Source organism: Nyctereutes procyonoides, unplaced genomic scaffold (assembly GCF_905146905.1).
Source record: "Nyctereutes procyonoides isolate TBG_1078 unplaced genomic scaffold, NYPRO_anot_genome, whole genome shotgun sequence".
Taxonomy (NCBI): domain Eukaryota; kingdom Metazoa; phylum Chordata; class Mammalia; order Carnivora; family Canidae; genus Nyctereutes; species Nyctereutes procyonoides.
Window position 1 is genome coordinate 32,446,586 of NW_026575030.1, and position 121,896 is coordinate 32,568,481.

Here is a 121,896-nt window from a genome sequence, read left to right on the forward strand (position 1 = left end):
CCTGAGCCAAAATCAAGAGTCAGACACTTAACTACAGACTCACCTAGGTGCCCCCCAGCCCAAAGTACTCTTTGTACTGGAACAAAATAGAGTCCAGAGACTTGGATTGGCTCCCATAACTGGTAAGTAGAAGGATGGGCTTCCTCATCAGATAGGATTGAAACTGGATCATATGTGTTGTATAAGGACACTTAGGAAAGGGTTGGGGCACCCATATTATGATGTTGCCATTAGCTGTTAAATGGATGGAATCTGTAAGGTGGGGTTGATTTTGAGTTCCCTAATAGTATCCAAAATGGATGGATATGCCACAGGCTATGCAAGACAGTCCACTGAAGTGTGGGAAGAAAATATTAGAACTTCTATTTGTAATTCTTACTATATGTATAAAAATACATAGTTTTTGGTTTTACCTAGACAAACCTCACAAAATGGATAAAGTGGCATAAAAAGGATTTCTGCAAAAAACCAAAACCCCCAAATTTCCATAATATTCCACATTTCATGATAATATGAAGAGTATAAAAACAAGAAAATAATAAAACGTGTCAAAACTGACACTTTTCTTATTTTTAGTTGTTAAAAGATAAACTGGGGATATTTAAATTTTAAATTGCTTTACTTTATTTTGAGCAAAACTTGATTTATCGAGCAGCATCCAATCTACAGATAGAAAGAAGCTCTGAGAAGCAGCACCAAATGAAAGACTTTTACAGGGAGAAGAGAATGGGAACTAGGAAGTTGTACTGGGCAAAAAGCTGGCTGGTGATTGCAGTTACTTTCCCTTAGGGGATGGCAGGGGCCTATCGGCCAGATGACCCAACTACTGCTAATCAAGTGATTGCTGATCCAATGGTTTAGATTTTATTCTGGGAGAGCTGAAACTGCAGTTAAGTCCCAGTGTGGTGCTGTGAGGATAAGCATAAGCAATTCCTTTTGGAAACTGTTGTCTTGTTTTTAACTCAGTAGAAACTTGTCAACCATGTAATTATATTAAAAGGATGATTTAAGCAGTTCTGACAGTATGTTATATTATAGATATTTTGTAAAAGTAAACTCAACATCTTCTTCCAAGGTAAAGAAAGTATTTTAACAATGAGCGGGATAATAATTGCTTGTCAAAAGAAACTCGAACTCTGAAAAATGCTTTATGAAAATGATGCTTCCATTGATAAGCAATTTTGTTGCTGAAAATGATTCCATGTTATCAGGTATTCTTTCTCTGTACACCTACAAAATTAGAAAATACTGCTTTCTGGACTATTTTTAAAGCCTTCCAAAAAGATTAGTTTTGTTTCAACTCATGTGCTTAAAATATATAGAAGTGCAACACCCTGCAGTTCACTTCCAAGAATAACTGATATCAGGACAAATGTTAATTTGCCAGTTAATTTCATTAAAATTTTTTACCTAATTTTTAGTGATTTGACTATTTACTCAAATTCTAGAAGCAAAGAAGAGTGAACAGAAGTGTTCTTTCACCCTACTATCCTTCCATTATTAAATACCTTTCAATGAAGCAAAACGAACTCCATCTCTCAATTGGAATATAATTTTGTGTCTACATGAAATAATTTTTCCCCAACAAATATTAAGCCACATGAGAAGTATGATCATATTGGTCATACTGTTTTTTTCCAAAACAGGAAGTTTGAGCCACAACCTTGTGAGTACTTTTCTTTCTGAGACTCTAAGTTTCTGGGGGAATTTGCCTTCAGAAATAAAGAACTGGCCAGCATTCAGTTAAAACTGAACACAGACCCAGGGACCTAGATTTGGGGATTTCCTGTGGGTAAATCACTTAAATGAAAAATATTAAAACTGACAGTTTATTTAATCTTCATGAAAATAGAATAGAATAGAAAACAGAATTGTAACATACTAGAAATTACACACACACACACACACACACACACTTGGAATTAAGAAAAGAAAGGAAAAATTATACTGATACATTTGACTATATCTTTTAATAGGTAACAGGGGCTAACCCAGCAGGTAATCCAGGAACTGCTTCAGATTCTAGGTAAGCTGCTTCTTGTCCCCTTCTCTATGGAAAATTATGCCTACAGATTGTGGCTCAAATGAATGCCAAACCTTCTGACTATGGGCTGTCCTGAGACTGTGCCACTCTGCCCCACTTACCTCCAGCTGTCCCCCAAATCCAGCACACATTCCAGCAGAGTACTAGGAATGAGAGAATAAAATGTACCAGTTAGGATTAGGTTTATCTGAGAATAAAATGGACCACTTTTCTCCCATCCTCCCCCCCACACACACAAAAAAAAATGCCTTTAGAAAGATAGAAGTGTCATTTTCTCAAGTGAAATAATTTCAGAGATTGTAAGTCCAGGAATGATAACAACCTCATGGTCATCAGGAACCAGTCTTTCCCCAAGGTTCTGCTTCAACATGCTTAAGACGTGGTCTTAGTTCTTATGGTTCAACTGCCTGCTGGAGCTCCAACTGTCAAGTCAGCAGGTTGGAAGAAAGGCAAAGGAGGGCTTTTTAATTAAGGAGAATTCCTGAAGTGTCACACAATGCTTCCTCTTATGTCCTATGGCCCCAAATTAATCATGTGGTAAGTCCTAGCTTAAAGGGAGATCGAGCATGCATATTTTTACTATATTCTAAACAAAAATATATATTTCTTATTACTAAAAAAAAAGGAGGGGGGTGAATATCAAAAGACAAGTATCAGTGTTTGCCAAAGGAATAGATTCTTTATTTCATGTTTTATAAAAATGACAAATTCCATCTCAACTATGTAAATGGAACCCTTTTATACTATAGTGTATATAATTCCTTTTATTCCACTTCCCAAAGAATTTTTAAGTTATTGGCCCAGATGCCAAACTCCAGAAGTCTAGGTTTCCATATGGCAGTGGTCTCTCTCTCTTTTTTTAAGATTTTATTTATTTATTTATTTATTTATTTATTTATTTATTTATTTATGACACAGAGACAGAGAGAGAGGCAAAGACACAGGCAGAGGGAGAAGCAGGCTCCATGCAGGGAGCCTGACGTGGGACTCAATCCCCGGACTCCAGGATCATGTCCCCTGGCCAAGGGCAGGCACTAAACCGCTGAGCCACCCAGGGATTCTGGCAGTGGTCTCTCAATGTGACTCCCATCATTTTTCTCCAATCTGAAGGTCAATGATTCTCCCAACCATTTTGTTTATTGATCTCACTGTCCACCTTTTTATTAATAGCTACAAAAACTGGTTCATCTCAAATACATTCATATTCACAACATGTACTCAGAATTCTGGGAATTCTAAGTGGTGCTATTCAAAGTGTTATTTTTTTTAAAAAGAATGGAATTATAGGGCCTACATGACAAGTGTAACTCAATATTTCCAAATATCTAGATAGTAAGGTATTGCAAGATTCCCAGCTATTTGATAATCAACCAGTATCTTTTTATATGGATGTTTTGGTCTCATTTAAAAATATATTTTTTTGTCCAATTCCAAATTTTTGAAAAATCATCTTCTTGGTATTTCAAGTTTTTCTGCAAGGATTTTGTGAACTATTTAGGATATCTGCCATTTTTCATTTGATACTTATTAAATCCACTTCTTTATAATTGCTAACTTCCTAACTTATCTTCTTAGTATTTTTAGTTTTTTCTTACAATCTTGGACCTAAATCTCAAAACTTCTAGAAGAATTCCTAATAATGGAGGCCATATATGCATGAATGTTTCAAGTCCCACAAAAAGATTTTTTTGTGTGCCAGTGATAGATAGAAAGAGCACGGAGATTCAGGAAATTCCAGACCTAGACCGTACTCAAGTGTTTCCCTCACTTGTTTGTACACAATTTCCACGTAGCCGAATGATCAAAGAAGCATACAGTGATCTGTGCATGGTCTTTGCAAGATGTTTTCTAAAACCCACATTTTAGCTATTGAAATAATTAGCAGAGTTAAATTAATTTACATGTTTATGTAAAATTTGTTTATACCTCTCAACTGGTCCTTGTGGATTTCTGGCCTATTTCTTCTCAGTTGAAGGTATCGGTATGTGCCTGTGGTATTGTTCTTGTGGTTTAGTTTTATCTATTCTCTTTAACTTATTCTGAGTCATATTCCCATGTCAGAAGAATAAGAGCACAGCAAAGGAGAGAGCTGGAGGCACACAGAGAATGAGAGAAAATGGTGGAGGTCATATGGAGTATAAGCTACTATATCACATTGGTTAGGCAACTAATTCCTTCAAAACTATCATCTCTCTTTATTATACATTACATATGTGTTACACACTGGGTATGTCTTGCCGAGAGCTGAAGGGTAAACTTCCCTGTGCCAACCAGCAGGGTTATACCTGCTTGGAGCAGGAGGAGGCATTAAAAAGCTCTTATGGTGGGAAATTCCAGTGAGATAAAGGGACTAAAAGAATTTACAGATGGGCAGTAAGGACTGAAAGTAGGCTGGTGCTCTACCAAGGCCAGAACCAGACAACTGAAATGAACTGATGTTAAACCTGATGACAAAGAAATGACAGTTAATACCAAGTGTGCAGTAGTTGTAAACCCCAAGGGGTCAGGATTAAGGGCTCTGGTAAAGAAAGGGAACTGTGCTCATTACAGGTCGCAGGGGAAATGGAAAGAGATTTCAAGGCATTTGCAAGAATCCCTTCTCTTACCTTGTTGGTCTTGATGACTTCTCATCTCTTTGGATCTGGGAACTCTACAGAACTGACCTGAAGCCCTAGAGTATATATGTGGATACAGGGGCCTATCAAAGAAAAAAACTACTTACTTTGCTATCTTCAGAAGAGGAACTTCCATTTTTATTTAAATTTCATATATATATATATATATATATATATATAATGGAATATTACTCAGCTATCAAAAATGAAGTCTTGCCATTTATAAAAACATGGATAGGGCTAGAGAGTATTATGCTAAATGAAGTACGTCATTCAGGGAAAGACAGATGCTATGAGTGCATAGCCCTCAAGACCCATGAGATCATGACCTGAGCCAAAACCAAAACTCAGAAGTTTAATCAACTCTGCCAGCCAGGCGCCCCTATCACCAGAGACTCTTAATGACAGAAAACAGAGGGTTCGTGGAGGGAGGTGGGTGGGGAATGAGCTAGGTGGGTGGTGGGTATTAAAGAGGGCACTTGCTGTGATGAACACTGGGTATTGTATACAAGTGACGAATCACTGAATTCTATTCCAGAAACCAATATTGCACTGTATGTTAACTAAGTGAAATTTAAATTAATTAATTAATCAATGCAATTATTTAGAAAATTCTATTTAGAAGGAGTGCCTTTATTTTATTTTTTTTTTATAGTTTGCATTTCAATGTTCTTAACTCCCTTAGCAGATGTCTCTCTCAAGGGGCCCCTGGCTATAAAAGTACCTGGCAACAAATTTGAAGTGAGGCCATGAAGACTGTAGCGAGAAGACATAAGATATCTTTCTAACAGTTGTTTTCTTTTGAAAAGCTTGGGTTCACATAAATATTTTGCACCACAAGAGTAGCCATGAGGACAGAAATTTTTACAAATGATTCTGTGTGATGTCAGTTATGGATCACTTTGAGAGTAATAGGATTTTTAGATATTGCTAATCTGCTATGTTTTTAAAAGCTTTCTTTAAATTCATATCACAATGATAGGAACATGCTGTGGGTAACAAGCAGGGCTCATGGGAATGGTATTAGAGCACAAAACTTTGGCCTTAAGGTCTTTTGTTTTGATTCAATACACTTTGTGAATGACTAACTGCATACCAGTAGTTTGGTAATTGAAGTCTGCACAGAAACAAAGAAAAACACGTTGTCACTAAAGGCACAGTAAATGTTAAAGATGCAAATTGGATGATGAGTAGTAAAGAAAGTTTATAAAATATAAAGATTATAAAAACAGAGATTTATAAAATATTAACAAACTGGACTCTGTCTTAGAAATCATGTTGAAAAAAAAGAAAGAAATCATGTTGAAACATGCTACCTTTCATTTTTTTATTTTTTTATTTTTTTAATGCTACCTTTCAAATGAAGTAGTTTCAGACTTGGCTTCCCAAATGTATGTTGAGAAACAGAAGTCAAAGAAATATATTGATCTTGTTATAAAAAGAAAAACATTTAAAATAATATTATTATTATAATAATTGAGTACAATGCAACTCTCACTTTTGCAAACATTATTTAACTCTCATTTAACCAAACACAGCATTTCAAGCCCAATTACTTGACCACCAACCATGTGAAAACACTAGGAAAGAGGACTCAGAAAATTACAAAGTAATTTTTTTACAAAGTCATACCTTTTGACTTAAGGTATGAAGAATGTTGTTAAATGGGGAGAAAACCTTTCCCCAAATTTCACATAAATAAAAAGGAGAAGATTTGGACAATTCAGTCATATATTTTTCTTTTGAAATTCAATAGATATAAAAATAAACCATTCTTAAGAATAAAAACAATTAACTTCTTTTGTAAAATAGTGGTAATAATAATGTCCACCTCATCAGGTTATTCACCTCAATAAGTCCCAGCTAAGGAGATCACTCAATATATGTGTTAGTATTCTTTCTTCAAAGAGCAATCAAAATGCAACTATGAATATTCATCTGGGTCACTTAGGACAAAGTAAATGGTGATTGGAACTTATTTTTTCTCTTAAATCAAAACAATTCTTTCATTTCAAAGAAAGCAGAGAACTACAATAGAGGTAGAGAAATCTTTAGAAAATCATTTCCTCCCTTCTAATAGTCTAACCATCTACCCCATCTACCCTCACACAATGATACCATCAGACTCCGTAACTGTGACTAATAGCTTATCTACTATTTTATGACTATGATGTCTATTATTAAGAGAAATAAATATTTAAGACTTAAGGTAACTCTTGAAGATGTCTTTCTTCTTATAGAATTACAATGCAATTAAAAGTAAAAAAAAATAACAAAAGAAAGACAACTTAAAGGCACTTCATAGAAAGCTGATGATATGAAGGAAAAGACATGCTATGTATAATCCCAAGAACTGGGTTTCCATTTCAGCTATGCACACAAGCACTGTGTGCCCCAGAGACTAGATTTCCTTGCCTGTGAAATGGAGATGATACCTGCTGTGAGAATCGAATAGTGTATGTAGAACATTCAGCCCACTGCTTATCTCATGGTGTTCACTCCTTCTTTCATTCGGCAATGTTTAGTGGATGTTTGCACTATGTCTGGCCATGTGCAAGGCACTGGAAATTTATCAGTGAATAAACAGACATGGTTCCTGCTCTCATGGAGCTTACAATATGGTGGAAGAGGCAGACATTAAGAATGATGCAAATCATAGTTTGATAAATATGTAAAAGTTAATTCTGACTAAAAATTAGTTCCATTTCCCTTCTCATTTGTAATAAAGAGAACACCGATTCTTTGTAGGTTCACTTATGAGAATTAACTGAATTGATGCATGTGAATCCACTTTGGAAATTCTAAAGCTCTCTATAGATGTCCATTGCTATATTTGTAATAAAAAATGGATCACACACCCACTGTCTGCAAGGCCCTAGGGCAAGTAAAAGAGGAGCTGGACACGGTTCTGCTTGCCCCTGCTGGGGGAAGGTAGGACAACTGAGCACTGCGAGCTGCAATTCCAGGCAGAAAGTACTAAAAAGTGTTTTGAGAGAGGAAGGGGGGAAATAGATATTTGGAGGCAGCAGAGACAGGCTTGATTGAGAAGCTCAAGAAGACTTTATGGAGCAGGTGTATTGAACTGGCCTTGACAGGGAGCATTTGGACTTGAAATCAGGAAACCGAATAAGCAAAAGCACAGGAGTGAGAGACAAGGGGAAACAAAGAAACAGTATGTGGTGCATTTTGGCTGGATTGAAGGAAGTGTTAATGGCAGTAGTTGGCAGCTAAGAGTTTTGACAAGTAGTTTGAGATCAGGTCATAAAGGACCTTGAATGCCAAGCTATGGAGTATGACCTGTGTTTTTGACAGCTGCATGGAAGGAATTTGAGTAAGACAGTAACATGACTGGAGCTGTGAGTCAAGAAGAGTAATCATCCTATAACAGCGTGTCAAAAGGAGTGTTATGACTTCCAATATAATTTTGCTGAAGCCCCTGGAGAGGGAGATTTTGAAGTCTTATATTTTGTCTTCTTGAAATCCAGGTCTTGAAGACATCAGAATCAGAGTGGTCTAGGGAACTTGAAGTATTCTTGTACCTGTCTCTACTGAGATGCATAGAAAATAAACTTCTTTCTCCAAATAATATGGAACTCATAATGTAGGTGTGAGCTCCATATTATTTGCGGTTGCAAATAATTTGTGGTTGCAAAAAAATTTGTGCTTTGCAACCACATCTCTCATTTGCCTTAGCATGGGTCATGTTACCTCATCTCATAGAAATAGACAAGAGAGACACCAGGAGGTAAAAACAATCGCTCTAAAAACTAAGCTGCTATGACTCACCATTCTAAAAGGTACACACCAGACCCTGTTTCACACACACTCAGGGCTGTGACTTTAGCACTCAGTAATGGCTGATCAGAGCAGCTTAATGAAATATCCTTGCTTCTGGAATTCCCATGGGCTGCAGCACAGAACAAGCTGACCCTGACCCCCTCCCTCCACACCCAAGAGCCTCTCAGAGCCAAAACAGCTGTGGGAGATGAGTGGCAGCTAGTCAGCCAATCAACAAACAGCTGATGGATGACATGTTCCATATGTGACTCTACAGAGGAGGGAGCCAAGTTGCCCTACCCAGCTGGGTTCAGAACCTCTTGACTGAAAGAGAATAACAGATGTTCATTTAAAAAGTCCAACTACAAACCCTAAACATGATTTTACTGCACAAATACATGCCAGTGAATATTTGGAGAATAAGAACATTTTTTTTTTTTTGCCAGCCCTCACAGGGCGTTTGGAAGACAGACACAGAGAAAGGTCTACATATTTCTAATCTTTATCACATTTCCATGATGAACTCCAGAGAGTGTGAGACACTGTCTTGGTATGTCCTACAGAGCTCTCAAGGTTTGCACTGGGTTTGTTTAGAGCTGGGGCAAACATGGGACTGGCCTTCTTATTCCCAAGGCGAGGAGAATAATTAAGTAGGAGCAAGATAGGTAGCTGAAGGCTTTGTACCATTACTTCATATATAAGTTTTCACATTAAATTAGCACATTTGGCATGAGTTTATCAACATAGAAGAAAACGACACTAAGCCACTGACATAAGCTTTTAAAGAATTCAAAGTCTAAGATTTAAAATTCCCTTCATCCAAATAAGCAACTGGCAACTAGGGTTGGGCCTCGTGATGTACAGATTATGTAATGAAGAGAGGCAGCCAGAGGTTAAGCCCTTTTTCCCAATGATGAGCAAGGGAGTGGAAATTTCCTACCATTGAGAAGATCACCTGAAGGCCTGTTCTTCAAAAGCTTCACCTTGCTGCCTTGGCCCAAAGACCAAAGTGTTTATGGCCAATGTGTGAAGTTGGGCTCTGTAAAGGACAAAGAAGATGCCAGAAATGTCTGGACTTTGGACTCTAGTCTATTTGTGGCTCTGTCTTGTCGAAACTGCCTCCAACGTCTTTCTAGCTCAATTACAAGAAGGTCTGAGCTTCCACCTCCATATCAGGATTTCCTGAACTCTCAGATCTTTCTTTGATCTCAGATCTTTCTTTCATTACTCTATAAGGAGGAAAGGAGAAAATTGGTTTAAATGAACTAGAGGTTCTGGGTATCCAGGCCAACCTTTCCTGGTACTTCACTTGGGGATAGAGTTAAATTTACTTTAAGAAACCAGGTGATACCTGTGAGGATTGTGAGAGTAGAAGTGGACTCCAATAGGCACTCAGATTGTTGTGCTGGATCCCAAAACACTAGAGGTAGGTCAAGAGACCAAGGTAGGATTCATGGAGCAGAGGTCACAGGCAGAGCTGGGATAGACCTAGCATGGGAGTAAACCCCTAGTCTCAGAATGCTGAATCACCTAAAAATACACCCATAGTCACCTACAATTGCACTCAGTGACTGAGATCCCAGGGCATGCTTCCTGCCTTGTGTAAACTGTTTTTGGTACAATTGATTAGTGGAATTATTTTAGATTTCTAAAGGAGCTTCTGACACAATGGGCATAGACTTTTTCCTTTTAAGTTGACAACGTATGTCTGTTATTTCTACTGTGGACTTGTATAGGGCGGGAAAGTTCAAATAATTTCTTAAAAATTATTAATACAGTGCCTCTCATTATATAGGTGTATTTCCAAATTGCTTTAAGGAGCTTCCTCGGAAAATACAGAAGTCCTTACTGTTTAACAAAAATGTAACCCTGAGAGAAGACCACTGAAATCAATCCATCTCAACAAGTACTAAATGAAATAGCCAATAGTTCAAAGTTTGTTTGCAACTTTATCTTGAAGTTCGAGAGAAAAATATACAGTTTATTTTAGGTGTAGCATATTGAGTTGTAATTGCAAATGTGTGCCCTATTCTTAGGATGATGAAGGAATGACTCAGCCCTTGCTTTGGGGCAGAGTAAAATTTTCCCAACCAAACTGCATAATGTGACTTGGTATCCATCACTTCACAGTGGACTTTTATAGCATAGTCCCAATGAGGATCACATTTTTAAGCTTATTCAATGGCTTTTCAATGGCTCTTCACTGGTCTTTCTGAAAGACCCATTTCCAAATAATTTTCATGTGAAGTACCAATCATTTTTTTTTATCCTTGTTGATTTTGTTTTCTGCCAGTTTTCTGAGTGTAACTTTAGCAGTTCTTCACTATTTCTTGTTAGATAAAGATGCCAATTGATGGGGACCGTTGTGACATGGAGAACAACACTTGGGAACTAACTTTGTAAGTAGATAGTCCACTACTTTTGTATTATTATGACACTAGCTTCTTCTCTACCTTGTGTCTTTAGATAACAATTATGATGACAGGTATTTCATTATTTTTTTTTTTCCTCTGGGACGCCTTGGTGGCTCAGTGGTTGAGCGTCTGCCTTCGGCCCAGGGCATGATCCTGGAGTCCCGGGATTGAGTCCCATATCGGGCTCCCTGCATGGAACCTGCTTCTCCCTCTGCCTGTGTCTCTGCCTCCTTCTCTCTGTGTCTCTCGTGAATAAATAAATAAAAATCTTTAAAAAAATAAATTTTTTTTCTCAAAAGCAAGCCAAGGAAATGACTTCAATTCATACACAGTAATCATAGTAACCATAGACTCCCAGAATCTTCAAGGCAAAATATTCACTTGGGGTAGCCACTCTCCAAATGTATAAATTCTCTGCAAAGGAACCCCTATTTTAACACTTTGTTCAACAAGGAGCTTACTACCTCCCCAGGCATCTCTTTCCATGTTTGAACAGCTCTGGTATTGATACCATTTTCCTTATAGTAAGCTGAAATCTTATCTAGTATTTGGGCGTATGTAAGTACAGCTGTCAGGATGCTGGAAAAACACAGTGGGGAAAAGTGAGGGAAAAAATTAACTGAGTTATTTTTGCCATGGAGACAAATTAAGTTTGAATAGTTGGGTGAATATTTAACTGGCTCTGCTGCAGTTGAAAACACAGAAAAGCAATTGTTCTTTTAAGCATCTGTCAGACTGTCATGCTCTGAATATCCACAGAACAAATAGTTTGGAATTTCTAAACACTTCAATAAACTGGGTGTATATTAAACATTTAAACAATAAAATATTTATTTTAAAAAAAACTCTTAAAAATAACCTCTGGATTTAAAATCTTTTTTTTTTTTGCTACATGTCCATCTATATTCACTTACTGAATCAGAAATCTTGATAATTTAGACATACTAGCTCACCATGAACAGGTGTACATGTGTCATGTCTAATGCCCATCTATTTTGAGACACTTAAATTTAAAATAATTTAAAGTTATAATATTTTTAAAATCAAATAAATTATTTTATTTCCAAAAATAAAATTAAAGGCATAATTTTCCTTTTTTTTAAAAAAAATTTTATTTCTTTATTCATGAGAGACACACAGAGAGAGGCAGAGACATGGGCAGAGGGAGGAGCAGGCTCTCTGTGAGAATTCTGATGTGAGAATCAATCCCAGGACCCCAGGACCATGACTCGAGCCAAAGGCAGATGCTCAACCAGGTGCTCTAAAGGCATCATTTTCTTTCCTTTTTTTTTTTATTTTTATTTATTTATGATAGTCACACACAGAGAGAGAGAGGCAGAGACACAGGCAGAGGGAGAAGCAGGCTCCATGCACCGGGAGCCCAATGTGGGATTCGATCCCGGGCCTCCAGGATCACGCCCTGGGCCAAAGGCAGGCGCCAAACCGCTGTGCCACCCAGGGATCCCCTCTTTTTTCTTTTCTTAAATTATAGACAGGTTAATTTAGGTGCAACATGGTAAAAAAAAAAACCACACAAATTATTTCCATCCTATTCCAAGTTTACAGTCAGGAAATTTTTTTAAAAGATTTTATTTATTTATTCATAAGAGACACACAGAGAAAGAAAGGCAGAGACATAGGCAGAGAGAGAAGCAGGCTCCATGCAGGGAGCCCAATATGGGACTCGATCCTTGAACCCCAGGATCACACCCTGAGCCGAAAGCAGACGCTTAACCGGTGAGTCACCTAGGTGTCCCAGGAAAATTTTTTTATGATTAAGTTATTAAAAACCCTTTATTAATGGAATCACTGCTTGATTTCCAATGCAATTGCACTGCTTTTTAATTGAAGACAGAGTCTCTAGGGCTCCGCTTTCCCTTCATACGTGAGGATGTTTACAATTCAGTGTACCTTTTAAGATATGACTGGGGAGTTTCACAGGTCCCTGAATTTTGTGCAGCTCACATTCAAACCATCCAGTGATATTCTTCTGAAGACCGTGGCCCTGAAGGTCATGCATTCCTCTTGCTTCTCTAGGGCACTTCACACTCATCTGTTGGTTAAAGTTCAAAATCTTCTTTGCAGGAGGAAATCCCAGGGTCCCAAGCTCCACTCAGGCATTATACTGCCGGTCTATAATCTCACAACTGCTTTCAGCTTGATCTGACCTTACACCATCAGGTTTCCGCGGTTATTGCTAGACTCAGTGCCTATTTTTCATCTCACTTCTAGACCAGAGGAGCCTCGAGTTTTCTCTCTAAAGTTCTCTCTTACTGTTGAGGAATTTGCAGCAGGAATGAAACATTGATATTTGAGGAAAATTACAGTGACAACCATTGAGGGGATAGATTGGAAGGATGAGTTTGGTCGCCAGAAGACCAATTGGAAGACTTGCAGCTGTAGAGAGGTGAAAGTCAACAGGTGACACAGGGTGTCAGCACTACACTGCCTTTTGATTTTATGACAGATTGGCACAAAATACTTAATAGGTGATTCCTCTTCTAGTGGTTAATCATTTCTCTTTGTGTTTGGTGTTTAGCACTCTGTTTGATCCTTTATCTCCTTCCCACATTGCTCCAGTAGCCTTTTGTCTTAGGCTGGACACTTGAGTTTATGGGCTGTTCTTGTGCAGGCACTGTTCCCCTCTCCCCCAAGTAGCTGAGTGTTAGCGTTGTGGTAGGCACATTGCATACATTAAAAATAGCCATTCATAGTCCAATCCACAAAGACGGAAGGTAAAATAGTGGTTTCCGGAGGCAAAGGAAAGGCAGGCAACAGAGAGCAAACTTTAATAGGTAGAACTGTTTATTCCCCAAATGAATGAGACCATATGTTTGTCCTTCTCCAATTGACTTATTTCACTCAGCATAATACCTTCCAGTTCCATCCATGTCGAAGCAAATGGTGGGTATTTGTCATTTCTAATGGCTGAGGAATATTCCATTCTATATGTAGACCACAGTTTGGGAAGATGAAAAACTTCTGGAGATGGACAGTGGTGATGGTTGCACAACAATGTGAATGCATTTAATGGTGCTCAACTGAACACTTAAAAATCATTAAATTGGAAAAAATTATTAAAATGGTAAATGTTAGGTTATCTATATTTTACCACAATGAACAAACAACAAAAAGATTGAGAACTTCTGGGGCAAATCAACCCAGAAATTTGCCCTTCTTCAAGATACTTCATTTGTGTGAACCAACAAATTTCCTGTTGTTTACAGCAGTTAGCTATGGATTTCCAGTTATTTGAACCATGAAGCACTCTAATAAAATCATTGTTAGAGAAAGATTAACCCTATTATTTATATTAAAAATAACCATTCACATTTTAATAGATGAAGGAACTGAGAGGTTCAGGGAGGTTGACAGCTTGCCCAAGTCACACAATTAGTGAGCAGGGAACCTTGGATTCCAATCTAAGGCTTGCTTGGCTGTAAATTTTGTACGGCCTACTCTTAGGCAAAACAAATCTATGAATATATGAAATCTCCAACCGTGGGAACTGGGAACTATTCCCCAACCAGGAACAGGAATTTCTTTTTTTTTTTTTTCAATCTAAGTTGTTTTTGATGCAGTTACTTACCAACATTTATTTGCACTGACTGAATTTCCTGATAGTTAATGCCAACACTTCTGTCAAAATCCACCATTGAAAATTATTTGTAAAGGGACCACATGCTTTTATTTTCCATATTTAACTTTTAAATAAAAGTAACATTTAAAGCTTTAGAATGTTATCTGTTAACATATTCAGAATGAATTTTGCTTTGAACTTTTTAAACTCACTTTGAAGACCGCATTGTATTTGATCTTTATTCTGGAATTTTTGCAACAGACTTTGGTTAAAAATATTTAAGTTATAACAATATAGTTTTTTTTAAGATTTTATTTATTTATTCATGAGAGACAGCAGAGAGAGAGAGAGAGAGAGAGAGAGAGAGAGAGAGAGAGAGGCAGAGACACAGGCAGAGGGAGAAGCAGGCTCCATGCAGGGAGCCTGACGTGGGTCTCCATCCCGGGTCTCCAGGATCAGGCTCTGGGCTGAAGGCAGTGCTAAACCGCTGAGCCACCTGGCCTGCCCTAACAATATAGGTTTTAAACAGAAATTCCTGAGATGTGGTTACAAACTAATATGACTTTTTAGAAAACAGTGGAATCCAAATTCATATCACTGACTTCAGAGCAAACATCTTGGGAAACTGTACATAGTAATATTTCAATTGTTCATTCACAGAAACACATAAGAAGAACTTATTCTATGTCAGACGCTCTGAGAGTTTTTGAAATTCCTTTTTTTTTTTGGTATTTCTTCTAAAGCCAGTTAATGACCCATGCAAATTCCTTTTTTTTGTATTTCTTCTAAAGCCAGTTAATGACCAAGCCAGCTTGCTTATTATTTATTTATTTATTTATTTATTTATTTATTTATTTAATGTTATTTATTTACTTAAGAGAGAGTGAATGCACAGAGGGAGATGGAGAGGGAAAAGCAGATTCCCTGCTGAGGAGAGAATCTGACATGCGGCTTGATTCCAGGACCACGAGATCATGACCTGAGCTGAAGGCAGATGCTTAACTGACTGAGCCACCCAGGTGCCCAGAAAACTTACTGCTTTATAATCATCTATTATGTTGACCCCAATCAGAAATATACAATGTGATCATCTATTTTGTCCAATAGACATGGCTTCTAGAGACTTCAGGCTATGACTAAAACTCAACGCCAACTTCAGAGGTTGAAGAATTAACAAAGCAGAAAATATGATAAAGATTCCTTTACATGTAGCAGACAACTGCTCTGGTAAGGCTTGCACTTGGTAATATCTAATCACCCAATCTTAAACAGTACTTTTCTTCCTTCATTTGCTATTACTTTTCCCTACAGTGTTTTTCTCTTCAGTGCTTATCTCTCCCTAATAGAATGTGAGTTGCCTGAGAGCAGAGACTTGTCTGTTGCTGTATTCCTAACCCTGGAATAATGCCCAACACATAAAAGGTGCCGCATCAATAGTTTTTGAATGAATGAATGAAAGAAAAAAATGAAGATTTATATTACTTCACATAAATGTTTTGCTTTAATTTCACAATTCCATAATTCAATGCAAGAATAAGGTCTCATTTTGATGATGTACAGTGCCACGTGTTGTGTTACTACTATTATTTTTCAATAAATAGGGACAGAGGGATTCTTTGGTTCATTAGCAGTGTAGATTCTCTTCTTCTGTTCTTTCTTACTTTAAGGTGATAAGTCATAGTTGGGTTGCCTTCTGGAATAGTGCTGTCTCTCTTTTTAACTGTATTAGAGAGGACAGACTTCCCATTTTTGTACCATAACTACACGCAAGGTGCTAAGAAGAGTGCAAAATAAGTGTAGGGTTACTCCATGTTTTCAGAAGCTTAAAGCTGTGCTTGGAAGAACAAGAGCCCATATTTGAAGTACAAAACAATTAGAAGAGTGATGTTGTCCTACAGGATACCTTCTCAGAGAAAGGAGAATGATTTGTGTTAGGGCTTCTCAGAAAACTGTGTGGCGAAGAGAATACTGGGCCTGGACATTGAGAAATGAGCTGAATGTGGACACGTGCGTTAAGGACCTGTTGAGAAAGGTCAGAAGGAACATGTGATTCAAGCTGTGGGGCACCGGAAAACAGCACGTGCTCTCACCTTCCTCTCACCGCATCAGCTGGTCCTCTTCCATGTCCTCGGCTCCTCGTCTTTTAAATATTGTGCTTCAGGCCACAGGACTCTTCCTCTCCACGTGTACTCACTCCTTGAATGACTTCTTCCAGCCTCATGCTTTAAACAGCCTCCCAAATTTACAATCCCAGCCCCAGTCCTCCTTGACGTCCAGACTCACATACCAATTGCCAGCTGGACCTCTATACCAGAGTGTCTAATAGGATTTTCAAACATAACATTTGCTTGTTTCTTCCCCAAACTACTCCCATAAGTCTGTCCTAAAAATACATACCGAAGAGGATGACTTTTCTGTACCCATACTCCTGCAGCAGCCTAATTTAAGCGACCACACTTGCTCTAGTGTGCTTAAGTGTCACTTGCTCCAGTACAATGTCTTCCTAACTGGTCTCCCTGCTGCCATTCTCTATTCACCGTGTAGCACCCGTAGTTATCGCTTCAAATTACGTATCAGTTCTGGCCACATCTTTGCTTAAAATCCTTGAAACACTGCTCTTCTGCAACACACTTGGGTAACAGAGTTTGCCTCAGTGACTGTGTACCTGCTATTCCCTCTGCTTAGAATGTTCTTCTGCTCCCCCAATACTTGGCTGTCTAGCTCCAGTAGCTTCACTTATAACCATTATCCCTGACCCCTATCTAAAATGGCTCACCCTCCCTTCAGCAGTTTTTAATCCCTTCTCTTTAAAAAAACCCTTCCAACCACTTATCTGAGTATAGGTATATGTATATTTTTTTTTATATTTTTGTTTCCTGTTTCCTACCATTGGAATAGAGTTTACATGAGGTCAGGGAGTGTTTGTTCATTGCTATATCCCTTGTGACCAGAGCAATGCCTGGCACTGAATAAATATCTGTTGAATGAATAAATTGCTGTCCTGTTGGTCATCCCCTTCTTATGTAAGGTGGTATCCTGAGTGATGTGATCAAAATCCAGAGTGCAGGCTCAATACAGAGAAACAGCAAGTGAAAGATGGGGCAACCCTAGAAAAGCAAGTGCAGCAGACAGAACCAAGATGGGGACCAGGAAAATGAAGATGGAAGGACTGTCAGGTAATCCAGTGCCACCCAGTTTATCTCGGATTCTTGCAGACTCTAGTCAACTCTAGAGGCTATGAAAGATGCCAAGCAAGATTTTTCAGCGCCACATAGTAACTCCTCTTTCTGGGGAAAGCCTGCTCCAGGAATCTAAGGAGCAAACTCTCCAACAGGAATGGACTCTATGCATATTGGCTGCAGCCATAGTCAGCACTGAACTTTTTTTACAAGAAAGTTGTCAGTACTGCTGTGGAAATATAATTGATAATTGTTTATCTTTTCCAATGGGCTGTGAACTTCTAGGGGAAGGGGAAGAGACTTCCTAGTTCTCTACCGTTCCTGATACAAAGTTTGCACTATTGGCAAACATTCCAGAGAATGGCTGAAAGAAGGGGGAACAAATGGTTCAGTGATCTCTTCTTGGCTATACCCACAGGTGTGAAGAACAGCATACTTAGAGTTTACCTCTTTAAACTAGACTGGTAGAAATCTTTTTTTTTTTTTTAAGATTTTATTTATTTATTCATGAGAGAGAGAGGCAGAGGGAGAAGCAGGCTCCATGCAGGGAGCCCGATGTGGGACTCGATCATGGGACTCCAGGATCACGCCGTGGGCCAAAGGCAGGCACTAAACCACTGAGCCACCCAGGGATCCCTGATAGAAATCTTTTGCATGCATTGAATGGCCAATAGTTAAGACTTTGAACATGGTACTATCTATCCCTTCCCAACACAGAACTAATGCTCCGAGCAGCAAACTGATATGCCCACAAATTTACATCTATTGCACAGACAGAATGGCAACCAATGTAGATCTAAACTTCAAATTATTGACCTTAAAGATTTACAATAAGCTATTAGGTTATTCACATAATTTCTTAATCTCTGCTAGGGCAAGATCTTTCAATTTGTTCTAAGTTAGGAGTTCAAAATTCTCTTCATTAAATAACTTTCCACTTGGAATAAAAGGGGGCCCTTTATGGCTCCCTCAGCAAGCTCTAAAGTAAAATAAATGAATAAAAAAGAATATTGATGGCTATTTCCCAATAGCTTTGGCCATTATCCTGTCAAGTATTCCTTACTTTTATATATTTTTTTAAAATAGACCTATTTATCAACTGTGGATTGAACACATGACCCTGTTGACTTTCCAGAAACAACTTCAGATTGTTTTTTCTTGGGGATTGGCCTTTCTCAGAGCCTCTCTGGGTTGGCAGTTTCCGGAATTAACACATTGCTGGCTTTCCCCTGGACCCTGTTGTTTATTTCTTCCATTATCTTACCCTGTGAATACTGAGAAAGAGGATAATTCTTTTTCATTCTCAAGCACATACATGGTCTTCATTCTTAAGAAGGAACGTTTGATTAAGGTCTGCAAATGAAAAGGAAAAGCACAAAGCAGTATCTTCAATGTGCAATTCGATGTCTCTGCCACAAAGGTGTGATGAAATGGCTCTGTTATTCTCCAGAGTCTTCATCCCCGGGGTGCTGAGCCTTAGGCCAGTGTGTGACTGACCAGTTAGCACACCTCCTTTTGGATGCGTCTTTACACTTATTCCAACCATCAAATAATTACTCCTACCTTCATGTCGCTAAAGCCATTCTGTTTCACACACTCATTTCCTTTCCTTCCTCCAAATTACTGTGCAACCGGTGTCAGGCAGTTTCAACACAGTGAAATTCCCAAACTAGCATTTCTAAAATCTACTTTCAAATTTGATTCCTTTTACTTTTGTCTGACTCAACAGCCATCTCTTTGAAATCTCTTTTCTCAGCTAATGGGTTAATGTTTCTTTTTTAGGTTGAAGAAAAAAATGGAAAGATCTAAGTGGGAGGTTTTTTGTTTTTTTTTTTTTTTTTTTTTTTTTTTTTAATACAGAGCTCTTTAAAGTCTTGGACTAGAGCTTGAGAATCTTTAGAAACCACATATCATGATAGGATTCTCCAGAAAGGAGTGGATGCTAACCTGCTTCCTAGTTACTTTTATTAAGTATGTGCTCCCTGGACTTCTGAGGTCTCAGGGAAGACTTTAGGTATTGAGGTGGAAAAATCCTGAACAGGCAGAGAAACCCCACATTGCCAGTCTGCCTGTGAGGGGGATGGGGACCTCTGGGGAGACGTGGAAGTGGTCTAGTCAGTCCCCTCCCACCTGTGTGTTTAGCGCGCCATCTAGTGAAGCTCGCAGAAGGGGAGAAAGCCTGAGGGCCGCAGGAAGACACACTCAGCTCAAGGTTGGGCTGTCTTCCCCTCTGGGTCAAATCCTTTGGCAAAACTGGCTGTGTTTCAACTCTGCTGGTGCACAGGTGATGAATGTTGTACGCATCGTTAGAAAGTTGGTGAAAGTCATGGGATGCTTAAGAAGAAGGATAAAAGATATTAAGGACTTATTAAGAAAGGCAAAAAGTACTGCTCTACAGTCATCCCAGAAAGTAGCACTCGAAAATTATAAGTACTCTGGCTAAGCAAACAAATAATACTTCTGTATGAATATGAGAAACACAAAAAAGGAATTGAAGGAAGAGGAAAAAAGAGAAGGCATGGGGAGAAAATGAGAGAGGCATAATGCTTTCTAGGTAGTTCTAAACCTGGGTTCAAATTTCAGAGCTACCATTTGCCATTTGTGTGATGGTAGGCAATTTACTTAAACTTACTAAGCTTCAATGCATTCATCTGTAAGGTGGGCATCATCCCACCTATCTTGTACAGATGCTGTGAGGGATAGATAAAGGAAGGTATGAAAGCACCAAGTCCAGAGACCCAGGTGAAAATGCTCAACAAATGGTAGTGCTACTAATGGGGAAAAGACAGAAGGAAAAGAGAAGAAAAGAGGTCTCAGCAAAGGATAGTGTGGAACACAGTATGATCTGAGAAAGGAAATAACATCTGGGACTGTCCAGCTTTGCAGAAGGCATTGATTTGGTCAGCTTAACAGGTGAGTCCCATGAAAGGGGATGTCTTCTCCGACTCCAGTGGACAGAAGGCCTCCGTCTGAGGTCCACCTTTGTTACTGCTCACAAGGGTCAGAAAGGGCTCCACAGGAGAGCCCTTCTTGTCACGTCTCGTCTTGGTCTTCCAGCTATGAGCTGAGAAGACTACGCTCAACCCCCTACAGGTATTTTTTTTAATTATTTATTTATGATAGTCAGAGAGAGAGAGAGAGGCAGAGACACAGGCAGAGGGAGAAGCAGGCTCCATGCACCGGGAGCCCGACGTGGGACTCGATCCCGGGTCTCCAGGATCGCGCCCTGGGCCAAAGGCAGGCGCTAAACCGCTGCACCACCCAGGGATCCCCACCCCTACAGGTCTTTAGCTCAGTACTGGGAGCTTCTGTGAAGGAAAAGTGAATGTGACCAGTCAGAGATGGGGCCGATCAAGGGGTAGCAAACAGGAATCAGTATTTAGCCGATAAGGGTAGCCACTTACGTGGCCTAGCTTGAAGGAGCCTTCTGAGAATCCTGGGTTGCCAACTGAATGATGCTCTTTCAGAGACTGGAAGAAGTATCTGTGTGCCCTGAGAGAATACTGAGATCATCACCAGATGAGAGATCAGATCACTCATCACCAAAAGCTGAATGCCCTTGGCAGAGCCAGGAGGTGGATACACAGAGCTGCCTCAGTCTCTCCTTTGGAACCTGATATGGTGACTTCAAAGGATGGCCTAAAATCCTCCAGACTCCTGAAACCTGTGGAGAGCACAATCAATCCTGTGCTACACTCCCACAGCAGCCCCCCTCCCCAGTCCCGTCCTCCGAGGAAGCTCCTAGCGTAGCATCTCTAGCCAGAGCCCAGAACTGGAGATCATAATGCCCTTCCCTTGATGTAATGCCAACCACAAGCTCAGGGGAACAGCAGCCATTGCCTGCCATTTCTAACCTTTTCCCAGCTTCCTTCCATGCCAAGGAGAAAACGAGGAACAAGAACTCAGTAATATGATCCCCAATTAACATAAAATAAAAACAACACAGTCATGTTTTCCATGGGCTTTTCCAACCTCAAACTAAACACATAAAAGGAGGAGAAAGAGATAAAAATATACACATGGAACTATAAATATATACGCTGTCCGTGGATGTACAGCCAAGCACCCTGACCCAAATGAGTATCTGTCTCTAGGAAAACCGAGCAGCCAGATGCAGAAATCTGAGAATTTTCCCTTTCCAAAGTGCAGTGTGATTCCAGACAGTAAGGGAAAGTATCCTGATTCCTTGGCATGGAAGGGGTTAAGTCCTCAGCCATCCTATCCTAAAGTGATTTATGATGATGTGTAGCGTTTCAAAACTTTCCCCCACCCCAAAGCACAGCCCTCTCCTTCCCCACCGAGTCCACTCTCAACGTGCTGCAGTGGGAAGGAGGTGGTGTTTTGCTGATCTGTTAAATTCTTAGCGAAGTTTCCTTGATTTCCAGCGGCTGCTGTTGTTGGGAGTTTGGTTTGGATCAAAACTGAGGTTGTCCTGGCATTTCTGGGACCGAGTCCAGGCAAGAGGAAGAAGAAAAAGAAGGAGAAGGAAAAGAAGAGGAAAGAAAGAAAGAAAAAAAAAAAGGTGGAGAGACGTAAAGGAGGGGACAAGCGCAGGAAAAGAAAAAAAAAGTCCTTTTTCAACATCACATTCCTGTGTTTTCCCTCAGCCTGGAAAACATATTAATCCCAGTGCTTTCACGCTCGGAAACAAAGGGACTCAGCCAGACTGTGGGGGAAAGGGTGATAAGAAGGATCCTGGAACTCTAAAGAGAGAAAGAGCAAGACTGAGGAGTAGCTGGGACTCCACTCTCAGGGGCGCCCTGAGTCGCCGGCACAGGGGACTGGCACACACAGCCACTCGGGACGAGCAGAAACTACAGACAAATGGAGATGCAAAGCCTCACAAGGACAGCTCCTTTCCCCTCATCCTACTTGTCAAGAAGGTGAAAAGACAGCCAGGGGAAAGAGGAAAGCAGCTCGGCCGGGGTCAGGACAGGCTGTGGGCCGGTGGCGCCTTTGGGAGCCGGAGCTGCCCGCACCCCCCTTTGTGCTGCTGAGCCGGGCTGCGGAGGAAGAGGATCTCATGTAGGAGACTGTCCTGGGACCACGCCTGGGATTGCCTTTTAAACCCTCTGCATTCCATCTCCATGAGCCACAACGTAAGTGTGTAATCCTTTCTGTCCTGGGTGTGCTTGCTTGTTTCTTTGTCGCTCATTTGAAGGCACGAACTAGGAGTGTTGTCATAGTTCGTGTGCCCAGTGTGCCTTTGCCCTGGAGCATCCGAGCGCCGCGGAGCAGGGCGAGCGCTGCCCTGACCCCGGCCCTGCCGGGCGGGCCTTCCTGCTTCCTCCAACTGTCCCTGTTGAGCGCTAACCGATTACCTGGGTTTGGAAGCAACAGGATGCACCCTTCTTGCCAGGGCCTGACCTCCCTGCCTCTCCTCTCACCGCCCCTTCCCCCCCCCACCACCCACCCCTTGGCCAAGACAGAGAAAGAGAAAATGCCCAGTTCTGTTTGCAATTAAATGATTTTTCTTTTTCTTCTCTCTCTCTCTCTTTTTTCTCTCCATTCTCCCTCTTCCCCTCCGCCTGCCGACCCTGCTGCCTTTCAAAGCGGATTGCACAATGACATGGACAACGGCACTCAGCTTTGCCATGCTGGTGGCAGTGTGGCTGGTGTGCGGCTCCGAACCCCACCTCCCTGCCGCGAAGAGGGGGAGCCACGGGGGGCGGAGAGCACCCCTGGTGTCCCCAGCCCCCAGAAGGCCGGCCCGGCTTCTGAGGCACGCGGGGAGGTCCCGGGGGATCGGGAGAGGCGCCCTGGAGGAGCCGAGCCTCCCGCCTCCCCTAAGGAGGAGGGGTGTGCCGGTGCCCAGGGCGGCGCCCCCCGCGCCCCGCGCGCCCCCTGCGCCGCCGCGCATTAGCGCGGCCCCCGCGAGGCCTAAGCAGAGACCAGGGGCCCCCAGGCCTCCCCGGGACATGATCCGAGACGAGGGGACCTCGGCTCGCTCGAGGCCCTTGCGTTGGCCCGCGGGGTCCGGCTCGCCCAACGTCCTGGCCAGCTTTGCGGGCAAGAGCAGGGTGTGGGTCATCTCGGCCCCTCACGCCTCCGAGGGCTACTACCGGCTCATGATGAGCCTGCTGAAGGACGACGTGTACTGCGAGCTGGCGGAGAGGCACATCCAGCAGATCGTGCTGTTCCACCGCGCGGGCGACGAGGGGGGCAAGGTGCGCAGGATCGGCAGCGACGGCCGCGTGCGGGAGCAGCGCCTGGAGCCGGGCCTCGTGCCCAAGCTGATGAGCTTCCTGCAGCTGGAGCACGGCAAGTTCGGGATGGTGCTGCTGCGCAAGACGCTGCAGGTGGAGGAGCGCTACCCGTACCCCGTCCGGCTGGAGGCCCTGTACGAGCTCATCGACCAGGGCCCCGTCCGCAGGCTGGAGAAGATCCGGCAGAAGGGCTTCGTGCAGAAGTGCAAGGCCTCCGGGGTCGAGGGCCAGGTGCTGCAGGAGGACGGGAGCGGCGGGAGCGACGGCGGCGGCGGAGCGGGCAAGCAGGGCCGCGCCCCGGGGCCGCCCACCAGAGCCGGCCGGCCCACCGCGCCCAGAAGGGCGGCCACCGCGCCCCCCGCCCCCGCCCCGACCCCGACCCCGACCCCGGCCCCCAGGGCCGCCACCCCGCCTCCCGCCGCAGCCCCCGGCCGCCCGGCGAGCCCCACGGCCCCGCCCGCCACGCAGAGGCCCGGGACCCCCAGGGCGCCCCCGTCCTCCGCCGCCCCCCACGGCCTCTCCCCGCAGCCCCGGAGGGAGAGGCCGCAGGGCGCCCGCAGGCCCGGCAAGGCGGGCGGCTTGGAGAGCCTGGCCGCGCCCCCCCCCACGGCGCCCGGGCAGGGCAGGGGCAGGCGCAGGGCAGGGGCAGGGGCAGGGGCAGGCGCAGGGGCAGGGGCAGGGGCAGGGGCAGGGGCAGGCGCAGGCCGCGCGCGCCCGGGACAACCGCACCGACCGGCGGGAGCACGGCCCCCGGGGCCCCGAGGGCGGGCCCGCGCACCCCAAGCCCGCCAAGGGCAAAGCCGCCCCGAAGAAAGGCCAGGACAGAGCCGGGAGCAACGAGTTCGAGAGTAAGTATGACCCCGGCAGGCCCGGCGCCTCTCAGCGGGACCCCGAGCTGCGGGGGGGCGACGGCCCCGCTCCGAAGGCGAAGGCGAAGGCGAAGGCGAGCGAGGCCAAAAAGCACGAGAAGCTCGAGAAGCTCGAGAAGCTCGAGAAGCCCGAGAAGGAGAAGAGGAAGAAGCTGAAAAGCGAGAAGGCAGACAAGTTGCTCAAGGCGAAGAAGGATAAGGCTGAGAAAAAGAGCCGGCAGGAGAAGGAGAAGAGCAAGAAGAAAAAGGCAGGTAAACCGGAGCAGGAGGGCTACCTGACGCCCACGGCGCAGCACGTGGCTCAGAGTCCCGGGAAGTCGGTGACCCACCTGCTGGGGTCCTTTGAAGGCAAACGGAGGCTGCTCGTAAGTAATCTTCTCCCCAGCTTTGTTCTGTGGGCTGACGCAGGGCAGGGTCCTATGGGTGCTTTATTTATTTATTTTTAAAAAAACATTTTTTTTTTTTTCTAAAATCATGTTGCTGGATGGCAGACTGTGGCTGAACCTGTGCCATGTCAGGGAGATCAGGCGGCTTGTCTTGCAAGGGCTGCCAGGCCAGAAGCTCCTCTTGGTCTGGTGCTCTGTGGCCCCAAGGTTGCAGACTCAGTGGCCACGGGCCCTGAGACCTAAGCGTAAGGAAGCACCTCTGCTGGGGTTCTTCCAAACCCGTCCTTACCCATCCCCCATCCTGAGCTCTCTCTTCAGACGGAGAGTTCTTTTTTTTATTTTATTTTATTATATCTATTTATTTATTTATGCATGAGAGACATAGAGAGAGAGGGAGAGAGGCAGAGACCCAGGCAGAGGGAGAAGCAGGCTCCATGCAGGGAGCCCCACGTGGGACTTGATCCCGGGTCTCCAGGATCAGGCCCTGGGCTGAAGGCGGCGCTAAACCGCTGAGCCACCCGGGCTGCCCCCCAACGGAGAGCTCTGAGTATAGCTCCCTTTTACCAAGTTCAAAGAATAAAAGAAGAACAAAGGAGTTCCTAAAAGGGCAAGGGTTGACTAAGGTCACAACTTGGGAAAAGGATTTATCTCTTCGTGGAGCTTTGGAACTAGAAGCATGCGCATGGGGAACTGGTCAAGGTTTTTCCTTTTTCTCCTGGTTAGGTCTGTATGAGAGTGGAAGCCTCAAAGAGGAAAGTAAGGCAGCTTGGGTGGAGAGTGGGCATGTATGACTGGGAGCCGGGAAGGGCCCTTGTCGGTGTGACCCTCCCAGATACTTCAAAACCAGCTGGTTGAAGTCTTCTCCCCTCCAAGACTGCCTCTCCCATCACTGTCCAAGTAAGAGGCCAAAAAGACAGAATGGGGAACTGGGTTAATTGTTCCAATCTCCAGTACGCTAGAGACAGAGGTCAGTTTGTCCTGTGTCTCTATCAAATGAGTGTGTGTGTGTGTGTGTGTGTGTGTGTGTGTGTGCGCGCGCGCACGTGCGTGCTTGCATGCAGGTGAAAGGAGATAAGCAAGTCTTGCTTTCACTTTGCCTTTCAGTGTTCCTGAAGCCACTGATACTGAGCAAGCCATAGGTCCATCTCAAGAGCTCTCTCTCTTTGGGTCATTACTTGCCTCCATCCAAAGAATGATAAAAGAATCTAGTCAAGCCCTGGGAAGCCTTTGGAAAGAAATCAATCCCATCCTAAATGTAAGGGCAGTTCTCATCAGCCACGTGAGAGTGGCTCCTTCTCCTCTCCATGTCTCCTTGTCCCCTCTTTTAGTGCCCTTCCAAGATCTTTACCCCTTCTTAATGCTGTCATTTTACTTACTCCAGGCTGTCAAGGGGGAGAAGGTGCAGTACAATCATTGCAGAGAAAAGGATCAGTAAATTAATGTCACACAGCGTGGGTCAGGAACAATTTTTTTCCCATCCGTGGGTGGGAAGGAGACATCTCATGCCACTGAGGACAGCATTTGTCCTACTAAAGGCACAAGGTGACCACAGCCTGCATTATCCCCATCCAAAGAAATAGGCACTCTTCTCTCAAGGCATCTCTCAAAGGGGCTTTTACTTTTTCCAGTCTGGTCTAAATTTGGATTAATGATCTGAGCAGAAAGGCGCTGGTGTCCATTGATCGTTAGAGGTCTCAAAAAATTTAAATTTGCATTTGAAATGTTACTCAGAGCAGAATCCCTGGTGGTGTTTATCATGGGTGGGGTATGTCCCAAAATTCTCTTAACAGGTCCACAATGATGTACCTAGGTATTAGAAAAAAACTCAAGTTTTCGTTGATTCTACAGGTTTGTGTGTGTGTCTGCTGTTATGTATTTTTTTTTGTATATTTTACCCATTTTTAAACAGAGCTTTAAAGTATATAACGTAACTAGCAGAGGATAGGCTGTATGCTAGAGCGGTTTAACAGCTACTTGGTTATTTTCAGAGTACATAAATTTAAATGAGAATATTTTAGTCAGAGCCAAAGGAATCATTCATTTCAGAGGAGCATTCTATCCGGTACTTAAATGTTTGTTACAGAACCCCAGGGAGCCAATTGCTCTCTTTGTGGTGTGGGCAAACCTTACTAGTGTGTTCCTCCTGAGGACCTAGGACTTTGTCCAGGAGGCTAAAGCACATCACCCAAGCCTGGCCATTCAGGCAACGGGGCAGGTGAAGTGTTCCTCTGGGCAGCTTTTAAGCAGGGGGGAAAATAATCATGGGTAACATATCAGGATTGTAATTGTGCACCCATCTGGCAAATACTTCCATTGCCCCTGGTTTGTGAGTCAAAAGAAAGAGGTTTTCATGCTCTATCCCCGATATTAGTCATGCCTTTCTTTTCTCCCCTTTTGCTCTACTCCCTTAGTCAGGGATTTGAAAGCCCAGCTGGGTATTTTCTGCTTTAAGCAGTAACCCTGATCATAAATTTCTAGCAAATGAAATTCAAGCGACAGCCTCTGCTGATGTCATGTGAGGCAAAACAGAACCCAGCTGGGATTGCTCATTGCCATGAGCAAAGAGTGTTGCTCTTCGGGGCTGGCAAGAGAACCGGGTTTGTTATTAGGAAGAAAGTACCAATAGGAGGCAGTTCAGTCTTACCATCCCACATGTGCCCAGCTGATGATCATATCAGAAATGTGTTTTCCGGAAAGCTTATATCTAAAATGCGAATGGATTAGAAAAGACAAGATGAAATAAAAAAATGATATGATCTCAAAAGACGGAGAGAAAAGAAATCTATTTCACCAGGCAGAGAAGAGACTTGGGTTTCTGGTGAAAATGCTGGTTGGTGCCATGTATCTTTTTTCCACTCATTTTCCCCATGAAACATGCTGATGTTATTCAGGAAGTTTGGTGATTCGATTAATATTCACTAAGGCTTAGCACTCTCCGAGCTGTAAAAAGACCCTGACAACATGTACCTCCAACTGGCCTCGGCCTACTCCGTGTGCTCAAACCGAAATGAGGTTAGATGCCAAGAAATCATGCAGGACTTTTGGCTCATCTTCCCAGTTTTTCAGTAACCTGATGCCCAAACTACAATATATCATACACCCGTAGGGATTTAGATTTATTTATATCATTCTTTGGATGTGAAAATATCGTGTAGCTGCTCCTTACCCCCTTTTTAGAGATACAATGACCACAGTGGTGAACAACATCCGAGGGGCCTTTCAAGGAGCTGCAGGTAGAACCAGGTGTTCTATTCTGAGGCCAGAGATCAGTCCTTCAAACCCTCTGCCTCTCAGTCTATAAATCAGAAAAGGGCACATCCCGCAAGGTGCTTTGCTGAAGCTGTGAGGTTTAACTGTCACAACAACCATATAAGGAAGGACTTATTAACTCCACTGTACAATCAAGAAAAAAAGCTTAGAGAGTTTGAGAAGTTTCCCAAGGTGTGTAGCTAATACCTGGCAAAGTCAGAATTAGAACTCAGGTCTGTTTAATTTTAGTTCATACTCCAGCCACTCTCCTCATTCTGCCTTCCTATGGGTGTGAGCCTCCATGGTCATATGCCATAAAGTGGAGGGGAAACTGAGATACTGTCCTGTTAGTTAATCAATGCAAATATTTTAGAATTCACTTTTAACCTTAAATTACTCAGATAAATGGTAAGGTCTATCAATTGTCAACATTTTGTGCTAAGCAACAGTGTAGAGGCTCTGTCCTTAATACCCAGCTGGTTCTCTTCACCTGAGCTCTCTGGCTTGCCTGGGGGTCAGTCGAGAACGACAGAATGAATCCCAGTTAACCTGACCCCTCAGACTGGTTGGTGCCAGTTCGGGGTTGACAACCTTACGGATATAGAAGAGGCATTTATCACTAAAACATTGGACTATGTGGAGTAGAGCTGAAAAGCCATCAATCAGCTTGTGCCCTGAGATGTACCCACTTGTCATGAGCAAGAGGCCTCATAATGCAGAATTACAGACTCCATTTCAACTTTAGGCACACTGGGGACTGAATCTCCTGTAATTCAGTTGGGTTCATACATTTAAACTTACCTCAGAAATTTGGGTACTGGGAGAATAATCGACTTATTTGGTTTAATTTTAGAAAGGGGTATTAAGCTCTGCTTTACTAAGGTGTACTACTAGCTTGAATGATACTTTCAGAGTCCTGTAAAGATCTGGTGCTTTGAGCCTAACACAGTGCTTAGCATAAGCTGAGACCTAAAATACCTTCCCTCTCGCATCTTCCCATTCTGGTTTGCTCCTTTCACTTATGCAGACTGGCTTCATTATATTCTGAGGCTCCTTGTGCCAACGCACCAGTTGGAACAGAAACATAAAAAAGAACCACAACGCAGTTCTGAATTCATGATACGTGCCCTGATTTATCACCACCAAACTGGAAAGAGGCCAAGTGTCAGACAATAATGTTTAGTGAGAAGTGCGAGGATGCTCTTTTTACGAAGAGGGGACTGGACACGGTTACCATTTCAAACACCATTTGAAAGACTGCCAGACTCAACAATGAATGGGACGGAGGTGTCAGTACACAAGGAAAGAGTGGCTGAAATATGTTCCCTTGGTCAGCCGCTTCTACTGTCCCTGAGGCAAGCTAGAGAGTAGATTAAATGCAAAAGAGGGGTGGGTCCTTTAGCAGCTGGTTTGCAGGCGGCATCTGGCATCTAGACATTTCTAAGCAGGGGACCACCCCTCTTCTGTCTGGAGTGATCTATGGAACCTGAGGAACACAGGCCAGCATTTGAACAGCAATTGAAAGGAGCAAGTGACCATTGTGGGCTAGGAAAGATGTGAAGGAGGATGCTGCATTTGAAGACTGCCTGTGTGCCACTAAGGTGGAGGGAGGGAGAGCATCCTGGGTGGAAGAGGTAGGCGCCAAGGCAGAGGAAAGAATGAGAGTCAGCTCCTCAGAGGCAACACACACCCAGGGTGCTTGTGTGCACACAGCCTATATATATATATATTTCTTTCTTTCTTTCTTTCTTTCTTTCTTTCTTTCTTTCTTTCTTTCTTTCTTTTTCTTTCTTTCTTCTTTTTCTTTCTTTCTTTCTTCTTGATTCTCACTACTATTATCAGGGAAGTTGTTTCATCGTAAAGATGCACAGGCCAAGCTTCATAAGGCTAAGTGGCCTGGTGGAGGCTAAAGGTAGCCAGCATTGAACAAGGAGCAAGTGCAGACCCTCCCACCCTACAGTCACCCTTTCTCTGTGCCACTCTGCCCAGATTCCTTTCATTTCATAACTGAGACCAATCTGGCCATGGAGTGAAGAGGTCATGTAAGGGAGGAACAGGAGGAAAGGTTAGCAAGAGGGAGCCTGGGGCCAGGTTGTGGAGGGAGGAAATGAGTCATGCAAAATAAATGTCACCTCATGGGTACGTTAAGGCATCCCTCAGCACAGGTCCTGAGGTGAAAATAAACATCAGGGCTCTTTATTTATTTATGTCGCTTCCCACTGGGTACCCAGTGGCCTCAGGCTACTTGTTCAGAGGTTCTAAGAGCAGCTGCCAGGCGGGGTCGGGGGAAGGTCCTGTATTATTCTATGCTGTCTGAAATTCCCAGTTGTGCACAAGAGGGAGAAACAGACCAGAGGGAGCTTTGAGGACTCTTGTAATCCCGTCCTATCATGATCTGGCCACGTGCTGTAAAGGTCCATGGCAAAGTATGACAAGAATGAAATGGAATCTATGTACGGCTTTGAAGTTACAAAGGCAGGTGATTATCTGTCATCTAGCACGTGGGCAGCTGTCCCCTACAGATTCCTCTAAATATATTCTAAATACAGGTGTATCCTTCGCTACAAAATCATTACTAGTAAATTTTACCTTTGTTTCTATTTTGTGTTTTCACTTAAACATTTCATTTATTTCAAAATAGCGTGTTTGTGAGCAAAGAAAGGCCAGAAGGAAAAACCTAAAACCAACCGAAAAGAAAGTTCTAAGATATGGGCCACCATCAAAACCTGGAAAAATATGTTCAAATGTCATAAAACCAATTAAACTGACAAAGAAAGCAAAAATACCATCATGACCGTGTCTTTTTATAGCCACTTCAAATCTCTCTTAAGGCTAAGTATGAATCAATGAACAAATTTAGCGAAATATTATTTTTCCTCTTGGGAAATTACATTTCTAAAATAAGCATGTTCTACCCACCTTGGTCCTCTGAACTGGCATGTAAACACAAACTCAAAAATAAACAAAATCATGGCTACTTAAATAAATAACAACCTGAGGGGAAAAAATAACTTCATCCCAGAAGAATCTTTGTTAATGTTCCATTCAAAAGTTATTGAACACATGATTTCCACGAGGGGTAGTATTTTGTCAAGCACATGGAATTTTTAAAAGAGAAAGCCTGCAGGCAACAATAAACACATCTCTGACAGAGAAGGATAAATAGCAGTATCAAGCTGGGAGCAGATTTACTAACCATTTTGATAAAGTCTTTGGAAGAGGTTAACAACATGGCACCTCCCCCCCACCCCCCGAAAAATGCCAAGCTAATAGCCACAAACTTCAGAAATATTTTGTAAGGTTTGATGGGTAAGTAGAAAAGTGGCTGATAAATTTGAATGTGGTCAGGTTTGAGAAAGCGTGTAGAGAGGCTGGTCTCGAAGCCAAGTGATGAGTTAGCAGACAGTGAATCGACAGTGTTCGTGCAGACAACAGCCTAGTGAACTATTTGGAGTCAGAGAGCTCAGCAAAGACCTGGTCATCATCAGAATGAAATTTCACGTCCTTCCATCTCCAGGGTGAAGAGCACCATGCCCGCTCACTCGTGGCCTGTGGTACATAGTTATGGTTTCTGCCCATGAAAAACCTGGTAAAATTGGAGAAGGCTCATTAAAAGTCTACAAAAATAATCAAGGAAGTAGAAAAGCTTTTATATCCAGTTAGATGGAAACATTGAGACATTCTTAGGGCATTCAACAGGAGCCCTAAAAATCGAGGGTATCCTCCTTTTATCCAAAATTACAAAATATGCTTTCCTAGGTGGCTCTGGTGACTGCAGCATCTCTTTCTTTTGCTCTGTCTTTCCTCTTTTTTCCCCCAGAAGTCAGGGATTCAAAGTGAGCATGAAAGACACACAGGTGCTAGTTGATAAATGCCAGGTCTGAGTTATATATAGAAGGCTAAACTGAAAGAGTAAAATCCATCCTGTTGGGGGTCTCCAGCATCAAAGAGGTCTGCCACAAGCTCTGGACAGCCCCAGTGTGACAAAACATAGGCCATAAAGCCATCCCAAAAATTTTCTGCAAGGTTGCCTGGAAAACACTCTAAGTCGTTTAATGTTCCATAGTTCCCTAGGCCTGGCTAGGAAGCTCTGTCAACCCTGTGGGACATGAAACAAAAGAGTAGTAACCATTGAATTCACAAATGTCTGAGCATCCAGTTAGGGTAATAAAGACCAAAGGAAGGTAGGGGGTTAGCACTTATGGAACAATGATTACATGTCAAGTACTCTGTAATGTTCACAACAGCCTTGCAAAATAAGTATTCCTGGGCCAAGTTCACAAATGAAAAAACTAGGATGAAAAAAAAAAAACTAGGATGGCTGAAGACTAGCAATAAAAGCAATAAAGATAACTAGTGGGAATAGATAACTCTAAGGTATTTGGAGCCATTTAAAAAAAAAGGGGGGGGGGGACCTTTCCACATGACCTGTCTTGGCCCTCATTATGCTAACTGCCCAATAGAACACCTTGGTTTAGTTGACTTTAGTGTCAGTCACTACCCAGCCCTCTATTCCAAATCATCCCTTTGGATTTTGCCTCTACGGACAACTATCATTGTGAACTAATGTTTGCTTGCCTCCACCCACCTCTAGCTGATCACGGCTCCGAAGGCTGAGAACAACATGTATGTGCAGCAGCGAGATGAGTATCTGGAAAGTTTCTGCAAGATGGCCACCAGGAAAATCTCCGTGATCACCATCTTCGGCCCTTTCAACAACAGCACCATGAAAATCGACCACTTCCAGCTAGGTTCTCTTAAATATTTTAATTGCATTATTGTTTTTCTCCTATTTAAGGTAGGGCAAACTTTATGGGAGAGGTCAGCGGGGAATTAAGAGGAAAATTCAGATATTCAGAGGGTTCTTTCCTTATGGTAACAAAAGTCAGTTTACCTCCTATTTATGTAACTATTCTGGATGGTTTTGGTGTAAGATTTTTGGCACTTTAAAATGAAAAAAACATGCAAGCATTCTATGATTTGAAAGTCAATAAGGTGGAGAAAAACCAGAGAAGCAATACAGTTGGTGGGAGAGCCGGTAGGGTATGTAGACAGTTTCTTCTGGAGGCAGAATCTTCTTGCCTGTGAATAATACCATCTGATCTTCCTGCTGCCTTCATGCTGCAGGTGACTCACTCATAGATGGGGACCTGCCAGATCCTTGGAAGCACTTGACTCTGGCAAGCCTGGGGAGGGCTGAGAAAGGCTATTTAGCTAAATGAAAAGTCACTGAAAATATGGACTATCCTGCACCCAAGTCTTTTGGAGAGCCAAAGAATTTGGCTCAATGTAGAGTTTTCACAATTTTTCATATTAATGGTGCGTGTGAGGCTCATGAGGCGTACAGCTCAGCACTGGGCAGCTAACTCCTTGCAGTTCTCATGGGAATGTTGCAAGACTTACTGTGAGTAGTTTGATCACAGAGTCAGAAGCCCCAGATCTGACCCACCCAATTTCTTTTACAATCATTACATCTCTGGGGCTTTATGTTTAAAAAAAAAACAAAAAAACACTTTTTCCCTTCATGCATTCTCTACTTTTTAAACTTTTTATTTTAACTACAACGAAAGTCCTTCATACTTTACCAGTTGCATATCCTGCATATTTTTCATAAAGTACATCTCCTCTGAAAGAATATAAAACATATTTTCCCTATTAGTTAACATTTAACTTCAGTATATATGACACATTATCTCACAGATTTTTCTGTCATGTGATCTTGATGTAATAGAATGCATAGCAGTCATAATTATGTCATGACAATGCCAATTTGATTTGAATATTGTCTGGCTTCTAAATCATATTTAAAAATTTTTTTTTTTATATTTTAAAAGTTGTACCTAAGGGGCGTCTGGGTGGCTCAGATGGCTAAGCATCTGACTCTTGGTCTCAGCTCTGGTCTTATTCTCAGGGACATGAGTTCAGGCCTCATGTTGGGCTCCACACTGGGCATGGAGCCTACTTAAAAAATTGTGGTTAAAACACATGATACAACCTTTTCTTTCTTCTTCTTCTTTTATTTTTTAAAGAGGGAGAGAGACAGGGAGAGATAGGGAGGGGCAGAGGGAGAGGGAGAGAGAGAGAGAGAGAGAGAGAAGCCTAAGTAGGCTCCATGCCCAGTACAGAGCCTGATACGGGGCTGGATCTCACAGCCTAGAGATCATGACCTGAGCTGAAATCAAGAGCTGGATGCCCAACCAACTGAGCCACCGAGGTGCCCTGAGCCTGACCTTAACTGATTTTTAAGTGTACGATACAGTATTGGTAACGATAGGCACAATATTGAACAGCAGGTCTCTAGGTACATTACTACTCCGGGTCAGATTCAGATATGAAGTTTCAGTTATGCATTCTCTATTTTTATTAGCTCACTTTCTCCTGAGTTAGCTCCAAAGGAAAATAAATACCATCCTTTCCAATGCCCCATCATAAAACACTGCAAATCAGTGATTGGTTTGTGGACATTAATCCCTGTGCTGCATGTATGTTTGGGAGGGAAAGCAACAACAACAATGAAGCCCTTAACCACAACAACAATAATCATACAAACAGAAGACACAAAAGAAGTTCTAAAGTCAAACAGACTTTAGAAACAAACAGTTCAAATCCACAGTCTCCACTTACTTGTTGTGTGACTTTGGGCAAGTTGCTTCCTAAGCCTCAGCCTAGAAGATAATTGCATATATTTCATGGGCTACGGTAAGGATTTCGTAAGATAACACCTATGAATATCTGTCATATAAAAAATACTATTGTGTGGTCATCATCATCATCACCATTTTTTCTGGCAGGCTTCCGGAGATCAATGAGCTGTCACAGGGACTAGAACACCTGTAGTTAAAAAGTACTTGCAGTTGCTTTCTGCTAATTACAGAATGTTGACGGGGAACCCCCACAACTGCCCTTCCAGGTGACAAGGTACATTACTACTCCGGGTCATAAAACCAAAGCCCAAAAAAGACTAATACTACAAAGACACATATTTAGTGTTTAACTGAGACTCAACCATTTGCTTCTGGATTTTCAAATAACAGCAAGAGCCAGTGAGCTTAATTGCAATCCAGATGACTAGAGAGGAAGTAGGTTTCCAATCCAGTGCAGAAACTGGTCCTGGCTGGCGATGAAAGGCCTCCTCCGCCAGGCGTTCCTGGTGTCAAATGTGTTGCCCACCAACCCTTACGCAAAGAATCCTCATTCCTTATTTCAGAGAAGTTTGGAAAAGTCATTTTATGTTCTACTTCAGCCTCTATGTGGTCCCAACTGTTATAAGCATCTGGTGCTGCCTTGGCAAATTTTTAGCATTAAACCTGCTGTGTTTTAGACATCTGGATTGAATATGAGCTGTAGAGGCACTGAGGGGATTTTTCCTGCCCTAGTGGAAGTCAGGTATTGTGCGTTCGGTGTTTGCCTCTCCCTGGATGGCAGCTCGGACATGATCTGAGGGGACTTCTATTTTGTTCCTCATTTAATTCCTGGAAGGCCTTTCTTTCCTTGTGTTATGTCCCAGCTTACCCTCCTTATGGGAAAGGCCGTAGTACTTTTCAGCCAAGACTGGGAGCCAGCCATGGGAAAACAGGAATTGGCGTGCAGCGCGGACTCAGTGAACCAAACTCTAGCCTTGACCGATTTTCAGCTGGAAATCTATCAGATGGCCTTACTTTCCTTAAAAATAAATCAAGCACTCTCTACTCTTCCAGACTTTTACTGGGCCTTAAAAACAGAAACCCACATCCAACTACACTGTGGGCTGTACTCACCAGCTGGTCCATCCTGCTAAATGTATTTGAACTATAGATGATGGGCTTACAAATACCAGGAAATTTACCTTAAGATTTCGGTCATTAGCTTAATGAAAGTCACTCATGCTTGAGCAAATTGCAACCCAGAATAAGCCCATCTGGTTTTGCCATCCAAGATACCATTATATGTGAGAATTTAGAAAGACACAGCACATAACAGCATTCCCAATTGTTAGTGGTATTTAAAATATCAATTGGATAGAAAAAAATGGTGTGTAGGTAAAGAGGATGGATTATAGACAAAGTGTGCCAGGTAGGACAAAGTAGTTGGCTAAGGGCACTTTACTGCAAAATCAAAAGAGAAATGAGGGGAAAACATTGTGAGCATATTTCTCTCTTAGCAAAACAGAGGGATAAAAAATATTGGACACGGATATTCAATCATCAGCTTTTAAGGGCTAGAATGTACAGGACATTTTTATGGGGCAAACGGAAGTCCTCTGATAGCTTCCTTTAAAGGGAGAAGAGTTTGAGAGTAATTGATGAAAAAAGGAGGTGAAAGTTGATGGGGATGTGGCTAGACTGTAACAACAGGAGAGAAAGTGATTCCATAGTCATATGAATAAGGAATTCATGAGTAAATTTCTAAAATACCTTTTATAGGTGAGAACGATAGACTCCATTTCACCCTAATATTCTCTTTCTGTCTTTGATCTTGTTGAAGAGAATTGTTCTTTATGGACAAGCCTCACTGGCTCCATAACAATGCAGAAATGTCACTTTCCCTCAGGAGCACTGGAAAATTTGACCCTTTGCCTCAGCTCCTCCTTTTATCAGTGGTGACAATCTCTGGCAGCTGCCTTCTCTGGACTCTGCACCCTTGTGCTGGGAGGGGAGGCTGGGTGAGTGATCAGATTTCCAGACACTGGCTGGGTGTCCCTCTCTGTTTATTCAGTCTCTGATTATCAATCACTGTGGCCCTGGAGGCTGGGGAGGCTGCCCCCAGCTTGTTCAGTCATCCCATTTCACTGCCTTCCTGCCTATCGAGAGTATCAGTGTCAAGATCAACCTCTGATGATCAAGGAATGTGGAAAGCACCTAGTAAGTCAACCATACAAAACAGGTGCTTGAAGAATGTGGTGGAGGGAGATAGGCTCTTCCAATTGATTGCAGTCATTAGAGAAGATGTAAGTATCAGAAAATTTTGAAAAGTGGGTTGATTTATTGGAGAGGCCTTGAAAATGGAGAATTTTTTTGATAGTAATGACTCTATCAAAGTACTTTTTGTTTTTATTTTATTTCTTAAAGAGATGATGCATTTTTTTGTATCCCAAAGTCAAAACTACATAGAGAGGTACAAATAGACAAGCATTACGCTCATTCCTGATCCCATGCCCTATTAATCTCTGCCCCATAGGTAGTTTATGATTCCTTATTGATAAACTTAGTGCTCCTTTATGCAAATATAAATACATATAAGCAGCTATATCCCCCCTTTTAGTACAAAATATAGTATTTATAATACTATGAACTTTGCTTTTTTTTTTTTTTACCTAAAAAACATTTCCTGAAGACCTTTCCTTATGAACATATAGAAATTGTCAGATTCTACAACAGTTTATTTAAGCAGTCCTCTTGTTAATGGACACTCAGATTGTTTTCAATATTTTATTATAAGCAATTTCACAGTTATTTACTGGGCCAAATGAAAAATGTATTTAGTTTTGTTAGATATCACCAGATTTCTCTCCACACAAGGTGTATCATACTGCCATCCCACCAGCAGTGTGTAAGAGTGTCTATTTCCCCAAACCTCTCCAACGGAGTGTATAACCAAACTTGTGAATGTTTTTAGCCAATGCGATATTTGAAAAATTATATCTTAGTGCAGTATGTTGTTGGGTTGTATTTTTCTTTTTATGAGTATGATTGAACATCTTTTCACATGTTTAGGAAGAATTTATATTTTATTTTTAGTGTCCTTTGCCTATTTTTCTACTGGCTTGTTCTTTAAAAAAAAAAAAAAAGATTATTTACTTGAAAGAGCATGAGTAGGAGGGGCGGAGGGAGAGAGAATCTCAAGCCGACTCCATGTCTAGTGAGGAACTCGATGCAGATCTCGATCTCACAACCTGAGATCATGACCTGAGCCAAACCAAGAGTTGGATGCTTAACCAACTGTGCCACCCAGGCACCCCAAGATTGTTCTTTTTAATCCCAATTTATAGGTACTCTTTATAAATTAGAATGAAAGTTCAGATTCTGGCCCTCTTCCCCATTCCAAGATACTGAGCCACTTTAGGGATAAGGTCCAGGAATTTATATTTTTAAAACGTTGCTCAAGTGGTTCTGATTTGTAGCTAGGTTAAGTGTAGAACAGAGGGAAAAAGAGGTTGGCACCAGAGTTTAGAGGATTTCAAATACCAAGCCAGAGAATTCAAACTTTATTTGGTAAATCATGTGAAGTCACTAAAGATTTCTAAATATATTTTTCAAATACATTTTTAAAAAATTTTAAGTTTTGGTAGAGTGAGTCTGTGGGACAGACAAGAACCTGGCAGGAGACTTTGTTCATAGATGAGTCAAGTTGCTCTTTCTAAGATCAAGTGAAAGCAGCTACTTTGTGATCAGGAATGGCCAGGCTAGTCCCATCTATAGATTTAATCCAGACACTCATCTCACAAAGGGCTGGTAGGCAGGCAACCAACCCACTCAAATAGTAAAAGAGGAGCACAGGAATCAACTACGAAGTCATTTAAATTGATCTGTTTCCAATCAAAAGAAAGTAAATCCCATCATTGGAGGCCAGGGTTATCCTAATTGAGATTAGTCTACTACAGATGCCTCAGCAATCCCAGAAATATTCTTCAGATCAAAGCAATTCAGCTGCTTCTGGAGTCTTTGCTTTCAGATTTATCCACAGCTTTGGCCTGTGCTGAATTCTTGAATAGGATAGTTCTATTTTAAATACCATATAAACACATTTTATCTATGTTGTATGTGACCCCCGGACAGGGTTTATTAAGGTATGGTGGTAAATGGGCATCACAGTGAATGACACCCAAAATACCATAATGCCACAGGAAAATAGAATATATTGCTCATGGGCCCCAGACAGGAAATGGCAGCACGCCTCCCGGGGCCACAAGAGGCCAAGGTTGGGTCAGAAAGCAGAAGCTAGAGCAGAGAAGGGAGAGCCTAGGTTGCTGCCTTTACTGGGGTTTCCAAGAAAAAGGCAAGAGGGGACAGGATGAACAGTTTCTGATTGGCTAGTTTGAGTGATTTCAACAGGCTTTGGGTTATAGGGGTGGACTCTAGTTGCTTGGTACCTGACCTGAGGATAATTAAAGCAGAGGAATACTGTTTCCTGGGGTGCATGTGCCAGATTGAGGAGGTAGGGCATTCAGTTGAATGACTTACATTTCAGAGAGCTACTATCGGCTGGACCTTTTGCTGTCTCTAAGAATTGAGTAGTCTTGGGAAGAGCAGTCTCTCTCCAGTCAGAAAGGGCTTTTAAGATCTCAAAAGATCATAATATATAGAAAATAAAAAAATATGATTGATACAATTATAAGACTTCATAAGTGAAAACCCAAATTGAGAAAATAAATCTATATGAGGAGTTTTTTCAAATTACACTTAGACTGGCTGTGTTGTTGTAGGCTCATCAGATAAAGGAAGTGTAAGGGTTTGATGATGGTTCTTTATAGAAACCCAGAATTTCTCATCTTATTTACTCTATCCTTCACTACTATATTTTTATTTTTATTTTTATTTATTTATTTATTTTGTACATGACATCTTTCTTAGGGGAGAGATTTATGATTACCAAATCTAGTCTTTATGTGTGCCAGGCTACAGGGATTTAGAAGATGATCAAACACCTGTCCCTATTGATGAATTGCTCATATCTGGTGGGAAGATAGATGTGTAAACAACTGGTGGAAATGTAGGCGATAAGCATTATTGCAGAAGTGTGTGTGTAAAAGTGTTGTGAGTGCCCAGATGAGATAAAGACAGGTTCACAGGTAGTTAGTTCCCATATGGACAAGGGTAGGGGTAGCATTCCAGAAAGAGAAAGCATATTTCTAGAAACTGAAAATAGAGGCTGGAGCACAATATCTGGAAGAGTTAAGGAACCAGCTAACTAAGATGGACTGAGTCCAGGACAGAAATGGCCTTGGTTGCTCTGCCCAGGATTTGGATTTTATGCTGTCCTTGTTCTCTGTTCTTAGACAGCATAACAGTCACCTAGAAAACCTGCTAAAACGCAGATTCCTGGGATGCCTGGGTGACACAGTTTGTTAAGCTTCCGACTCTCATTTTCAACTGGAGTTGTGTGCTCAGCGTCATGATCTCAGGTTTGTGAGACTGAGCCCTGAGTCAGGATCTTTGCTCAGTGTGGAATCTGCTTGACATTTTCCTTCTCCTGCTGCACCTCCTGCTCATCCTCTCTCTCTCTTTCCCTAAAATAAGTAAATAAATCTTTAAAAGAAGTGTAGATTCCTGGGCCTCACTACTAGCAACTCTTATATAATCGGTCTGGATCCAAGGATTGTGATTTTAGCAAGTGTCCTCGGTGATTTGATGAAGGTAGACAGTGGATTGTGCTTTGAAAAATCGCTAGAGGAGGTAAGAAACTCCTGAAGCAGTGGGAGACATGGTTCAGGGACACTGATGGAATGCCTAAAAGTCAGGTAGGACAGGGTGGGAGGGGTAAATATACCATGGATACCACAGAGAAGAAGCCATCACTAATGGAAGCTTCCAACGTAATGCCTGGCACATAGCTGATGATTACTAAGTTGTGGCTGAAGCTGAATTTTTCTGCAGTGTCATTGCTGTCTGTAGTCAGACATGGAAGAACAGATACATGAATGAACCTACTATTACCTGAAATTGGCCACTGATTTTTGGAATCGAGGTCCTTCAAGGTTGGAACCCCTGGCTAATGCCCCCACTTGCAGAACAGGTCCTTGCCAGTATGTAACAGAGTTCACACCCCCTTCTGTCCCTCCTCAGTCATTTTAGGTCAGGGACAAGCTGTGTGGGATAGCCAAATCCCACCAGATGGGTCTGGATCTGTGAATCTGTTTGCTGTATCAAGACCATGTAGACTGTTTATAGGATGTGTCCAAAAGAATGTTTGCTCCTAAGCCTTACGAATGAGGAGTAGAGCTTTGGCAAAACTTGGATAAATGTAACAAGAACCTGCCAGATTTATGCTGCATTTCCAGACTGAGGAGCACCTCGTGTTCACCTGGTCCTATCTCAGCCCTGACTGAGACAGAATGCAGAGCATAACAGAAACCTGGGACAGGGGTAGGCAGCCGGAGGTGGGAGTTGATCTAGCACATACCTCGCTCGGAATTGGACCAGAGGGGAACTGCTGTCTTGCAGTAGAGTTGTGCCCATCCTAGAGCCACCGTTGATCAGTGCTTCCATTGTTTTTGTAGGGCAGATTCTCTTCCTCGACACAAATGTTCATTTGGGATGTAAATATCCTATAATCTGGAGGTGTAAAATGTTTTATTTTTAATGCCAGGGCAAAATGTTTCAGAAAATATTTCAGTTGAAAGGTGAAACCAGACCATGAAATTGGTTTCTTGACATATCCCGTTAGAACAAAGTTTGGCTTAAATCTTGGTCCTAGGTCCTCTCTGCCCTTGAATGGGTCATATTTTGATAAGCTAGAGAGAACACTGGAGAAGAGCGAGGTCATATTAAATCTGAGGCTTAACCCTCACTCTGTTACCAGCTAGTAATGTGAACTTGAGCAAGTTGCTTCCTTCGTGGGCTCTATGATAGGTTTATCCTTTGGGAAAAAGACTCTAGACTCTGGAGATTTGCATGCGTGACGTTAATTGGGAAGTATTCTCAGGAACAATGCTTGTGAGAGGTGAGGATACGAGAGAACAGAGAGGGAATTTTAATCGTAATGCAAGCGACCCTTCAGCGTGGCTCACTGGGAGACAAGGGGGGGGCATCTTTTAGATCTACGGCCTCCCTACCTCATCAACCATTGAATGTGGGCTGCCCCCTAGTAAAAGTGTGACTCGGGGGAAAGGCAGCTCTTTTCTAGGGAGAGTGATTTTCAGAGAGGGAGTCAGCTGCTAACCTGCACAGTGACCTTGCTTCTGAAGGTAGAATCTGGACGGCGCGCCACAGTGTCTGCTTCAGTTCCTGTTTCATATGTTTCCTATATTATTGTTTCTCAATAGCATGACTGGGTTGTGCCAGATAAAGTCTGTATCACTTCTCTTGCCCCAATAAGGCTTTGTAATGAAGACTTGCACACTTCAGTGGCATATAATTATTAAACGGTCAGTCACGGGTCTGTAGGGTTCGGCTCATCTGGACTAGGCTTGGTGAGCCTTGGTAAGGCTGGTCCATGTATTTGCTGTCAGCTACTGGTTGGCTGGGTGGTCCTGCTGATCTTAGTTGGGCTTGAACACTTTAGGGATCAACTGGTGTTGGCTGATCTGGAGTAGCCCTGTCCACGCTGAGGCCAGGGTTACTTGGTGCAAGTTTTCCTTCAAAAGGCTGGTATGGATGTTTTTCTCATGGCCAAAGTAGAGGCAAGAGCAATCCCAAATGCACAGGCCCAATTCTAGCCTCTGTCTGTGTCACTCATGCCAACATCAGCTAGCATTGGCCAAAGCAAGTTGTGTAGATGGGCTCAGAATCAAGAGGCAGGACAGTTTACCTCATTCACCTTGACAAGGAGCTGCAGTTACTGAGTAAAGGGTATAGGTATAGAGAGGGGTGATGAATTGGGGCCATCTTTGAAATCTACTACAATCTCCAGCTTCCTTCCATCTCAGCCATTCAGTGGTTTTTGTAACTTTCTCTGTTAGGTAGATATAATGGTCTCATTTTGATTCTAATTAGAAACTTCAACTCTATCCAAGTTACTGATCTTTAAATCCAGGGCCCAGCATAGACTAAGCACTGGCAACAAAATATTTGTTGAATGAACAAAAGTAAAAATGACTGTATGTTAGGGATTAAAAATAGTAATCCCTAGGGTCGAGATAAAATCTGGTTTGTAAAGTGTTAGGATATTTAGCTGCTATAAATATTTTAAATTAATTTTTAATGATTTACATTATTATTATTATTAATTGTAAAGTATGTTCCATTTTAAATATGTGTGGAATAAACAGTGAAAATTTCCACCTCACTTTTTCCTTTCCCTAGAGGCAGCCGTTGTTACCAGTTCTATGTCCTTCTGGACATTTTCCAATGTCTATTGGAAAACCAACATGAATCTGGAAATTCTTTTCAATTACTTTGTAATTAATTAATGGCAGCAAAAATGTAAAAAATGGCAGTAAAAATAGGTCATATTTTATATGAACTTCATATGGATGAAGCATATCATTTTTCATTTTGCAGACAGTGCTTGGTCCTCACATAACTATCTCTCAGCTCCCATGCCTTTGAATCGCCTCCACGAAGAACTGTCACAGTTTGGGGGAGGAATACAGATTCTTTCTCCTCGAGTTCTGATCTGCTTTGGGGGAAATCAGGTTCCTTGTTTGTATACTTTCAGTGATCCTAATCAAATAAACCAAAGGAATAGTTAAATTGCAATCATCCTCTTTTTATGAATAAAAGAAAAATGGTCTATGATGCTCAAGCTCTGTAACCTCCGTATCTGCAAAACTGTGACACTGTGGTTGTTTCTGCTGTATTACTCACTGAATAGCAATGTTGATAGTAAGTGATAGACTCTTTTCACTAATAAATCTACTATCAATTATTTGCTGATATTAATTTTTCACATTTATTATACAGGGATTATTTTGCAGAGGAAAATTTTAGTACGGTTGAGGGAAACACTGACCTGTCAGGAAAGAAAGTAGCATTTTCATCTCAGAAATGTTAATAAAAGTATTTCCAGGGACATAGAGTTGCCATGTTCATACTTCCCATCAACCTGGGGACATCTTCAAGAACATTTCAAATTGTAATAATTTATTCTTAGGGCATGGTTTTAAAAAATACATAATAGTTAAAAACTTCTGTCCATTTGGTAACATTTGGCTTGAAATTGTATTCACTTACAAAATTTGTATTATGAAGAACCCTACATTTTTGGAGCTAAAGCGAACCTGTGGCCAGGTTTGAACATAGGTTTATTTTTCTCTATAGCAATGACATAGTTCACTCAGTCCCAAAGTGATTCTAAAATAAAAGTGAAGAAGAGATACAGATTTTAGACTCAACTAAATAAATAACTAGAACTAAGATAAATTTAAAAACTCCTTACTGAGGTGGGGTGATGACTCATCCCCAGGGTAAAATTGGCAGTCTTCTTCCAGGGATGACTCAGCTGCCTTCACTCTCACTTTGCTCCTTCTGATTCACTACCACCAGGGTAGGCAGAGATGGGGCTTGATCATCTGTAAAAGACGGGCTTTCAAAATTAACTTATTCATTTATTTCTATATTTACTTATTCACTTGTAAAACTTTTGTTTAAACAGAATGTTGGTTAATGTGTGCAATTAATGAAAGCTCTTCTAATTCACTCAGGATGGAGACCCAGAGCCTTCACTCATTCACTTCCCACTTATTTCTGTCTTGTCACACTCATATTTATTCACATTTCATTTGCCTTAAGATAATGAAAAACCCATGCGAGTGGTGGATGATGAGGATTTGGTAGACCAGCATCTCATTGGTGAGCTGAGGAAAGAGTATGGAATGACCTACAATGACTTCTTCATGGTGCTCACAGATGTGGACCTGAGAGTCAAGGTACAAGTTTTCTGTTTGAGATGATACATTTCTACTCCTTAGAATAGCAACTCTGGGAATTTTTTGTCAATGAACTGATTAAATGTATGAATAAACACAAATTATAAGTGGGAGGGCTTTGGAATGGGTCAGATATTCCATGTTGCCCCACAGAATGTGTACCTAGAAATGAAGTCTATGGAAAGAGCTGGGTTGGATGATCTCCTGTGGCCCAACTGTTTGACTCAGACTAAATTCAGTGCCATGCAGTCATCAGACACCGGTTGAATAGCTATGATGTACCAGGCCCAAGGGATAAAAGGTGAAGAGTATTTGGCTTCTTCCTTCAGGAAAGCCAGATTTAACATAGACCTACTCTTTTGGAAGGCCCTGTAAGTTTATCTCCTGATCCAACATGGACAAGACAGTAGGGTTTTCTACCTACTTTCCTCCCATGCTTAGGGAAAGAAGTTCTGAACCATAAAAAACTGTGCCATGTAGTAACACTAATAATAATTATCATAATAATAACAAATATCTAACTTTATTAAGTGCTTTCCTCATGCTAGGCACTCACCTCAACCCTTTACAATCCATGACTCAAACCTTTGAGATAAATAACAAGTATTATCTATATTTCACAGAAGAACAAAGAGAGTCCCAAGTTCACCCAGTTAGCATTGCACTTCATACCCATACAGGTGGGCTCCAGATTGGATGTCTTAACTCTTCTGGTACACCACTAGCATATCATGCTTACCCAGAAATCGTCAGGGAAAAGGTCACCCGGGCTAAAAGAACAGCTGATCCAACCTGCAGTATTCTTCTGGATCTGAAGAGAGGTCCTTTTATTAACTCCTTCCTCACTTGTGTTGCCTCACCTCTAATGTGAGGGGCTGGATTAGATGGGCCTGAAGGTCTCTACCAGCTTTCACATTCTGGTTTACTGAACTCCCACTGGGTGCATAGCTCCAAGCCACGTCCAGACTTCTCTCTAGTTTACGCTGCCTGTGCTCAGCCGGCTGTCAAACCCATCTTAGGTTGCTGTTGTAAGTCCAGACGGCTATGATCCAGGAAACTGAATTGGATTATCTTTAAGTTAGATTCCAACTTTTTTCTGAGACTACATATAGAAACATGACCTAATTTTAAGTGACGCTTGCTCAATAAAACAGACTCCATGAATTACAAAGAGTTTACGTAGATTCCTGATGAACACAGGACAGTCCCCCTTCTGGTGGAAAAAAAAATTTTTTTTTTTAAGATTTTATTTATTCATGAGAGACACAAAGAGAGAGGCAGAGAGACGTAGGCAAAGGGAGAAACAGGCTTCCTTTAGGAGCGCAATGCGGGACTCGATCCCAGGACCCTGGGATCGTGACCTGAGCCAAAGGCAGATGCTCAACCACTGAGACACCCAGGCACCCCTTCTGGTGGAAAATTACCCTTATTGTTGAGGTCAGATACTTTCACAGCTTATTCCATTTCTGTGTTGGTTATAGCATTTCTTACCTTCTCCCCAGTTGTGTAGTGAAAAGAAACAGTTTAGTCCCAGAGAGAGGGAAGCGAACCTAAGATAGTGTGATGAGGAAGGCACAGACCCTTTCCAATAAAAAAAAAAAATGCAGTTAAGAAATGCTCATAAAAGGTAAGGGACAGTTGTTTCATGGATTCTAAACCTCAAAACCTCAGCCAGAGGTACTTTTGCAGACGAGAATTTATAAATCAATGAACCTTCCAGGTTCTTATTTCCTCCCTGTTCTCCTGAATTCTCCTGGGCCCTCTTAGCCTCTGAACAGAGGGAAGAAATACCCTAATGCATTATATACATACTTTCTATTCTTTCTTAAACAGCAATACTATGAGGTACCTATCTCGATGAAGTCTGTGTTTGATTTGATCGATACATTCCAGTCCCGAATCAAAGACATGGAAAAGCAGAAGAAGGAAGGCATTGTTTGCAAGGAAGACAAGAAGCAGTCATTGGAGAACTTCTTATCCAGGTACCCCACCTTTGGAGTCCCCGAGGAGGCAGATGGGAATGTGTTGTGGGTAAGCTAAAGAGGAGGCCAAGGAAACACAAAGTAGACCTGTGTGCAGACCTTCCCTGGTGAAAGGTCTGTCTGCTTCATAGCCCTCTGGCCACTGGGCTTAGTCTTTTCCTGTTGAAAGGGTTTGGTCACAAGTTTGGGGTCATCTCCAAGCTTGAATGTTGATTTGGTGGCTTTGGATAGATCTTTTCACTCTTTTCTGCTCCTTTTGGGCACAGAATAAAGAATTCTGACCTGTGAGGGTTCATTTATTCCATCAGTGAATTTAGAGGGCTTTGTATACAGCATTTTTATTTTACATATTTATTTATTAGGCCCCTCTGGTTCCAAGCAGGATTTGGAACACTCTGCGTGATTTTCTGCTTCCTTCTAACTCTGCAGAAGACAACAAAAAGCCCTCTGGGACCTCAAAAGGATAAATCCTCTTGACCCAGCTCCCTGATTCCCTGGGGAATAGGGTTTATCGAAAAGTGTTGTAGGAAAACTTCAGTAAATACACAGAGAAGATTGTTTTTTAAAAAAATTGCTCCACATTCTCCCTTCTCTGTCCCTTCCCCGATGTTGGATGAAAATTGTACAGGGCCTTTGGGGCCCTGAGAGGTGCAAAGCTGCAGAAATTCCACCCACAACAAATAAATATGGAGAGATCTCAGCATAACATCTCCCCTTCTCACCCCTGACACTAGCAGTACTGTGTGGCCAAGAGGCTTCAGAAACAGAGCAAGCATTTATTTGGGGCTCACTAACTTGGAGGCTGTTAACTTCCTTACTTGTGTCTATAAAGCATCGTCTCCATATGTGATTTGGAGAATCAAGAAATTCTATGAGTAGTAAGTAGATAGATCATTTGAATTCCTCTAGATTCAGGATGCTTGGGTCTCTTAAAAGAGAACCTCATGACGTGTATGTAACAGGTATAGGACTTGTTCATCCAAGTTTTGGGTCTGCAATTTATTAGCTATGTTGATTTCTCTATGTTTCTCAATTAACCTGCCTTAAAAATCTCACCCATAAGTGAGAATATTAGCAAGTAGCCCTGACCCCATCCCAGGGTTGCTGAGATCACTTTTTTTTTTTTTGAGAGAGAGAGAGTGCACATGAGGGCAGGGCAGGGGGCTTGGAGGTGGGAGTGGGCAGGGGGAAAGGAAGAGAGAGAATCTTAAGCAGCTCCATGCCCAGCACGGAGCCAAATAGGGGGCTCCATCTCATGACCCTGAGATCATGATCTGAGCCAAAATCAAGAGTCAGACACCTAGCTGAGCCATCCTGGGACCCCAAGGGGTCATTTTTTGTATGCTCACCTTTAAGCCAAGCACCTCATTTTCCTTCCAGAGTTTAATCGTTACAACAACCTAGGATCTGAAAACTGTAACTACTGTTGTGTTGTAAATGGGACAGGTGAAGCTAATGGAGTTCAAGTAACTAACTTTCTGTTATCACTGAACTAGTGTCAACTCTAAGACTCAGTGGCCCCAGGAAAATCTGGGTCCCAAAGTCTGCATTCTTATCTAATACTCCTTTTGAAAATATAATGTGAATTATTTTTAGTCTTGGACCCAGAAGGCCACAATTTGAAGCAAAGGGAGATATCCCTAAAACCACAGGATTTCAGAGCTGAAAGGAACCTGAGGTTCTTCCTTCATTCAAATTTTCAGTGCAGCAGAAGCATCTGGAATGGAGATGGAAGGGACGTGCCTTTATAAAGACTTGAGTCTCAACTCAGCCTTCAGACCACTCTCTTGGCTGAGAAAGGGCTCTAACACACCACTGGGCCAGTGGCTGTCTAATCTTGGGGGCACTTCTGATCTAAGCTCAATGACTTAGAAGATTGATGATAAAACTTGTTGCCCTTTTTTTTTTTAACTTGTTGCCCTTGAGGTGTTTTTCATCCTTTTCCTTTCTTCTCCTGCTCTCCCTCGCCTTCCTTCTTCCCTTTCTTCTCTCCCTTCCTCCCTCCCTTCCTTTCCTTCCTTGTTTCTTTTTTACTTACTTACTTCCCCTCCTTCCTCCCTGTCTCCCTCTCTCCCTTCCTTTTGGCAGATAAGATTCTTTAGAAGTCACTTTTTTTTAAAGATTTTATTTATTTATTGAGAGAGACACAGAGAGAGAATGAGAGGCAGAGACACAGGCAGAGGGAGAAGCAGGCTCCATGCAGAGAGCCCGACGTGGGACTCGATTCAGGGTCTCCAGGATCATGCCCTGGGCTGCAGGCGGCGCTAAACCGCTGCGCCACCGGGGCTGCCCTAGAAGTTCACTTTAAAAAAAAGAAAAAATTTATTTGAGAGAAAGAGAGTGTGAAATAGAAAGAAAAAGCGAGCATCAAGTAGAGGGGAGGAGGGGATCCCTGGGTGGCTCAGTGGTTTTGCACCCTTCGGTCCAGGGTGTGATCCTGGAGTCCTGGATCCAGTCCCACATCAGGCTCCCTGCATAGAGCCTGCTTCTCCCTCTGCCTGTGTCTCTGCCTCTCTCTCTGTCTCTCTCTCATGAATAAATAAATAAAATCTTAAAAAAAAAAATGGGGAGGAGAGCAGTGGGAGAGGGAGAAGCAGACTCCCTGCTGAGCAGGGAGCACCAGGTTGTGACCTAAGCCAAAGGTAGACACTTAACAGACTGAGCCGCTCCTAGCAGTTCACTTTTGATTTTCACAATTAGTGTTAAATATATCCAAGTTATAGATTTAAGACCATAGCTCTCTCTTAAACTTTTAAGGTTGGCTTTTAAATTTTATTATTCTATTTATAATCTAACACATTTAAGCTATCACTTTTAAGGGGCTTTGAATAAGGTTTGATCTTGCTTACAAACTCAATAATTGAACAATCTTATTATTTCAAACATCTATTTTACGTTTAATATATATTTTTGAATTGTTCAAAAAAATGAACAAAACCTTGCTGAGTTATTAAATGATCCATTGATCTCATAAATACAGTGAATCTGAAGTTTTCTCAGATGTCGCAATAACTGCACTCGACTTAAAACCACACATAAGCCAATTACTCAATTATACATTCTAATTTAAAGTTCCAAAGTTGCCATTTTATTAAGCTAAATTTTCTTAAGTTTCACAAGAACATAAATCATATATTTATCTATATCTATATCTATATATCTATATCTATATCATGAAGACCAGGATCCTTCTTAGAAATACATATTATCATTATGATTCCTTGAAAACTTTTTCTTCTTAGTTCTATATCTTCCAGGACTAAAGCATATCTGCAGAACCAATCTCATAAACTCAGGCTGCCCATCGTTGACAGCAGACAGTTAACCACCCAGTTCATTGTTATTTATAGCCAAGGATTTCAGCCCTGAGACCTGCAGCTACAGACATTCTAAGAGATTTTTCTTACCATCCCCAGGCAGGCTTCTTAAAATTACCATGTCATGGGTTTCAAAACTTGACAGAGAAGGCTTGACATTATCTCAATGTTAATCACACACAAAGCTCGCAGCGCTCGTTCTGGTTGATTATTGATCTTAATGGCATATCTTTGACTTTTAAGACTTATATGCACATTTTTCATTTAAAGTCTTTTGTACTGGACAGAGCACTATGATACGTAAGTGTGTTTTCCTTCTGACGTCAGAGCCTTATGGGCTTTAATATTTAGTACTATTTCAGGAACAGGTATTTGTTGTGGATGCTCAGAATGGACATGATTATAATTTGGATGTCATATAGCTCTGTATGATTTATCATCACAACTCTTGGAATCACTTTGCTAGTAATTATCATTGACCTTAAAAGTTAAAGTGGAATCCTGTATTACCTAAAGGCATGAGTAAGACAACCCTGAGTTTGATTCCTGATTTCTCCACATATTAGCTGTGTGACCTTGGACTGATTATTTAACTTCTCCGGGTTTTAGTTTTCTCATTTGCAAAATGCAGATAATAAGTATATCTATTCCTAAGATTGGTGAAAGGTAAATTCAATACTAAAGGTAATGATGGTGCACAGCCTGGTACAAAGTAAGTAAGCAATGATTGCTGGCTATTAGTAGTACTGGGACCAGTCATTCAGCTCCTAGTTCAAGAACTTTGTCATGAAAGGAGAAGTAGGAGGAGATTTAGTAAACACATCAGGATTGAAACCCAGGCAAAGAGAACTGAAAAAAAATTTTTTTTAAAATAGCAGTTCTATAAATAAATAAGTATCCAAATGGAAATTTTCCTTCAAATTTGCTGAGTTGTTGGTGAGTCTATACAGCCTGGTTTCAGCTGACCAGACTCTGAAGCCAGTCTGGTCTGTAGTGACACTCATCTGGTTCAGGCTATAATTACGTTCCTCTGAGACAGAAGCCCCAAAGAGTGGGCAAATGCACACTAATTTGGGAATGCCAGTTGAGAGAAGCAAACACACACACAGCTCGTAGAATTTTTATTTGCTGATAAGTTAAAGTAACAGGAGAACACGGTCTGAAATAAGGATCTGGGCCGCATTGACATCTCTTGTTACATCCTTTGGAAGTGATTTCCTTCAGTGTCATGAGCTGGAGCCTTATACTTTAATGTGAAGGTCCATGGGAGAAAGAATCATTACTTAGGGGAAACGACTTTCGCCTGGTTGTGTCTGCGACGGGGAGTCTCAGATCCTGTCCCTGTCCAATCAGGACAGCGTTCAGTGGTGCACACAGGTAAACAAGTCAAAATATACCTCACCCAAAATAGCTCCTTCGAGGATACCCTACGGCTCTGTGTGAGGCCAGGAAGGCTGGCCTGGTTTGGATGCTGGCTGGGGGGCCAGTGCTGGGTTGGCATGCCTCCTAAGGAAGCAGGGAGGGTACAGGAGACCGTGTTTGTGATCCAACAGCAGTCACTGTTCCCTTTCCCAGGAGATCTCAGACGGTCTCAGACACTGGTCTCCCCTCCTCCATGCCAAATACATTCATCTCCCTATCCTCAGTGGAGATTTTAGTTTTTCTTTCCCTTTGAAGAGAGACAAGCAGAGGAAGCAAATGTAACGTCACAGCAAGCAGTGCTTGGCGAGCCTTGCTACAGGCATCCATTCAGGGGTTATATTTCATCAGACTATCATTTACTCTCATTCACCCAAACCACTATTCCCTCAAGAGGCCATTTTCTTTGGGCTTGAAAACTCTCGTGTTCACTCTGAGGCTAGAATGGGCACAGGGAGAGAAGTCACGAATAAAATCAACTGGCTTCTAGCTTAGTGAGTGTAGTAACACTCCACAGTTGTCTGCAGAACGCAGAAAGCAAAACCCCGCCTCTATCGAACGTGGAATTGGAGAAAACTCCATACTGTTACCCCTTGGATGCACACCCTCTCTCCTTCATATGTCCCGAGGGACCCTGACTGTGTCAGCCATGCCACAGGATCTCTGAGGGTGATAGACTAGGGAAACCATTGACCTGGGAGTCAGGGAAACCTGTTGTTTTGGAACCACCTCTTAGATTTACTAGTTAGACCAATTACCTCTCTTCTCTAAGCCCCACTTTGCCATCTGTAAAATGAAGACAAAAGGCTGCACCTTCATTGACCTCTAATGTTGTCAGTGTAGACAAACTCAGCTATGAAATGATACATAAATGTACGGATTGAGTCACTTACCATATGGCATTATGATAGACAAATGTCCAAGGTCTATTAATAGACAAAGTTCTATATCTAGAAGCCCACAGAACAAGCCACCATCTATATCCATGCTATTCCATGGACGACTTACACTGATGGGTGTATTTTAATTCTTAGTGTTATTATGTCTTTAAAGTAGATGCTCTTTTTGGTTCTAGAGATAAGGAAAAATTGAGAGTTGGATGAATTTAGTGACACGCTCAAGGAGCCCAAAAAGTTAGCAGTGACAAAACACGAACTCAGGTTACAAGACAAAAGCTCTTTCTACTCCCCTACAGTGCTGGAGCAGAAACAAGTTTACCATATATGCTAAATTCCTGGGCTCTGGGTGTAGTCCCATCCCACTTCACAGGAAGACTCTATAATGTTGGTTTTTCCTAATGACAGTAGGTTACATTTTAGAACTTCCATTTGCCTCTGGAAGAACCACTGGCTCTGGAGAAAAATACCCAGGGCTTTGTTTTTCCAGGAATCCTCCTTGACCCTTTGAACCACTTCCCCATTTTCCTTCTTCATGTCACTGTCACTCTGTCACTGTCACCTACTTAAAATTTCACCTGTTTTCTTTTTCTACTCTGTTTCCTGTCCATACATTCAATTCTCAATCCCCTCCAAGCCCTAGCAAAGTCTACTAGCACTTGAGTTTTCTTCAGTTACCTTCCTCTTTCCTATTTCTATGGCTACAATAGACTTTGCCATTTTGGCCAGTCTTCATTGCATCTGAGAGCTTCGTGTCTCCCCAAGTGACTTCATAAGGCGTGGTGGCCAGACTCATGCCTGATGTTTCATGCAAATGCCACAGTAGGCAGACCGTGAAGTTATAACAGAAAAGCTCAAGAAATGTGGAAATGCAATTTAATGGTTTTGAGGAGCTATGAGGTATTTCTAAGGGCCAGTGTTTTTTATTCTGGGCACAGGAACACCCGACAGCCAAAGTTCCTGTGTCTTCTTACACTAAGCCTCTATTGTTTGAAGCGGTAATCACGGCCTCCTGCTCGTTCCAGGTTCCGATGGAGGAGGCGGTTGCTGGTGATCTCTGCCCCTAATGATGAAGACTGGGCCTATTCACAGCAGCTCTCAGCCCTCAGTGGCCAGGCCTGCAATTTTGGTGAGTGGGAAGCCTCGTCATCACTGTTTTCCCATACCGCTCTCTTCCTGGTCAACTCTAAAATGGAACATAGAAGCTTAGATCATCCAAATATTCCTCAGTCCAGACTGGAGATTCCCAGACACTTACTCAGTTGTATTGAGTATAAAGTTGCTTTCAGACTGGAGCCTTAGTGAACTGGAGGGTTTTTTTGTTTTTCTTTTTTTGTGTTTTTTTCTCAATATTCCCCCCTCTTGGGTTCTTCACCGAAATGTTTGAAAATACCTACTGCTTTACTTTCAGTGATCTGTATTATATGCCTTATTGTTTGTTTGCTTTTTTAAAAATTTGTCTCAACACCATAAAACTCGGGTATCATCATTTACTTAGGTAATACTTCGGTCCAAACACTGGGTACTTCTCAGTAGATTAAATGTCGTTGGTAAAACAGGAATGGCTTTGAGAATTGATATATTAATGGAAGCACGCTATACTATATTGCCACTCCCTTAAAAAGGATTTTGATCATTGGGCTCCAAATACAGCAAGACCTGTTAAACAGAATCTTATTTTTAGGACAAATAGGTCAAAGAGAAACATAGTTTATTATTTATTTTCTTGTAGTGAACGGCTCAGTGTTTTGAAGACTAATATTTTCTTTACCTAAATTATTAGTGGCCTTAAGTATCACTTTGAAGATTATTTATTTATTTGGGAGAGAGAGGATATGAGAGAGAGAGAGAGAGAGAGAGAGAGAGAGAACGAGCGCATGAGCAGAGCGAGAAGCAGACTCACCCCTGAGCAGGAAGCTGATCCCGGATTATGACCCCAGCTGAAGACAGACACTCAACCAACTGAGCTACCCAGGTTCCCCGTAAATAAGTATGGACACGCAAAAAGGAAAACGCATAGTACATAGGACTTACTACTAAATTCAATGGTGAACCAAGGAGGTAAGGGCAATTTCAAAAGTGGAATTCCATTCCCAGCTGGAATACAGATGAGTCAGAATTATTTTGATATTTCTGTTAGGAAGAAGAATCATTTGAGATAAAACTGTGCTTGACTGATAAAAAGATGAGGTTATAAGGTTTGTAAAGTATTAACAGAGCCTGGGTCGTTACTATGACCCAATATCTGTAAATTTTAAATACATTTCAGTTTGAAGATGTGAAATAGTAATTCCAAAGCAGGCAGAAAACAAGCTCATAAAATAAGAACTAGAAAATTCATGAATTTTTTATTAAAGTTAATAAAAGTTAATCATTTAAGACCGTATATCAACATACAAGATTTTTTGTATCTTTAAGTATATTTTAAATTATTTATAGCCACCAGTGTTGCTAGGAAAGGCAGAAATTCTTAGAGCAGTTAATGGGCCTTCACAATAAGAATGTAAATAAAATCATGGCTTGTTAATTTTCTACAGACACCTTTGGAACAGTTATTAAGTGGTGTTTCATTTCGTCTCTGCACAGAGAGCACAAATCACATTAGTGCAAGCAAATCCTTTTGTAATATACAGGAAATGTAAACAAGTCATATTTTCCAGGAATGATTAAATTCATGATCTTTCATCTTGAAAACATGACTCAACAACATGTAGAACAGAATGCTTCACTTCTCTGGGAGAAAAGCAAAGACCACAAACTTTTATTTATTTTTTTTTTGAATAGCCTTTTGCTTGGATTTTAGCTCCTCCTTAAGACAGCCCCTGCCATGGCAACTTTCAGTTCTCCTCCGAACAATAAGCACCATCAATATTCGTATTATTGGTCCCAAGTTATGACCCTGACTAGGTTGGCATTTTGTCTAACGCCACGAAGTCTTGGTATGATGAACTGACAGCCCCTTCATCCTCCAATTTTTTTCTCCGGAATCCCTTCATGTGCACTTCATCCTCAAAAGAATTCCAACAAGCTACCAAGGCATGACCTTCTCTCCTTTCCTGAAACTTTAGCTGAGGGTGGGAAGCACACGGTGCTTGCTTAAGTGCTTCTCCTTTGAATCCTCTGAATAAGTGGTAAGAACCTGCTCTTTAAGCTGACAAACTTTTGTGCAAGAAAGCCAGAACTATTCCTTTAGCCATCACAGTAGATGGGTTCTGCTGTCTTTTCTCTGAGAGACAGTTGAATTATCTGTGTAAGCTGTTATAACCTCAGGCATGACTCTTTTTCAGCACACTAATCAGCTCAGATCATTCCAGATATTTTAATGTTCCTATGGCTTCAATTTTGTTTTGTTTTCTTTAATAGAACCACAATTTAAGAGCAAATTCTTCTATTTCCATCTTCAAACAAAAGAAAATTCACATCTGACCCTGTTGTTAATTCTAAATCTGCAAGTGGTCTTTTTCAAGGTTTTAAAAGTATTTACTCTTTTTTTTATGGAAAGAAATAGATTATTTTACCTAACCAGGTTATGTTCTATAATCTTTTTAATGTAGTGATTTCTGTCAGATGTCGGCCTCTGGAGGTAAAAGAGGACTTACTGATTCTGTGGCTTCCTTTTTTCTTTCAGGTCTGCGCCACATAACCATTCTGAAGCTTTTAGGGGTTGGAGAGGAAGTTGGGGGAGTGTTAGAACTGTTCCCAATTAATGGTAAAGTGCTATTATTTTAAAATAGTATGAACTACTGGTTAAGTTCAATTAAATTATATTAAACTGCATGCAAGCAGTGGGTGTTACCTGTAAGATGAACACAGTTCACTCAGTCCACCCCACCTTGTGTGTGTGTGTGTGTGTGTGTGTGTGTGTGTGTATGTAAACAAGCAGGAAATAAAGTACAATCACTAATATTGTTTTTAATATAAAATCATTCATAAGTGACAGTAAAAATACCCATTTCCTTAAGTAGAATAATGCTTTTTGTGTGCATAGGACTTTATAATTTACATAGATAATTTTTATCTATACCATTTCATTTAATTCCCAGAATAATTTTATGAAGCACATGGGTCATGTCTTACTGATTCCCTTTCAATACATGAGGATAAATGCTGAAAGGCTCAGAGAAGCTGAAAGAAAATGAGTAGTGACTCAAGTTTTCAGAAAGCAAACAGTCCTTCCTTCCAAGATCAAGATGTTCACAAGAGATAATGTGCATAAACTCGCTGGCACAGAAAGTGTCAGCACCTTCCCCCTTCCTCTTCTTCTTTTTGCTGACCATAATAGTTTAAATACATTTATCCACATCTTCATAATTGGTATTTCACCCCTTGACAGTGAAATAAGCTTTTTGTTATAATAAAAAGTATCAAAAGGAAAGCCATATTTGCAAAGAAGTAATAACTAAGCTAATTGGAACTAAACTTAGAAATATAAACAATATAATCTTTGTGACAAACTTGAAACAAATTGATCTTGCCAGAACTGAATTAAAGGACTGGTTTTATATTTCCTAACATTCCCTATAGAAGAAACATCCTGTCACCTAACATTTGACGCTAATAATGTTGCAGAACATGTGGGACATTTAATTTGTAGTGGAAAAACTCAGCAACCTTCTTTAATTGGATTTTGAACCAAAGGGAACAGACTCATGGGTCCTCCTCTCTCTATTCTCAGAGTGACTTGTTCTCATTTTGATGTTTGCTTAAGGGCTGACTCTTCAATCTACTAACAACAACTTTTCTAACCCTTTCTAGGGAGTTCTGTTGTGGAGCGAGAAGACATACCAGCCCATTTGGTGAAAGATATCCGGAACTATTTTCAAGTGAGCCCAGAGTACTTCTCCATGCTTCTAGTTGGAAAAGATGGAAATGTCAAATCCTGGTATCCTTCCCCAATGTGGTCCATGGTGATTGTGTATGACTTAATTGATTCGATGCAACTCCGGAGACAGGAAATGGCCATTCAGCAATCACTCGGGATGCGCTGCCCAGAAGATGAGTACGCAGGCTACGGTTACCATAGCTACCACCAAGGATACCAGGATGGTTACCAGGATGACTACCGTCATCATGAGAGTTACCACCATGGATACCCTTACTGAACAGAAATACGTAACCTTAGCCCCAGCCAGTTTCCCCTGCAGCTGTTAAAGCCACAAGTGGCCAGCTACGTAAAGAAGTTTTTCCACACTGCCTACATTCCTTGCCTTTTTCTTTCCGTGTTCTTCCAAAATTAAATAAATAGCAAACTTTTGCCTACTCGTGAGTTGTTATTGAAGCCTTAAGTCATAAAGATATTTAAAAGAATTGTTCATTTCTCTTATTGGAGGGGATCTGGTGCTGAATGGATATTTTCTTCTTCTTACATGATAGACATTATTTGGAATACAAAATTCTATGTAAAAATATTAATACCTCTCATTTAGTTTTTAAAAGTTTTCATTGGTAAGTAAAACCATGATTGTTAAAGAAAATTAAAGATCACAGCACAGATGTTTTCAGGAAATGTCTGAACACATGTAACAGAGGAAACAGCTTCTTAACACTTTTGGAAATGTCAATCTAAAAATGAGTGAGATGCCTCTGCTTTATATTGTGAGTTTCTTTCATAAAGCTTGGTACCATAGGAGTCTAATGATATTGGCCACCAAAGCCAGGAAAAGCACCAAACCCAGCTTTGCTATCATAGCCATTTTCTGCCCTGTTTCTCTTATCTTATTGTCTTTTCAGAGATAGATCAGAAGGCCAGGAAGAGGAAGACCTAAGTCTGGCCCTGCAGCCAGAGGTGATACTTCCAAGAGTTTTAGCAGGTGCCATGGAATTCCTGCCATGGAAAACCTTAACTCCCTCACACTTGACCCCTCTGTACTTACTTGTTAATGGACCTATTACCATACTGGCATCTTATATAAGAAAATTACAAAGAAGGAGATTACATCCAAGGGTTCTTTTTGTTTTCCCAGGTAAGTGTTACTAAGTTATAAGGGATAGAAGTGTAGCTAGAGGGCAAAATACAATCTTTATCTTTGTAAAAGAGCATTTATTTTTTAGATATGGCAATTCAAACTAAATATGCTCCCTCCTTCCCTTTCTCTTTCCCACTTTTCTTTTTTTCAACAAATAAATACCAAGTAATGTTACCAACTAATATCTGTGAACTTGCCAACTTGCCCTGAGGTAGTTAGTCTGATTCCCAGGCATGTAGCATCCTAGGTGCTAGCCTCTATCTATAATGAGGATGTTTATTTTTTTGTCTCTCTTACTGATAACTAATTCTCCAAATCATCTTGGTATTGGTCATTAACTCTAAGGAGCATAGATATTAATAACTGCATTTAAGCCACCTTTGAATATTAGCTATTAATTTATCTGTGCCTATTTGCACAATCCATCTTATATTATCTGGACTTTGTTATACATAATTATATGGTAAAAGTGGAATTTGTAGCTCAATAAACTTGAGAAATCACTTGTTTTGCCCTTTATTCTCCATGAAGACCATTCATTCTTACCTGATTAGGGAGCTGAAGTCCATATAGTTCAAGTGACTTTAAAACTTAGTTCTCCTATGTAAATTATGCTTCCACTCCCCTCCCCTCCCATGGTGAATGAAGAGCTTTCTTCCTCTCTCTTTTTATATTTTTATTTATTTATTTATGATAGTCACACACAGAGAGAGAGAGGCAGAGACACAGGCAGAGGAAGAAGCAGGCTCCATGCACCGGGAGCCCGACGTGGGATTCGATCCCGGGTCTCCAGGATCGCGTCTTGGGCCAAAGGCAGGTGCTAAACCGCTGTGCCACCCAGGGATCCCCCTCTCTCTTTTTAGAACAGTCTACACCAGCTGCTCAAAGTGTGCTGGTAGGAGGACCAGGATGATGTACTTGCTCTTAAATATTTGCCAAGGTGATGCATAGCTTAAAATTGCCAATAAAAAATGGATTTATTTACCATTGCTTCTGAAATTATATAGGGACAATTTTTAAGTACGAGGTCTAAATAGTCTCGATTTCAGGAAATACAATAATGAAGGAGTTTCATCTCCCAAGGAAACCAATTGGATAATCATAGACAATTTACTTAAAGAATAATATTAGCAAAGTTCTAGTTTCGGCAACCAAAGAAGACAATACTTTTTCATAATCTGAGATTACTTTTCACTGGCACTGAAATAGCAGTGTGTCTGAACTCTCTTTCCTTTCATGGCCTAGAAGCCATGAATCATCATTTGGGTGCTGTAGAATAAGCCATAGCTCAGCAAAGGGACTGAGACACATGCAGAGGAAAACACTGTTGGGAAATGTCCTCGATTTCTATAATCTGGAAAAGCACAAAGTACATTTCAGTAAATGGGAGGATAAGAGAGTTAGATCACCTGAATCTCTGTCTTCTGGGAGTACAGATCAGATCATTTGAAATCTGGGGTTTTTTTTTTTTTTGTTTGTTTTTGGTTTTTTTTTGATGAAAGTGTTTCCTTCCAAACAGCAGCAACAAAGAAGATAAAGTTTTTGAGAATTATTATGGAATTACAATATTTAGATTAAAAAGTACCCAGTAGAGTGAGAGAAATCTGGAAGACTCTGAGGAGGACAAAGTTGCTGATTGTCACAATTCACTTTCGTGAATTTCCAGGAATTGTTTTTCGCTGGAGAAATCGCAGGGCTCTGAGATGAATATTCGGCAGAGAGATCCTTCCCTGGATACAGAGGCAGGCAGTCCACACACAGTGGAATCAGTAGAATCCAGCTGGTCTCATTTTTTGGAGTATAGTTAACATTGAAGTTCACATACCTTCTCAACTTGTAGATCCTTGGTGATAAAAAAACAACTCAAGACCAGGGTGAATGATGGCTTTACGGCCCCTAATTGATGATCTCAGTATTCAATAACATAAGGAAATTCCAGAAAGAAAAAAAAAACCTCTTGAAAAGAATCTCTGTTTTTCTGCCACTACTAACTCCCCTTTCCCTGTAGGATTGCTTTCCTTTCCTCCATTCTCCTTGGCTGCTCTGTACTCAATGGTTTGGGGTGTGCAGATAGTGGGGTGTGGTTGATGAGTACTCTTAACTTCATGACAAAATGAAGCACAGTTAAATGCTAACTACTTCTCTTCAGTTCTCTCATAGTTGGTGCAAATCTCCCAATGCCAAACTTTTCTTAGTTTTGGACATGTTATTAAGAACCAAGTTTAGGGCAGTGAGAGGCAAAGGGCCAGCTGTCACAGAAGTCAAGAATGTCATAAAATGGCCACCAGACTTGGGAAAATGGTTGGTCCTCACTCTGCCACAGACTGATCTGTGTGACTGACCTGAGGCAAGTCACTTTACTTTTGGGACTCAGTTCCTGATCTACAAAATGAGAGAGTAGTAATAGATATCTAAGTTATCATCTAACTCCATGGTGTTTATGAATCTTTCTTGGCCTTTAGGAGCAGGATCCTAAACTCAGAGGTTTCCTATGGTAGAGCTAATGTTAAATTCTTAGAGAACCCAAACTTCATAGTTCAGATTCCACTTTTAGATGTTTATGGGAATAGGGCAATATATTGAATAACTTCTTTCCAGCATGGTGCATTGGGGCAGCTGAACCCAACAGGTTCATCACCTCTGAACACAGGAAACCTCATCATCTCCATACAGCCAGAATGGAACTTCCAAGGACATTCAAGCTGTCAAGGACTGAGCATCCTGAACATTGATGGAGTCCCTCCAACAAGGCATATGCTTGTTCTCTGACACAATTTCCTAATGTGGCAACCACATGCATCACCTCTCTGATATCCCGAAGTTGAACAAACTGGGCTATCCTTGAACAGACTGCAGAGACCTTAAATATTAGCACTTTCCTTCTAGAAAGCAAAAGAGTGATCTTCATTCCTCCAATCTATCGGTTGATACATGTGGCAAAGATGTTGGGTGAAGGGATGGGATGATTTTAAGTAGCTAAAACTGACCCTGGGCAAAATTTTCTTTGGCTTTCCACCTCCACCATAAGAATCTTTTTCCTCTCACTTGGCCCTTTTCCAGGCCACTTTCCCATGATCCATTCCAGCTCAGGCTACAACCGGTAGGCTATAGGTGCCACCCTTTCTAAGAAATCTAAAAGTGCAAAAGGAAATCCTTGAAGCAGAGAGGTAGGGAACAAACCACTTCTGGAAGACTGCCAATCTTTGGAAGCAAGGCTTGCTTACCTTCCCAAAATGTTAGAGAAAGAATAAATTCCTCCTGTAGACTTCACCATCATTCCATTTGTCTCCTTCAGTCCTCTTTTCTATCTTTAGCTTATTTCCTTGTGATAAACACTCCTTAGAGATTCAAAGTAGGGCAGGGTAGGCAGAGGCCCCCAAATTTGGCAAGTCCTGATCCACAATAGCTGTATGCAAAGAACCATCTGGTCATTCTGGTTCTTAATCCAAGACACTAGCTTGTAGATTAGACTCAAGTTATATGATCATTCAAACATTAATTGTATTTATACTATTTCCTGGGTAGTCTGCTAGAAAACACGAGTATAAAACAGAAAAAAAAAAAAAGTCCCTGCACAGAAGCTCGCAGACCAGTAGAGAACAGTCATACACTCAGTTATTTATAAAATGCTGTGTATGGATAATCAATATTGGGTCCTCATAGGGGGTGGGAAGGTTAAGGGCACAGAGGGGAACAAGGAAAGATGAGTGGTGATAATCCTTCAGTCTTTTGGAATCTAGAATTATAAACTTTTCTTCCTGTCAAGCTCCACATGATGTGAGCAAGTGCCTCATATTGTCTCCATTGTCACCATGATCATGTCTTTGGATACTCACAATGCAAGCACCGTTTCTTCTGGGAACTTCCCTCTCCCAGATTTAAGAAGTTGTCTACATATCCACGGGAATATGGTGGCATTAATTCATTTGTAAACACCCTTTCCCTGAAATAAACCAAAATGAACAAAAATTAGTGAGTATATAGAAGAAAACTTCATCAAGATTGAAACTAAGGGTGATCCCTGGGTGGCTCAGCGGTTTGGCACCTGCCTTCAGCCCAGGGTGTGATCCTGGAGTCCCGGGATTGAGTCCCACATCAGGTTTCCCTGAATGGAGCCTGCTTCTTGCTCTGCTGCCTATGTCTCTGCCTCTGTGTGTGTGTGTTTCTCATGAATAAATAAAAGTCAAAAAAAAAAAAAAAGATTGAAACTAGGGAATGGCTTTAATCCTACAGCATAAACTTTGAGTAAACTATCTCCAACTTGGGGACACTTGGCAGGAGGAAAGATAAGTAATACATTTGTAGTCCATTGCCCATATAAGGGTCAGCTTAGAGGTCAAAGATAGTGACATGGCTGTGTCCTTATGTTCCCCCTTTTGACTCACCTAGATTTCTAATTGGAGGAAGGAGGTTTGGAGGTGGGGGTGTCTATATGGAGGATAGAGTTGGTTTACAGCTAGGCTTGGAAATGCTTTATCTTTATCTCTGGGGAGATAAAGATGTCTTATTTTTGACTCTTGGCCAAGATTACAGCAGTAGGATTTATGAAGTGCTGTTTAAAGTCTGGAATTACTCTGGTGATCCCTAGGGTCAGTTTCTTCAATGATGGTTTCCAAATGGCCTAAAGATTAAATAAACCCAGCTGATTACATGGCCAGCAAGGCATAAAAATCCTGGAAAATTCTGCTTTGAGCTCTCCCAGAGTCAAGATTCCCCACACAGATCTTTCAGGCAAGAGACAATGGAGATGGTGTGGTCTGTATGAACAGAGGAGAACCCTGTAGAGCTTAGTCATGAGCTCTCTCTCTCTCGGACCTCCAATGTCTATGTTCCCCTTTTCTTGCTGCACTGTATCCATTGCCTCTAAATAAAAGTGAGTGTACTCTGTGGAGTCTTATGAGTTCTTTCAAATATAAGAACTTGGGATATCTTTGCAGGGTGGTGTGTGTATGTATGTGTGTGTTCATGTATGTATTTATGTATTTGTATACATATATGTGTGTATATATATAATTTGCAAACTATAAAATACATTTTATATAGCATATTAGATGTATATAATGTATTAAATATAATAATATATAAAATATTATGATATAGAAATATTCAATATAAAAAATCTAGCAGTAAATTTTACATCAGTAGGGAAAGTTCACGTGCTACTTTCAAAGCACTTCCCTTAACCTGACTTCTTACCAAAGCAGGGCGCTCCATCTAAAACAGAGGAATAAACTAAAACTCAAGTGACACCCCCTCCTCACAGATGGGAGACAGTTTTCCCCCATCTTTATGGGGCTGGCCCTCAAAGCAGAAGTTTCAATCAATATAGAAAAAAGCATCATCTGCAAAGTTTCCTCATTGCAACTTCTATGGTCCCTGCTTCCCAGTATCCAGGTAAAGAGCCACTAGGTTAAGGAGATTCTACTTATACCATTTTGTGGCGCATATTTGGCCCCCTTGGAGTATTAAACTTTGTTTAAAGATGAGTACACATAAACCTTAAAGAAAAGACCCATATAATAGCCATTCAATCACTGTTCTTCTAGGCTTAAAAGACAGCTCCCCCCCCCCCCACAAAACAGCTCATATATAAAAGGAAAAAAGATACACATACACACATCAATACACAACAAAATAGCAGGGAAACATTTAACTTGTAAAACTAAATGGTAAAAAAAGAGATTTCTGATAGTAAAAAAGGGTGACCAAGAAATATTTTCCAGACAAGCCGTTATTTATGTTCAGTGACTACAGAGTAATAAAAAGAAATGTAAAACCTGCTTGAGCAATGCGACTAGAAAAAGTGCTGTTAGTAAATAATTGCTAGATGCTTAAAAAAAAAAAAAAAGAAAAAACAAACCCAAATCTCAGGAAGTGTATCAGCCAAAAGCCCTTTCAGAAGAGAAAAAATCTATTTCACGGCAGCTTCCAGTTGAGAGATAAATTAGCATTAAGAAGTTATGAATGAGGAAATTATGTTATGAACAAATTAAGTTTAATTAGCTGTGATAATTAGAATTAGTATTAATTCTTGAAAGAAAAGATATATAACAAGGAACAAAAACTGAATGAACTTCCAAATTTCACCATGTCTATGGCAGCATTAATTCCAAAAGGTATCAATCACTATTTTATGTCCTAAGAGAGGACACTCTCAATTAAACATATTATTTTTTGTGACTTAGAATTTTTACTTTATATTTCTTTAAAGAACTCTTAAAGACATACCTACCATTTTCTGGTTACACAAAAAGGGAAACTGGAAGTTAAATAAATTAATTAAGCTATTTCTAAAACACCTTTCCATTTTGAGCCAAAAATCTTTTGAATAACATTCTGGGGCAGAGCTGCAGATGTCTGAGGTTTCCAGAGTTCTCTGTGCCCTTGAGAGAACTGATCATGATGTAGCATTTCTTAAGTTTCTCTGTCTCCAGGGTTTTTAAAAACTTTCAAGCTATTGACACCCAATTTGTAAAATGTAATGCTGGCATGTTCCTGATCTTACTGGGAGGTCTCATTGCAAGATTTTCAGGCAACAACAGGACTCTTATGCTCTCCTCAAATGGTTTGGGTTTTTTGAGGGGGGCAGGGAGGAGGGTGCAGAGGGAGAGAGAGAATCTTAAATGGGCTCCACACCCAGCACAGACCCTACATGGGGCTCGCTGTCACAACCCTGAGAGTATGACCTGAGCTGAAATCAAGAGTTGATGCTTAACCAACCGAGCCACCCAGGCACCCCTCTCCTCAAATGGTTTTTAAGTGGTTTGTTGACTGATACGTTGTCCAGTCACACCAAATGCCTATATGTGCAAGCAAAGACAACTTCATTATTACACCACAAAGCAGCAGTCATTTTAACCTGCCATTGCTTAAGGTATTCCAGTTTCAGAAATGGTAATGTGAAAACATAAGAGTCTTAGAGAAGACAAGATGCAGTATAGCAAACCTGGATAAAATCCTCAAGCTTTTTAGAAGAAAACTGAGAGTTGGGAGGAAATATCCTAAGTTCCTCATCTCAGTGAAAGGAGTTGATGACTATATTTTAATTTTTCAAATTGCTAAGTTTATAAATAAGGTTCTAAATTTGCTTTTTTAAATGTAAAAGTAATTACTAGTGATGAAATGGATTAGAAAGAGAAGTAGAATAAATGTCGAATACTACAAGAAACTCTCAGACTGGCTCAAAATAACAAACCAATACCAACTTTCTCAAAAAAAGTTATTGTGTACTAAAGGACCAGCCAAACTACACTAGTAATTCAATAAAAATATGCAAACAACCACGGAAAGAATACAGATCTCATTTTCTAACTAAATGTACGAAACCAGACATTAACAAAAGAATGAATAGAAACCTCAACCCCACAAGTCTTGACTCAAAACAGACTAGTTTGAAAATAATAATACTATATTTTAAGGTCTGTGGGGGTTGGCCTAATATGTATTTATGCCAGGAAATGTTTCTACTAGTTATAAAAATGCTCATTAACAAACGAGAAAGGAAATAAATGTATTTCAAGTACATAAGATGGAAAAAGAACATAAAACAAATCTTAGAAAAATGGAACACAAACTTCAATAAAATAAAAATTAGAAACTGCTTGTTAACTTATTTTAAGAAAATACAGAAGCCATTCACACACAAAATTAAGAATATAGAACTATAGTTACAGAAAATTAAAAGAATTATGAGACTGATTCAAAAATTCCTATGCAAATAAATGTGAAAATCTGGATGATCTTTTAGCAAAATATAAGTGACAAAGTAGACCCAGAAGAGGACAAAGGATAAATAGAAAATGTTGGGGGGGGGTGAGTACTCAAAAAATGCCAAGCTGAGGCAATTCTATTGGTGAGTTCTTTCAAAACTTTAGGGAACACATAAAGCTGACGTTTTAAAAATCTTTCCAGGGCACCGAGGCCAATGGGAGTTGGCAGCTTGACCCACACCACATCCGTATGGGATTGTCAGGGACATGGGTTGATAAATCCCGGCAGGATTAAATGCATTACTGGCAATGTCAGCAGGTTTTTATCTTGGCAGAGACAGGATGGTGCTTGAAACAAGTAAAATAGCAAAAGAGGGCAAATGTTCTGCAGGTTAAAGGGATTTATTGTGATTTTATTTGAGCAAAACAACCCCTTCTCACTAAACTCATATTTGAATTGGAAGTTTATTGCTTTTATAGCTACGTTCCTATTTTAATTTGCAAATTTGTTTTGGTTTTCATATAAACTATGAGCAAAAAAAGTTTATACTTCATATTATGTTTGTATGAATTTATATAACAGCAAAGGAGAAAAAGGTCAAAGTTGAGATCTGTGAGAAAAAAAAATTTTCTCTTAAAAGAGGAATATATATTACTCAATTTCAGAAAGTCAGCTCTAAGTGTCAGAGAAGGAGAACCACTGTCTTTCCTTTGCGTTTGGCTTTCTCTGCCTCTTCACACTGGAGTGGCAAGAGTTGGTGGGGAAAATCAAGATTTACATATAAGGGAGAAGAGCCAAGGAGGAACCTGGGCTGTCTTGGGTCAAGCCTGTTAGGTCTGTTCAGAAAATTGAAGGGATTCCCTGCAGCTCCAGTCAAGTCCAACTCATATGCAATGGGATTTCCACATAGGGATTGAGGCAAGCCTTAAAAGAGTTGTAAACAAAATAATCTGGCCCGGAGTCTCCTCTGCATGTGGACTCTATGCAGCAGGACACAGCTGGCCAAGGATCTGGGATCCTGGGTCTAGGCCGTCTTTCCCTCTACAAGCAGCATCCACATCCTGCTTCCCCTCAGGATTAGGCACATTGCTGGACCTAAGTTTGGTCCTGGGGCCAGTGAAAGAGCTGGAAGCAGGTCACTGCAGGCCATACCTGTGGCCCAATCAAAGGCTATTTGGAAGCCGTGAAGCAAACAGATTTAGCACATCAGTTATAGAAGTTTTAGATGCTTAACAGAGCATCTAAAAATAAGAAGGGCCTTCAGAAATCACTTAGGCCAACTTCTATGCCAATGAAGGAATCTGTTCTAAAACATCCTGATGTTTTAGAGTCTCTCCCTGAAAACTTCAGTAATTGAGAATTCACTACTACTACCACTCTGCAGGAGTTGAAAAGAATCATTTGTCAGGAGGGTCTCACTTATAAGGAAAGAGTAACCATCACCCTAAAATTTTCACTACACTTTGGTTCTTTGGAGTAGAAAAAACTACTTTTTCCACATGACAATTGTTCTTCTCCCCAGGTTATACACTGTCTCCAAGAGCACCCGAGGTGATAAACTATGGTTTCAGGACCTCTGACCTTCCAGTTAGTTATTCTCCTTTTAAAGCACTAGTGCCCGCAAAGTATTGCAGCACACCCACATCAGAACTTTACATTTTACTTCTTTTTCTTTATCCTATTAAGTGGTCAATTAACACAAGTAAACCTATAATTACAGATAAAGTCATTGTAAATAAGAAAATCAAGCTCCACGAAGTAGTAAAATCCATTTTATGTAATATATTTAATGTAGGCAATACCTTTGCCAATAATATTGTAATTTTTTCTGTTCCATAAGATAATTTTACATTTTTCCTAAAAGTGAGGTATTTCTATACCTGATTTTACCTTTAATGTGAATTGCCATATTAATGTAATCTCCCTCTTTCACAACATGGAGGGCTATACCTATGATAAGGTGAACAGTTTCTCTATTCTCAGAAGTCAAGATCTACTGAAAAATAAAATTTCAAAAGTTGCTTGGATTTCTTGCTTCGCTCCATTTTTTTTAAATGAAAATGAAAAAGAACTCTGTGTCCCATCTCACATGACAGTGATAACTCAAGGTAAAGGTTTAATAATTATTTTATTTACAAATTTCCACCAACTTTTGCCTGTCATATTATTCCAGGTATCACAGATGGATTATTTACAGTATTATCACATGTTCATCTGCATGAAAATCAGGGAAGAGATATACAGAGTACATGGAGATGACATCTTATAGTTCACATTTACAGTGTAGTGCTTTGTAAACATACAGGCTTATAAACTAGGCCTGTCCTATCATAATCCAGCTGCATGACCTTGGGTAAGTCACTTCTTTTTCTCACTTTTAAATTATCTATCACCTGACTTCTCTACCTCATACTTAATTGGCAGCATGCAAAAATACCTAAAAAAATATCATGCATTGAAGCATCAATATAATTACTGTACTTTGTTATGTTTCCTCATTTTAGAGTAAGAGTACCCATATTTCAATGAAAGGCATTTGTTTGCAAAGTGATCCTTTTAAGAGCACTCTTAGGCATTAATCTTACTGACAGTCTTAAGCCAATGCCTCAATTCTTAGTAACAGGGTATGATAGTGAGATACACAACAATCTTAAGTTCTAGTTAGTAACTAATACAATGAAATGACTCAATAGATCCCTAAAATACTCCAAAAGTAATGAGGTAAAACCCAGGAGAAAAAAAGTCCATCGTGGCTTACTTAAATGATTTAAAATCCAAGTGAGAATCGTGGTAATTGGGAACCAACTTTTACCTAAATTAAAGCTTATTTGTGCAGAAAAACATCAAAAGATAATCAGTGAAAATCATATTCTCTATGAATTTCTGAAAATTAAAATTCTAACACTTTTGTTTCTGAAAAATTGCTTCTTTGTCAAAACATCTGGCACAGACTACACTGCCCTCAAATCAATGTTGTAGCCAGATGGTAAAGTCCTTCTGTCAAATTTTTTAGAAAGAGTCACATTTTGTTTTTTAACTGTAAAGTGAGTATCTCCAGGGTTTCAAAATTCAAGGTACAACCTGGAGGATATTTATAATGATACGTAAGGGAAGACTTTAGCATGCAGAATGGAACTACATAATTATGAATATCTGGCAAACCAATCGCTATTTGTGTATTTATAGGGTAGAGTCAACATGATTATTATGAGTTTTTGGAACCCTGGAGGAGAAGGGAAATAATGTGGGAAGTGTCTTGTCGACTTACCAAGTACCATTAATGCAGTCTCCAGACTATTACTCCCATCAGTTCTTTAGAACATTTTAGCCTTTGGGGACTCTAAGCCTTGGATGGAACTATTCAGGGAGTGGTTAGATATATGCAAACAGTTATTATGCTTGAGAAATGTTCTTGTTTATCAAAGTGAAAAGATAAACATCACACATGCTGAAAATGTGAAAATAAGGGTTTCTGAGAGTTGTCAATCATTTCGGTACCAATTAAAAAGTATCTTCATCTGATTCAATATCACTTTTCGGTTTGGTAAGTCTCTCCAGTTCTTCTCCATCCTAAAAGAAAGATGAAATCAGTAATTACAACAAACCTAGAAATGTATAATTTTTAATGATTACTAAGGAGAAACACTGACAAATATATTTCACTAAACTACAACTATAATCTAGTCAAATGAAATTAAATAACTACTCATGTTCTTTGAAAGTGAATTTTAGACACATAATGAGATCACAAAAAAATCGACATACATCTCAGTACTTGAATTCCAAAGTTAACAGGAATGCAGTAAGGAGCACCCTCTGCTGGTCTTGAAGGGAAATAACTAGTGGTTTGAGAAAGTATAAACTAGGTCATTACCTAAATCTGTATATATATTTTTTTACCTGAAAAGTAGGGCAAGCAGTGTTATCAGACCACTGGAAAAGAATACAGGACTTTTGAAACTATACTCTGGCCAAGATCAGGGTATTTGGGACTCACCCTTTTAATAATTTTTTCATCTTAAGAATCTGCTGGATCACCACTTAAGAGACATCACTGATGGAAACTCTACTACAAATAGGCAAGAGATTTTCCCAAAGAGAAATGTTCATTTTGCTAAGTACTTAATATTTTGTGTGTTCATGAAAATTGTAAATTTAAAGCTAGTTAGAGGGACACCTGGGTGGCTCAGCGGTTGAGTGCCTGCCTTCGGCCCAGGTCGTGATCCCGGAGTCCCAGGATCTAGTCCCGCAATCGGGCTCCCTGCAAGGAGCCTGCTTCTCGCTCTGCCTGTGTCTCTGCCTTTCTCTGTGTCTCTCATGAATAAATAAATAAAACCTTTAAGAAAAAGAAAAGAATTATAAGGAACTTGCAAAATAATACTTATCCAGGGTCACTGCATAAGTATTTTTCTAGGAAATATTTTTCTCTTACTCATGAGGACCCTTTTCAAAAATCACCTTCTTAATGAGGTAAGACCTAGCCTTCTGGCACACTGGGGTTTTAACTCAGGGAAAATCAAGGAGCCAAGCCTTCCATTTATATTTAACAAGACTTACTAATATCAAAGATCAACTTTTCTTATGAATGAGGTATATTTCCCTGACGATGGTGGAGTGGAAAGAGTAATGCACTAGGGATCAGACCTCATGGGTTTAGTATCTTTTACATCCTTTCTATAACCCACGTAGTCTGTTTATTTACCAAACCAGAAAGACTGGCCAGGGTAACCTGTGGGACATCTTCCAGCTCTGTGGCTTTATAATATTCTAAGATACAACTAACACAGAAGGTCCTTGAGACTGTGATTTATATTTTTTCTCCACCCCTAACAGCATTATCACAAGCCCTTGAACATGTAAAGCCCAGTGAATGTTAGTTGAATAATTTTTAAAAGTCACAGAAATCCAATGCATCCTTTGATAAAATAAGCACTGACCGATTTCTCTTCTTGTGTAACCATGTGTCAAATTTAGGAAGAATAGGCAAAAGGCAGCATCCTCCCAAACTTACCCCAGAGGAGCGCTCCCAAAGACTGCCGCCTAGATCTCGGACTCTTTCTTGCCTAGGTGCATATTCCAGACCTTGAGGCTTGCTGGCTTTGTAAATAAATATGGAGAGAAGAACTGAGGGAGCTTCTAAGAAAAATTCTAGGGAGGGCCTGAAGTCAAAGACCAGCACAGACACTGTTGTGATGATGACAGTGGTGACCTGGGCCATCAAGACATGGAACATGTTATCCAGGAACTTCAGGATAAAAGCCACGGAGAGGCCCTGGAATGCAGTCACAAAAATAAGAGCAACTGAAAACACATTGTGGCCATAGAAAACTCCGCAGTTCTTAATCTGATTACGGTTACTGCCCTGAAGGCCCAGCGTCAGTCCATTAAAAAGGATGCCAAAGAAATAGAGTTTGCTGTTCTGTATGAAGATGCTTTCGGTGAGCTGGTTCCCTTCCTTCAGTATCTTTTCATTATAGATGTTGGCCATTGAAGAAATAAAACACTGGACGATGATCAGCACATGGCCCAAGCCGAGACGGATGTGGCTAAAAACCATGGCTGTGGTGTTCCACTTAGCTTCAGGAAAAGTCCATGCCTTTTCCGTGCAGTTGTCTTTTCTGGGACACTCACTTCTGAAAAGAAGGCAGGAATTGGATGGGCTGAAGAAGGCATCGTGATGAAATCCATGCCCTGCCAGGTTATGCTGGGACGTTTCGGTCCCAGCAGTGAGAGCCACAATGGACAGGAACAGAATCAGGAGGGAAGCCCATTGTATCCAACTTAGATGCCTCCTGTTCAAAGAGGAAGAACAAGATTTTACTACTGTTTCCCTCCCTCCCTTCGCCCTGTCGACTGTTTCTACTGAAAACTCAGACACTTGAAGTACTTGGTTGAATAAACTAGACTGTTTTTGCTCCCCTTCCTGATCCAAGTTCAAAGGAAACCTGTTGGTGTCTCTGCTTCTTAAGCTTGGTATTTTTTATTTACCCCTGTAATAATTGCCCTTTAATGCCATTCAGTCATTTCACCTCATTGTAAGTTTCCTTTTAACTTTAGTTAGGAGATTTAACTAAGTCTCCTTTTTGCCTCCAGAGCTGATCTTAGATCTTTGTGACAATAACTTTTTGTCTTGCTATGAGGTAAGTTATGGCAGAGATTCTCAATCCGATTTCCACGAACATGAATTCGGAGCTTTAGAAATCCGCGAATCCTTGCAGTGAGTGCCAATTCTTCTATACAGGTGACTTCCCAGCCCCACCCCCATCAATCCCATAGACTCTTCAAAGCTCTGTCAAATTTCAAAGGTGTTTGTGACCCAAAAACTATTTAAGGAGGGAGCCTGCTCTTAGATCCATGGCCTAATCATAAAGCATTTTATAGCAAACTACTGGTTGGGACAGCACGGAAAAAAATATTTTTAGTGTTTCAGTTTACAAAGTCTTAACAATGCTTTATCTCTTTACTTATTTTGCCTAAACACAAACCACAAACTTGTGTGATATAGAAGACAAACATATTGTCAATCTGTTCTGTGGATTCATTCAGTTCAAAAGACATTTAAATAAGCAACTACTTTGTGCCAGGTTACTATGTGCCTGGGGAGATAAGACTTGATCTCCATCCTCAAAGAATTTACACTTTAATAGGGGAAAAGCCATGAAACTAAATAATGCAAACATAATATGTGACAAGTGATACATAGAACCATTGGGTCACAATAAGGAAGGAACCCTTGAGTCCATAAATGGAGTCGGGCATTGTTTCAAAGAAAAAAAAAATGACCCTTGAAGTGAAACATAAAAAATAAACTGGAATCTGCCATGTGAAAAGGTAGCTGGTGATATATCTAGCCAGAGGGAAGTCTATACAAAGACAACAAATGTACAATGTTGACTAAGGATAGCGGAGTAGCTGACACAGGTTGGGGTAGATAGGGGGAACAAATCTTCAAGTTTACAGATGAATTAGTCAGGTGAAGAGGCAACACACACAGAGAGAACAAGTAAAGGAAGAAGTGTAAAGCACCAGGTAAGAAATGGAAGTTTTAAGACTTTTGGAGCATTTACTGGATACCTTCTATGGGTCGGGCAATTTCTGTTCTAAGGAAGAAAACAGTGCTCTGAGAGGTTAACAGACTTCCCTTTCTTAAGGTCACGTATTTATGAAAAAGCAAGGAGGGGATCTGAACCATGGTGTGCATGTCTTCTTTTTGGACCAATGAACCTCTAAGGCATAATGTTTAAGGAGAATGCGTTCCCAAGGAGCATATATACAGGAAGAGGTATCTGATATCACTAATGCTTTCACAGAGCGTCATGGATTGAAGTTGATAAATGCACACAAACCTAGACAGCAGCACGCACTTGCACCCTATCATGCCTTCTCATGTATGCACTTTCAAACAACCAGACCTAGCATTTAGTTATGAGGCTACTATGCCAGGAGGTCAGAAACTATGTACTAATTACATAAATTTCTACAGGTGTAGCTGGTATGCGGTAAGTGGTAGAAAGCAAGTTGACTGGAAATAGAAAAGAGACATGAAAAGTATATGCTGGGCAGCCCGGGTGGCTCAGCGGCTTAGCACCACCTTCATCCCAGGGCATGATCCTGGACACCCAGGATTGAGTCCTACATCAGGCTCCCTGCATGGAGCCTGCCTCTCCCTTTGCCTGTGTCTCTGCCACTCTCTCTCCGTCTCATAAATAAATAAATAAATAAATAAATAAATAAATAAATAAATAAATAAATAAATAAATAAAATAATTTTTTAAAAAGAAAAGCATATGCCCAATTTATAAAAACCATTATATAACCAATTATTGGATATTAAGACAAATAAGGTAATAATATAACTATAATTCCTTTAGAAGTTTACCATTCTGAGAGCTATAGATATTCCACTAATGCTGACATTGAGAAAAAAGAATCGAATTAAAGTCTTAAACAAGTTAATCAGTACTACTGTAAACATTGTTCATTCAACATAATGATCCAGAAGAAGGTAAAAATTATTAAGGGTTAGGCTGAAAATGGTAGATTTTCAGCAAAGAAAATAAAGCTTAATAAATTATCCCATAAAGTCAGCTGATAGGTGCTCTTATAAATGACAATTCATGAAAGAATTTGCTTCTCACAGTTTAGTGGATACAACTGGTAGAAACCCACCTAACTGATTTCTCCAGTGCCCCAGTAAATAATTTGTAAATCATTTGGATTTTTTTTTAGTATAAATGTTCAATTTAATTTCAGTATAATAAAGACAAAAAAAAAAAAAGCAACTAACTTGTCACCCTGCACAGTAACTTTAACATAAAAGGTTTAAACTTATTTTGTCAACATTTTCTTCATTGTATATATAGCTTTAAAAAAATACCAGAAATTTGTGAGATATAGATTTACAAACAAGGCAAGAACGTATACTCTCACATTCCTGGTGAGTTAATTCTGCATTAAAGGGGCTCAAGTTATTAGTAATAAGATAGAAATTACAAGAAATCTTTTGACAGAGGTAAGAACGATTTTAGCTGGAAATCATGATGGTCTCATTTCTTCTCCTAGATAGGCAAATCATGTCTACATACTTACTAGAGCCAAATCTATCTCAAAAGTTTGGGATATTAATTTTTCTTTGTTAATATTAAATGAGAAATTAACACTTAGAATAAAACTTTTTCAGGACACCGGAGTGGCTCAGAGGTTGAACGTCTGCCTCTGGCTCAGGACGTGATCCCGGGATGTGGGATCCAGTTCCACATCAGGCTCCTTGCAGGGAACCTGCTTCTCCCTCTGCCTGTGTCTCTGCCTCTCTGTGTGTCTCTCATGAATAAATACATAAAATCTTAAAAAAAAAAAAAACTTTTTTGATGAATAAAGGATAGTAATATCCACCTTTGAAACTGAGTGCTTACAGCTAGAAGGCTATTCTATCTGAGGGCTTCTGCTCAAATGAACTGCTTGCTCACAAAGAGTCTCTGTTCCTAACTGTGTTTTTGCCAGGTGACCTCATTATTGTAATTAGATATTTTAATGATTACATAAATGATAAATTATGAGCAAAAGAAAAGGACTGCTGTTTTTATGAAAAGTTGCTTTGGGAAGACTATTTAAAGGCAAATTACTCCCAAGATAACCTGCCATCAAACTGGGTACAGATGAGCTAATTTTAAGATTAGGAAATAAATAATAAAAATCTACAATAATCTACTTTAAAAATATTTTTTTAAGAACTTGCTCTACTTTAAAGAAACTAAAACCAGAAAGCATGGATGATGTATAATGAATGCAGCTTCAAGAAAGACGCCAAAAAACTCCAATTAGCAAATCTCACACATTCTCAAAGGCCTGAGCCCTTCAAAAGAATGAACGGACATTTACATTTTAAGCTGTTTAAAGTATGTTGTTGTTGTTTTAGTGATTGATCACTTTGAGTTTTCCTAGTAACTGACAATTAATTTCAAATTCTGTCAGATAAGAGCATCTCTACCATATTTGGTGATAGTAAAACAGGACAGAACATGAAAATAATGAAGTGGAAAGACTCACAGGACTTTAGAAAAAAAAAAACAAAACAAAACTGTACATATTTTTTAGTAGCACAGAGTGACCAGAATTATCAAGTGAATGATTTTGGAGCAATGCTCGTCCCAGTGAGTGGCACTTTTATTTTTCTGCTGATTTGGAGAGTAACTAAACGTTATCATAACTTCTAAGACACCCATCATGTATCAAAATGTTTTTCATTTTTCCCAAACAGCTTCCTTTTGAAGATACCAGAGAAATTTATACATATTTTTTAGATGAAGGTGTTTGTTGTCTTTTGCCCCCAGATCTCAATGTTCAGGTTGATACTACTATTTCCTAAAGTCTAATTAAACAAGATAATACAACTTTGCCATGCCTTAAGAGCAAACCAGTAAGACTCCGAGGCAAAATGCCTGTCACCAGTTTCCACTGTGGACCAGTGGCTACACTTAAAAAACAAAATCTACACATTCATATGGGGTTTCTCTAGAACATCCATTAAGACATTTGATTGATGTATTTCTTTGTAACACACTTCCAAATTTTTCCAAATTATTCTTGCATTAGTCACTGGACCTTTTTCCTAGACTGTGTAGACTTACACTCTTTATCTATAGGAGAAAGGTATTTGATGGCTCTGCTAAAGTCAAGTGTAAGACAAAAGCTTTCATATTCTAAATGTAGGTGGGAGGAGTGGGTAACAGGGTGATGGGCATTAAGGAGGGCACCTAATGTAATGAGTACTGGGTGTTATATACAATTAAGGAATCACTGAATCTACCTCTGAAACTAATAATATACCATATGTTAATTGAATTAAATTTAAAAAAATATAAAATGAGTTATTTATGGCAAAAAACATTAAGAATATGCGGTAAGACTCAGGCTACTACTCCTGAGTCAAAATTTTATTGCTAAGGGTAAAAGACCATTAAGTGGTTCACAAAGGGCAGACTGAATAAGGAAAGCCAAACAAACAACATTTAAAATGTCTTAATAGATAATACAGTACTTGGAAGACATTCTCATAAAAAGTATTGGATTTATTATATTCTGTTAGCACTATTAAAAGTAGCTTCCGTGATGATTTGTGAATCAGTCAAATTAAAATTCCCTGTAGGAGCTAAGTTAGTGCCTGTAAAAATAATAAAAATGGAGTGATTTTATTGTCTGTTTAATTAACTTCAAAGGATTCAAAACAGACATTTACAACAAAGCAAACACAGGTCTAGAATTTACTGCTCTGAATACTAAAAGTAAAAATATGTAAAAAAGCTTTTTGGAACTTTAGTTCCTTACAAGGTTATTATTAAAACCAGCAACAATACAATTAATTTTATTACAATTAATAGTATTAAAAGGATTTTCAGTTTACAGTAAAACCAGATTTGGACTTGGTTACACCACAAATTAACTTTCTTAATACAAACAGTTAAATGCTTAATGCTTTAGCAGGACCATCTCTGCCATATGCTAGTTCTCTGCCCTGAAAGGGGCAGTTGACTTTGCACTTGTCCCTCTGCCTCAAACCCTGCCACCCCACATGCTCCCTCCCCTGTGGTCAAAGCCACCTAAATGCTGCAAAATGCCCGGTGGTTCTGTGCACAGACTCAGATTGGGATGAATCTACTGATGAACAGGGACAAGAACTCCTGCCTCCTAGGGTTATTGTCGGGTAAGTCTAGATAGGAGAAAAGGTCCTTGGTTCAGCCGTTGGCCCTGAGGAGTCCTTACTGTGTTATCTATCTTCTCACTGTTCAGCTGAAAGCCTGCCTCCCTGATGCCTACAAATGAACGGGCCAGCCCTGGATAAAGCCTTTCTGGGAGGCCCCCTACCTGACCTCTGAGCCTCAGCTCATGCTCTGCAGTGTATTAAAGAAATAAATAAAAATATTATATGAAATTAAGAGCACAGCTAGAACTATAGGCCAATTCTAAACCTGGAAATACATACTTTGCATATTTTTGCTTTGGTAAATTTAATTTTAAATAGCTGTACCTTTGACATAATAATAATGTATTATATAAATATAATACCATGTGTACCCATAAGCTGTCATTTCACTGGGAAAAAAAATTCTTACTTAGAAAAGCCCAGCATGTGTTTGAGACCCCTTTATGAGACTCTCTTATTAAATAATGAACTTTTTATTATGTGGCAGAGCCAATTTTTTTCTCCATGGACATGTGTCTCTAATTTTATGAGAGGAATCAATATAAAGATATTACTGTTTAATTTCTCAGAAGTCAATTTTTTATCCTATAAGGTGACTTTTATGTTGATTTTAAAGACTTCCAAACATTTTTGGAATAGCATTTTGGAATAGTTGAATTATTGTCACAATTCATAAATAAAATGAAGAACCTGATGCAAAGCTAACTTCAGTGCACTCTAACATTTAACCTGGATGAAATATAACTTTCATTTTTTCCCCCATCTCTCATGTCAACAGTTAAATTGAAGACTTCCTCAGGGTAAAAAAAAGTCTTTCAAGAACTCCATATAATTAAGGTTCTGAATTCATCATGGATTCAACAAATATTTACTGAGTATCTATGTACTAAGCCAGTCACCCTTTTGTACACATAAATTATGAAAGCACATATTATGACATGGCATATTGAGAAATAAGAAATTAAAAGGGAAAGTGAACACAAAATTAAAAAAAAAAACAATCACAACAAATATAACAAGAAGTTAATTTTATTTTTATCATCAGCATCAAGTAATAAAATAAACTGGAGTCAAGTACCCAGATCCCATTCTACCTTAGAACATTTTGGCCTTTGTGTTGCAGCAGAGCCTATTTACCTAAAAATGTTTATTTTATTCAAAGGTCTTCTTGGAGAAAGGAAACACTGGTGACAATATTTTTAAAAGTTAAAAAAAATCTATCGGGAACCCTGGGTGGCGCAGCGGTTTAGCGCCTGCCTTTGGCCCAGGGCGCGATCCTGGAGACCCGGGATCGAATCCCACATCGGGCTCCTGGTGCATGGAGCCTGCTTCTCTCTCTGCCTGTGTCTCTGCCTCTCTCTCTCTCTCTCTATGTGACTATCATGAATAAATACAAAAATTAAAAAAAAAATAAAATAAAAAAAATTAAAAAAAAATCTATCATCCTTATTAATTGTAATTTTGACTAGATTCCTCATGAAAATCCTCTGCCAATCAGAGCTCAAATTATGCACTTTGAACATAATTATTAACTATTTGAGATGAGTATAGTTAATAGCTAATAGTTAATAGAGAATAGTTAATAGAGAATGTGCCACTCTTTATCATCTCCAAACTACAAATGACAAATGTATTAACAATATTTAGGACCTTTTTGGTTCCCTACCAAAGTATAGAGATTCTGGGAGGAAAAAAAGCTCACGAATTCTTGGTGGAAAATTTGACACTAAAAATTAAAATAAGCCAATTACCTTTTGTCTTGTTTTGTTTTCTTTTAAATGGTAAGAAAAAAAACTTTTCATACATCTAGTTGCAAAGATTTAGATGGGCCAGCACTGGAGTTGCTTTCTAGACGGGTTAAACAATTTTTTCCAAAACACAAAGCCAGTTAGGAATAAAATCCAGGCCCTGGGACTTGGAGGGTTCAGTGCTCTGGGTATATCATCTGAAATAAGGCTGCGCTGTTTTAAAGTATGATATATGCTTTCAGAGCAAGTTACTTACTTCAGCACTATCCTGAATAGAAGAGCTGTTGTTATAATGCTAAAATTTGAGAAGATAACAGCCATGGCCTAGAAAGAAGAAGAAGATAGAGTTACAATCCAAACAAAGTAGTGACCTCAGAAATCTCCCAGTTTGCTGGTTTACCTGACAAAAAAAGCTTTTTGGTCAAGAACCTGAGAGGTTACCAGGGCAGCTATTTCACTAGAGGATTAAATTCCATTTTTATTGGGTGTTAAATTTATGCAGATATGACCAAATTATTGTACAGGCTTTAAAAACATTTTTAAATTGTTTAATAATCTGTATGTGCAGATCTGGAAATGCTTAGAAATTCGAAATGTCCAGGTCTAGAAATAACTGCTACCTTGTTTATGAAGCATCTTTTTCAAGCTCCTTAAGTGCTACTATTCACACTGTTTCCAAAGGTACAGGGAAGGCAAGTACTATTAGACCCATTTATACATTAAGAAAATTGAGGCATAGGGATCCCTGGGTGGCGCAGCGGTTTGGCGCCTGCCTTTGGCCCAGGGCGTGATCCTGGAGACCCGGGATCGAATCCCACGTCAGGCTCCCGGTGCATGGAGCCTGCTTCTCCCTCTGCCTGTGTCTCTGCCTCTCTCTCTCTCTCTCTGTGTGTGTGTGACTACCATAAATTTAAAAAAAAAAAAAAATTAAAAAAAAAAAAAAAAAAAGAAAATTGAGGCATAGATTTTTAAACATTTTTACTATTGCAGGAATTTAATCAGTTCTCCTGGCTGAACTGCAGTGACTTTGTACCAGTGATTCAATACCAGACTCCTATTGGATAGTCCTTTTATTCATATTTCTAAGTTCTAAACACTTAGAAATGTGTTAGCCCGATTTTATAAAGGACTCTTTTTGTGCATTCAGTCATATTTTACATATGAGAATATTAGCCTGAACATGTATATATTTTGGCTGGTAAAATACGAAATTTCATCATTGCTCCCCATGATTGGATCTGACAACCTTAACAATTTTTAAAAACAAATCCTACTTATTGACTTCACTTTGCTTTTTTCCTTGCTGTTTAAATTGACTAAACTCCAGAGTATTTTTCAATAGTATTATATAAGCAGCAAACATGGCTAATGTGCCGGTGAATTAAAGAAATAAGAATAAACCCAATAAAAGCCAGCAAAAATTCCAAGAACACAACATTGTTGTTTTCCCACTGAATTTTTTATGGGAAGCACTATTTTAAAGATTTCTCAATGTCCTCTGGAGACGAACGTTTATAAACCCCTGGGTAAGGGGAAGATGAAGAGCTGATTGGGAAAGTAAGTGGCTGGAAGAGGGAGGAGGCAGTGGCTCTGATCAGTCACAATAATGGTGCACACATACCTAACACCAAGCAGCCTGGCTGACCCATGAATTCTAAAACTGCTTTCCAAGCAAGAGCACAGAATAAACAAAGCACCAGAGCTCTTTGCCCCAAAACTTCCATGCGTTATCTAATTCTTTCCAACTAGACTTGGGCATGGCAATACACAGAATATACCACGTGATTGATTTTGTAATATCTGTGGTTGTGCATAATGGGGAAGGAAGAGCAAGGAAATAAGCTGGAAGAAGAGGGAAGCTGCAATTTGCTTTCATATTGGTGATGTGGGAAAGGGATATAAATATAGAGGTAATCTAAATAAAATACAACAGACATGTACTCATTGATGTGAATAATCATGTTGTTGGGTACAGGAATTCTCAGATCTGAAAAACAAAGTGGAAGTAAGAACTTACGAAAGAACACATTCTTATGTTCAAAGCACTTACTAATAATAACATGGATCACAGAGCTGAAAGGAACTTCAGGTGATCACAGGGCCCAGGTTCCTGCCTTGGGTTGGTATGGTAACATTATCCTATTTTACAGACAGACTATTGACACTTACAGTAGCTGGGGGTTGCCTGGTTACACACCTTCCTAATTGTGCAAAAGAATCTAATTCCTGTTTTCTACTTAGTGCTCTACTGGTTCCTCTTTCTTGTCCCACTCCCAAGCGGATCTGGCTATATCTAAGAGGCTTCACATAGAGAACTAGTGCCAATGAAAATCCTATTTATCATCAAAACGCCTAAATCTATTCTTTAAAGAAATTTAAAACACATTTTGGCAACAATGGCAACAGGAATTTTCATTTTATAAAACATTAGGGGGAAAACACACGGTAGTACTGAAAAAAGGAAGACCAAATTTTAATTCTGATTACTAATGATTTCTCAATTGGCATGGAGGATGCCAAGAGAGATAAGAAACATCCCTAGTATTATCAGTTATAGACAGCATTTAAAGCTGGGAGAATGTATTTTCTACCCCTAAAGACCTTGCTGCTTAAATGACAGGACTAACAGGAAAAAAGTCATGCAAACAGAATGCATATATCACATGAAAGTAGATATAGGAAATAGTAGTACACGGAGTATACGATTTTCTGAGTTCATCGTGGCCACCTGTTTGGAAGTCCTGAATGCTGAAGTTAACAGAGGTTGGTGACCACAGGACAGCTAGGAAACAGGCAGGCTGATTAAGGTTAAACAACGAGAGATGACTTCACACTCACTGCCAGGGAGCAAGTCCTGCAAAACAGTCAGCACAGCTTTCTTCAGCAACATTTAACAGCGAGAAAACGCGACAAGCAGAGTGGTAATTCAGTATTCAAATGATTCCGATGATTCTAGTCAAACCTCAGGAAGACCACTGAGGGCAAAGAGAAACTAATGCTGACAATGAAAATGTCATTAGTTCTGGGATTCATTTCTCTACGTTTTCCCAATGCTGTTTTCTATCATAATTACTTACAGGCTGAAGGTAGGAAATGACATAGAAGACAATCAAATTATCCAGGAAATAAAGAAAGGCAGGAATGGACCACTTCATGAAATTACAGAATTCCTTCCAGGAAGCACATCTCAAGTTTCTACTCTGATGATCTTCTAAAGAAAGACAGACAACAATAAACAAAGGATCTTGATGAGAATGCCCGTATTTTTAGACGAAGTAAGTTGTATTTGATTACTGATATAATTCTTTGAAAGAGGCTTAATGAATTTGCTTTTATCAGTGACTATTAGCCTCATGAAATCAAAGGCAATATAAGATTTCATTATGGTCTCTCTTCAACCTACTACCACGCTCAACTGATAATCAGCAACACCCTCAGGAATACCTAATTCCCGTTTACTTGAAACATCACTTAAAACATCTCAGGATACTTACATTTTCCCTTACTACTATGAGAGCCTAAAGCCAAGGGAGAGAGAGCAAGAAGCTAGAATATAGAGAAAAAAAAAATCCCAGCATAAATCCAGAGGGGACCAGGAAAAAAAGCTACCAGATAAAAATTTACATATATGGGAGTAAAGAAAATTAAATTTTACTAATCCTAGTATGAGTTATGATCCCATCTCTAGATTTCCAAAAACTCAGGAAAAGGTATTGTAACAAGAAAATGTAAAAGAACATGCAAAAATAGAAAACAATTTAAGTATAAGCTCTGCCAATAATGCATAGATTTCACGAGATTAAGAAATGTATTCCACCAAATAGAAACTTTTAAGAATAAAAAGAAATCTTCCTGGAAAATACCTTTAATACTCTAAATTCTACTTTACCATACATGTGAAGGCAGATCAAAGAATGGAGAGCTAAGGCTTAATGATTGGGGAATCAAGGTGGAGAATATATAGTACATGTGAGGAGCCACAAACGGCCAGATGCTTTAGATGTGAGGAAAGGATGGGTATCCTTGCTTGATAACTGATGAAACTGGAACTCAGAGAAGTTAATATAATCTCCCCCAGAATATTGTGTCTCTGCCTCTAACCCACTATACTACCTCCTCTGTAGGAAATGAGGACTGTTTTTACAATATGCTACGTATTAAATCAGACAGCAGTGATTTAGAAAATCCTAAATTTGAATAAAAACTAACTAGCTATGTGACCCAACAAAGGAAGTAGAGCAATGGCCAAGACACTAGGAAAACAGGAGTTGGAGTCCTGGCCCTGCCCCCTCCTACCCACCATTGCATAACATTTTCTCTTTGATCCTGCTTCTCCACTTGCAAAACATGGGTAATCATACCTACGTTTGTATCTTAGCGTCCTCATATATAAAATTAGTGGGCTAGACTAACATCGAACGTTTCTTTTAGTTCTAAAATGTTTTGACTCTCTCATTTTTAACAAGTATAGAGTACCACTTCAAGACTCACCTTTCTTTACAACCCAGAATGACACAAGCACACAGAAAACTAGCTTCACCAATTCTGAGCACACATTCACGGTAGTTGGAAGATAATCATACTTGTTTTCTGAAAAATAACAGAAATTTTTTTAACTATAAATTTTTATATATAAAACTATATATATAAATTAATTATAAATTCTATATAATGCTTATATGCAGTTGATATTTTATAGCTGTTTTACAACTTTATCCAGTTGGCTTGTTTTCTCTTGGATTTTTTTAATCAATTCACCTAATGTATTCACTATCCCCACCGCATTCACTGTTTTATTATTCTTGAGTTTGATAAACAGGCTTCTAATGTTTTCATCCAAGTTGCTGACAAATATGGGGAAGAGGCCAAGGCCTCTTTGGGGTATGGCATTAGAGACGGACTTTTAAACTGACCATTAAATAGCACTCAGGGACTGACTCATCAAAAGCTATGAATTTATCTGGCTGAATTAGGACCCAGGCCTGGTTCCTCTTGTGTGATTTGTCTGTCTTGCTAGAATCAAGGTACACTGTTTTGCATCCTGGCATGTACAGAAAACAGCATTTGTTGGGCACTCTGGGATAAACAGCACATTGGCATAAAAGAAGGAAGTTATTAGAGGCAAGAGGCAACTGCCCAGGGCTCTGGCTACCTCTAGGGCTGAGAGGAAATATTTGACATATCCAAACCCACTGACAAGTTGGGAAGATAGTTCTTAACTTACAAGTCAATTTAATTAGGAAATGAGGTGAGGTCAGTTATCACCTCTGTCTATTCCAAACGCTGAAAAACAACTTGCTGTATGATTTTGCTACGGACAAACATAAACGCTATTAGGTCCTATTTTAAATAATGCATTTCCCCCGCTTTTGAAACATTTGCTTGTTTCCCTTGGTCATGATATGAAAAACTAAAACTGGCCAAGTACAGGGGAAAAATGCCAGTTCAACATTCTTTCTATCCAGAACACTTTTTTTTCTTTTTTTCTGTGGTTTCCCTTGACCTTCTCAACCTAAGCATAGTCAATTCTTTGTTCATCTCGGATCTTGCTGCACTACCTATAAACCTTCATAACAGTACCCATCATGCTGTATTATAGTTACTTCTTCTGTGTATATCATATCCTTAGAACGTAAGCTCCTTATGAGAACAGGCCCACGTTAGTCATCTTCATATAACTGGCAGGTAACAGTATTCTACGTCTAATAAATGTTCACTTGAATTTAATACTTGCCTGCTATATTTTCTCCAACATTCGAAGCCTAGATAAAGCATCTCCTGTTCCCTTCTCTGAGCTTAAATTAAAGCTAGACTGAAATCATACTCTGCTATCTGCCAATAATACTTTGCACTGATCTCTATGAAATACACAAGAGCAAACATGCATACAAGAAGAATGAGGGGGGCTTCAGGTTACAACTCTCAAACTCTTGCCACTGCTCGAGAACTCACTTTGGCTTTTATTCATTTATTTTTAAATTCTATTTCTGTCATGGTAGATCCCAAACTATGACTCAGCATCATGTGAGACTTCCTTCCACATACCTTCTGCCCTCACTCGTATACCTTATTTACATCGCATCCATCCTTATCCATCTGTTTAGTACAAAGAGGAGCCATGATCCCCCTATGGCCCATTCTTCCCTTTAAAACTTTCCTTTCTCTTCAGGAACTTTGCTCCAATAAATACTTCCTCTGGATTCTATTAATTGGTTTCCTCCCCTTGGCCCTAAGTATGCTCAAACTGTCCCATTCAAAAATAAAATTTAAGATCCTACCCCTGCCCTAGTGACCATACTTTCTTTTTCTTCCTAAAATAGAATAAACATTATCTCCATTTTACCCACTTTCCATTCAGGGCTAATTCCCAAGCAATCTGGTTTCTGATCCCAACACTTTATACAAACTTCCTAGTCTCTGAGATTATCAAACATCTTCTAATTACTAGTTCCAAAGGGCATGTTTTAATCCCTATCTTATTTGATGGTGCAATTTCCTTTGCCTCCAAACTCATTTCCTTCCCTTCTACAAGTCCTGAGCATTTAGTTTTCTTATTTCTCTAACGATTCTTTCTTAACATCTAAGTGTCGGTATGGCTCTTAAATGTTGGCATTCCTTGGAGTTCTATCCTTGGCTCTTATTTTCTTATTCTGTGTGTTCTGCTCCTATGGTTTTAAATGTCAATTTAATATTAATGTCTCCAAATCTGTATCCTGGAACATTTAATGCTCACTAAACATATCCACACAAATAACTACCTCCTATTTATAAATTTAATTGGTATTTCCTTCACATATGTGATTTGCTAGACAGCGTAGAATATTGCAATGAACAAGGACATAGCTCCCGGCCTCATGGAAGGTACCTAACTAAAATTCTGTAATCTTTCTGAATTCTGTCCAACCTGCTTTTTCCTACTAGTAGCTTCCATCTTAGCTAAGAACACCATCAATCAATCTACTTAGGATCCTAAATCAGAAACTTTTGAACCATCCAATATATCACATCCTTTAATCTCCACATTCAATACATTCTCTGAGTCCTGTCTTTTCTACGTTTAGAGTTTCTTGAGTCTATCCTCTCATCTCTATCCCTACCTCCAAAGCCTTGGTTAGTCTTCATCTGTGGCTTGAATTTGCAATAATCCCGACTGGCTAATTTGCCTCCAGTCTCTTCTGAGTCGACACTCTAACCAGCTACCGTAACAGTCTCTTTCACTTTGTTTACAATCCTTCAAGCATGCCCTATCCCCTAGACTCTAAGGCCTAGAGAATAAAGTCAAAGTCCCAGCTCCTTAGCACATGAAGTCCTTAGGTATCTGAGCATGACTTTCCCCTCTGGTCAAAGACCTCTTGCCCTTTTCCTCCAAGTCCTTAAACTTTCTGCTCAATAATTCTGAAGTAGACGTTCTTACAATTCATCCTTTTTTCTTTACGTATCCATTCATTTCTATGGATTGTTGCTTCTGTTTTGAATACCCCTGCCTACCTGTCCTCTTGTGAATCAACATTGCCCTATCAGGAAGTGTTCCCGGATCCCTTTGCACTCCACGTCATCGTGTCCCAGATGGAATATATCACTTCCTCATCTAACCTATCTGCATCTTTGGTATAGAACTGCGTTTATTCTACTGTATTTTCGGGATGTTTCACATGTATGGCTTTTCTAATTAACTGAGTTCTTAAGAACAATGTCTAAGTGTTACACACTTTGAACACTGCTACTAATACTTGGCCTTGTGCCCAAGAGATAAACGTTAACTGAAGTAAAGACTTATATACACATCTGTCTCCCGAAGCAGACCATTAAGGGTCATGGTGTGATGACTTTATGTGTCCTCAATAACTAGTAAGAGGTTCTCAATACAGCTTTGTAGAATTAAACCTTATCTAAATACTAAATCCCTACATAAAACAAACAAACAAACACAACACCAGAAGGGGTGCCCGGGTGCCTCAGCTGGTTAAGTGTCTGACTCTTGGTTTCAGTTCAGGTCATGATCTCAGGATCATGAGATCAAGCCCTGCATTAGGCTCTGCACCAAACATGGAGCCTGGTTAAGATTCTCTCGCTCCAAAACCCGGGTGGCTCAGCGGTTTAGCGCCACCTTCAGCCCAGGGCGTGATCCTAGAGACCCAGGATCGAGTCCCATGTCAGGTTCCCTGCATGGCGCCTGCTTCTCCCTCTGCCTGTGTTTCTGCCTCTCTCTCTGTGTCTCTCGTGAATAAATAAAATCTTTAAAAAAAAAAAAAAAGTCTCTCTCCCTCTCCGTCTGCCCCTCCCCCACACTGTGCACAAGTAAGCTCTCTCTTAAAGAAAATACCTCTTTGGCTAATAATTTCAAAGCTAATAATCTCTACTGCCACACTGATGTAGTAATTAAGACAACACCTCACAAATGCCAAGTGACCACATATCTATTTCAAATTTATAATTACATACTGCTACAGACCCAAAGATACCTGTTGATTAATGCAATAGTCAGATGTTGAGACCTGTTCTCTAAAGGGTTTGATGCTGTACTTGACTAACCCAAATTTCACTCAGTTTCAAAAATTTTTCTTGCGGAGGAATGAAGTGTTACAGAATCAAATTTAAACATGCCTTATCGTTTACATGAAGCAGCGTACCTGAAAGGGTATTATCTCTATTTTACATGCAAGGAAACCAAAGACAGGAGGCAGGATGTGTGATTAGATGGAAGTGCTTCATATATCCCAAGGCTTAACTTACCTTCATTGGCCGAATATTTTACCAGTAGGATTCGACTTGAACTTAAGGCAATGAATACGGTGCCTAGCAGGAATGTATACATTGTTGACCAGGAGCAGAACACGGGGCGGCCACAGCACTTGCTTTCCATTGCAGTGTTTGTTAATTGCCTTAAAAAGAACATCTTGGTGAGCAATGCTCCAGGCAGATAAAGCATAGCACAAATATCACTGACAAGTGAAGAATGGAAAAGAGATTTTGTAGATGTCTGGCTACAGTTCTATCAAAACCAAGAAAACTGAGCAGCCCGGGTGGCTCAGTGGTTTAGCGCCGCCTTTGGCCCAGGGCCTGATCCTGGGGATCCGGGATCGAGTCCCATGTCGGGGTCCCCGCGTGGAGCCTGCTTCTTCCTCTGCCTGTATCTCTGCCTCTCCCTCTCTCTCATGATTAAATAAATAAAATCTTAAAAAAAAAAAAAAACAACAAGAAAATTGAGAACAAGACAAACGATGGGGAAGGGGGGTGGGGAGGGAATGAAAAAGAGTCACAACTGGATAGGAGGGGCAACCTGAGAGACAGAAAGAAAAGGCAGTGCCAGATTTTAGGCGCTGCCCAAAGTAGCAGGTGAGCAAGCGACACTCCGGGACCGCGCAATTCTGCAGAGAGCGGCTTCAACTTCCATCCCTATTAGCGACTTTGCTACGGAGGAAGAGATTTTCAGATTTCTGTCGTTCTCCTCGGCGGCAGCTCTTCCCTAGAAAGATGGGGGCGGGGAGGGGAAGAGCTGGCTGGGAAAGATTTCGTTAACAGTAATAACCAGCCAAATGGAAGTATTTGAAACAAGTCAGAGCTGAGAATCTGTACTCGTGCTGAAAGCAAAAGGAGAACTCAGAAATCAAGGGGCTGGAAGATCGTCCTTTGATATGTTGAGGAAACTAAGCTCTGGGCTGGGTCACTTGCCCAAGGCCTCCCAGAGCAGCGATGATGCCCTGGGCCTGCGAGACCGGGGAGAGACGCACAGCCCACCTGCGCTCCAGCGTGGAGCCCTAAGAGGCGCCTCCCTAACCAGGGAGGCAGGACTCCCTCGGGGGGGGGGGGGGGGGGCGGGGCTGGTCGCACATGCGCAGGGGCGATCTCGAGCGGCGCGCGCTCCCCTCCTACGCACGCGCACTTCTTTGCCAGCCGGGCGAGGTTACCTCCGTCCGTCCGAAGGGCTTCTGGTAGAGGAGCGCACGTCCTAGAGCCGAGGTAGTGGCCGTGCAGCTCCGCAGAGGCGGCAGAGGCTGTTAAGGTCCATAGCTGCGGAAGCCATGGGGAGGAAGGAAAGGCGAAAAAGCCTCGGCCCCCGACCCTCCTATTCCGGAACGAAAAGCACAATAACGTCCGGACTGGGAGAGAGCGGACCCGGCACACAGTGCGCACGCGCGCCCGGCGTTCCGCTTCCGGGAGGAGGGGCAGGAGCGTCCTGAGCCCGCCCCAGCGCGCCCTTTCTCTCGTCACGTGTCGGGAGAGTCCTGGGTCACGTGAGGCCCAGGTGGCGGCGGAGCTACGGCGAGAGAGAGAGACGGGGAAGCCGGAAGGGGCGCGAGTGCCGCCGAGGGGAGCCGACAGCTCCTGAGAGGCGACGGGTGTGCGTGCGCCCGCCGCCCTCCCCCGGCGCCCGCCGCCCGCCGCCCGCCGCCCGCCGCCCTCCCTCGCGGCCCGCGCCGCCGCGCCTGCCTGGGTGGCCGGCAGCGCGCGCCCTGCCCTCGCGGTCGGCGCCGGCCGCCCCTCCCCCTCGTCCCGTCCGCGCCGTCGCGTCCAGTCCCGTCCCCTCCCGTCCCCTCGGGCGCCGGGGGCCGATGCGCGGCGGCTGCGGCGGCGGCGGCGGCGGCGGCGGGGAGTTCCCGTGAGTCCCGGCCCCAGGATGCAGAATGTGATTAACACGGTGAAGGGAAAGGCGCTGGAAGTGGCTGAGTACCTGACCCCGGTCCTCAAGGTAAGCCGGGCCGGGCTTGCCGGGGGCGGCCAGGGGGGGACGCGGCAGGGGGTGCAGCCCCGCCGGGGGCCCCCAGCTGCTCTCCGGGGCTCTCGGGCCCTGGGGGTCAGCGTGGGGCGCCGCGGGGTGCGCACTGCTGTCCCCTCCCCCCCCCCCCCCCGCCCCGGACCCGGCGCGTCCGGTGCGTCCCGCCCGAGGGGGTCGGCAGCGGGGTACATCCCACCCGGGAAGCTCCGACCGTGACATCCGAAGTCTGTCCTGCTCTTTAACGAGGGCTCTGCTGATCTTTCAGAAAACGGAATCCGTATTGGGTACCAAAATGACACATGTCACTGTTTTCTTTCGTACTTCCTAGGAAAGCCCTCTTAGCATAAGGAGTTTGAAATACGAAGTGGTGACTGAGGTCCTGAGGTCCTCCCTCTGTTGTTAGGATTTCAGAGGAACGAGGTGAATTGCAGCATTATCGCTGTCGGTATCCTTGATCCCAAATAACAGGGGGGAAGCGGTTTTTAAAAATAGCCGAGAAACTGTAAAGCCTGGACTTCATTGATGATAAGCAGCAAGCAGCCCGGCCCTCCGAGATATATTTACTTTTTTTTTTCTTTTGTCTTGTCAATAATACAGCGTCTTTAAAGTGGAAGTTGTCACAGATTAGCTGTGTGACAGCAGTGACTTTATGTTTGAGAGATTTTTTAAGCGTTCAGTCAAAAGTTTGCAAATTTTCTTTTTAAAGATTTTATTTATTCGTGAGAGACACACGCAGAGAGAGGCAGAGACACAGGCAGCGGGAGAAGCAGGCTCCACGCAGGGAGCCCGACGTGGGACTCGATCCCGGGTCTCCAGGATCAAGCCCTGGGCCGAAGGCAGGCGCTAAACCGCTGAGCCCCCCCCCCCCCCCCCCGGGCATCCCAAAATTTTACAGATTTTACTGTGAAGATGAAATATCCTTGGATATGGTTGGTTCCCTCTTCAAATCATTGTTCCGGTATGCTAAGAACAGTGGAGAGTTGAACTTTGCTCTCTTTCCATGAAGAAGGGAAGTGTTGGTCCTGTATTTTTTTTTATATGTGTATATATATATATATTTTAAAGATTTATTTATTTATTTATTTATGATAGAGAGAATATGAGAGAGAGAACCAGGCAGAGGGAGAAGCAGGCTCCATGCCGGGAGCCCGAAACGGGACTCGATCCCAGGTCTCCAGGATCGCCCCTGGGCCAAAGGCAGGCGCCAAACCGCTGAGCCACCCAGGGATCCCCTTTCTTATATTACTAAGACTGATTTTAAAATGATAACTTTTGGGCCAAGTTAAAAAAAGAAAGAAAACTATGAGAATTCAAACTCTTGCTATGCTTACATATTTTTTTTATTGTGAAATGTCTCGTAATTAATATTAGTCACCTTAGAAGATGAATTTGACGTTTGAATCAAATGATTCTTTTGCGTATCATGGCATCTTTCAGAAACCTGTCTACCTGTATCCGACATTTAAATAATGCATAATTACTAAACTTTTTAGAGAGGAAAATGAAAGAAAAAAATTCCCAAATTAAATATTAAACTGCTTGCCGCATTGTTACCCAATCGTGTTTTTTTGAACTTAAAATAGAATTGTGTTTTGAGAAATCATTTTATTTATTCTCTAAACTGAAAAGTCAAGTGTTAGCTTGTCAGTATGTACTTGTCAGTCTGTATTTTTAGTAATAAGGAAAGCAGAATTATTGACCTTCTCCTTGCCTGTCCCTGTTTAAGAGAGAATCCTTATAGAGGCAAAGAGGAAAAACTAAATCCCTTGGAAAGAAACATTGACTTAACCTAGCAGGTAGAAATTAAGAAAAGTCATGGTGCGGTAAAAGCCAAAGTCTACAGTGATCTTCAGGCCTCTGCTTGATTGGTAGAGAGGCGCTTATTTCCACTACTACTTTTTCATTGCTCACTTGCTGCAGCCAGTCTGAGCTACATTAATGCTCTCTTACCTTGGTTCTTTGTATTCGCGGCTTCATCTGCCTAAAATACTCTTTTACAGCATTCTGGCTTGTTCATTTTTTTAAGGTGTTTGCTCAGTAGTCACCTATCAGTGAAGCCTTTGTTTTCTTACCATTCTATTATGTTTATTTATTTAAGTGTTGTTTTGTTTTTTAATTTTAGAGAGAGCAAGGGAAGGGGGGGATGAGTAGAGGAAGAGGGAGAGAGAAGCTCAAGCAAACTCCACACCCAGCATGGAGCCCAACGTGGTGCCTGATTTCATGATCCTGAGATCAGACCTTAGCTGAAACCAAGAGTTGGATGGTGAACCAACTATTGCCATCCAGGCATCCCTTTTTTTTTTTTTTTTTTTTTTAAAGATACTTATTTTAGAGAGTGTGTGTGTAGGCAAGTGTGGGTAGGGTCAGAAGGAGAGGGAGAGAGAGACTCCTCACACTGACTCCCCTCTGAGCTTAGAGCCTGCTGTGATGTGGGGACTCCATCCCAGGACCCTGAGATCATGACCTGAGCAGAAAGCAAGAGCTGGCCACCTAACCAACTGAGCCACCTAGGCACCCTACCATCTTATTTTAAATCTCTCTCCCCACCCCTGACCAGTTTCCTAGCTGCCTCATTTTTCCTGGTGGTTTTCATTACCATTTGGCTTTATTGGCTTTTCTCCCTCTGCTAGACTTTATTTATTTATTTATTTATTTATTTATTTATTATTTATTTATTTATTTATTTTTTAGATTTATGATAGTCACAGAGAGAGAGAGAGAGAGAGAGAGGCAGAGACACAGGCAGAGGGAGAAGCAGGCCCCACGCACCGGGAGCCCGACGTGGGACTCGATCCCGGGTCTCCAGGATCGCGCCCTGGGCCAAAGGCAGGCACCAAACCACTGCGCCACCCAGGGTTCCCTCTGCTAGACTTTAAACGCCTTGTGAGGACAAGGATGAGTTTGGTCTATTTTATGCACCTCTATATCCCCATTACTTGAAATAGTGCCTGGCACATAGTGGTTATTCAGTAGATACTCATTGAATGAATAATGTTCATAAATGAATCCTTTCATTTTTGTGATCTGTACTACAGAATCTTATATTTAACTTAAAATTTAGCAACATTTGGAATATAGCATCTTTAGAGAGGAGAATATTATATCAATATCTTGAAGATAATGGAAAGGATTAAATAATTTATGACTTCTAGGCTTGGTTTCTAATATTATTCAATTGAAATGAGATGTCGGAGATGTTGGCTTAATAGTAAGCTAGCTAAACATTTTTAAGACATTTTTACTGTTCTGTAAAATAAAGATATTTGGTCATTTCACAAAATCATTGTAAGGCTTAATGTTGTATAAACCTTTGGATGTTTTTCCAAAGAGCTTTGCTCTGTTATAGCACTGATCTAATTGTATTGTAATTATTTTCATGTCAGTTTCCTTCATTAGACTTTTGTATATTCCTTGGGGTCAGGTATCAGTGATGGGTTCTTTTTTGTATGTGCTCTGTTGCTTGGAAGGGTGCTAGGTGAATACTTGCCCACAAACATTTTTAGTTTGAAAGTGAAAGAGTATATAATATGTTATTCTTTTTGCTCTTTTTAGGAATCAAAATTTAAGGAAACAGGTGTTATCACCCCAGAAGAGGTGAGTGTTAAAAATATTCTGAAACTATTATATTTTATAATTATATTTAAGTGGGTGGGGGTTTTTTGCTTTAAGAAATGTTTAAGAGATGTTTAAGAAAACAAATTTCAATCTTGATTTGAATAAAATTAGATTCTTTTGACTGTATTAGCAATTTTATAGGGATTTCTACTTCCTCTTAAGACCATGTAACTTCCCTCTCAGTTTGCCACTTCTCATATTTCTCTGTAGTTCCTCTTTATTTAGAAATGGAGGTGGGAGAAGGAATGGAAAAGATTCCTATGGTCATTTACCCTTCACTCATATTTGTATTATATTGAAGTTATATATTATATTGAAGTTATATTGAATGGGCTTTGTGGTGTTGGCTGTTGTCTTGCCTCTCTCTACATCAAACATGAGTTTTCATGGCTTTTCATTTGGAAACTGGCTCACTGCTTGGATATTAAGTTTCTTTCAGTATTTAGCTTAAATATTTTATTGCTAGATACTGTATGCTGATTTTTTTTTTCACAATTCTTTCACTTTTTCTACTAACCAAGTAATGTTGAATCTACTTACTGCTGAAACTGAGGTCTATTTTATAGGTTAGTTGTGTTTTATTGAACTTTTAACCTAGAATTATGTTTTGAGGAATCATTTTACTTGTTCACCAAATGTATAGAATAAAAGCGTTCTCTTAGGTAGTTTGTTTTGTTATCCTTACAGAAATGCTGTTGTAGAAATTCTTTCACATTCTAGTTGTATGAATAGTTATGGTTGCATCAGACTTATTTTTTAGTCTTAATAAGTAGCAAAGAATTATTTAAGCTCACCTTTAACTTTCATTAAAAATACCACTTATTAGGGCAGCCCCAGTGGCCAAGCGGTCTAGTGCTGCCTTCAGCCCATGGTGTGATCCTGGAGATCCAGGATCAAGTCCCATGTCAGGCTCCCTGCATGGAGCCTGCTCCTCTCTCTGCCTCTCTCTCTCTCTGTGTCTGTCATGAATAAATAAATAAAATCTTTAAAAAAAAAAATACCACTCATTGGTGATAGAACTTTACTTTTTTTTTTTTTTTTTTTTTTTTTTTATGATAGTCACACAGAATGAGAGAGAGAGGCAGAGACACAGGCAGAGGGAGAAGCAGGTTCCATGCACTGGGAGCCTGATGTGGGATTCGATCCTGGGTCTCCAGGATCGCGCCCTGGGCCAAAGGCAGGCGCTAAACCGCTGCGCCACCCAGGGATCCCAGAACTTTACTTTTTTGAAAGAAACATTTTGAGTTGGGCATATTTTATGATCTGGCTTTTGCTGTAAATTTTAAGACCTCAAGCCTAAGAATTAACTGATCTTTCAGTTTTCAATTGTAATGGAATATCTTAAGTCCAAATCTTTGTGAGTTCTGAGAATGGTGTGCTGAATTGATCTTTTATCTAAAATTATCTCTATTTTTAGTGAAAACACATGGTAGTATAAAAAGAACCTAGGAGATCTCCCTTTTAGACCCATTTCTCTTAGTCTTCTGACTTGGGCAAATTGATTAAGCTATGACACAGGCCTCATGTTTCCTTGTCTGTAAAATGAGGGATTTTGGCTAGACATTATCTGAAAGACCTATTCTACCTTAGGCACCATGAGTTTAATACCTTGAATGCCACATAAAACTAAGTTTTGATATTATTAACTTTCTTGCCAAAGGTATAATTTAGACTTGGCTCTTAAAACTCTGAAATCAGGAGCAGGGATAAAAGTATGCTATTCTTCTTGCGTTCTTTGGTTTTATCTATAGGAGGATGACTAATTGGTAAATAGATAGTTGGAGTTAGAGATACAAGTCTGTGGTCATTGGATAGACTTAAGCTAATTTTTAAAACAGCTACTAACCATAGAATGAATAACACTTAGCTGTATCATTAAGCAGTTTATGAGTTTCTTCCTTTTTAAAAAATTGCAAGGCTACACTAACTCAGCCGGGTACCAACCACATAATGCTGGATTGAGGTAAAGTACAGTTGCAGGACTGAGTTAAATTAGAATGAGTCTAGAGGAGGAAAACGACATAATTGCTTTAGGATAAATGATATACTGAGTTCATTTGTTTTCTCTCACTGTTTTTGGACTTCTGGCTGTTACCCTCCAGCTCTCTCCTCGTTTTCATTGAGAGGTGTTGGAAGTACTGTGTTTAAAAAGGAGGGGTAGGCATTATCTAAGAGAGTATTGCCTAACTAAAAATTTTATATATATGCATATATATATGTATAAAAAATATATGACTGGATTAAGTGTAGAATATTAGTAGTAGAATAGCTTGAAGGATAAAGTTGCTGACGAAAATCTTAATGACTGCTTCCATCTTGGAGTTATTCTGCATTGTCACCAGGAGAAAGCTACTGCAAGCAATACTGAGAATTGAGAAAATTGAGTCTGCCTTACATTTTGTTTCATTTGAGCATATGAAGCCTGCAATAATGGTCATTACTAGTGAGGGCAATTGTACACATGTGCAATTATCTGTGCAATTCTATGTTCTTTTGTAGGTTTTCTTACCTTCTAGTGTTTTGTTATTTTTAAAAATTTTTTATTTATTTGAGTAATGTCTACACCTACTGTAGGGCTGAAACTCAAAACCCCAAGAAAAGAGTTAGATATCCTACTGACTAAGCTACCTAGGTGCCCTTGTTATTTTTTTTTTTTTTTTTAATAAATGCTACTGGAGGTGCCAGGGAATAAAATGTTAGTCTTGTGACAAAGCAATATCATTAAAGAATTTTTAAATTTTTAACTTTGTTTTGCTTGTATTTTGTTGAATTAATACCTTTTTGGTGATGATGATAAATTAATTCTGTTAACCACAGAGTTAAAGGTAGCATTTCGTAGCAGTGACCTAAAATGATTAAAATGTGGGGAGACAGTATTGTTTTCATTTGTTTTTGTTTTTTCCTAACTAGTTTAAATAATAAAATTCTTTGAAATAAAAGAACAGAAACATTTGAAAAGTTGCTGTTGGGAATATGCTGCTAAATTTTATCTTGTTAATGTACATTCTTGAAAGAACTTGCTCTTAGAAAACTTATTTTATAAAATTTTGCTATTTTATTTTATTTTTTATTTATTTTTTATTTTTTATTTATTTATGATAGTCACACAGAGAGAGAGATAGGCAGAGACATAGGCAGAGGGAGAAGCAGGCTCCATGCACCGGGAGCCCGACGTGGGATTCGATCCCGGGTCTCCAGGATCACGCCCTGGGCCAAAGGCAGGCGCCAAACCGCTGCGCCACCCAGGGATCCCAAATTTTGCTATTTTAAATGAAAGAGTATTATATGTAGACATTCTTTTCTCAAACATTGGATTTTTTTTTTTTTTGCTGTGTAGTAAACCATGAATGATACGTGAATTTAAGTTAGAGCTATTGTGAAATAGAATTGGGAAAGTATGTGTATATTGCCTGAGTTGGGACACTGCAGTTATGCTTAATGAGACCTTAAAGAAAGGTCTCATTTAATTTTTTACTCTCAAGAATAAACAAGGATTTTTGTTATACTTACAGTAAGACCAGTTCATGCTCATATATGATAGACATTCTCAAAAGTTTGAACTTTCTTCCTGAGTCTGTTTTTGATTTCTGAAGAAAAACAAAAACTTGTGAAATGTTCAACTCGCCCAGAAAGTCTAAGGATTCGATTTCTTAACTGTGTTGGTACTTTCTGAGTCAATCCAAAAGTTTCTAAATATTTCCCCACTGTTTCGCATTGCCTTTCTCACTCTTGTTAATGTGAAAAAGCTTTCAAAATGGGCCTTTACCTAAATTTAAAAAGAAACATACCCTGTGATGTCAAACTATTGTTACATCATAGGCTTGTATCTATTTAGTAATTTTTCTCAAAGAACTTCATTGAGTTTTCAACCATTAGCAGGAATATCTCTTCATCTTAATTATCCACAAAATGGATTCAGCATTTTAAATCCTTCAGCATTTTAAATCCTGCAGCGTTACCTTTATTCATAATGATACTGTATCCTTTTGGCATTATTTAATCCAATGAAAAAAATTTAATTTAAAATAAATAGCATTCAGTGTTTTTTCTTCAGAATTTAAATTTTATGGATATAAAAATTTTTGCAGTTTTAATAATCAAAAATCATCGGAGTGGTAGAGATTTGATGCTGTTTGCATTTATATGATTATTGGCTGTCAAGATTACACAGGATGATCACTTTGGCATTTTACCATCTTATATTCAGTGATGTTCAATTTTTCTTTTTCCTTTTTCTTTATATTCCTTTTAAATCTTAAATAGTTTGTGGCAGCTGGAGATCACTTAGTCCACCACTGTCCAACATGGCAATGGTAAGTAATCTTGAGTAAGAAATAGAAATTAGTACAAGGTATAACTTTATAATCCTGGCAGTTTGCAAAATGGATTAGGGTATGAATTTTAGAATGACCAGCTTAACTCTTTTCTAGTAGCTTTTTCTGTTCAGCAGTGTGCCGATGATATTTAAAGTAAAATAAAGGCTGACAAATTGGTGTTATACCTATTTTATTTTGCTTTGTTAGAAAAAAGATAGACTTTTTTTGAGATCTATGCCTTCCTTTATAGTGTCTAGACAGATCTGATCTTGTGGTGGATCTTTAAAAAACAGTGTTCAAGAGTTTAATAAATTTGACTAGCTCATTTTTTTCAAATTAAAATGTTTACTGAATATTTTTATAACAATGCAGACATTTTGCAGTCTTAGGTTTTTTAATCGTAAGACCTTTTTTTTAAAAAAAAAAAAAAAAGATTTTATTTATTTATTAGAGCACAAGCAGCAGGGAGGAGGGGCAAAGAGAGAGGGAGAAGTGGACTTTTTGCTGTGCAGGGAGCCCAGTGCAGTACAGGACCCAATCCCAGGATGTTGGGATCATGACCTGAGTTGGAGGCAGATACTTAACCGACTGAGGCCCCCAGGTGCCTCTAATCATAAGACCTTCTATTAAGGTTCAAAAGTATGCTCCCATTTTAGGAATTAGCTGAAAAGTTAAGAGGAACATTCATGATATTCATTAAGGTCTTAACTGGAAATCTGCTAGTAATAGACTTTTTACATTTTTTTTTATTAACTTTTTTTCATTATAAAAGTAATTTAAGCAACTTAGCAGATCTCATAACCTATTTTAAATATTCTGAATAATAACAAAATGTTTTAAAACATAGTACTTATGTAGGGCAAAACCCCTTGACTGTAGCTGAAAAAGTGTAGCTCTCCCAGTACTGGCAGAGCTATTTTAATTAGGCTAGAATTGTTTGGGAATTATCATCTTGTTTGGATATAGGTGGTACAACTTGTTACATTCTTTTTTCTTTTTTCTTTAAATTCTCTTAATGACACCTTTTCAGTTGTGGTTGACAGGTACAGTTTTGATTTGGGACCAGGGGCTCTAAAATTAATAGAACTGATAATGTTTTCCTTTGTTTCTAAAGAGCTTACATACTTAAAACTATTTTAAGCCAAAATTGGAACTCTCTTTTATCTGTGGCGTGTTCTCTTCTTTTTATATTTGACTCATACCCAGAATAGTTTTACTGCTTTTTATCAATTGCTTTTTATCTTTCAGAACACTGTTCCTTAATGTACCAAAAAAGGCCAAAATATCAGGTTTATTTAATTTCATCCTTTGTCTTATGTGTATTTCTGTTTCATATTTAAAATTGATTTAATATCATAGCAGCTCTCTGATTTAGGAAGAATGATTGATTTTTTTGGATTATAAATTGTTAAAATTCTACTTAGTTTGGTTCTAATCTATAATCTTTGTGTATTTCAAGTCAGATAGGTATATACAATTTAATATCCATTTTATAAAAGGAACCAATTTAGGATTTTCTTCAATATAATAGATGTACATTTTCTTTGGGTTTCTTTGTCATAGTCCTTATTTGTCTAATTCAGACATATGGTTTATAGTATGGTTATAGGGATATGCATATATGGACAGGATCCTTTTTTTAGCAGGTAGTTTATCGTTTCACTTTATGAATTGTGACAGTTGAAATAATTTTATTGTAACAGAGCTCAGCTATACCCTACTCCAGTGTCCACACTTCTGGCTGAACACTGGGGCCAAAGGAACAATTCATTTTAAACCAGTGCTAGAAACAGATTATTTCCCCATTATAGTTTCATGTCTACAAGTGCCATCATGACCTTATTGTATATTCATCATTCAGAACTTCAGGCATTGCCATGTCATTGTTGAATTTGACAATTGAGAATGGTCTAAAGAAGCCGAGAAGGCTATTAAAACATAGGTCATTTCCTGGCTTTATTTTATGCTCGTATCTAAGGTTTAAAATTTAGACTGAAGCTTTGATAAAGTAATAGACTCAAAACTTTTGTTCAAATGTTTGTGACTGACAACACATGCCATTCTCGCTCTGTCAGTTCCATTAGGTGACCCACAAAAGAATCCGTGAGCAAATTCTTAGTAAGGTAGTCCATACTAGCAATGAAAAATCAGAAATGGTATAGCTGGCTCTGATCCACAGAGGAAGTAATGTTTAAGCAGGAGCCCTGGATTCCTTTGCTCTTTTTGTGTTCTGGTTTTCTGACCAGAATATGAGCAATCTGACTTCTTTAAGCTAAACCGGGGAGATTAATATTACTTACCTCTTAGGGTTCTGAGGAGTAAATAAAAATAATGCATGTTAGAGTTCTAAGTCTATTTTCAGTCATTATTTTTAATATTATTTTCTTGTGATTCAGAGCATCTTTTTTCTCTTAGTTCCAATTTTACTCAAGTGGCAGGAACAGGGATCTTGCCAACCACCTACTTTGTTATATAATGTCCTACAGTTTTTTTTCTGCCTCTTCTTGAAGATGAGCAGTACTTTAGAATTAAAAGTCTGAGATTATACTCCCTAAGGAACAACATTTTCTTTTTGTTTAGAGGCAAGCATAATAGTTGCTTAATAGTTCTATATTATTCTTTTTTGGTCTGCTATTTAATCTAAATTCTCTTAGGTCTGTCTGTGTCTCTTAGTACATTTCACTTATAATGCTATGCTCTTCCATGCCCTAGCATGCATCACTTAATGGTATCCTTCTGAAACTACTCCTAAAACAGTTTCTTAGGAGTGTGGATTGTGTAGTTTTGATATTTGCATGTGATATCTTCTGTTCTGTCTTTGCCTTTTAAAATAGTTGTTGTATTTTGGTGCTTTTTGCTCCTTTTTAAAGGGCTACAGGGGAAGAATTGAAAGTGAAGGCATATCTACCAACAGGCAAGCAATTTTTGGTCACCAAAAATGGTAAGAATTATGTTGCATATGTTAATAAATTTTACACAAAGAGTTATGTTAAAAAACAAAAATCTTTAGCATTTACTGATCTTAATTTGTGTTTGAAGCTATACGTAAACAGCTTCTCTCAGAAATTTGGAAATTTGATGGAACTCTGGGTTTTCCATTGCTAGAGCATTTTTTTCCTTATTTCATTTTTACCTCCTTCCTTTTTGTTGCTTCTTTTTGCCAAAAAGATCTAGTTTAAGATGTAGAGGGAAAGGGCCCAAGCAAATTTGGAATTTTAAATGCCTTTTTTTTAAAGTTGACTTCATAATCAAAAACGTTTTAGCTATTTGATTTTGATCTTCTTTAGACTTAAACATTTGTCATGAAAAATGAAATTGAATTACCTTTGATATCTAAAAGCTCCAAGCTGAAGATTTATTATCCATTGTGTCTTGAAAGATTGCCTTTAGAAACAAAAAGTGTTTTTGAAACTGGTGGTGTCTCATTTATGAAGTTAATTTGAAAACAGCATCAGAAGGTGGTTATAGTCCCCATCTAATCACATAATAGTACAGTGGTTTTTATTTTGATTTATCTATAACAGGGAAAATATGTATAACATACCAGTTTTTTTTCTTTCCTACAGCATATGCTCTATTATAATTGATCAGTTATATCCTCGTTTTTTAAAAAAATCAAGAGGTAACAGCTATTTCTTGACTCTACATCATCATGTTTTTACCTTATAATTGTTCAGTTTTAGGCTTATGTGAATAATACCTGTTAATTGACACATACACTATGAAAAGCTTAATTCCAATATTGTATAAGATAATGAAATGTAATAGTTTAGTGAATTTTACCCTGGCTTATCCATTATGAATAGCTGGAACTTAAGAATTATGAAGTACATATTAAAAGTTAATAAAGCAAACTGAAGGTCACCTCTACCACCCCTGAGAATGACAGGTGGTGCCTTCCTGTTTTGAGAGTAAGGCTATTAATATAAAGGATTATTATTCATTAGCCTGAAGTTGAGCAATTTCATCTCTGGCTCTAGCCTGCTGTTCTTCACAGACCATCAGGGTGAAAAGTACATAGAAAATTTCCAGTAGAGCCTTTCTACTTGTGTTTTGACAAGGCTATTTAGGGAGAGATAAATGTGGTCATGAATGTGTCTGTAGGCTGAAGGTAACTCTTTAATCATTTTTATTAGAAGTGAAATACAGTATTTCCTTAAAATGGAATAAACTCTTTTTCCTGATTTATAGGAAGCAGATTATGTACTAGTAACTGTATTTGCCATTTTTTTTAATAGTGCCATGCTACAAGCGGTGCAAACAGATGGAATATTCAGATGAATTAGAAGCTATCATTGAAGAAGATGATGGTGATGGGGGATGGGTAGATACTTACCATAATGCAGGTAAGAATGGAATACCATATATTAGTTTAAATTGTTTTAAATTCTTACAGTCTTTTATTACAGTGTTGATTTAAAAACACCAACAAGAGCAAATATAAGGCACAGTTGTCCCAATAGACTTTTACCTGAAAAGAAGCAGTGAGACAAAATTGGAAAAAAAGAAAAAATGCCCTTAGAGTATACCAGATTTCTATAGTACTGCTACTTCAGCAGCCATTTGAAAATATCCATATCATATTATTTTAAAGAAACAAAGATGATTAGAATTACTGAGTGTGCATACTGCTTTGCTTTAGAATTCCTTATTTATCTGTCATTCCATTACTGAATGATGAGCTTTGGGACAGGAACTATAGTTACATTTATTTTACTCAGAGACCTGGTATTTGAAAGTACTTAATAATTATTTGTTGAATGACTAAGAGTATTATAAGGACCACACTACATGAAAGTAGAGATTCATTGTTGAATCCTCAATATCTATCATAGTATCTGATACAGCAATTGTTCAGTAAATCTAAAGGAATTCTAAAGGAATTCACTAAATTCAAGCCTTTCATAAGTGTATATTTGCAGAAGTTGTTTCTAAGTCTGAATATGATTTTTTATTTCTAGTTGTAAAAACGTTTTGCCACTACATTTATATGTCAATGCAGATTAGTATATACTGCTATAGCTATACTAACTTAACAAGAGCAGCCTACTCTAATCTACATTGACATGATTATATAAATATAGTTATATGATATACAGTTCTATAAATTATTAGTTAACAGTTAACTATTCATTAATAGTTAATTTACATAGTTACATAAATACTATTTATGGCTTAGCTTTAATGAAGAAAATGTGTTCTGAGTTTAACTCTAGGATACTAAAAAATGAATTTTCTCCCTCTAATCCTAGGAAGTAGCAGGTGTATCAAAAGTAGTATTAGAGCAAGGTTTCTCAGCCTTAGCACTACTGACATTTTGGGCTGCATGATTCCTTGCTATAGCATTTCCTGTACGTTGCAGAATGTTTACAGCATCTCTGCCCACTAGATGCCAGTAGTATGAACTTAATTGTGATAACTCAGAATGCCTCCAGGCAGTGCCAAATATCCCATGAAAAGCAAAATTGCTGCCACCATTTGAGACCCACTGCAGTAGTTGGAGGGCTAAGTAATCTGCACAGGAAAAAGTATCTTGTTAGGTCAGTTTCCCCCTCTAGTTTTAGAAAGGGACACTGCTATGCGTTTATGATGATAAAGGCATAGATTCAGGACTAGGGTTTCTTGATTTGAAACTCGTTTGTTTCTTGATGAGGTTGAGTGTTAACATTAAGGCCTTGAGAAAATAGTGGATTGAACAACTTTTTAAAATAATTTTAAAAATCATGCTATTTCCCCACTGAGAGTGCTGGATTTCTTTATTTTTGATCTTTCCAAAATTGTTCAGGTACTCTGCTTTAGTTTTCCTGTGGTGGAAGATGTGGGCAGCACATCTATAAGAAATTGTTGACTAACTAGAGCCATTAGTTATAACACTGTATTTTTGATGTCAAGTAAATGACTTATTCTGTTTTCTGGTTGTATTCTCTTTCATAATCACTAGGTCAAAATCTAGGTGCATATTTACAGAGGCTTTCATTGCAGAAATAATAATAAGTAGGTGTCAGTATGATTGGATTAATAAAAATCTATTACAAAAATTCAACAACTGAAAAAATGTTTGCCCTGCTAGAGAGAATTTTAGTTTAAACTGTATCGTGATTTACTTAAAACACAGCATCCAACTGATGCAGAAGGTCATGTGCCTGGTTCCTTATTCACCTCCGTTCTCTTTGCTTCATCTTTGCTCCTCATAGGTTTCCTTTATTTCTCTTAGCCCTTGTATTACTCATGGTTCTCCAGAGAAACAGAAACAATAGAATCTAGTATATAGATATAAGTATAGATAGATTTATTTTGAGGAATTGGCTTACATGATTGTGGGAGCTAGAATGATTGCATTTTATAGCACAAACTGGCTGGCAGGCTAAAGACCTAGGTAAAGGTTGATTGTGTCAGCTCGAGTCTGAAGACAGTCTGAAAGCAGAATTCTTTCTCTTTCCTGAGCACCTCAGTTTTTTTCTCATAAGGCCTTCAACCGATTGGATGAGGTCCACCCACATTATAGAGAGTAATCTACTCAGCCTGTGGATTTAAATGTTAAAATCTAAAAAAAACCCACAACAACAACAACAACTAAGAAATACACTCATAGCTACATCTAGACTGATATTTGACTAAGAACCTGGATATGATAACCTAGCCTAACTGACATAAAAATAACCATCGCAGGTCTTGAGAATGTTACCCTTATTAGAGTCATTTGAGTTTTTTGGGTTTTTATTTTTGTTTTTTGGCCTGTATGTCCTATTTTTAGAAAAGTCTAGTTTAGTGGGATACTATTATTATTATATTTGGACAGATTGAAGATGTTTATTTTATTTGTATCTATGTACTGGATTCAGTGAATCGTTTTGTAATACCAATTCAATGTGTTAAGATTTTTTTATTATATAATTTTATAATATGAAATTTTGTGAAATAATATCTGTTATGTAGTAATTTGAAAACCTATGAAGTAAAAGCTTTATGCTAGAGCTGTGGATTGTGACATTTTCTATTACTAAAAGTGAGTTATTCTTTGGTTTCAAGATGTCGAACAGATCAAGGATTTAGAAGATTAACAGAGGGGCAAAGCTTATTTTGTATATATAGGGTTTTTTTTTTCTTTAGTGTATTTCTTCTTTGTTGAACTATGGAATTAAAAACACTGGCATGTATTTTGAATTAGAAATACTGTTTAACTGACTTGTGCTGCCATCTGCTTACTGCCATCTTCATCGAGACAAGTAGATTCAAGGTAGTTGCTTAATGGGTGCAGTGGACAAAACATTGAACTAAAAGCACATGTGGATTTGAATCCCAGTTTCTTCACTGTGAGACTCAAGCAAGTTATTTCATCTCTGGAGACTTCATTTCTTCTTCTGGAGAAATGATTACCTAACTCAAAAGATAGTGTTCGTAAGGATGAAATAAGCTATGGAAACAGTAAGATAGAAAACCCCATATAAATGTGGTATGGTATTTACTACTTCTGCATGTCCTAGATTTCTGAAACAAATAACATTAATACCTTCTTGAGAAAATTCTAGTGCAGTTTTGAATAAAATCAATATGTGTCCTATAGTCTCTTAATGTGTTTACTCTGAGAATAAATATGTATTGGATAAAAATCCACACCAGGGAAGGTAAATGAAGAATAGTAGATGAATGATAGAGTAGAATAATTCATGGTAAAATATCACATTGGTATTTTTTTAATTTTTTTTTTTAATTTGAGAAGTGCTTTTAGTATAATTTTTCCTATTAGAGTTCATTTGTAAAAATGCTGCTAACATTGCCTCCTCATTTCAAAGAAGTGAGAATTTAGGTAATTTGAAGTGTTTATATATTGTTTGAATCTGGTAAATAGAAGATGTTTACAATTTAATTTTAGTTATTTTTTTTGAATTTTAAACAGGTATTACAGGAATAACTGAAGCAGTTAAGGAGATTACATTGGAAAGCAAGGTACTAGTTAATTAGTTCATTTGTAAATTCAATGACATAGTTATTTGTATATATATATTCTTAAACTGATTAGTTTTCAAGCTTTTTGAAATTCCAGTTATTTTTTTCTCCTCTCAGTTTTCCATGTCAACATATCAAAACTACTACTTCCCAATGCTTATTTTCCTTAGTCTGTTGTATGGTTACAAAAATTTTGAGATTAAAGCTGGAAAAAATTAATTTTCACCAATTGGGAAGGCTATAGGCTACTTTAAAATAAGTAACTTTTTATCTTTTGTTGTAAGTACCAAATATTCTGTAAATGGAGGTTTTGGGGGAGGTTTATGTACTTGCTGGTTAGTAGATACTAATGATACATTATTTAAATTTTATAGTTCCTTAATTTACTGCTATTTTGAGTAGAAATTTTGGTTTTTGAAAATTTAAAGGTAAACTTCAGTTTAACGTCATCCAAAATGTGATATATTTTGACTGAGTGGAAGCTGAATCAGTTAGGTTTTATTGTATGGTTTATTGTGGGGAGTTGGGTAAAAATCTGTAACTGGAATTTTTCTGCTTGAAAATTTCATTTCAAACTATCATATCAGCTTTTCATTTCTAAAAAAGATGATTGCAGTTATTTTCATATTATTATGTTTGCTTGAAATGATATGAAAAAATACAAAATACCTTTTCCCATATCTTTTCTTAATTATTTTGTTAACAGATCTCTTAGAGGATAGACTCTTTGGACAGAATAATTGAGTTTCTTTTGTCCTTATGAAATATTTTCTACAAGAGTTACTAGTTTAAGATACACTTTTTTGTATGGTTTTGTCATTTGGATCTTTTGGGATTTGTAACTGGCTTTTAACAGGAAGTGTTAGAAACTGAAGCAAGTTTTTGCGTTGGTTTTTTTTTTTTTTTTTTTGTCCCCCAATGTATAATTTTTTGCTTGCTAGGAATTAAGGTTCAGTTGCTTGGCCCGAAAATTCATCCATTTGAAATTATACTTTTTGGAGAGTTTGAACAACTGAAGAAAAATTACCAAAATGGCTTTGCTACTTTAGGAAATCTTACTTATTATTATTACTCTGGCCATAATTGTATATGCTTCAGATTTTGAAAATGAAAAACAGCAGAGTACTGTGGATAGCATTTTTTGATAGGTTTATAGTAATTCTTTCAATAATTTTTTTTTAAATGCAGTACTGGTTAATATGGTCCTTGGTATCCCACTTAACATCCTTATACTAAGGGATCCATACTCAGAATATTGTACAACTTGAATGTCTTTCTTGTTATTTCCTATTTAATGTAGAATTTACACTATTTTTTATAATTTAATGCTTCCAGTACTTGTCCAGACCCAAGTATTAATCTTTCTTGTTGATTTCTACTGTATTGTTTCAAATATGATCACCATAACAACAAAATGATTAAAATTTCCCTTAATGATCAGTTTGTTACATATTGGCTCATCTAATAATTATCGACATATACTATCTTTTTCTATGGTTTCACATTTTGGGTGTGGTAATGATACATAGAATTTTTAAGTTTCTAGTGGTAAATAAAATCTTCTCTAAGTAAAATTATAAATTAGGTGAAACTAGATGTCCAGTTTTTTTTTTTTTTACTTTTCATTGACTTCAGATTTTTAGAATATTGATTTTGTGAAATGATAATTATATATTAGACTTGTCTTTGGTTAGTATTATTATTTCATTTCAGTGCAAATATAGTTTAAAAACTGTACTAAAATCTTACATTTTATAATAACTGTAAAGTCCGATAATTTTGCTTAATTCAGTCTAAGGTATTATTAACAAATTAGAATATAATAGTGTTTGGTTTGTAATAATAAGCTTAACTTACAAATGTACTATGATTTATAAATACATCTCTTTTTTCTCCTTTAAGTTATGTGTGCAAATTATAGCTCTAAATCAATTTCTTAATATTAACGATTAGTTAAATAAAAATACTATTTTTTTGGAAGTGCAAAAAACATTAATTGTTAGCTTTGATGGTACTTGGTTCTTCTCAGATACTTTTTATATTTTTCAGTCATAGCACTTGCACATCACTTTTTACCATTTGGTTATGGGTTTGTTATCTCCATTGGAGTAGGAAGGAGTTTCTTGAGGATAAGAACTATCTTTAGCACTCTTATTTTCACAGTGGTTTGCACTGTGCTGACATATGAGTACTCAGTGTTTGAACTAATGGACATATTTAAGTGACTTTAAATATAATTTCAAAGGACAGTATAAAACTTCAAGATTGTTCAGCAGTATGTGAGGAGGAGGAAGAAGAAGATGAAGGAGAAGCTGCAGATATGGAAGGTATTTGTGTTCTAGATTTTCTTTAATCATACTAGAATGTTGATTTTGGAATATTCGTATTTGAAGTAGATAAGAATTGTACTCCATTGAGTTCTAGATTTTAACATTTAACAGCCTAAAGAGGATTTTGTTTAGTTTAAATTTAGTTAGCGCAGAGCTTACCTTGGTCTTGAACTATTGTTGTATTTTACCTAGAGCATAGCCTTGATTTCTAGTGGGATACATTTTAGTCATAAATCTTTAATGGTAGGTACAGTTCTAAGACACAGATTCTTAAGATAATTCTTTTTTTTTTTAAGATTTTATTTATTTATTTATTCATGAGAGACGCACACACACACACACACACACACACACACACACACAGAGATAGAGACACAGGCAGAGGGAGAAGCAGGCTCCATGCAGGGAGCCTGATGTGGGACTCGATCCCTGGTCTCCAGGATCAGGCCCTGGGCTGAAGGCAGCACTAAACCTTAGCTGAACCACCTGGGCTGTCCTCATAAGCTAATTCTTAAAAACTATTTCAGAGCAGAACAGAGCTTGCCCATGTACTGTATATTTTCTTTTTTTTTTTTCTGACGAAATATATAGAATTTATGGTGAGACTGAAATGCTCTGTAGCATGCAGAAGTGGAAGATGGTGCCAAGTGGAGTTGAAGCGTTATAAGAGCAAGTGGTTTGCTAATGAGGAGGTGACAGCCAAATTGCCAGAGTAGCCTTGACTCAAAGTACCTTTTTTTTTCTTTTTCTTTTTGAGAGAGAGAGAGTACAAGTGAGGAAGAGGAGCAGAGGAAAAGGGAGAAGCAAGACTCTCTGCTGAGCAGAGAGCCCACCCAGCTTGGAGCTCAATCCCAGGACCCTGGCTGGGTTCATTACCAGAGTCGAAGGCAGATGCTTAACCAACTGAGTCACCTAGGGCTCCCCTCAAAGTACTTTTCAGTTTTGTTTCCTAAATTACTTTTGAGTCCTCCTGAAACCTAGCTGTGTATCTGTTCCTGAATTCTAGTAAGAGTTTATTTTTATAGTAAACTCCCATCCTTTGAAGAAACCAGAATGAGTTACTGGTAACCAAAATTGCTCACAGCAACATTATATACCATCGCTGTAATTGATTTCATCTTTAAATCTCCAGTCCAGATCTCCTGAACCTCAAATGTACTTGTTTAGTTTCATTTGCACCTGAATGTGTCATAATTGTCAGCACCACCTCCTTGCACAAATACTTTCTACATTCCATCTGTCTGAATGGTATACAGTTACCCGAGCTGGGGCGGAGGGTAGGAAGAGTACTGTGAGTAAGGCACTGCTTTTAGAGTACAAGCTGTGGGACTGCTTTAAATATCTGACAGCTTTTTAGTGTGTTTGTTACATTTCCCTTGGCTAGAGCTAAAGAAAAAAAATGCTTTATTTGGAATTTTGCTTAAAAAACTGTTGATATAGCAGGTAATATAACAGCAATTAATATTACAGGCAATTTTCACTCCTTATTCAACAAGTATTGGGCAGTATAGTATCTGTGTGTCACGTACTGTCCTTGGTGCTAGAGATGAAGCAGTAGACATATTCTAGTTATAGGAGAGGAAAAAAGAACAATAGGTAAGCAATATATATACTGTTTTACATGGAGATAAGTATTCAAGGAGAAAAATGAAGGGATGGGGATGGGACAGGGAGTCTTGGGGAGCAATGAGTATTATTTTAAGTACATTTGTCGAGAAAAACCCAATTGAGAACATGAGTTTTCAGTAAAGCCTGGCAGGAAGTGAGCGAGCAAGCTTTTGGATATCTAAGGAAGAGTGCAAAGGCCCCTGAGGTAGGAGCTTGTGTAGCTTGTATAAAATACTGAGCAGGGGTGCCTGCCTGGCTCAGTCGGTAGAGCATGTGACTCTTGATTTCAGGGTTATGAGTTCAGGCCCCACATTGGGTGTAGATCTTACTTAAAAAAAAAAAAAAAAAAAAATACCTGTGTTCAGAGAGGAGTAAGGGCAGAGTCAGAGAAGTAAGGCTTGGAGTCAGTGAGATAACCTTGGGACCAGATCATGTAAGGACCTGGCTTGCCTCAGTGAAATGAGAAGCCATTGGAGGGTCTTTCTAAGTAGAAAAGTAACCTAGAATAAGATTTAACATTTTAACAGAATCACTGTGTGATTGCTATATTGAGAACAGAATGAAGAGGTTTAGGGACAACAGTTTGGAGGTTCTTTTGATGATCTGATTTAGGCAAGATAGCAGCTTGGTCTCGATAAGCAACATCAAAAAGTGATGAGAAACAGAATTGTGGACATATTTTGAGGGTAGGGTCAAAACAATTTGCTGCTGAGGTGGAGTGGCATGGGAGAGACAGAGTAGTCAGGTGTGATTCCAAAGATTTTTGACCTAAGTATCTGGAAAGGTGTCTTCAACTGAGATGAGGAAAATGATAGGACCAAATAGCTTTGGAGGAGGAGTTTGGGAGGTAAGTTTTGGATGTGTGCTGTTTTTGATGTACATTAGCTATTCCGTTGGACCCATAAATAGACAAATGCCCAGGTTTGTAGCTAGGGATAAATTTGGGAATCATTAGCATTTAAAGCCATTGAGACTAGATGAAATCATCAAAGGAGTAGTGTGGATAGAAAAAAGACAAAAAAAAAAAAAAAAACACCACAAGGTCCAAAAACTGAGCCCTTGGTTACTGTTGAGTTTTAAAAATGAGAGATGAAGAACCAAGCATAAGAAAATAGTAAAGGAGAAGCCAGTGAGGTGAGAGACAAAGCCAGGAAAATAATAGTATTTTAACAGCCAAGAAAAGTGTTCCAAGAAGGTGGGACTAAATCATCCAGATGGCTCCGTGAGAGATCAGTGAAGATGAAAACTGGGAATTTACCCTTGGATTCAGCAAAATGGAAGACACTGATGATTTCAATGAGCACATTTTATGCAGTTCTATAAATAGCCTTGTGTATGTGATGGAGTCACTGAGGTTCTACAGTATCATTATGCTGTTTGGAATTGCTAAAAGCCTGTAGCTTGGACCAGGCCCTGGCATCCTAACTTTCTCTGGCTCTGTCAGGTAGAAAATCTGCTGTTCCTTTGGAAGTATAAAATTAGCTCCTTCGGGATCCCTGGGTGGCACAGCGGTTTAGCTCCTGCCTTTGGCCCAGGGCGTGATCCTGGAGACCCGAGATCGAATCCCATGTCGGGCTCCCGGTGCATGGAGCCTGCTTCTCCCTCTGCCTATGTCTCTGCCTCTCTCTCTCTCTTTCTCTGTGTGACTATCATAAATAAATTTTTAAAAAAATTAAAAAAAAAAACTTAAAATTAGCTCCTTCATACCTATTCAGTATCTTCAGTTAAAAAACAAAAGCAAAAACCCAGGTTTTGAATGATACTCTGAAGTAATATATAGTTTGGTTTAGGAAATTTTCTTGAACTTGATTAATCTTTTGTTGCTTTTTATAACAGAATATGAAGAAAGTGGATTGTTGGAAACAGATGAGGTTTGTAAATTGAGTTTTTAGTTAACTTTTACTGAATAAACTTGGAGATTAATATTTCTAATAGTATTTGATCTTTCCATAAACTTTTTAGTTATATGTTTGCATTGGTTATATAGCATATAATGTTTTAGCTTAAGTTCTGTTTGTTTTTGGGAAAAAAAAATACAGGATGGGAAAAATACTTTCTAAGTTGTCACATTCATTCTGATTTTAATGAGGGTAAATTTCTCTCCATATTCCAGGCTACCTTAGACACACGGAAAATAGTAGAAGCTTGTAAAGCTAAAACTGATGCTGGAGGTGAAGATGCTATTTTGCAAACGAGAACTTATGACCTTTATATTACTTATGATAAATATTACCAGACACCACGACTATGGTTGTTTGGCTATGATGAGGTAAAAACAAAATATATTTTAATGTAAATATCTTGAGTTGTTGGATTTAATTCCTTTGTGGGTATATATTATGGGCATATATTACGGCCTTTTATTTAAATTTTAGAAATCATTTGTTTTACAATAATTTCATGATTAATATTGAAGTACTTATTTTGAAGAAATTATTAATTATTCAGTGTGACAATAACACTACTAAGAATCAAACAAATAACCTGTTACATATTTATTACTTGGTCCCTGAGGTTATTCCTTCAAAATATAAGGGAAATTGAACTCTGTTATATTAAATTTATTGGGCATTAACATTTGTTGAATGTAGAACAGAATGATCATGTTGGCATGTGTGTTTTTTTAAGACAAAACCTTTTTTTTTACTCATTTACTTAGTAGAATTAAAGGATAACTGAAATAAAACTGTTTTAACCTGTCAATCTTATGACTAAAAGTGGGAAGTAAAAAGGTATAAAACAAAATAGACCCAAAAGATGAGTTATAAAGTTATAAAATGTTTGGTAGCCATGAACTTGCTTTTTTGTGGGATCTTTACTACATTAGGTGGTGGCTGAAGTCACATAGCCTTGGTGTTCAAATTCTTCCGTCCCTTCTCCTTTTCTTAGTTATAAGTGTATTGTAAACTCTCCCCCAAATAGTCTAGTAATTCTAAATAGTTTGGAATTCTATATTGCAAGTGACACGGAAGATGGGGATAAATATATTTTAAACAGAAGTTTAGGCCTAAAAAGTTTTAGACAGTGATTTTAAAACATTTTTTGTTGTTGTTTCAGCAAAGGCAGCCTTTAACAGTTGAACACATGTATGAAGACATCAGTCAAGATCATGTGAAGAAAACAGTGACCATTGAAAATCACCCTCATCTCCCACCGCCTCCTATGTGTTCAGTTCACCCATGCAGGTGTGTGTGTGTGTGTGTGTGTGTGTGTGTGTGTTGTGTGTACTTCATGGATTTATTACTTGGGAATCTGTAAACAAAGTGCAGATTTGTGACAGAAACATTATAATAAGCAAGTACGTACTGTTCTCTTTTGTCTTTCTTAGAAATGTTCTTGTGCTTAAATATAAAAGAAACAGGAAAAAGTTGTCAATTTATTTTAAGTTTAATTCATTAAGAATATATTTTGCTCTTTGTTCAGTTATAGCATAGATCTTTGTGATTTTACTATTTTTAGCTCCAAGAATCATTTAGAAAATGCTTCTTAAATAAAAAAAAGTACCCATCATTTAGACATGGTTTGCCCTACTGTGATGTATCTATGAATGTGGAGTATAAAGTGATCCTTGTGTTTTTCTAGGTGACTTATTTATCTCCTTTTATTGGTTAGTGAAGGGAGACGTATGCAGAGTTCTCTTTTCCTTTACTCTTAAGAGATGTTCAGCCCAACTAAATCAAATGCATTTTATGATTTGGGGTTTTCTTCATACCATTGTGTGTTTTTCAAGGCCAAATGAGTGAAGCTGAGTCCATATGCATGATTTGTCAGTTATTTCTAATGAGTAGCTTTCACAAACCATTGAGAAATTCTGGTAACAATATTTTTGAGATGAAAACTTTGGTATTCCGCTAATTAGATGCAACATTCTAGTTTTAAAAAGTTGTTTAATATTTTCTCATTTTTGCAGGATCTTGACTCTCAGATTTTATTACATAGAAAGCCTAGTTCATTTTTCCAGTTTATTTATCAAGAGTTGTTAATGTTGCTAAGTGAAAAGTAATTCAAGAGTCATTAGTTTTAGTTTTAAATTATTCAAAAAGGTTTTCATTTTATTCTGTTGGCTTCTGTGATGGTTTGAGGTTTTAGGACAGTGCTTGTCAAACTGAGGCATGTCTCAATTCTAAATAGAATAAATAAACTCTAAATAGAATCAGATGAATTTTATAGTATGCATTAGGACAAAGAAAAAAATATATAAACTTCCTGACTCTAACCAGATTAGCTTTTTTAAAATTCAGTTTTAGCTTATTCTCTGCCAAGTATTTGAACAGTCAAAATCACAGCATTAGAAATATCTGTTTTTTGGATTAGCTGTTACCATGTAGCTTTTTTGAATTTTCTTGGTCTGGTTCTTGTTTGTTTCTTAGAGCCTACAAACAAGAAATAGGCTTGCTCTGCAATTATGCTTTGGCATGATTTCCCTTTCTCTGGCTTTCTACTGTACTACTCCACCCCCAAGTCCTTCTACCCCTGTTATAGGAACACTAACAAGTGGTATTGTGTTTGTGACTACCGTAGCTTTTAAAATTTAACCTGTGCTCCATAAAACAGTGTATATGATTCTCAACAATCTGACTTGTTGGGGAGTAGGGAGGAGAATATTTTATAATATAACTATTATGTTAAAATTAATTCATTGACCCTAATAAGATTTCTTCAGAGACAAAAACTTGGCTTTTCCTATTTTGATCTAATTATCTATGTTAATAAGATTTATTTGTTCTTTTGCTTTTAGGCATGCTGAGGTGATGAAGAAAATCATTGAGACTGTTGCAGAAGGAGGGGGAGAACTTGGTGTTCATATGTATCCTTACCTGTATATGTCGTTAGGGGCATATTTGCTCTTAGGATTTTTTTTTTTTCCTCTTTGGGAAATGATGGTACAATGTTAATGCCCCAGTACTTGTAACTTGTTTTAGCCCCTCCCTTATGTGGAAGACTTAGTAGGAGTCTTTATTTGGAAAATGTTATATTGTGATAGTTCTGCTTTGTTCAGTTGGTTAGCAGATGTCCTTGTGTGCACCAGTCAGCTCTGCCTTGTTACAGAGACTCAGATAAATACGTCTTTTCTGGCAACAGCTTGCCAGTTGATTTCGTTTGTCTAAAAGGCAATGGCCAAGAGTATGTGAATATAAAACCATTGCTCTTGATGGAAAAGAAACTCAATGGGCTTAATTTATTGATGAAAGAAGGGTAACCTACTAATTTTAGAAGAAATCACATGAGTATCTTTTCCCTAAGTATATTTCCAGTTTAACTGTTATAAAAACTGTGCTTCCCATCAAGTAAAAGTAAAATTACCTCCTATCATTCTTTTTTTTTATAAATTTTTTTTAATTTTTAATTTATTTATGATAGGCACAGAGAGAGAGAGAGGCAGAGACACAGGCAGAGGGAGAAGCAGGCTCCATGCACCGGGAGCCCAACGTGGGACTCGATCCCGGGTCTCCAGGATCACGCCCTGGGCCAAAGGCAGGCGCTAAACCGCTGCGCCACCCAGGGATCCCACCTCCTATCATTCTAAAGTCTCTGAAGCAAAGAATTCAGACTAACAAATCGGTTAATTAAAAAGTAAAGCACACAACGCATTTTTTTATTTTCTTAAAATGTAGTATTTTTATATTTCTCCAGATGAAAGCAGGAGATTTTATATCTTCCTGTGGTTTTCTTACTTAGTTCTCTGTGATTGACAAGAGAAGTTAAGTAAACTGCTAGATCCTGAAATACATGTACTCATAGCATGGATTCATCCGAAGCAACCAAAGTCAATGATTTAGATGCAAATAGTTTGAATTTATTTGGTGATAGATTGATGTTACACTTGGTGCTTCATGCCAATCGGTGTTCATTGTAGACTGTGAAGGGTCCCCCCTTCTTGCAGTTACAAATAACCTAAGAATTGCTAATAAAATGTATCCCTCAGAGGAACACTGGTCTTATTTGACATTGAAAGCAACCAATAACTTTTGGTCCAAAGTAGATTTACTCCTGAAACCTTATTACACATAATTTGAGCATTCATTGCTGTTGTAGGCTAGGTAGTAACTTAGAAGATTCTGTGTTTAATAATTGATTCATCAATTCCTTCAATTAAAATTGAGTTCTTAATATTTCCAAGTACAGTGGAACATAGAAAAAAAATCATGATCTTATTAGACAGTCCAATATAGTAGATTCTATGGCAACTACATATACTAACTTAGAATCAGTCTTTGTGGAAGGTTTCCACTTTATTTTTTTCTCTTTTCTCGAGTGCGTTTATATTCTTTATCCTTATTTTCTAACATACCCTAGCAAACTAATAGACAATAAAGGAACCATTTCCTACTCATTTAAACATGAACAACCTTGTCCTTATTTTTATATCAAAATAATTGGGCTCCTGTGAACTCTTACTTCCAGGAAGTTTACATCCAAATATTAAATGGGACTAGATGGAGCGGTCCTGAACCTCATATTGAGGAGACACAAATTTGCATGGGTGAAATTTTTAATATAATTGATTTAAGATTTTGTCTTACATGTTTTTTTTCTGAGAAATCATTGCTTAATAAGAATAATTACAATGTTAGCTGAAATCATAGTACCATTTACCAATCTGTTTTCCTTAGCTAAAGACCTTTAGGTATCTTCTAATTTTCTTGAAGTTTGTACAAGCTGTCATTCCAACAATAGAATATGACTACACAAGACACTTCACAATGTAACGAAGAGAGCATAGAATCTATCCTAATTATTGTTTCTGATTTTTAAAAAATTAACCCATAGATGTGACCATTGACCATATTCACCGATATGTACAATTTCTCTTATAAAGGGACTTATATGTTTATGCATCAAATAAAAAAAGTTCCACTACCAGCCTTATTTGTTTAATAAAAATGAGTGTAAAGAGACTGTTTTTCTTGCTTCTTATCAAAAGATGATAGTATTTTCTTTGAGGATTCTGGAAATGAAGAATTATCTCCTGCAATATGGTAAGAGTATTTTTGGTTCATCCTAATGAGGAAGGCATTAAATGTATTGTAATAGTGTGAACTAGGACTAAAAAATACTGCAGGCCTGACATACCTTCCCTTTCTCTTCCTCTGTTCTTTTTGTTTTCCTTCTCCTCCCCCCTTCCCAAGTTTCTTATCTGCTAATGGCTAATATTTATGAAGCACTTGCTGTGTGGCAGGAAACATGCTAATACTTTGTTTCCTGATTGTTTTAATAAACTGATACCAAAAGTATTTCATACTAAGGATTCAGGAATAGATTGCGTGGTACAATATTAGCCTTTAAAGAGATCTCTTTGTTGTATGACATCAGTGTGTGTAGATCTGGGTGTAGGAGCTCAGAAAGATCAAATTTATTCTGTGGGACAGCCAAGGAGTAGGACCAGAATGCCCATTAGGACATTCTCTTTGTATTTTGCATCTTGTCCCTGTTCTTTCCATTCTGCACATAATGCAGTGGCTAACCCTACCTCTAAGGAGTCTGAGTTTTTTTTCCTCTCCTCATCATTCAAGAATACTCTACTTACTTTGTTTTGTTTTAAGATTTTCTTTATTGGGATCCCTGGGTGGCTCAGCAGTTTGGCGCGCCTGCCTTCAGCCCTGGCGTGATCCTGGAGACCTGGGATCGAGTCCCATGTCGGGCTCCCTGCATGGAGCCTGCTTCTCCCTCTTAAGATTTTATTTATTGATTCATGAGAGACAGAGAGAGAGAAAGGCAGAGACACGGGCAGAGGGAGAAGCAGGGTCCATGCAGGAGCCCAACGTGGGACTCCAGGATCACGCCCTGAGCCAAAGGCAGACGCTCAACTGCTGAGCCACCCAGGCGTCCCACTCTCCTTCCTTTGAGTGCCTGTTTACTTTTTTCCTTTGTCCAACTGTGGTTCAATTTTTGTATTGCAAGGAAATCTCCATAATAAAGATAGTGACTTGGTAAAGGTAAGGTGCTATCTCTGATATGGTGTAATATGGAGATAAAACATTTGCATCATCCTCTAAAATACTTCAGGTATCCTGCTTGCTCATAAAGCCAGCAATCTCTTTTCCTTTCTTAATTTAATCTTCCAAACTGGTTTTACTGAAATACTCTGTTTTTGAATACTTTTAGTCTAACTGATATCCATTATTATATATTATCACATTATTCACATTTTGCCCAATTAAGTCTTATCAAAAGTACAGATAACCTCAAATCTTTTTAAGTCAGCAGTCCTGTTTATCTCGGTCATCATTGGGTGGCATAAATAATTTCGTTGGTCAAACCTTTTTAGTTTCAGACCTTTTTTTCAATTGAAATCTTTATAAGGATCCTTAATAAAACAAAAATGGATCTGTTAATGATATATGTTTTTGTTAATTCATAGGAGTTTTATGACAATGGGTTGTTTTGATGTATTGAAAATCATTATGGGGATCCCTGGGTGGCGCAGTGGTTTGGCGCCTGCCTTTGGCCCAGGGCACGGTCCTGGAGACCCCGGATCGAATCCCACGTCGGGCTCCTGGTGCGTGGAGCCTGCTTCTCCCTCTGCCTGTGTCTCTGCCCCTCTCTCTCTCTCTCTCTCACTCTCATAAATAAATAAAAATTAAAAAAAATCATTATGAAAGACAAGCGTTTGCAGTGTACTTTTTATATTATGCTTCATGGTATTTTTAAATAACTGATTTGCATAAATAGCCTATGGAAATAGGTTTTTTAATTTTTAATTTTGAAATAATTTTGTATTTACAGAAGTATCACAAATCCTGTATACCCTTCACCTGGCTCCCTCCAATGTTAATATTTTACATAACTATGATATGTTTATCAAAACTAAGAAACTGATCTTGATACACTGTTAACTAAACTGCAGATTTTATTCAGATTTGCCAGATTTTCCACTTAGTGTCTTTTTTCTGTTCTGGAATCTAATCCAGGATTTGAAATCAGTTGTCATGTCTTGGTCTCTTCCAATCTGTAACAGTTTCTGTCTTTGTCTTTCATGACCTTGATACTTTTGAAGAGTAAGGGTCAGAAATTTTATACAATGTCCTTCAATTTGGATTTATCTGATGTTTTCTCATGCTTAGACTGAGGTTAAAAATTTTGGGAAAGAATACCACGGAGCTGGTGTTCCCTTCTCTTTGCATTATGTTAGGAAGCAGTTGGTTAAGGTGAAGTCTGCTAGGTTTCTTAGTTTCAAATTCCAATTGTTTACTATTGATATTAGGACTACAACTAGCTTTCTTATAATGATGTTTCAGCATCTTTACCAAATTCAGTTTTAATTCCTGTTGTTTATTGCCAAGTCCTAGATTTTCTACATAGATAATTATATCATCTGCAAGCATAGTTTTACTTCTTTCAATCTATGTATCTTTTATTTTTCTTCTCATTGAACTGGAGAGGACTTCCAATATAATATTGATTACCTGTTCCTGATCTTTGGGAGAAAGCACTCAGTTTCTCACCATTAAGTAAGATATTAGCTGTAGCTTTTGTATATGCCCTTTTTTAAGTTAAAGAATCTCCCTTCTACCTCTGGTTTGCTGAGTTTTTATTATAAATGTTCGATTTAGTCAAATTTATCTTCTGTATCTATGAAACAATGTTTTGTATTATGTCTCTAATACAGATTACATTGATTATTAAGACAACCTTGAATTCCTCAGATGAACTACATATTATTTTTATAGACTACTTGATTCAATTTGCTGAAATTTTATTGAATTTTACATCTGTGTTCATGAGGGATATTGCCAGTGGCTTTTTTTTCATGTCTTTGATTTTGGTTTTACAGTAATGTTAGCCTCATACTATGAGTTGAGAAGTGTTCCTTGTCTGTTTTCTTGAAGATACTGTATAGAATTAGAATTTTCCTGTGGAGCCAACTGGGCCTTGAGAGTTTTTGGAAAGTTTCAAATGCAAATTCAATTTCTTTGTGATATATTTATTCTTGAGTTTGGTAATTCACATCCTTAAAGGAATTTTGTATAGTAGAGACAGAGGGAAAAGATCTTTGTGAAGTTTCTGCCCCTCATGCATAGCCGCTGTTCCCCTACTCTACATCCGTACCACAGTGGATACTTCTTAGGGCTCTTTCTGATCTTTTCTGTGAGTGCCAGGTAGAGTTCACGGACTCCCCAATGTGGATTTCCCCAGTATCTCTTACCCCAAGGATTCATAGTACTCTGCCATTCTGGAGCCTGCCTTCACCTGTTTGCAGCTCTACCAACTGTACATATCTCAGGTGGGCTTGTGTTACCTCTCCTTTTTCCTGTAGGAAAGATTTTGGATCAGTTGTTTCTTTGCAACCTTGGGTCTCCTGTGGATTCACATAAAGTCTTAAATTTGAAGCTAGTTTTGTTCTTTTTTTGCTCCAAGGTTGGAAGAAATACATTTTCCAGGTCTCTATATCTTGAGGCAACAGTGGTTTTTTGGGTTTTTTTTCCAAGTGTTTTTTAAAACACCAGTTTCAGGATATACTCTGTTAAACCAAATGGTGGAAGAATGTTTATTCTGACCCCTGCACATTAATGATTTAACCTGGAAATACAGGATAGTGTGATGGTGACTTGAGAGCTCCTGAAGCACTTGACAAAACTCAGTTGTCTAAAGACTGCATAATTTATTTTGTAGGATTTGGACTTCTATTTGAAGTAAGGAGAGACAACCAAGCTACTTAAGCCTGGATTTTCCCAAAATATTAGGTAAATAAGAATTAGAGGCTTGTTAGAAGGAATTCTTTAAAAGCACATGAGCTCTAGTAAGTTGATTCATAGGTAAAGCATATTACTTGTTAAGCTACAGGATGGAAAATGCTTTGTCTTTATAATTTCAGCTCTTTGTACTTCCAAACAAAAATGTGAAGGAACATATTCTTGCAGTGAAAAATTATATATGCCTGAATTGTGGTAAACCTGCTCTGATGAAAATATAGAAGTAGGCCAAAAACACCTGTAAAGGATAAAATTAAAAACTTTCTAGAAGAAAATGTAGGAAATATCTTGCAGCCTAGGATGTAGAAGTTTTAAATACCAGTCCTTCCCCCTACCCAGCATGAACCATAATGCAGAATATAGATTAATTTTGCTATGTCAAAATTAACGGATTTATTTTCAAAAGACAATATAGACAAATTTAATAGACAAATGGTAGTTTGGAAGAGGATATTTATAAAATCTAAAACTGACGGGACTCATCTTTTTAGACTAGTCAGGGAAGTCCTGCAAATCAACAACAGAACAATCATGGTGTCAATCTTTTGTATAACAAATTACCCCAAAATATAGTGGCTTAAGACAATAATATGCACTTACTGTCTCGCACAGTCTATAGGTTAGGAATTTGGGAGTGACTTGTTTCTGGGTCAGCATCTCATGATGTTGCAGCCAGCATGTTGGCAATGGTTGCAGATCCTTGAATGCTTGACTGGTTCTGGAAGATGCATTTGTAAGATGACACTCTCTTGCCAGTTGACCAGCAAGTTGGTGCTGGCTAGTGGCTATTTCTCATCTTGTGGACCTTTCCATGACGTTCCTTGAGTGTCCTCAGGATATGACAGCTGGTTTCTCCCAGAGCACATCATCTAAGAAAATGAAGCAGAAACCACAGTATCTTTTATGACCTAGTCTGAGAATTTACACACTATAATTACCTGAGTGTCCAATTGATTAAACAGGTCAGTTCTGTCCAGTATGGAAGGAAAGATGTGAATGCCTTGAGGCAAGGATCATTGTGGGCTGTCTTATGACTCAGTCTACAGCCAGGAAATAAAATTTTTTTAAAAAAGATAAAATATATATAAATAGGCAATTATAGGAGAAAAACCACAAAGCTAAGAAGTGTGTTAAGATATGCAAACTTAACCAGAAAGACGTTAAGATGCTTTATACCTATTCAGTTGGCAAACATTTGGTTGGATAATGGCAGGCATTCAAAGACATGCAAAGGTAGTGGAATCTAGAGTGTAGATTGGTATAGCCATTTTAGGGAAGAATCTGGTAGTACATAATCAAATTAAGAATGTCTCACTTCGGAGTGTATGGTCAAAGGAATGGATGCAGAAGACGCTATAAGGATGTATTAGACAAACTGTTTTCCACCTGTGTTTCTCATGTAGAACCCTTCTAGTCACCAAATGTGTAGTTTTTCTCCCATACCAAGCCAATTTTCTATAACACCAGTTGGATGTCCTGCAATTTAACTCCATTCTTACTGCCTGGAGATAGACCAGACTCAAGGGCTCAGTCTCATAAAACTGCCCACCCAATAGCACATCCCAATAGCAAGCAATAGGTCCCATAATAGGTTACAAATTATGTCTG

At 39.2% G+C, this 121,896-nt stretch overlaps 3 protein-coding genes across 7 annotated transcripts; 2 read left to right on the forward strand and 1 right to left on the reverse strand.

Annotated features, from left to right (window-relative positions):
• The first annotated feature begins 21,686 nt into the window (after positions 1-21,686).
• Positions 21,687-57,696, forward strand: CCDC80 (coiled-coil domain containing 80). Its single transcript, XM_055315948.1, has 9 exons — positions 21,687-22,708; positions 23,163-24,460; positions 24,519-25,049; positions 32,914-33,070; positions 44,687-44,823; positions 46,657-46,805; positions 53,463-53,566; positions 56,066-56,146; positions 57,193-57,696. The coding sequence occupies exons 2-9, from the start codon at positions 23,174-23,176 to the stop codon at positions 57,537-57,539; spliced, it is 2,793 nt and encodes a 930-aa protein (XP_055171923.1). The 5' UTR covers positions 21,687-22,708; positions 23,163-23,173; the 3' UTR covers positions 57,540-57,696.
• A 1,400-nt stretch (positions 57,697-59,096) lies between these two features.
• Positions 59,097-89,188, reverse strand: SLC35A5 (solute carrier family 35 member A5). Of its 5 annotated transcripts, XR_008663233.1 has the most exons (10): positions 88,970-89,187; positions 87,795-87,943; positions 83,553-83,651; positions 82,139-82,272; positions 79,318-79,385; positions 71,125-71,905; positions 69,382-69,683; positions 62,240-62,346; positions 61,628-61,809; positions 59,103-60,246 (listed from the first exon to the last, which is right to left on the reverse strand). XR_008663233.1 is itself a non-coding variant. In XM_055315944.1 (7 exons), the coding sequence occupies exons 2-7, from the start codon at positions 87,922-87,924 to the stop codon at positions 69,615-69,617; spliced, it is 1,278 nt and encodes a 425-aa protein (XP_055171919.1). In that variant the 5' UTR covers positions 87,925-87,943; positions 88,970-89,188; the 3' UTR covers positions 68,223-69,614. The 5 variants fall into 5 exon arrangements, 3 of the variants coding, with proteins under 3 accessions (XP_055171919.1, XP_055171918.1, XP_055171920.1); XR_008663232.1 differs by having other exon boundaries at positions 59,097-61,809; XM_055315944.1 differs by lacking the exons at positions 59,103-60,246; positions 61,628-61,809; positions 62,240-62,346 and having other exon boundaries at positions 68,223-69,683; positions 82,139-82,269; positions 88,970-89,188.
• A 336-nt stretch (positions 89,189-89,524) lies between these two features.
• ATG3 (autophagy related 3) lies at positions 89,525-116,494 on the forward strand. The gene is made up of 12 exons (XM_055315946.1): positions 89,525-89,751; positions 93,331-93,372; positions 97,657-97,706; positions 100,580-100,650; positions 101,948-102,055; positions 105,607-105,656; positions 107,902-107,983; positions 111,431-111,465; positions 111,708-111,863; positions 112,652-112,779; positions 114,333-114,401; positions 116,223-116,494. The coding sequence occupies exons 1-12, from the start codon at positions 89,680-89,682 to the stop codon at positions 116,302-116,304; spliced, it is 945 nt and encodes a 314-aa protein (XP_055171921.1). The 5' UTR covers positions 89,525-89,679; the 3' UTR covers positions 116,305-116,494.
• Positions 116,495-121,896: the final 5,402 nt, after the last annotated feature.

Excerpts from the sequence above, each read along its gene's own strand:
- CCDC80 (XM_055315948.1), top strand. The coding sequence starts at position 23,174 with ATGACATGGACAACGGCACTCAGCTTTGCCATGCTGGTGGCAGTGTGG. Across the intron at positions 24,461-24,518 it reads GGGGCAGGCGCAGGGCAGGG|GCCGCGCGCGCCCGGGACAA; the intron begins GCAGGGGCAGGG and ends GGGCAGGCGCAG. Across the intron at positions 46,806-53,462 it reads TTGGAGAACTTCTTATCCAG|GTTCCGATGGAGGAGGCGGT; the intron begins GTACCCCACCTT and ends TGCTCGTTCCAG.
- SLC35A5 (XM_055315943.1), bottom strand. The coding sequence starts at position 87,924 with ATGGAAAGCAAGTGCTGTGGCCGCCCCGTGTTCTGCTCCTGGTCAACA. Across the intron at positions 82,273-83,552 it reads ATTCTGGGTTGTAAAGAAAG|AAGATCATCAGAGTAGAAAC; the intron begins GTGAGTCTTGAA and ends GTCTTTCTTTAG. Across the intron at positions 71,906-79,317 it reads CTATTCAGGATAGTGCTGAA|GAGGCATCTAAGTTGGATAC; the intron begins GTAAGTAACTTG and ends CTCTTTGAACAG.
- ATG3 (XM_055315946.1), top strand. The coding sequence starts at position 89,680 with ATGCAGAATGTGATTAACACGGTGAAGGGAAAGGCGCTGGAAGTGGCT. Across the intron at positions 105,657-107,901 it reads AGATTACATTGGAAAGCAAG|GACAGTATAAAACTTCAAGA; the intron begins GTACTAGTTAAT and ends ATAATTTCAAAG. Across the intron at positions 114,402-116,222 it reads GGAGAACTTGGTGTTCATAT|GTATCTTCTAATTTTCTTGA; the intron begins GTATCCTTACCT and ends AAAGACCTTTAG.